General features: G+C 59.6%; 7 protein-coding genes across 9 annotated transcripts; 2 read left to right on the top strand and 5 right to left on the bottom strand.

Annotated features, from left to right (window-relative positions):
* Window positions 1–14,054: 14,054 nt before the first annotated feature.
* MRPL23 (mitochondrial ribosomal protein L23) lies at window positions 14,055–20,939 on the bottom strand. Its single transcript, XM_060103794.1, has 5 exons — window positions 20,857–20,939; window positions 19,085–19,207; window positions 18,118–18,200; window positions 17,383–17,456; window positions 14,055–14,269 (listed from the first exon to the last, which is right to left on the bottom strand). Exons 1-5 carry the CDS (start codon window positions 20,871–20,873, stop codon window positions 14,105–14,107), a joined length of 462 nt encoding a protein of 153 aa, XP_059959777.1. The 5' UTR covers window positions 20,874–20,939; the 3' UTR covers window positions 14,055–14,104.
* Window positions 20,940–45,966: 25,027 nt separating this feature from the next.
* Window positions 45,967–59,906, bottom strand: TNNT3 (troponin T3, fast skeletal type). Of its 3 annotated transcripts, XM_060103020.1 has the most exons (15): window positions 59,887–59,906; window positions 59,759–59,772; window positions 57,944–57,961; window positions 57,751–57,792; window positions 56,677–56,697; window positions 56,442–56,456; window positions 53,734–53,752; window positions 51,042–51,087; window positions 50,046–50,162; window positions 49,865–49,947; window positions 49,520–49,628; window positions 49,325–49,434; window positions 49,144–49,234; window positions 47,434–47,474; window positions 45,967–46,021 (listed from the first exon to the last, which is right to left on the bottom strand). In XM_060103020.1, the coding sequence occupies exons 1-15, from the start codon at window positions 59,904–59,906 to the stop codon at window positions 45,967–45,969; spliced, it is 801 nt and encodes a 266-aa protein (XP_059959003.1). The 3 variants fall into 3 exon arrangements, with proteins under 3 accessions (XP_059959003.1, XP_059959002.1, XP_059959001.1); XM_060103019.1 differs by lacking the exons at window positions 47,434–47,474; window positions 56,442–56,456 and adding an exon at window positions 48,087–48,127; XM_060103018.1 differs by lacking the exon at window positions 56,442–56,456.
* Window positions 59,907–67,575: 7,669 nt separating this feature from the next.
* On the bottom strand, window positions 67,576–91,862 carry LSP1 (lymphocyte specific protein 1). The gene is made up of 12 exons (XM_060104382.1): window positions 91,832–91,862; window positions 90,728–90,837; window positions 77,553–77,690; window positions 76,386–76,553; window positions 74,461–74,656; window positions 74,026–74,115; window positions 73,734–73,777; window positions 73,483–73,564; window positions 72,752–72,886; window positions 72,336–72,413; window positions 72,085–72,184; window positions 67,576–68,010 (listed from the first exon to the last, which is right to left on the bottom strand). The coding sequence occupies exons 2-11, from the start codon at window positions 90,787–90,789 to the stop codon at window positions 72,095–72,097; spliced, it is 1,083 nt and encodes a 360-aa protein (XP_059960365.1). The 5' UTR covers window positions 90,790–90,837; window positions 91,832–91,862; the 3' UTR covers window positions 67,576–68,010; window positions 72,085–72,094.
* Window positions 69,144–70,502, top strand: PRR33 (proline rich 33). Its single transcript, XM_060103395.1, has one exon. It carries the CDS (start codon window positions 69,144–69,146, stop codon window positions 70,500–70,502), a length of 1,359 nt encoding a protein of 452 aa, XP_059959378.1.
* A 2,986-nt stretch (window positions 91,863–94,848) lies between the features above and the next one.
* Window positions 94,849–95,949, top strand: LOC132493352 (guanine nucleotide exchange factor subunit RIC1-like; the record flags this gene model as incomplete). Its single annotated transcript, XM_060103764.1, has 3 exons — window positions 94,849–94,879; window positions 95,187–95,678; window positions 95,750–95,949. Coding segments are annotated over exons 1-3 (723 nt in total), but the record flags the coding sequence as incomplete, so codon positions are not given.
* A 16,213-nt stretch (window positions 95,950–112,162) lies between these two features.
* Window positions 112,163–115,458, bottom strand: TNNI2 (troponin I2, fast skeletal type). Its single transcript, XM_060103759.1, has 9 exons — window positions 115,374–115,458; window positions 114,473–114,528; window positions 114,007–114,102; window positions 113,865–113,894; window positions 113,131–113,184; window positions 112,902–113,030; window positions 112,666–112,755; window positions 112,390–112,566; window positions 112,163–112,258 (listed from the first exon to the last, which is right to left on the bottom strand). Exons 1-9 carry the CDS (start codon window positions 115,456–115,458, stop codon window positions 112,163–112,165), a joined length of 813 nt encoding a protein of 270 aa, XP_059959742.1.
* Window positions 115,459–116,048: 590 nt separating this feature from the next.
* On the bottom strand, window positions 116,049–119,133 carry SYT8 (synaptotagmin 8). The gene is given in 10 exon segments (XM_060103755.1): window positions 116,049–116,282; window positions 116,384–116,517; window positions 116,612–116,717; window positions 116,802–116,948; window positions 117,017–117,184; window positions 117,309–117,407; window positions 117,784–117,950; window positions 118,066–118,247; window positions 118,938–119,032; window positions 119,128–119,133. Coding segments are annotated over 10 exon segments (1,338 nt in total).
* Between the last annotated feature and the right edge of the window lie 18,318 nt (window positions 119,134–137,451).

Below are 137,451 nucleotides of genomic sequence, written 5' to 3'. Positions count from 1 at the left end.
TATTCCCCAGCCCCCAACCCCACTGGGCTGGGAGCTTTGACTTAAGCAAATCATTAGAGCCAGTTAAACAAAGGCATCAGGAGTCTTGTCCTCACCCTCCACCTTTATCCTGCCCTGCCCTCCCCCAACTTGGGCCTTTAACTCCACAATGCTTTGCATTTTGGGGGGCTTTCTCCCGACTCCCTCCAGTCCCAGCGCCATGGAGATGGGGTGATGGGGCTGTTATCCCATCCGGCAAGAGAACAGAAGCCCAGAGAGGAGAGGGGACCCGTGGCCCATCGCGATGGGGTCCACAGTGAGCTGCAGGGGGACGGGCCCAGCTGGCCCCGAGGGGAGTGCTGGGCGCCATCCCGGTCCAGTGGAGGGTCCTAGGAAAGGAGCAGGGATGAGGAAACAGCTCTGGGTCTCTAGAAGTTTCCTCCAATCTCTTCTGATTGAGTTACTCAACTCCACTTGGCCCCGTGGGATGAGGGCCCCTTCGTCCGGGGTGAGGGGGGGCACCCACCCCTGGACCCCGGTCTCTAGCGCCCTGCCCTCAATCTGCTGAGGGGCTGCTCTGGCAGCTCCGGAGACCACCGTCTCTCCAGAGTCCCTCCGCCCTCCCTGCTCCCCACATCACCCAAAGGTGCCCCAGGCTCCGGTGGGGCTGCCTGAGTGGCCCAGGACCCCCAGCCCCTCCGTACCCCCTCCCCACTGACAACCTCTGAGGTCAGACACATCTCTTCTAGTGTGTGTTTGCCGCTGGAGGGGACTCCTGCTGCCCACGGGGTGGACGAGGGCATCCATGGGCAAGAATGGCTGCACAAAATGGCGCCCGTCTTGCTTCCTCAGCAAGAATGGAAGATGCCTCTCTCTGTGTGGATGGACACTGCTCACTCCCTGTCCACCCCCTGCCAGCTTCCTCGGCTCTCTCCTCTCCCCCGAAGAGTGGCCATCAGGATGCTCTTCCCTCCAGCCACGGGGGGCTCCATTCCTCCCCCACCCCACCACCCTTTCCATCTTCCGAGCTCGTGTTTTGGCCCCTTCCCCAAGGCCCCACCCTGTCCATCCTCCTTGCTGTCTTCTCCAAACCCTCTCTTTTTCTACATGTCCACTTGTCCCCGCTGGAGACCCTCCATCCGTCCCAAGTGATCTCTCACGTGCCGTGCAAGCTCTGCCCCGTCCTCCCAGCAACCTCCTGGAAACGTCTACCTCTTTCCTGGTCTATCTCTCCCGACAGCAAGAGTGTGACCCGGTGAGACCGGGTGTGTAGAGGGCCTTTGGGCCGTGGACATGGTGGCCTGGGGGTGGGTGTTGCTGACTGACTCCCAAAGAAGCCCCGCAGGTGGGTGGGTGGGCCCAGGGGCGAGGGCTGGGGTGTCTCTGTGGGAATGGCTGGAGCCTCGCCTGGGCCTGAGGGAGGCCCCGTCTGGCAGGGCCATGTCTGGCCTGGGCAAGTAAGTGGTCACCCTGTCGGGGCCTGAGCATCTTGGTCTGAGATGGAGCGGCCGAGCGCCGGCTGCTGCGGGGACCGTGCAAGCTTGGCCTGGAGTCCACCACGTTACAGCACTGGATGAATGCTCACTGCCACTCACCTTACCACGTGACCCTGGGGGCCCCGCTGTGGCCTTCTGGCCACCCTGGAGCCTCACCAAGCCTCACAGAACCCTGGTGGGACTGGACTTGGGGCCCACGGAAATGCGGGGGGACAAGGGGTCCAGAAACAACCCAGTCCCCAGGCCGAGCTGGCCGAGGCCTTACTCAAATGGGGCTTCCCATCATCCCGAGAGACGCGCTGGCCAGTCGTCCGGATCCAGCTCCCTGGGGCCACGGTCGCCCGCCATGCTCCAGGCGGGTCTGGGATGCCCTCCTCCAGGGCCTCGCCCGCTTCTCTCTGCAGCAGGAAAAGGGAGCACGGCCAGCTGTGGGGCAGGAGGCGGCAGGGAAGAGGGTGCCCTGGCCACTTTGCTCCCCCGTGGGCACTGGGAAGGGTCTCGGGGTGGCCAGGAAAGGTGAGGAGAGGCGAGAGACCCCAAGAAGGAGGGAGACATCATGGCGGGTAGTGTGACGGGGGAAGATGGCCGAGCCCCTGGCCGGCAGCGGGGCCTGGCCGGCCGGCCCTCCAGAGGCTGCCACTGACCGCCTGGCCAGGCTCTGTTTGCTGTGTGTGGGGTTTGCGGAAAGTGCTGACCTGCTGAGCCCACAGGCCAGGCTCAGAGGGGACAGGAAGGAAGTGGCTGCCCAGCCTCGGGCACTGCCTCCCCATCTCCCGTTTCCAGGGCACCGGAGCCACCAGATCTGCCGGCTGTGTGCCCGGGGACAGGCTTGCCTGGTCACTCCAGGCCGGGCTATCAGCGTCACCAGGGAGAGGGTTAAACATCCACCCTGCGTCCAATGCCCCCAGGCGGGTCCCTCACTCCTGCCGCCCCCCTCTTCCGTGCCTCCTCCGAGACCCTAGACGTGCACCTTTCCCCTGGGAGCAGAGGGAGGGGGAAGGAAGCGGATGGAGCCGCGGCCCTGCCGGCCCCCGAGGGCACCTTCCCACGATGTACCCCCGCCCCGTCTGCCTGTCTCCTGTCCCCAGTTCCCACGGGGCCCCTCCTGATGGAGGAGGCTTGACCTCAGGGCTGACTAGCTGCCGCCTGCTCCCGGAAGACAGGGTCTGCAGGGCAGTGCTTGGCCCGAGGCTGCAGGGAGGGGTCTCGGGGAGCGGCCCAGAGGCAAACCCCAAGGGTCTTCCGGAAGGAAGAGGCCTGGTGGGCACGTGGAGGACCCGGGTGTGCCCCGGTGGTCACTCTCCGCAGGTCACAGAGGGTGTGAATGGGCAAGGCTGGGGCCTGGGTTGAAGAAGAAGGACCCAGAGCCACGCGGCTGGGCCGCCAGGTGGGCACGGGGGTCTGTTGGGGACCCCGAGGGAGAAAGAGGGGAACAACCGGGGCCAGAGGCAGGCTGGTTGTTTTCAAAATTTGGTGTGGGCCTGAGAGCTGGACCTCAGGGTGATTTATTTTGTGTGCTGGCCTCGTCCGGGGCCCCCGGGAGGTCTCAAGGCGGAAGGGGGTCTCGGATTAAGGCTTGTAATTCCATTCCCCAAGGAAGGTGAGACGGGAAGCAGGAAGGAGGGCCCAAGAGGGACCCCAGCTGCGGAGGAGGAGGAGGGAAGACACAAGGCAGCTGGGCCAGGGCTGGGCGGGGTCAGGAGCCGCTCCATCATGCCAGGAGCGGGGGCATGGGGCTCGGTGGGGCTGGAAGGTGGAGGACGCGGGGTGGGAGGGTGGGACCTGGGGCTGCCCCTCACCACCCCGGGCAGTGGGCAGTAAGGCGGGGAGTGGCCACACCGTGGAGTGGGGGACAGGAGCAGCGGCTGTATCCTGTGTGGAGCCAGGCCCGTGCGAGTGAGGGCATGTGAGCCTGGCCGAAGTTTAGGAGCAGGGGCAGCAGCGCCGGGGACCCGGCGGGATTCGGGGTGTAGGGGCCCGGCTGGCCTGCTGGGGCAGCGGGGGAGGGGGGTGGGGGGCAGTGCCGCCCAGGGTACGGGTGGGACTGGGTGAGCGGAGCCCCCAGCCCCCAGGCCCCCAGCCGGCCACCCCGCCCCCACCTCCGGCCCACTGCCCTCCCGGGGCCTTCTGGATTCCATCAGGTGTCACAGCAATCTGGCTGTGACATAATGAGGCAGGCCGGGGTCAGTGGGGTGACCTCTGGTAGCCCCGATGTTTGGAAAGCCCCAAATCAAAATGACCCAAAAGACGGGCTTGAGAGTGGACTTTCCAAGCTGGCCCTTCAATCACCCGAAAACACAAGTGGACAGGCCCTGTCGATTACCGCTTCCCGCAGACGATAACGCAGCCGGGACCCCAGGACCACCGCGGCTCGGTCGGCCCACCTCTCCTGGGGGCAGGGGCCAGGACAGCTGGCCACCCGTTCCCCCGCGGATGTGAGCAGGGCTGCCTGGGGCGGGCACCCGGGACAAAGAACAATGTGTGACAGACCGCTAAAAGCAGCGTGACCCCACGCCACCCTCGGCACCCGCCACGGGTCCAGGGGCCGGGCAGCTGGCAGCACCTGGGAGGCTGGAGGGGGTCTGGCTGGAGCCGAGCCGCAGCGGGGAGGCTCGCGTGACTGGGATCCATAACTCACGTCCGGGGAGGGGGAGGCACTGGCCGCGGCGTGGGAGGGGGCTTGATGGATGGCGAGTCCCTCCCACCCCCAGGTTCAAAGTCTTGTGTGAGCGGCCTCAACTTCCTCCTTGTCCTCCCTTCCAGGTGTTATTTGGAAAAAAATACTTCTCAAACTACATGCTGAAAACTTCAGCCTGAGAATTTAATGTCAGAAACCCCATAATCTCTTTCCCAGAGATAAGACGCAGTCCTGTGAGGAGGGGTGAACCCGACCCCTTAACCCAGAGAACAGACGCTGGGCCGGAAGGCAAGGGCTGGGGGCCTGCTTGGGCTGGGGAGGGGGCTGAATGTGGGCCCTCACAGGCAGGGTGTCCACACAGTGGGCTCACTTGAGTTTTCCTGGAAATGTTTGCTGCCGGCCCCCCTTCTGGGTGGACGGGCCTCTCTGGCGTTGGAACGGGACATTTCTGCTGCAATGGTGGCTTGGACGTCCCCGTGACGCCACGGCCTAACCCGCAGACCCTAATTTAGGCCTCGAGCCTCCTGGCCAGCGTGGAGGGTTCAGGTTGCCGACAGCTGAGCCAGGAAGGACAGCTTGGCTGGCCGTCACCGCACACGACCTTTCCGAGCAGGGTCCTGCTCCCTCCTGGCTGACAGTGTCACCCTTGGGGGACACGATGCATGCACATTTGCGCTTCCAGGACAGGTCCGTGGGGGACACTGTCTCCCACCCAAGGTCCTGGAGCTGGGCCCACCCCAGATGTCAGCTCCCAGGGGCTGAGCCTGGGTATGTGTGCTGGGAGTTCTGGACTGCCCTGGTCGGCCCAGGTTTCAGCCCGGTCGGGGAGGGACGGAAGATGCACGAAGGACCCCAAACCATTAGCGCTTGCCTCGGTTTGCAGACAAAACTTCTCTAGGTGGTCCCCAATGGACCCCACATGGAACAAACTTCCCCCTCAGCCTTTGGCGAATGCCCGGACCCGTGTGCCGAGGCCTCTACTCTTGGGTCACTGCTCGGGCCGGGCAGGCACACCAGAAAAGTGGGTGGGTGCCCCTCGGGTGCATGGGTGCCAGACCCCAGTTCTGGGGTTGCATTCCTGGGGAAGGGGTTGTGGGAAGGTGCCTCTCTTGGGGGCAGGGCCCCCCAGGGCCGCAGGATGCCACTGACCGCCCTCTCACCATGTGTCACTACTGCCCCCGGCAGGCGGCCACCCTGGGGCTCTGTCCTGGTCACCTCCCCAGCACCCGCCCCCCGCCCCGCCCTGCTCTGGAAGGTCCGGGACCCTGACAGCCTGAGGGGCAGGGGTAGCTGCGGTGGGGTCACTGTCCCCGTTTTAACGGAGGGAGAGGCAGATGAGCTGGGAGGGGGTTTGTCTGTGAGCCAGCGCCCCGAGAGCCCCCGGAACATGTATTTCAAGCAGTCCAAGTCCCTCTCTTGACAAACCGCAGTGTTCTGGGGTACCCTGAACCCAGGGGCCTGGCCACCTCGCCCCAGCTCCCCACGCCCGCTGCACAGGTCCCTGCGTGGTGTCCTGGCTCCGGGCCGGGTGGGACAGGGATGGGACAGGGGTGCACACGTCCCAGGGAAGGGCTGGAGCGAGGCCAGCCTGCAAGCTTCTTCTCCCAAACTTGGCAGTGCCTCTCCAAGTGTCCCACCCCCTCGAGGGGACGACCAGGAGTCAGGGGGCCACTCTGTTTGGGGCTGTTTGTGGGCCCCTCCCAGCATTGCCATGGCAATGACACGGGGCGAGGCCGGGGAGCCATACCTCAGAGGTGACTAAGTGTGCCGTGTGCCGCCCGTTATAGCGCCCGGCGCCCCCCACCCTTGGGACGCACATGCATCGGGCCCTGGCTCCGGCCCCCCGCAAGAATGTTCCATGAGCCCCTTGGGCAAGCATGTGGCCCAGCATGCCAGGCCAAGCACGCCCGGCCGGCGCCTGCTCACCCTCCCACCCCGGGGTCACCGCCCGGCCCGGAGCCTTCCGGCCGCGTCCACCCTGCCCGTCTGGAGCCTCTTCCTCGTGGCTCTCAGGTCCCAGCTTCCTGCTGCAGGGAGCTTCCTGGTTCCCTGCCTTTCTGTCCCTGCAAACAGACCCTTGGCGACTCTTCCCGTCCTGCGTCCCGCACTGCACCCTCACACTCCGAGGTTGCTCTGCGGGTCACCCATCGCCTCGGTCCCTCAGCCGCTCCCTCAGTCTGTCTCCCTGCTCTGCCCAGGACACGCACCCAGCACCCCAGGCGGCACAGGGTTCCTGGGTGGGGAGGAGAGTCCAGGAGGAGCTAGGCCGACCTTAGGGACCAAGGCCAAGGCCACAGCAAGGGCTTTGGAATGGCCAGTGTGGCCACTTTCCGTTCCTCTCCTAGGGGCCTCTCGGGGGGGGTCTTGCAGTGCCCTGGCCCTGGGGTCCGGGGACCACAGGTCCGCAGCCCCTGGAAAAGCCTGAGTTCGTGGGAGCTTGGACCCGCCATTCTGGCCGGGGTCATCTTGACTGATGTGGACAGCTGCGTCCACCTCCCGAAGCTATTTCAGTTGTAGCAGGAGTCGGGAGGGCTGGCACGCAGGGCCCCCGGCATCCAGGCGGGCAACACGATATTTTCAGATAAAGGGCGTCGCTCATCATGCTCCTCGGGCAGCTGCCGGCCCCCCTTACCCCCTAAGCCCCAAAGGAGGCTCAGAACACACAGTTTTCCTGTTTTGTACCAGCCAAGGGGCCAAGGCGGATTTAGCCAGGGTGAGGCCAGGGGACAGGGAAGCAGGGGATGCTCTGGGAGGTGAGGACAGGCCAGGGACGGGTGCAGCAGCTGGTCCTAATCCCACTGGCCTCCTTCAGGACTGGCCCCACAGGGCCTCGCGCCTGAGTTTTATTTTTAGGAGGCAGCTTCTGCAACTTGGGCTGCCTTTTCTCGAGGACACAGGACAAACCCAGTGTGGTCACACACCAGGTGGCCCCAGGATCCAGGAGGGGTTTCCCCGGTTGTGGTCTCTGGGCTCTGGGGACAGGTGACCAGAATCTCAGGGCTGGAGCTCTGGGTGCGTCACCCCCAACACACTCGGCCACTCCTGCCCCTCGGGGGGTGAGTGTCGGGGGCCTTTCCTGAAGCCCCTCAAGGCCCCATGGGCCAGCCGGCAGAGCAGCGGGAGGCGGGAGTTCACGAGCCCTGATCTGAGGAACACACTCGGGGTCGAGGGACACAGCAGGAAGGAACCTGGGAATGGAGGGCCTTCTTATCTTAAGTGGAAAGAGAACCAGCAGCAGCACAAAGCCCCTGCAACTGGTCGAGCCCCTGAGACCAGGCAGGGGACCCGGCGGTACCCCCAAACCACAGAGGAAGCAGGCAAGGGCGCCACAGACGCCAGGGGCCAGCGCGAGGCAGCGCGTGGGGCTGGGGGCACCCCTGGGGACACTCTTTTAAGAGGGTGAGATTGCCCAGGGTCTGGAGGAGTAGAGAGACCCTGGACTTGCTCTGGAGGGACAGGCGGCTGGGGGGCCACGTGGGTTGGGGGCCAGCGTGAAGGGAGGTTTCTGTCCTAGACCAGCAGGCCTGGTGGCACTTCCAAGGACGTAGCCTGATTTGGGGCCGCTGCACTGGGCAGTGATGAGGTACCCACTTCTACGACCACCCCCTGCCCCTAGCCTGGACGCCACACGTACCCTTCCACAGCACGGCCGCTTGCCTGGGGCTTCTGCCGTGCCTGCCCTGCCGCACCGTGGCCTTGTGCGGGAGCTCACCCCCAACCAGGCCGCCACACCTGGCAGGGACACGGGACGTGGCAGGACGCACGGGTGGCCAGGTGTGGTGATGGACAGCTACGGAGACAGAGACCTGGGCTGGGCAGGGGGCTCCAGGCTTTGCACAAAGCCAGAACACACACTTGGGTGGAGAAGGGGACCGGGCATCAGGGGGACAGGGTCCTGGGAGCAGCCCTTGGGCACCTTCCTCCAGCCTGGCGCTGTCTCCCCGCCGGCCGACATGATCATGTCCACATTTTAGACAAGAAGGTCGAGGCTGCAGCCGAGGGCCTCCTGGCGGCAAGGCCAGCAGCTGGGGGTGAGGGGCGGGACGCCTGGCCCTCACAGCACGCCCCAGGCCCCTGCCCAGGGGGCAGCCCTCGTCTGCTGGCCACTAGGAGCCAGGAGGGGGAAGCCTGTGTCCCCTGAAGTCCTCAGACGGGCCCCTCACGTCTGAGGTCCCCACAGCCTCCTGTTCCTTGGTGCTCTGGCCTCAGACACTGCAGAAGGGCCTTGGAGGGCCAGCGTGGCTGGGCTGAGTGTGTGCAGGTGGCCAGAGGCGCCTCTCTCCAGGCAGCTGGCCTTCTGCTCCACAGTCATGCCGGTTGGCCAGCAGCGCCCGGCGCCCCAGCCTCCAGGTCCCTCCCCGAGGTGGTCCCGCAGGGAGTGGCTGCCGCCTGAGCCCACCCCTCTGTTCTGTCCGGTCGAGGACGTCGCGGTGGCGGCTCAGTGGAGCCCCGGAGCTGCAGGAGCCCAGGGCCCCCAGGGCCCCCCTCACTCGCTCACAAACGTGTGCACACACACCAACGGGACCCAGGGCCTCTGCACCGCCGGGTGCACACCGCACCCCCTCTGGCAGCAGGCATGGGGTTTTGTTAGGGCTACAAATCAGACATCACACGGTTTGGGGCTGACATGGGTTTTATAAAAACTATTTAGGGCCCTGGCCCCCGGTGAAGTGCCAGGGAGAACCTGGCAGGAGCATCAGCTGTTCAGGGCAGCTGGAATTCCAGCGTGGTCTGAAGGGAAGGCCCGGTGAGGTCAGCGCCCTGTGCTGTCCGCAGGGACGGGGCACCCCTACCTGGGGCCTGCATGAAGGCTTCTGGAGGCGCCTCCCCAACCCGAGGGACACGAGGCCCCGCCCCCACAGTGGTCTTCTGAGGTCCCTCCGGAGTATTTCAGTCTTCCCCTCTGGGCAGTCAGCGGGCACGCTCCCGCAGGCAGGTGCCATTCTGCTGCCCTGCGCCCACTGCCCAGATGCTTGTCGCCCGGTGTCTGTGGCTGGTGGATCCAGCGGCCATAGGGAATGTCAGGGGGCTGGAGGAGGGACGGCAAGGTGGACGGCCCAGGGCCCCTGATGCCATGTCCCGGAAAGCTGCTCACCGCGCACGGCGGCAGGGGACGGCGGGAGGCTCAAAGCCCAGACGCTGCAGGTGCTGATGCCGAGGACGCTCGGGCACCGTCACATTCATCCAAACAGCAGCATCCCCGAACGTCAGGGCGTGTGCGGTCCTGTCTCCATCACCCGGGAGGGCCCTGTCTGGACCTGGCATTGGACGGAGGGCCAGGGGAAGGGGAGCAGCCACCTGGGACTCTGGCTGGAGGATTAAAGGGGCAGGTCACCCAGGGGAGCGGGTCAGAAGAAAGAGGGGCTGACCTCTGCCTGCAGAGTGGGCTGCTGGGTGCCCCAAACGAGGACTTTCCTCGGATACACTCTCAGGGGTGCCCAAAGGGCTCCCGCATGGAGATGGGTGCACCCACACGGGAAGGAGAGGACCGTCGGCGAGGTGAACTGCACGCCGTGTGTCTGCTGGGACCCCTACGGAAGCCACGGGAGCTGCAGGGAGAGGAGAATCCAGCCACGGGGGAGCCCCGGGACCCCAACTCTGAAAAGGCAGAACCAAGGATGCGCCTAGCGGAGCCAGGCCCAGGCCGGAGTGCAGCGGTGCAGGGACGGGACCGGGGTCCCCCAGGCCCGGCCCCGCGCAGGGAGGAAAGCGGGCTGGGCTGCCTTCCCTCCGTCACAGCGTCAGGGGTCCAGGTCCGCCCGAGGAGGTGGGGGCCAATCAAAGCCAGATGTGGGAGCAGCACAAAACATGGTGATTATTTTGACTAGGAAAAGCCCTATTTACAAAGAAATAATGAAGTGATCTGGGGGGATTGGTGCTGGGGATGATCTCAGTCAGGAAGGAGCGACACAGATGCTGAACAGGTCGGCCTGGCGGGCCACATGGGGAGCCGTCCTGGCCGCTGCCTCCCGGGCCAGTGGCCCAGGTGTCCCTGAGTCCGTCTTGGGGTGTCTGGACCAAGCCCTGTGGGGTGCAGCTCCCTCTGGGCAGGGCGGGTGGGAACCTGGGAAGGAGACCCAGGTCTCCGGGGCACCTTTTCCTTTCTCCCAAGAAGCCAAGCGCCCCGTGGCCAGGCCGGGGAGGCAGGTGTGGGGCGCTGGCAGAAATAGAGGGGCTGCCCTGGGGTGGGGCGCCCCTGAGCACAGGGGGACGTGCAGAGAGAGCCGGCTCAGCTCTGAGAGGAGGCGGAAACCTTCGTCCTGACGGGACTCAGTGTCGGTTACAAGGATGGGACAGGCACCCACACGCAGGGTGACTTGGGGACCAGTGCATGCGTGTGCCAGCCCCCATGCCTGGGGAAAGGAGGGTTTCCGAGGGCCGGAGCTGAGTGTCTTTTGGCCCCGAGGTGTGGCATTTAGGGAAGGAGAGAGGCACAGGGATGGGGGTCCTGGGGCTGTCTGGAAACCCCCTACCCGTGCCAGCCCCTGACCCCGACCCTGACCCCAGTGGAGCTCCCAGGGCCCCGAGGGGGCAGGCTGTTTGACATCCCCGTCCAGGCCCTGTCCAGCAGCCGGGCAGTTTGTGGATGTGGCCCATCTCTCCACAGTCTTCGGGGACTTTCAGGGCCTGATAAACACCCTTGTTGGTGGCGAGGCAGCCCCGGGCTCCCGTGGAACATTCCAGGCTCAGCACCCGACATCCCCGAGCAATGATAACCCACATGCCAAGCGCCATCCACAGACAGACACACAGACTGTGGCCCGTACGCGCAATGGAGGGGATGTCGGGTGCTACAGCATGGGCCCGAGGGCGTGATGCTGAGTGACAGAAGCCAGCACAGACTCCATTTCCATGAAGCGTCCAGAACAGGCAAATCCGCAGAGACGGAAGCAGGCTTGTGTCGGCAGGGCTGGGGTGGGGAGTGGGGGGTTGGCGCGTGTCGGCAGGAGGGTGCAGGGTTGCTCTGTGGGTAGCATGAGAATGTGTTCAAACTGATCACAGTGATAGGTGCACCCCTGCCTGAACACTAAGACATCAAATGACACACTTTCGATGGGGGACTGTAGGGATGTGAACCATATCCCAATAAAGCTGCTTGAAAACAGAAAAGAACAGCCCTTGACCAGCTAGCTCTTCTGCCCTTTGTGCTGTGAGGGGGTGGCGAGTGCATCTTTACAGCCAGGAAGCAGGGCGGCAGCCGCAGCCTCCAGCTTCAGTGACAATAGTGGCTGGGGGCCCACCTGGACCCCGCCCCAGGCCCTGCCTGATTCTCAAACCCGCGGTCAAGGCGGGGCTCTCCCGTGTGGCCGAGCTGCCGTGCTGAACTGGGGGGTCCACCAGTGACTCGCACACACTCGTGCATTCGTTCATTCATGAATGGAGTTCAGAACTACAGGAAAGTCAGGAGGTGGGAGAGGACCCCCTCCAGAGTCACCCTCAAGGGGACTGATTTCTTTAGTTTCCTTTGTGTTTTAAGGCCTTGGGGGGTGGGGTGGGAGGGGCAGCTCAGACGACTGGCTGTGTCCCTGGGCCCGGGTCCCCTGCTGAGGCCGCCCAGAGGCCAGAGGATGGAGCCCCCGACTCAACTGGGGGTCCCAGCTGCAGAAGTGAGCGGGCCCCCCACCCCCGGCCGAGGGGCCCAGCCAGGCGGTGGGTCACCTGCAGTCGGTTACTTAAACGATGCACATGAAGCTGGGATGACAGCGTGATGCGGCCCCGGGGAGACTCTGGCCCTTGAAGAGGAAAACCAGACGCTGGCGGAGGGGCTGCGGCCAGATGGGCTTCCGCTCCATCCTGGCAGCCCTAGCGGCCGGGCCTCACCTGGAGCTGCTGGGGGGTCTGGGATGTGTCCCGTGGGCCACAGGCCGGGACTGCTGCAACTATAACTCATCAGCACAGGCCTGCTAGCTCCAAGCAGGGCCCGTGGCAGCCACAGGGGACTGAGAAGGCGGCTGGCCTAGCCCCCAGCACCTCCCCTTGCGGGCTCTGCTTGCCGTAACCTGGGTCTCACAGCCCCCGCAAGGCGACGAATGGCCATAAAGAAGGGGGGGCACAGGGGGCGGTGTCGTGGGCTCTAGCCCTCTTCCTTTGTCCATTTACTTTCCCCCAGGCGCTGGCCCGGGGTGCTCCTGGCAGGGCTGTCCCCACGGGAAAGCAAGCCCTCAAGTCCACTGGGTCGGGCCCTCCCTGTTCTCTGTCCCGCGTGAGGCTGTCCAGCAAAGGCATGAGTGGGGAGGACGACACCCAGCCCAGGGGCCCCCAAGAGACCCTCCTCTGGTCCCCACGTGTGGAGGAGCACAGGGGAAGAGGGTGCTGGGACCAGAAGCCTTGACCACCATCTCCCAGCCGGGCAAGGAAGAGGGAGACCGAGGCTCGGAGAAGACGATCACAGGGCCCACCGACCTGGGGCAGAGAGACCTCCCTGCCAAGCCTCCAGCCTCCAGCCAGGGAGGGGCAGGGGTGTCAAACAGCGCCTTCTCAAGGCTCCGTGCCTGGGGGAGGCGAGCAGCCCCCCAGCTGAAGGCCCGTTTCCCGTTGCTCAGCGCCCTGCAACCCCCACCCCCTGCCCCGCACACTCGGCTCTGAGCCGGACACCCTGTGTCCCACCCCCACCCGGCGCCGCTGTGGCCACTCCATCCACCGGCCCTGGGGGTGCTGAGGACACTGAGGGCGCCACGGCCCGCCTCCGTGGCCGTGACCGGCAGATGCCAGGCCCTGGGGGATGTGGAGGGCACAGCGAGGACAGCAGGGGGCCGCCGCGTGGGAAGGGCCTGGGGGCTGCGTCCGAGGCGTGCGGGCGGCCAGCTCTGGAAGTGCAGCAGATGAAGGATGGGATTCCTCCCCTGGCCTTGAGTCGGGGTCCTCGGGGCCCCATGAATTATTTCTCTCAGGAAAATACCATTGACTCCGTTCTCCAGCCTCCCTCCCGACCCTCCCCATCACTTTAAATCAACGCTGAAGGGTGGAGTTTGCCCGGACCTTCACCCTCCAGCCGGAGGGGAGCTTCAAAGGCCCACGTGACGCCCCCCATGTCCCTCGGGGTGGAGGGGGCCAGCCAAGCCGGCTCCCCACTGTGCCCCCTGCGGAGGGAAGAGCCAAGCTCCAGAACGGGGACCCAGGAGGCCGCGGAGGAGGGTAGTCCCTGAGCCCTCGTGGCATCTGGCATCTGTGTCCCACCCCAGGGGCAATGTGGCTTGATTCCCCGAGCGCGCCCACGATGCCTTCTTGCTTGTTCCCCAGATCTCCAGGCCCGCGGACAAGCAGAGACGGGCCCAGCCAACCCAGTGCGGCCTCACCGCCCCCCTGCCCGGGGGCGGCTGCGGGGCGCTGGCTCCCGGGGGCGCTCAGGGTTAGGCTTTTAGCTGCAGAGCGTGATTCAGAGAGAAATCAAGTTGTGGGTGCATCTCAGGAACCGGAGATGCAGGGAACCGGGCTCCTGGACCCCCCGGGACCAGCGCCACCTCTACCCTACCCCGCGGGTCCCCAGGTGCTGGTCGTCCCTGACGGCGCTCCACTTCCCACCTGCAAGCCTTCGGCCGGCAATCTTTCCAGACGCGGCCTTGCTCTGGACTAGTCCCCTAAACCCCACTCTCTCTGGACCCCCCACCCTCTCTGCTCAAGACCACACTGGACTGTGCCACCCTGGACCCCCAGCCCAGAAGGGCTCTCTCCCAGCAGCCACCCCGACCCCTGCCCTCAGCACTCACTCTGATCTCCCCCACAAACCGCCCGAAGCAAGATCTTAAACAGAGCAGATCAGGATGACTTCCTGGGTGCTCTGGAAGTGGGCCTCCCCGCAACTGGACAGGGTTCTGGGCCTGCCTGGCACGCCTTGGGCCCACGCGACCAGGACGAGACACGCGGGCACACCCGAGGCCAGGCCCCTGCTCTCAGGGTAGGGGCACGGCCCAGAGCACAGAGCACAGGGTGGGGGGCCTGGGCCAGTCTCCACAAGCAGCACTTTTATTTGAGCTGAGCTGTCAGCCGCCCGTCACAGGCTGAACCAGCCGGGGACACCCCCGCGCCGGGGGTCGCAGCTCTGCCTCCGCCGCTGGTCTTCCAGGACCTGGTGCTGCAGGTCCTCAGTCGCAGAACTGCCTTCAGGCCTCTTTTCCTCAGGAAACAGATCTGGGAACGTGAAGGTCTGTCCGTGCGCCTGGGGAGAACAGACACGGGCTCAGCCTGCAGCGCGGGCGGGACGGGCCAGGAGCCCCGTGGGAAGGTCCGTGGCCAGATGGAACCCGCCCGCCCGTCGCCTGCAGGACAGACGCAGGCCGGGCCCCGGCCCTCCGCGCTGGAAACCACTGCTGTGACAAGGCCCCTCATCGAGGCCAGCTCTTCAGGCAGCGTGTCCCCATCCGGGGGAGCCCAGCAGAGCACCCACTCCCGGCACAAGTCGCCCGACCATACTGTGGGCAGGGGTGGGGAAACAAGGCAGAGATAGTGTCTGCCGCCTCCCTGGAACGTCTTCCACCCAAAATACCTACAGGCCTTTACCCACATTAAAGACTAACCCTCCTCCCGGCTCAGAGCTTGGCAAATAAAACGCATGTAACGTACAAAGAAACGTACATGCGAGCAGTCTATAAATCAAGACCGGCTTTGCAAATTAACTGGTTTTACATCTTTCACTAGAAGTTCAGAACACGTGAGTGCCGGCCAAGTCCCAGCCCGGACCCCCAGCACGTGGCCGGGGTACCAGCCTGGCCCGTCAGTGGGCTGGAGGGAGGAGGGGACCCCAAACAACGTGAGGTGCGGGGCCACCTCCACGTGCTACACATCGCAAAGGAGCTCCAAGGATGGGGGGGGGCGCAGGGGGACGACCCGGGCCAACACTCCCAGGGCTGCGCCGTCCACCTCCAGACGGGCAGAGAAGGACCGGATCTGGAAAATTTTAATAAGTAAAATCAGTGAAGTGCGCTTGGTTCTTGGAGACCCTTGTTTTGTAAAGAAATTTGGATTCGGGCAGGCGGCCAAGCGTGATCTGAAACAGCCCACATACTCGGCCCTGAGAACGGGAGGTTTATAAATCCTGCTCACATGGCGCGGAGTGCAGGCCCCGAGTGATGAAAGGCAGCAACCGTGTGCTCGGTAGCCAGCCTGCAGGAGGATTCGCTTACACACTTCAAAACTTTCTTTCTTCTTCTTTAAAATACCAAAGGGCAATAGTTTACATGCAGGGCTGATTGCCCAGAATGGGGGATTTATGTTTAATATACCGAGGTGATTCTGCTAGTTTTCTGAGGTGGGGGAAACCCAAAATGACATTTTAAAATATAAATACAAAGATGGCAATCCGCAATAGCTTGGGAAAAAACGGAGGGCGCCGCTGGGAGAAATTCCTCGTTTCTCACCGAGACAAGCGCCGGGTGTGGGGGCCGACTGCGGCTCTCGGGGGTTCCCTTCCTAGAGAAATTCACCTTGTACTTTCAGAAATAAAACCCTCCACCCTTCCAAAGCTGGTCAGCGGAAAAGAACAGGAGGGGAGGAAAGTGTTGTGGTGAAAAGCGAAGACGCGGGCCCGGGCCGGGGACGGTGAGGGGCGGGCGGGGTCGGGGAGCAGGCTCTCTGTCACCAGCAGGCGTCAGCGTCAGCCTGGGGGCCGAGGCTCCTTGCTGTGGGGTGACCCAGGCTCGCTAGCTCCCCGACTCTGGGCCAAAGAGACGGTTATCAGCTCGTGGGAGGAAACCCGGGACCCCCACTACGGGGGACCAGCTTTGCCGAAGCAGCCAACTCCGAACAAATCCGGGAATTTCACTTGTCTTTCGGATGGACCTCTGTGTGCTCTGCGACCAGCTCGGTGATGAGAAGCCCAGAAACGAGGCCCCAAGGGACACATGGGGAGGACGTCTCCACAGACGGAGGACAGAGAGGGGACCCCTTCAGGGGGCAAGTGTCCAACCCCCCGGCCGGTTTCCAGGCACAGATCTGCCGGAGTCGGGAGGGGTGGAGGTGGGGGGGATCCGTTACAAATTTAATTTTGCAACGGAGGGAAGCGTGCCCGGCGGGGACGCCCTGTGCTCCCACTTGTGCTGCCCTGATTTCACAGGGGAAGAAAGGCGGCCGGGTGGCAGCTGCAGATACCAGATCCCAGGCCGCGCAGCTCAGCTTCCAGAGCGAGGTGGGGCCCGGGAAACGCAAGGGCTCGGATGACTCAAAAGCCACTTGTAACTATAGCTCTCGCTGAAGGGCCTCGTGGCGAATGCCGACATATGGGGTGTCAACCGGCGTGCCGTGACAAAGACAGATGGCCCGATTTAACACAGAGGACACAGGCGTCTTTATAAGGCCAACGGCCACTCTCCCTGCCTGGACTGGCTGATTTTATGCACAGCAAATATTAGGCCAAATAATTACGGGGGCCCCTGTTTAGAACAACTGTGACTGTTTTTCAGAAAAGCTGCCATGCTAACTTGGTCTTTCAACAAACTGCCTCCTAAGGCCCAAAATAAGCCCTGGGGCCGGAGGGTGTTTTCATAATAGCGCTACTGCCATCTAGCGGCCCTGGGGCCCGCGGGCTCCCCGGTCTGACCCAGGCTGTTTACGAGGAAACTAAAGAAACTGGAAGACCCCCACCCCCTCCCCCGCCGCCCAGGGTTTCAAATGCAGGGCAGTTAACAGACTCTGTGGGCAGGTCCAAGGTCACCTGCCCCGGCAGAGGAATCCTTCCCGCAGCCCCCGGGGCCTTGGTGCTGGGTGGCCAAGGCTGTCCGTTCTGAGTCAAGAGCATATCTGGGAAAGCGCATCTGGGGGCAGCTCAGGCTGGAAAGGAAGAGCCCGGAAGGGGGCTTGGAAAACGCGAGCCTTCCTCCAGCCAGGTCTGGGTTTCGGTCAGCAAAGGCTCAGACAGGGTGCGGGACCCTTTTTCCGGAGCCCCTCGCTCCGTGTGTGCCACACCCCGCAGTCCAGTCCAGAGGAGAGGGGGTCAGCCAGGACCCCAGCACACCCCAAGTGGTCTGGCTTGACACTGAGGCCCCAGCAGGAACCTCCACCCCCATGGCATTAACTGCTTCCTTGCTTTGACGCTTGCCAGCCCTGGTTTCTGTCTGAACCCACCACCAAGCCCAGCGGGCCCACATCCGCCCACTGCGCATCCAGGGCTGGCCCCCCCCCGAGAAGTTCCCCAACACCCGTCCCCTCCCACCTCTGAGCCGTGCTTTGAACCCCAGCTCCTCAGGGGGCTCCATGTGGATTAGAACTAGGGCCAGCCTGGGGCCCCAAGATCATGCCCACCCCCCGGCCCAGGTCACGGTCGGGGTGAGCGCTCACCAGCTGCACATAGGCCACCTTGTAGTCTGGTTTCTTTACCCTGATGTTCCTGTAATCCCTCCTCCTGTTGGAACCTGTTGGAAGCGGCGGGGGCGGGGGGGGGGGGGAGGAGACAAAAACCTTCACTCCGAGCATGAAGTTTTCAGTCCCACTAATCCAGGAACCCACTTTCTAGAAACAGGCAAACACGCAGGCACCTTCAGGCTACAGACTGCAGGCGGCACGCCCTGGGCCACTAGGCCAGGCTCGCACAGGCAGGCGCCACCACCGCCGACCTCCGCTGGGCAAAAACCCAAACGTGTCTAAAATAACTCAAGAAACGCTTTCTGCCCTGTCAGCACAGAGACTCTTGCTGCTGACCTCCCCTCGACGGAGGGTCGTCATATTTACAACTGGGCAACCGGGGGTTGGGGGGCAGGGGTCAACAGGAAGGAACGAGAAAGGCCCAGGGGAATAAAAACAGTGCTTTGCTGACCGACCCGGGGGCAGGCGGGGAAGCGGGTGAGTGGGTTGAGTGTGGGGCCCTGCTCTGAGCAGCCGGCAGGGCCGGGCCACCCAAGTTCCAGCCCTGGGAGGCCACCTCCCCCCTGTGTGTGCCTCAGTCTCCTCATGTGCAAAGGACCACATGCCAGAGTGGCTGTGAGGGGGACCAGGCCAGCGACACGGGCAGCCTAGCCCACAGGAGCTCCGCGGAGGAGCCCACACCAGAGGGCAGCCCCCGCCCTGGGCACCCACCGTGCTGCACCCTTGTCCGCACGGCAGCCACGGGCACATTGTAAATGCACTCCAGATAGCTCCTGAGGTCCACTCTGGTCATCCTGGGGCAAAGGAGAAGGAAAGGAAGTCTGAACAGGGCCGAGGTACAAGGCGCCCCGCCCGACGGGGTGAGCTGCCGACCGCAGGCCCCGGGTGGGAGCGGGCTCGGGGGAGGCCAGGGCTGAGGCCGGGCCCTGCTGACTCCGGAGATGCAGCCCCTGGTCCCCCCCACCCAGCACACTTGCATCCGGACGCAGCAGTGAGGGGGTGACGGGGGACCAGCCCCCAGGACCCAGTTCTCTTCTCCCTCCCACTGGCCACACTCCCTGGGGGCCCAGCTTTCAAGGGGAGGGACGGGGCGGTCGGCGAGTGCCCCCTGGCTGCCAGGAGCTGCCCGCAGCGCCCAGCCGCCCGCTCTGCAGCTGCTGCCCCGCCCGCCCGCAGCACCCTCCCGGCAGGCGCTTCCCAGAAATGACGGTCAAGGGGATGGTGGGCTAGGTCCCATTCCCTCTTCACCCTACATGGGCCTCACACGGAAGCTCAAGCCAACCCCGGAACCCCTCAGACTTCAGCATGGGACACAGGGAGGCTGTGTCCCTTCGGTAACTGAGGCCTCCATGAAGGCCCCATTTGAGGACGAAGAAAGCTTTGGAAGCCATGGTGAGCGGGTGCAGGAGTCACAGCCCAGCCTCCTGGAAAGAGCAGCCAGGACCGAGGCAAGAAAAGAAGCCAGGTCTCAGGCCAGGCTTCCCAGGGGGCGGCGGGGAGCACGACACCCCAGGGCTCTGCACACACCAGACCTGGACAGTGCGGAGCTGCCTGCATAATTTTCACGGCAGGAAGAACCTTGCTTGTGAGTGGGGTTCGGTGGCACCTTTAGGGCTGTGGGCCCCTCGGGGCACTCCCCAGCCTGAATTCCTCTGGGGGCGGGGGGGGGGGTGCTTACTCCATGGGGATCCGGAACTGCACAGTGTCCTCGGGCTGGGCCATGCCGGGCCGCACCAGCTGGATGAAGAAGTTGGTGCGGAAGACCCGGAGCTGGGGGTTGCCCAGCTGGTACAGAGGGTACCTGCAAGGGGGAGAGGGGTCGTGTCAAACGCTCAGAACACGAGGCTTCCGGGACACCCCAGCAGAGTCCACAGGTCATCACGCCATGGGGCCGGGGAGCCAAGGGGGCAGTCACCCACAGGCCACCCCCTTTGCTCACCCGGCGTGAGCAGCCAGTCCCCAGTCCCCGGGGCAGTGTGGCCTGTTGACCCCCAAGGTCAGCCTTTGGAAAGGACCGGTGAATGATTCATGAACAGAGGCCAGAGGACATGCCCACCCCACCCCGTAAACAGGCTCAGAGTCATGTGTTTGTTCAAAGTGCCGGTCCCAAAGGCACGCGGCCCCCGCATGGCTGTCACCCTCCAGGAATGGGCCCCACACAGGGCACGCCCTCTAGCTCCCTTCAGCTCAGGTGAGGTGGGATCGGTCAGAACCAGCTTATTCTGCACTGGCCCACCCCCGTGGTGGGGAAAGGGATGGGGCCACCTCCACACCCCCTGTGCTGGGAACACCAGCTCATCCTTGACAAGCATGAAGATCAAAAGATAAGAGGCTCAGGAGAGATGGTGTGTGCAGATCACCAGCTACAAGCTGACCGCCCACCTGCCCCACCCCCAAAAGCCCCAAAGTGAGCAGAGGCATCTAGAAGGTGCAGGCGGCCACCACCTGCGGCTCCCACCCAACTGCCCCTGCCAGCTGGACCCATGCCCCGGTGGGGTTTGGTGGGCCAGGAGGGCCACACTGCCAACTGGGCCTCGGGGCTGGGGTGAGGAGTGGGCCCAAGGTCCACAGGGGCTGCAAGGGGGCCAGGGGACGGGTCTTGGTGGAGGGTGGGAGCAGGGGCTGAGGATGCCATCTAGGGTCCCTGGTGACCAATTTGCAGCACAGCACATGGCCCCTGATCTCGGGGAGCACCCAGCACCAGGGAAGGGGGCTCAGTGAAGCCATATCTCATGCTGCCTCTGGGCCTCACAAATCTGGGGAGCGTGAGGGGGTCAGGAGCCGAGGTCCAGGGTGTGGCACCCTGAGGGGGCAGGGCTCAGGCACCCTGGCACAGGCCGGGGCACCCGCAGAAGAATGAGTGCTGAGCTGAGTGCTAGGTAACGTCTCCCAGGGTCTCCTGGCGACCCAGTCCCACGTGGCAGCTGCCCCATTAGAACCTGGTGGCACAGCCTTCTCCGCTGTGCCGGAGAGGCGGGAGGGGCAGGTTCTGGAAGCGCAGGGCTGCTCGTCCAGGACCGAGCCTCGCTCTGCCCTCCTGGGGGTCCAGGCCGGCGGGCGGCCACCCAGGCTCACACCTTCCCCCTGGTGACCAGCGGCGAGCACTGCAAGGGGCGCAGTCTGGGGCCCCTGGGGAGCTGTGGGGGTGGGGGGCGCCGTGGGCCGGCGGGGACCGAAGCCCGAGGTCGGCAGAGCCCAGACCCGCCAACCTTCTCTCCCACCCGCCCTTGCCAAGCGGCAGGCCCGACCCCCAAGGGGCGGCCCGGGCCCCTCCGGCTCCGGAACGACCACCCCCTCCCCCAAGCCCGCCCCGCCCCGCCCCCACGGGCGCCTCGACGCCGCACGTTCCGCGCGGGGATCTGAGTCACGTCCCCGCGGCCCGGCACGGCCCCCGCAGCAAAGTCCGGGCGCGGCCACGCCCCCACCCCGCACCCCGGGACCCCCACTCACAGCACATTCCGCGCCATCGCCGACTTCCGGGGCCGCGGGCGGAAGGAGGGGCGCGCCCGGCCCGGCCCCGCACCGCCGCAGCGCCCCCTGGCGCCCGGGAGGACGCGCGCAGCCCACGCACCTGGGCCGCACCTGGCGGCCCCCGCACCAGCCCCACCACCCCGCGCACCTGAGCTCCACCTGACTCCCGAAGCTCCGCACACCCAGTACCCACTCCCCACCCCTCACGCCCCGCTCATGCCCTGCAGCACACCCCAGTCCCACATGTCCCCCCTCCACCTTGGGCCCAGCACACCAGTGGACCACCACGCATGGCCCCCACGCACCGGGCCGTGCCCAGGATAACTGCAGGTCATCCCGCCCAGACCCTGCCACCCTTCCAGCTGCTGGCCAAGGTGGGAGGCTGGGGGAGTTGGGGAGGGGAGGGTGTGTCGGAGGCTCCTCTCTCCACCAGGCAGAGGTGGTATCCTCCCTCCCTCCCTGGCCCCCACCCCAGTCCTTCTGGCCGGCCCAGCTGGGCCCTACCCTGGGCCCCTCTCCCCATCCCCTGAGACCCCCCAAACAGGAGCCCCAGCCACGCCTCCCCCGTGAGGCTGCTGGCTGCTCCAGGCCTCTGCTGGGCACCCCACTTCCAGCCTCCGCACAGCACAGCCCTCACGGGGGACCCCTCCATAGGGCCAAACCCGGGGCCCACTGCCCACCCCCACAGCAGACACACACACAGCAGGCAGACCTGTGGGGAGGAGAGGGCCGCAGCCGCCCTCCTGCCGGTCGCGGTCCCCAGGCCCTGCTCTTCCCGTTGTCCCCTCTGCTCCCTGCTTCTAGCCTCCCCCAACCAGACTGTCTGGTTCCCCTGTACACCCCACAGCACCCCACCCTAAGCGCTCTTCAGGGCAGGGAGGGCATTCCACAGTCTGCAGGGAGAGAAGGGACCCCAGGAAGCAGGGGAAGGTCCCTGCGGGGAGGCCTGGAGCAGGCCTCCAGGGTGGGGATGGAATGGCAAGGAGGCAAGAGCAGAAGGGACCTGAGGAGGCGCAGGCGTCGCGCCCCTGTGAGGGGCTGGGTGCCGGGGAGGGGGCTGGAGCGCCCTCCGTACTGGACTGTTTGGTGGTGGAGACCTTACATGGATGCGTCTAGGATGAAGAAACTGACATTGGGGAGTGGGTGCTGGGGAGGGGCCAGCTGTGACTGGGCGGGGCAGACAATGGCCTGCTGGGGAGGACCAGGGGAGGGCAGAGAAATGTCCGGCCCTTGTGGGATGGAGGGGGTCCAGGCTCGTTTGCAGGGGGACACGCCATGCTGGAGGGGGCCTGAGCTGTAGGGGCTGCTGTGCCAGGGCCCCGTGAGGCTGACAGGTGACCATGGCAGGGCTCAAGGAGGTGGGGAGATGGCTGGAGCTGGAAAATGGGGGTCCCCGGACTTGGAAGCCAGGAGGCTTTCTTCTTCTTTCTGTAAAGCTTTAACTCAGCAGCCATATTCCAACCCAAAGGTCGTGATGTTGCTCAGAGATGTGGCCGGAACTGGAGCTCAGAGCCCTGCGGGCCTGATGGGAGGGGCCATCGTTAGGCGCAGCGCTGGATTTCAGTGGGCGTTGCTCTGATCGGTGGGGCTGAGGGAGCTGAGGTCCTCGAGGAGGGTGGGGCAGGGACGGGGTCTCAACGGTGCAGGCCCTCAACACTCAGACCCTGCTTCTCTGATTATCTGCCAACTGGATTCCTCCACTCAAGGCCTGGGACCTGTGAGTGTAAGGTGGGTCTCGACCCCCAGCCTGGGGAGCCCACGTGTGGCCCTCCTCTCCTCCTCCTTCCCCTGTGTCATCCCATCTATCCCCTCACTGCTTTTCATGGCTTCACGTGGCTAAGTTTGCCAAGTAAAGGAGAGGAGGCCCAGTTACATCTGAAGCTCAGATAAACAACATTTTTTGTTATTTGTTTTTTAATAGACTCTTTTAAGAATGATTTTAGGCATACAGAAAAATTGCTGAGAAAGTACAAAGAATTCCCTATACTCTGTCTCTCCTGCCCCCCATTCTCCCATATTATTAACACTTGCACTCATGTGATACAATTGTTACAATGGATGGACTATTCATTAGTATTAGCTGAAGTCCTTAGTTCCCATTAAGGTTCGCTCTTGGTGTTGCACATTCTACAGGTTGTGACGGCTGTATAATGACCTATGTCCACCGTTACAGTATATCCTACAGAGTGGCTGTACTGCCTGAAACCCATCTGTCCTCCTCCTTTTCGCCCCTCCTCCTAGCCCCTGGCAACCATAGGTCATTTGACTGTCTCCATGGTTTTGCCTTTTCCAGAATGTCCTGTGGTTAGGATCATACAGTATGTAGCCTTTTCAGATTGGCTTCTTTCTCTTGGTCATATGCATTTATGTTTCCTCTGTGTCTTTTCATGGCTTGATAGCTCCTTTCTCTTTAGCACTGAATAATATTCCATTGTCTGAGGTACCACAGAAATGTATCCACTCACCCACTGAAGGGCATCTTGGTTGCTTCCACATTTTGGCAATTATGAATCAGCTGCTATAAACCTCCAGGTGCAGGTTTTTACATGGACGTAAGTTTTCAACTCCTTTGGGTAAGTACCAAGGAGCATGATGCCTGGATCTTACGGTGAGAGTGTGTGTAGTTTTGTAAGAAACCACCAAGCTTGTCTTGCAAAGTGGCTGAGCCATTTTGCACCCCCACCAGCAACAATGCGGATTCTGTTGTTCCACATTCTCACCAGCATTTGTTGGTGTCAGTGTTTAGGATGTGGGCCTAACAGGCATGTAGGGATATAATTCTTTTATTTTTTAACACACATTTTCATTTGCTAGATCTGACATCCCTACCTGGGGCCCCACCACGCCTTGGTGCTGGGGAGGCCCAGAAGTGGCCCAGGGGAGGAGGACCCCCCATGGGCAGGTGAGGGGATGGGTGGTGAGCAGGAACCTTCCTGGGAGGGCAGCTTCCCCGCTGCGCTTTGCAAGTCAGACTGGGGAGCTGGGGCTTCTTTCAGAGAGCAGTGGGCATCCCTGTAGTGCTCCAAGGGAGGGACAAGATGAGCTTGGAAGCAACTTGGGGCTACAGCTGAGGATGTGGGCTGCAGCTGAGGATGGGGGCACCTGAATAAAATAAAAGAGTGAGATACACTGGACTCCCTTGGAAATGTGGGGTGGGGAAGGGTAACAGAGGTTGGAGGGGGCTTAAATGAGGCTGTCAGAGAGGCCCCACAGAGGAGACAGCATTTCCAGGGCATGCAGACAGCACGTGCAAAGGCCCCCAGGCAGATGGGAGGGATGTGGAGGGCGAGGTGTGGGGAGGGGGCTGGGAGCGTCCATGCTCTCTAAGCACCAGGCCCTCAGATCTCTCTGGGTTCACAGACCCAGGAGCAGTCCAAACCCCATCTTTCTGGGTTTGGGGGGGGGCTTCACTATAGTTGATTAAATCATTGGCCACTGATCATGGATTCAACCTCCAGCCCGTCTCCACTCCTCTGCTCAGGGTTGGCTCTCCTGACATCAGCCCCCTTCCTTAGGTCCTTTCCCAAAGCTTCCTCATGAACAGAAACCCAGTAGCGCTGCAAAGGGACTTGCTATGAATATGAATAACGAGACACCCATTTCACCTTCATGGCTCTCAGCGGTTTAAAGAACCGAGGACAAAAGTCCAAATATTATAATAAATGATGCTCCCATCGGTCTGACTGCTCAGGAAATTCCAAGGGTCTTGGGAGGAAGCTGGCAGTCAGGGAGTGGGGACAAAGACCAGACATATATCACTTATAAATCTCTGTATTACAGCCTGTTTTTGTAACTTGGGAGACTCCAAATGTTTCAGAAAGCTCTGAGGACAATTCCAAAGAGGGAAGGGAGCAGACCAGTAAATACGTGATTCTGATAAAGGGGTACGTGCAATCAAGCACACATCTTGTAGAAGATGTTTTTAATGGTTTTAGTGCTTTTCTAAGAATGGGAAGACGCAGGAAACTGGCTTCATAACATTTTCTCCTGAAAAACTATCTGAGGGCCAGTTCTGCCAGTTTTCCCAGAGTGCCTCATCCTGCCCTTTGTCCTGGACTTCTTTTAGGGTGTGTTGTAGGTCAGCGACTGTGGTGGTTGATGACTTCATTCTTGTAGAACTGGATGGTGGGCAACATTCTTTATTTTACAATCCCTCCCTTTCCGTCTTAATTTCAACCAAGGTTCGGGAGGCATTGCGTGACCAGTTTGTTCCACGGTGCTAGGAATGCTCATTCCCAAGTCAGACGAGGATTTCCGTGACGGGTCACTCAAGGTGCTGTTACTGGACTAGGCCCTATTCACAGTCACCCAAAGCCTCTGGACCCCCTGTCCTACGAGTCTGTTATGGTCCAGGAAACGGGTCCCTCTTTCTGTACTTCGTCCTACATCTAGAGTTACACTATTCCAATCATTGATCTTATAGAACTGTATATTTGATCAATCATTTCAAGTCTCCTAATCATCATTAATGTTATCTGAGGCTCAATCACACATTTGGTAATGCAAGAAACAATCATCTTGTAAAATAGGCGGAATACACGTCATATAGCTAAGGACATTAGTAAGGTCACGAGCAAGTATTTAAGCTAAGAACTTCTATTAGGTGTGGCCCAGTATCTCCCCCGGTCATCTGGCCAGTCTGTTCTGTACCAGTTGCTATCTTTAAGGGAAATGATATATTGCTGTTGCTCATAAAGTCCACCAAAGATGTCTGCACGTACAAGGCCAGTGGTGGGTCATCGTGACCTCTTACAGGACTGAGAAAGGAATGTTATCTTCTAAAGAGTTACATGACTGACGTCAAAAGAAGAAAAATAGATTTTTATGGTTGAGCAGGTATTTCTTTCCTTGGGGAGGTCTGGTTAATGCATAATGCAGATGCATAATGCCCACCAGAGGGGAGGGGAGAGGCCAAAGGGCAGAGAAAAACCTTCATGTTGAAATTTTTCTTGTCCTGCCTTAGAATTTGAATTTCTTTTCATCAGGTGTTTGCTGTCCATGTTCAGAACTAGCTCTGTGGGGTGTCCCCCCACCCCCGTGGCCTGTCTGGAGTACGTCCCCTGAGCCCTGCGGGTCTTTCCCCAGGGGTCCTTGGCATCTTCATGAGACCCACCTCTAGCTGGGATCTGGCACACAATAACCAAGTATCCTCAGCACTGGGGGAGACCTTTGCAAACTGGAGCAGGGAGAAGTGGGGAGGGGGGAGACGGCGTCTCATTTGTTTTCACTGATACTTTAGTTTCACACCGTTTTGATGTATTTATCAGTCATTTGCATTTCTGATTCTGTAACTTTTCTATGCCTTTTGCTCATTTTTTTCTATAAGGCTGTGTTATGGGCTGACTTGTATCCCCTCCAAACATTCATATGTGGAAGTCTTAAACCCCAACACCTCAGAATGTGGCTGTGTTTGGAGCTGAGCCTTTAAAGAGGTGATTAAGGTAAAATGAGGTCACTAGGGTGGGCCCTGATCCCGTAGGACTGGTGTCCTTATGAGAAGAGGGGATCAGGACACAGACACACATGGAGGGACGACCCTGTGAGGACACAGGGAGGAGACGGCCATCTACACGCCGAGGAGAGAGGCCTCGGGAGGACCCACAGCCCTCCCCACACCTGGATCTGGGATTGCAGCCTCCAGGACAGGAGACAGTGAATGTCTACTGTTTAAGCTGCCCTGGCTGTGGGCCTTTGTTATGGTCACCTAGCAAACTAATTAGGGTGTTAATGTTTCCCTTATGTATTAATTATGTTACCCCCTTGTCTGTCATATTTGACTCAAAATATTTTCCCACTTTTGTCATTTGCCTTTTAATTTTTTTAAAAACAGCTCTATTGATGTATTCTTGACACACAATACGCCAAGCACACAATATGACAAGTTCCGACCTGTGTAGACACCCATGAAACTATCACCACCATCAAGATGGTGAGCACATCCAAACCCAGTGTCCTCAGGCCCCTGCGATGCCTCCTCCCATCCTTCATGCCATACCCACCCCCCAATTCTCAAGCAACCAATGAATTGGTTAGTTTGCATTTTCTAGAGTTTTCTATGAATGGAAGCATATAGTATGTACTCTTTTGTCTGACCTCTTTCTCTCAACATAACTATTTTGAGATTCATCCATGCTTTTTTGTGCATCAGTGGAACATTCCTTCTGATTGCCGTAGTATGGATACACAAAAATTTGTTTATCCATTCATCTGTTGATGGACATTTGGGTTGTTTCCAGTTTTTGTCAATTAAAAATAAAGCTGCTATTTACATTCATGTGAAAGTCTTTGTAAGGACAAACATTTCCTTTTCTCGTGGGGAAATGCCTAGAAGTAGGATTATGAGGTCACATCTATGCTTAAATTTTAAAGAAAAGGGATACTGCCAAACTGTATCAGTTTACATTTCCAACAGAGATGTGGGGCTTCTCCACATTATGGCCATTTGGGATGGTTAGTCTTTTTAATTTTAGCTATTCTTATAGAGTGCTATCCTGCAATTTTATTTTGCATTTCCCTAGTAGCTAATGGTGTCGTGCATCTTTTCATGTGCTGATTTGCCATCCATTTATCTTGTTTAGTGAAGTGTCTGTTTAATGCAGTGAAGAATCTTTTACTCATTTTCAAAAATTGGGTTTATTATTGAGTTTTAGAGTTCTTTATATATTCTGGATCAGCCCTTTATGAAATATATGCTTTGCAAAACTTTTCTCCCTCTCAGTGGCTTATCTTTTCATTCTCTGTACATTGTCTTTGGAAGAGCAATTTTTAAAATATTTTGATGAACTTCAACTCACCAGTTTGTTTTTGTAAGGACCATGCTTTCCATATTGAATGTAGGAAATCTTTGCTTTGTCCGAATTCACAGAGATTTTCCCTTATGTTTTTAATAGTTCTAGTTTTACATTTAGTTCTACGATCCACTTTGAGTTAATTTTTGGATGTAGTATGAGATATAAATCCAAGTTCCTCCTCTCCTTCTCTCTCTCTCTCTTTTTTTTTTGCTTGTGGATATCCGATTTGTTCCAGCATGATTTATTGGAAATGCTATCACTTATGCACTGAATTGCCGCTGCACCTCTGGATGACCAGGTTGTCTATGAATAAAGGAGGTTTCCTTCCTTCTCTTCAATCTGTATGACATTTTCCTGCCAAATTGCAAGAACCTCCAGTACAATGTTGGATGGAAGTGGTCAGAGCAGACATTCTTGTCTTGTTCCTGATTTAAGTGAGAAAACATTCAGTCTTAGATGCCCCTTGTTGGCTGACGAAGTTTCCCTCTACTCCTAAGTTTGCTGAGAGTTTGGGTTTTTTTTAAAATCAGGAATGAGTGTTGAATTTTGTCAAACGCTTTTTCTGCACCTATGGAGATGATCATATGGCTCTTCTTTTTTAGTTTGTTAATATGGTGAATTACTCTGACTAATCTTTAAATGTGGTACCAACCCTACATTCCCAGGATAAAACACACTTGGTCATGATGTATTATCAATATTGTACATTGTTGAGTTCTGTCTGCAAAATTTTGTATGGGATTTTTGTGTCTATGTTTATGAGGAATAGTGGTATGTGGTTTTCTTTTCTTATATTATCTTTGGTTTGGGTATCAAGGTAATGCTGACCTCATAGAACGAGTCAATTTTTTAATGGAATTTGTATATAATCGCTATTATTTTTTCTTTAACTGTTTGGTAAAATCCACCAGTGAAACCGTCTGGGCCTGGAGTTCTCTTTGTGGGAAGGTTTTAAAATACACTTGCAGTTCTTTAACAGATAAAGGGTTATTCAGGTTATCTATTTTTCTTTGAGTGGGCTTTGGTATTTTGCATTTTTAAAGACACCTTCATCTAACCTGTCAAATTTATTGTCATAAAGTTGTTCATAATATTCCTTCATTATTCTTTTAATAGCTGTACAATCTGTAGTGATGTCACCTCCCTCATTCCTGACATTGGTAATTTCAGTTCTATCTCTTTATCTCTCTCCTTTCCTGGTCAGATTGGTTCATGGGTTATCAACTTTTATTGATATTCTCAAAGAACAAAGCTTTGGTTTGATTTTCCTGTTTTTTCTATTGTTCTTCTGTTTTCTATTTCATCAGCTTCGATTTGATCTTTATTGTTTCCTCTCTTATGCTTACTTCAGGTTTAATTTGCATTTCTTTTTCTGTTTTTCTTAGGATGGGAGCTGAGGTCATTGATTTGAGAGCTTTTTTGTTGTCCAATATAGGTATTTCATGGTAGAAATTTCACCCTGAGTCCTGCTGTAGCAGTTTTGCATAAGTTCCCATGTGTTGTGTTTTTATTTTCATTCTGTTGAGAATGCTTCCTAATTTCCTTTTTGATTTTTCCTTGACTCAAGGGTTATTTGGAAGTGTGTTATTTAAATTCCAAATATTTGAGAATTTCCCAAGGATTTTTGTGTTATTGATTTAAAATTTAATTCCATTATGGTCAAAGAATATAATTTATGTAACTTGAATCCTTCTCAACTTATTAAGTCTTGTTTTATGGCCCAGAACATGGTCTGTATTGGTAAATGTTCCATGTGTACTTGGAAACAATGTGTCTTTGAGTGACTGGTTCTATAAATGCCAATCAAGTCGGTTGGCAGTAATGCCCAAGTTGCCTACCTTCTTGCTGATTTTCTGTCTACTTACTTGTCTAATTATTGAGAGAGGGATACTGAAATCTCTGACTGTAATTGTGGATTTGTCTATTTCTCCTTTCAGTTATATCATGTTTGGCTTTATGTATATTTCAGAGGTCTGTAATTCCTTTTACAGGAATTACAGTGTGTGTCTTTATACTTAAAGTGTGTTTCTTGTAGGCAGTACCTAGGAGAGCTCTGCCTTTTTAACCCAGTCTGACCATATCTGCCTCTTATTGGGGTGTTTAGACCATTTACACTTAATGTGCTTACCCATAGGTGTGAGTACATTATCTCTCACGCACGTTCTATTTGTCCTGTCTTTTTTTTTCTCCATCTTTCCTCTTCTTCTGTCTTCTTCTGCACAATCAAGAGTTTTATGTATTCCATTTTATCTTCTTTGTGGCTCTTTAGCTATAACTCTGTGCTGTTATTTTGGTGGGTTCTTTAGGGGTTTTAGTTTACAGTGTTAACTTTTCATGGTTGATTTTGATTGATTGATTTTTCTCCTCCTTATGGCTCACGTTTTCCTGCTTCTTTGCCTGTTTGATAATTTTTGATCAGATGCCAGGCATTGTGAGTTTTTCCCTTCGTTGGTACAGGCTATTTTTGTATTTCTACAAATATTCTGGAGCTTTGTTCTGGGATGCAGTTAAGTTACCTGGTCATGGTTTGATCCTTTCTGGTCTTGTTTTTCTGATTTGTAACAGGGCGTCTGGCACTGTGCCCCATTCAGGGTGAACTGTTCCCAGTACTGAGGCAGGACCTTTCTGAGTATCTGAGACCCCGTGAAGTGTCCATTTTCCTAGTCTGGTTGGTGGGAACAGACCCTATTCCTAGCCCTGCATGAGCAGTGCGCATTCGTCCCTCCAATCCTCCCAGTGCTTCTCTTCTGAGCCTTGAATAATTTCCTCCCAGGCATGTGCTGATCTTTACTTGACTGAATACGTGAGTGGTCCCCTCTGCAGGTCTCCAGGGCTCCCTCCCTGTGCATGCTCTGCTTTCTGATAATCTGTCCTATGAACTTTTGTTGCTTTGGTCTCCCTAGACCCTCAGCTCTTTCTCATCAGCTCAGGGATTCTGTTTGGCTCCCCCTCAATTCCTCCTTCCTCTCTCGAGGAAGCAAGCTGAGCAATTATAAGCCTCAAGCTGATTGTTTCTCCTCTCCTAGGGACCGCTGCTGTTCACTGCCTGATGTCTACTGTCTTGAAAAATACATTGTTTCATGTACTTTTATGGTTGTTGTTGTTGTTGTTTTGTTTTGGGAGTTGTTTAAGGCAGGAGGATAAATCTGGTCCCTGTTTCTGCATCTTGGCCAGAGCAAATGTCTGCCTTTTAATTTTGATGAACATTTTTTGATACATAGAAACTTAAACATTTTAAGTCATGAAGGTTACTGAGCCTTTCCTTTTCTTCCATGACACTTTAATTGTTTGTAAGCTTAGAAAACTGTTCCCTAGCATGAAAGCAGATAAATGTGCACGTACATTTCTCTCTAGTTTTATAGTAAACATTCTTTTTTTTTTTTTTTTTTCACATACTGACCTCTCTAACTCTCCTGGAATGTATTTTGGTATTTGCTTTGAGTGAAAATCTCATTGCCTTTTTCTCCTCCCCTGTACATTTCTGACTTTCCTCAACCTCCTGATTAAATATCCTGCCACCTTTGACGGAGTTAATCCTTACATTTTCATGGTTATCAAGATGATAAACATTGTAGAATTGAAATAACTTGTACAACCTATAAAAGTGGAGGATGTGGGGTTATGATTTATTGTCTATATTTGGGTCCACTTCTTAGTAGCTGTGTGACCTTGGGACTCTGCTTAACCCACTCTGAATTTCAGTTTGCTCTTCTGGAAAATGCAAGGGATGAGAGCGTTTACCTCCTGGGGCCACTGTGAAGATTTCAGGAGACAAAGGCAAAGCAGCCTTGCCTGACTGCTAGTCTGCAGGGAGCTCTCCACATGCGTCAGATATGTTGCCTTCACTTTTGAAATCTGCTCTTAATTTTCAAAATTTTCTTGGCTATTCCTGCCTATTTTTTCTTGTATATGAATTTTAGATTCATCTTGCCAACTACCTCCCCACCCCTGACTCACCCCTCACCCCAAAATAAATCCTATCAGAATTTTGGTTGAAAATCTGGTGAACCCGTACATGAATTTGGGAAGAGCTGATGTTTGTAAACTTCCTACCCAATAACATGATGTGTTTTTTCTTTCTTTCTTTTTCAAATTTCATGTTTATATTTCTCATTAAAGTTTGTCATTTTCTTCCTACAGACCCTGAACATTTCTGAAGAGGGTTTTTGCTAAGTATTTTTATGTTCTTTGTTTTTTTTTCCCCTTTTGTTTGAGAATGAAATCTTTAAAAATTCTACTTTATTTTCTAACTGGTGGTTGCTAGAAAATAATAAAAATATTGATTTAAAATATGTATTTTGCATCTGGCTACTTTCCTGAATTCCCTCATTCATTCTGAAAGCTCTTCCGCTGACTCTCTTGGGGCTCCTAGGAATGTGGTATTTTGGTCTCCTCCTTTCCAGAAGTTGTACATCTTATTTCCGTTTAACTTCTTTTGCATTGTCTTCAGTTTATAGACCAGGGCTGAACAGTAATGGTAAAAGCAGGCATCCTTCTTTGGTTCCTGTCTTGGGCTGCAAACGCCTCTGTGTTCCACCATCCAGGGTAGATAAAGGAAGTGCTTATTTATAATTTTCTATAGTTTATTGAGCTTTTGTTTTGTTCTCAGAAATAAGGATTGACTTTCAGCAAAGGTCCTTCCCCCAGTGTTTAACAATCATGAACTATTTAAGACACACCAGAAACATAAATAAAAATAGGAAGAACCTGCATCTACCCACCCACCACTTGGCTTAAGAAACACGACATGAGGACGGGTCCCAGGGCTCTGGGGGACCCCTCACAATAGAACCCCTCCCCCACTGGAGGGGACCATTCATCTGAGATGTGTGCTCCTCACATCTAGGCATATGTAACTTATTTCCATATATTGAACCGTGCTATGGAAGTCACATCAACCTGTGCTTTTCCTTTTGCGACTTTCTCACCACTCCCAGCACTGTGTCTGGGAAACTTTGCCAGGGGATGCATGTAGCTGTAGGTCATTATTTTAACCGTGTCGATTCCACACACAAATATACCTCAATGTGCCTCTTCTCGGTGGAGGTTCAGAGCTGCTCTAATTTTCAGTAATTACTGACAGGAACCTGCACTCAGCAGAAACTGATGGGCCTCTCCAAGGTGCCCAGATGTGGCCCAATTGATCTCCCAGCCCTCAACCCCGTGTGCCTTCTCCTGAGAAAATGAGCACGCTTCAGAGCCACCCTTGCAGACAGATTCCTCCCTCTCAGAGCTTTGCGAAGAAGATGCACGCAGGAGTCCTCTGAGAACAAGTGTCCCTCCTGGAGCACGCCGCAGGATTACACCATAGATACAGGGCCTCTGAGTGTCCGGCACACGATTCAGGCGATACATCCTACTTGGTTGTCCTGCCCCTGTGTCTCTCTTCATCTGGAAGAGGCCACCACTTTTTTTCTCTTTTTTTGGCTTTTGGGGTCAGCGGCAGCTTTGAAGAGTCTAGGCTAGGAACTTCCCTGGCAGTCCAGTGGTTAAGACTTCACCTTCCATTGCAGGGGGTATGGGTTCAATCCCTGGTCAAGGAGCTAAGATCTCACATGCCTTGTGGCCAAAAAACCAAAACATACAACAGAAGCAATATTGTAACAAATTCAATAAAGACTTAAAAAAAATTTAAAAAGGATTCTAGGCCAGTTGTCTGGAAGAAGTTTCCACAATCAGATTTGTTGGACAGTTTCTTGATGATTAGACCCAGGTTGAACTTTCGGGCCAGAACATGGCTTCAGTGGTGCTGATCCTCAGTGCTACTCACTGCCCGGTGCCTAGTGCCTGTTCGTCTCTCTGTTGGCGATACTAAGATTGATCACCAGGTTAAGGTGGGACCCACCAGTTTTCTCTGTTTTCATGGTACCCTTTTAGCTTGGGAAATAATGGAAGAAATGTGGGGAACTCATTCTGATTTAACTTGAATTTTATGCTAAGTAAAACAGACTATTGGTGACCTATCAGACATACATTGTCATCTGTTTTAATCATTAAAGAAAAGAGTGCACTGACCAGAAGTCAAGAATGTCCATGTTAAAATAAAAGATGAAATGCCTCTCTTCCTGGGAGGTCAATGCTGGTGCTCCTTAGATAAGACTCCCTTCCCAGGGGCCAAGACTGTACTGACTCACTGTGTATGTGCCGATCTGGGATTTTTTGTGGGTTTTTTGTTTGTTTGTTTGTTTGTTTTTCCTGAAACCTTGAAGGAATGTCTCCCTGACTTGCTTGATGGTCTTTGTTCTGACAAGATATAAACCTGTGCTGAAAACCCTGCTTCTCTGGAGCAGTTTCTCAGAGACATCTGGGAAACGGGCTTCCAGGCTATAGTGCTCAGTTTGGCTCAAGTAAAATGCTTCTCTATCCCTATTATAGATTGTTTACTGATTATTTCTGTTCTCATTGCTTGGTGTAGTTGGCATGATATTCGAAAAACCCACTGGAGGTCACCTGGAATCTACTTTGGACCAGTGCTCGGGACCAAGCACAGGCCCCTTGAACGCCACCCCCCAGCCCCCTCCCCAGCTTCCCAGCACTGCCCAGATGCTCTGGTGAGCTCTTCCTCACATCTGGATCTCCTTGTACTAGGTGATTGTCCACGACTTTTATTTTAGCTGTTATCTTAAGACGTGGAGTCTTAAGGGGGTACCAGTACATTTCCTAGGTCAAAGGAACCTAGGGGGGAATTTTTAGGCAGGAAAGGCCTAGGAGGGACTTTGGAGTGAACGGGGCTGGCTGACCATTTTTTAAAATGTGGCTTAAAATTAGAAAGATTTGTACTTTATAGTAAAATGAAACTTTTAAAAAGTGGGAGGAAATTCCCTGGTGGCGTAGTGATTAAGAATCCACCTGCCAATGCAGGGGACACTGGTTCAAGCCCTGGTCTGGGAAGATCCCACATGCCGCAGAGCAACTAAGCCCACGTGCCACAACTACTGAGCCTGCACTCCACAACTACTGAAGCCTGCACACGTAGAGCCCATGCACTGTAACAAGAGAAACCACTGCAATGAGAAGCCCGCGCACCGCAAGGAAGGGTAGCCTGGGCTCAATTAGTAGAAACTAGAACTGAAAAAAATAAAGGGGAAGCTTTTAAAACTCAAGCAGGAAAACTGTGAGATCTCTGTCTGTGTCTATCTGGATATATGTACATCTTTGTGTATTTATAAATATGATCTGTCTCTACCTGTGGATAATATTATCAAAATTAATTTGTAAAAGAGCTCTATTTAGTCGACTTACATGTAAGTGCTTACAAATCAACTATTTCTAAATACAGCAAAAAACTAACCTCATTTTTAAAAAAGGAATCATGATCTAGGATTAATCTTTCATAAATAAAAATAAGTTTAAATTGTTGGTTTCATTAACACAGACATGTCTTTAGAGCCATCAACATTAAGTATAATACTTTTATTGTATCCAAGTTTACTACAAGCCAATCAGCTCATGGTACACATTTTTTTAAATCTCAGTTACAGAATTTGTCAACAAGAAATCTAACTTGGTATGATGATATTTTCATAAGTAATGAAATAGAGATCAATGGGATAAATGTTTTTAGGTAAACTCTTCAAGAATAATTATGTTTTTATATACAGTGGAATACTACTCAGCCATAAAAAGAGGGAAATAACGCCGCTTGCAGCAACATGGATGGACCTAGAGATGATCATACTAAGTGAAGTAAGTCAGAAAGAGAAAGACGAATACCATATGATATCACTTATATGTGGAATCTAAAATATGACACAAATGAACTTATCAACGAAACAGAAACACTCACAGACATAGAGAACAGACTTGTGGTTGCCAAGGGGGAAGGGGGGAGGGAGGGATGGATTGGGAATTTGGGATTAGCAGATTATATATTATATATAGGATGGATAAACAACAAGGTCCTACTGCATAGCACAGGGAACCATATTCAGTATCCTGCCATTAGCCATAATAGAAAAGCATATTAAAAAAAGAATGTCTCTATGTGTATAACTGAGTCACTTTGCTGTACAGCAGAGAATGGCACAACACTGTAAATCAACTATACTTCAATTTTTTAAATTGAAAATAAAAGAATAATTATGTTTTATGGTATGTCTACTTAAAAACAGTTTCTCCACATTTTGGTAACTTGAAACTTTACGTTTGCTTAATTAAGTTAAATGATGGGAACTCATTGAATATCCCGATCATTTCCAATTAAGGTAAAAATACTAAGACATTAATTGCTAAGCAAGTCTAAGTTTGCCTACTTTGTCTTCTAATTAGAGAAAAACTAAAGATGTTTGGGTTTGTTGGTGACATGTCTTGTACCACACTGAGGGAGGAAATAATGCTGTGAGAAAATGTATGTTTCTAGAGGTTATAGAATATGTTCATAAGTTTGCCAATCAGGAAATGCTGGTAAGACAAACAGTTCAGAGTTGCTTGCTTCTCGGTTTTTGCTAGAGATTCAGGTTTTTTTAAAGGTTAAAAATTATAGTATATATGTAATTAAAGAGACTTTAAAAAGGGAAACATTTCAGTATACAATGAAAGTAAGAAGGAAAATAGTAAGATGTATGTTTTCAGTAAAAAAAAAAAAGGTATGAAAAATTGAAATACATTCTGTTACGGGAAAAGGAAGTGAAGCATTTTAAAGAGAGATATTAAACTAATTAGGCTTATCTGGTACATTAAGTTACATGGGAAGTGTTATCAAATAAAAGATAACATTTAGCCTTCTTTATGTTATGTCTATATAAATATATATTATGTGTTCCAGAAATTATATGAAATTCCTGGAAGTCTTATATATCCTGACATAAAATGTTAGCTGACATCAAAACTGAGCCTCACACTGAAGGCCGAGCCCGAGTATTAGGGAAATGCCCTTTCCTGCAAAGGGAACAACAGAATCTGTAAAGTTTATGGCACGTGTAGATAAAGTCCATTGTACTTCTACAAAATTAATCCCTCAGTGTCAGACTTTTCCCATCCTGATGTCCTAGTAACATGACAACAGTCTGGTCCGGAATCGGAGAAATTAAGATGGGTAAACAATGGCTGTAAATTAAATGAACAGTCAGGGCTGTGGGAAAAATTAAGATGGGTAAACAATGGCTGTAAATTAAATGAACAGTCAGGGCTGTGGGAAACTCGAGAAGGCCACTTGGTTCTTCCCCTCTCCCTGGCAAACCACATTTTTTACTTGATGGATCAAAGCCTTCCCTTGCTGCAAGGCTTATGCCCTCATGGTAACAAAGAAATGGTTAAAAAGTGTGTTTCCCACTTGGGATATACCTTCTACAATCTCCAATAATCAAGGCACCCACTTCACTGGGCAAATCACATGAGTCTTAACCAAAAAAACCTCGCAAACTTCTTGGAATTATCACTGTCACTAACATCCTCAATCATCAGGCAAGGTCAACAAAACTAATGGAAAACCTGGACTTAAATAGAACAAAAATAAATAATATGGCATTGAATGAACTGATAAGTATGATTTTAATTTTTATGACTTTTTGTCTGACATATTACCAGCTTTTAATCTTTGTGTTTCAGATGTAAGGGAACCTTTCCCCTTAGGCTTATTATGACTTATAGCAGTTGAGTAAATTACACCTTTGTGAACAGAATGGAAGCATTTATCTTTTCTCTCTACCAGATCCCTCCAGAATTTGGAAACTCTTAAGTTCCCAGCAGCCTTTCCAGGTGAATAAGGAAGGCCACTTCCTGGCAGGTGCAGGAACCTCAAGATACTATGGACCTCGCGAAGGGAGGAATCCACCTGAGTCTCTAGGCATTGCTGGCAGAATCTGATGGCAAGTCCTTGGCATAGCTTTCCTGGCCATGAGAGGACTTTTAAAAGTCCAAATTGAGATTCTTTATGAATAGTTACAGCACAGCCAAATTTAAAGGAGCCTGTAACTCCAAAGAAGACATACTGATGCCTAACAGATCGTTAATCAACAGAGAAAAAGGCAAATCAAATCCACAGTGAGGTATCACCTCACTCCCATCACAATGGTTATCATCAAAAAGACCACAAATAACAAAGGTTGGCAAGGATGTGGAGAAAAGGGAACCTTCCTACACTGTTGGTGGGAATGTAAATTGGTGCAGCCGCTATGGAGAACAGTATGGAGGTTCCTCAAAAAACTAAAAATAGGGCTTCCCTGGTGGCGCAGTGGTTGAGAGTCCGCCTGCTGATGCAGGAGACACGGGTTCGTGCCCCGGTCCGGGAAGATCCCACATGCCGTGGAGCGGCTGGGCCCGTGAGCCATGGCCGCTGGGCCTGCGCATCCGGAGCCTGTGCTCCGCAACGGAAGAGGCCACAACAGTGAGAGGCCCGCGTACCGCAAAAAAAAAAAAAAAAAAAAAAAAAAAAAAACCTAACTATAGGACTACCATATGATCCAGCAATTCCACTTCTGGGTATATATTCAAAGAAAACGAAAACACTAATTTGAAAAGATACATGCACCCCAACGTTCATAGCAGCATTATTTACAAAAGCCACAACATGGGAACAACCCAAGTGTTCACCAAGGGATGAATGGATAAAGAAGATGTGGTGTATATATATACAATGGACTATTACTCCATTATATTACAGCCATAAAAAAATGAAATTCTGCCATTTGCAACATGTGGATGAACCTAGAGAATATTACGGTTAGTGAAATAAGTCAGACAGAGAAAGACAAATATTCTATGTTATCATTTATAATGTGGAAGCTAAACAATAAAACAAATGACTGTATATAACAAAACAAAAACAGACTTAGAGAGCTAGAGAACAAACTAGTGGTTACCAGTGGGGAGAAAGAAGAGGGAGGGGCAAGATAGGGGCATGGGATTAAGAAGTACAAAATACTATGTATAAGGTAGATGAGTGGCGAGGGTATATTGCACAGCACAGGGAAATACAGCCGGTATTTTGTAATAACTGTAAATGGAATATAACCTATAAAAATGATGAATCACTATGTTATATACCTGAAACTAATATAATATTGTAAATCAACTATACCTCAATAAAAAATAAATAAAAGAGCCTATATGTTCAATTACACTTACGTAAATAACCAGGTCAAATTTATTGAAACTAGACTTATTTTTGCAAACAGGACTGTTGGCAATTTGGCTATATTTGATGCAAATAAGGATAATTTTACAGAGAAAAATTATGTTTCAGACAATATACCTTTGTGGATATTAAGTTCTAGTGCTATTGTCTTTGAGGTTTGGTATTTTCTGCCTAAAACTCACTTCCTAGATGACTCCTTGTTACTGTATTACAGTATTGTAGTTTAATTGAATTATTAAGAGGATATTCTAAGTTTGTTTCTGAAGCTGATCACAGTAAATTATATTTGGGTGAAGATCAGATGCTCCATGACCTGCACCCAGGAGATTGTGCAGACTGGAAAAGACATCATTTAAAGGACTATCTCCAACCTAGATGGAAGGACCCTTATCAGGTGCTCTTAACTAGCTCATGCACAGTGAAACTGAAGGGAATTGACTCTGGAATTCATATTTACACTTTAAAAAGTCCTCTGCATCAGATTCGTCTATAGAGAGGACTGCTGACCTCAAAGTCACCTTAAAACATCCATCAAGACAGAACAGGAAGACGACTACAACAGTGGAGACACAGCTGGACCCAAGAACCCAGGCCAGGCCTGTAAGACCCATCCTACTAGTTCAAATGAACTGTTATTCAAATGTTTGTCTCCCTATCAAAATAGAAAGTTACTGTTCTGGCTATACTTTTTCCCCATTGTTTAGGATGGAAAAAAAATTCTTTGGTAAAGTTGTCACAAAAGGTATAGCTACCAGCAGCAATCTAACCAATTGTTAGATCTGTCATCAAATTCCTCAGTCAATACAAGACTGATGTAGGCTCCTCAGAATACCTGTCACTGACTTCTCAGATGTGCCTAATATAACCACTTACCTACACCAAACCTAACCTTTCAGGTTCAAATTCTTCAGCATATGAATGTGTCCGTCTCTTGTCTGGTACTACCCTCTGTCCTTAGAGACCAAGCACAACTTATGCTAGGACACCCCCACCCCCACTCTGTCCCTTACTTAATTAACAAATGTCGTAAAGAGAAAAACACAAGTAAATTATGGCAGCAACTCCCTTATGTCAAATATCCTACAGATGGCTTTTGGAAAGAGTGCAAGAGAAATGACCCATGGTTTAATACCATGTTAACAAAACTTCCAATTAATGAGGCTATCAATGAGAGCTCTCTGGGAGGATCACTTTCACTCCCCCAGGTTTTGTCTTCATGTGTGATATTGGAACTGATCCACCTTCCCAAGGATGGGCACATAAATGTCTTAACAGCTGGCAAATAGATTTATGCTTATTGGGTCATTAGGTTACCCCATTGTCAATACACAAGGAAATAAATGAACCTCCTTTCTCTCCCCATTACAGAGTCAACAGATCCATGTTAACAGGATACCAAGAAACCTGGTGGCAAATTCTCCTAGAAAACCTAATTCCTAATGCAGGAATGTATGTAAACAGAGAGGTGATCAGAAATCTATCAGCCACCCTTGGTCAAATAGCTGAGGAGACTACAAAAATCACTGAAGCACAACAGACATCCCTAACTCCTTAGCCCAAGTCGTATTAGATAGCAGGGTTGCCTTAGATGTTCCGCTGGCTAAACAAGGAGGTATTTGTGCTGTTGCTCACACTACTTATTGTGTTTACCTCCGGAGAAGTTGAGACTTGTCTAGAAAGAATTTCCCAAAAGGCAAGTTGGTTACAAGATGTAAGAAAAACTGACGCTTTAAATGAGCTGTTTAGTTGCTCTCTTCAGGCATTAGTAATTTTTTCACTCTGCTTTACAGATGATTATTATTTTCATAACATGTATTTATCACTCTTTTCCTAACTATCAATCTACTTGTGACATGTATCACTGCCTGCTTTAAGTCTACTGTTAAAAGCACATGTACAATGTTTGTGTGGCCATTCAGCATAATTGATCAAATGTATAGCCTATAAAACGTTTCCCCATTAGTGTACTTCTGTGCTTGTTTACTATGTCTGATTAGTTTCCCCCCAACATGGATAACTAGGTAAATCTCTACACACATGTAAACAAACAGAGGAGGCCTAACACCAAAGGGCATGATGGACCGAGGGCGGATAGCAACCACCCTGGCATCAAGGGACATATATGTTGATAGTCAATGCTTTCTATTGAGACTTTATGATCAAAGGGGAGAAATAATGAAAGAAATTTTCACATATTCAGGTTTGGGGAAATCATTCTGGCTTATACATGATTTAACTTGAATTTTATGGTAAGAAAAACAGCCTATTTGTGGCCTAGCACACATGCATTGTACGTCTGCTTTAATCATTAAAGAAAAGAGCGTATTGACCAGAAGTAAAGAATGTCCACGTTAAAAATAAAGATAAATGCCTCCCTTCCTGGGATGCCAACGCTAGCCCTCTTTCGATGATAAGACTCCCTTCCCAGGCGCCCAGGCCGTGCTGACTCACTGTGTACGTGCTGCTCTGTTTTTTCTCGAAAACTTGAAGGAATGTACCCCTGACTTGTTTGATGTTCTTTGTTCTAAAAAGACATAAAACTGTGCTGAAAACCATGCTTCTTGGGAGCAGTCCCTCAGTGTTATCTGAGAGGCTATCTTCTGGGTTGTAGTCCTCAGTTTGGCTCAAATAAAATTCTTTTCTATTCCTATTGTAGACTGTTTGAGTATCTCTGTCAACATAAGTCATCAGAGGGGTGTTACTTGGAGACTGGATAATTCTGTACTCCACTAATTTTTCATCCAGTCATGTCAGTGATGACCCTTGCCTCAGTCAAGCATCACATTAATGAAGATTTTCTTGTTCTATCCCTCCCTCTGCATTTATTAGCTGCATTCTTTCCTTCCCCTCACTGACATCTGTGTTCTGTTCATCTAGTTGGTCTGAACTGGTATCAGTGGTAGTTTACATTTGATTTCCCATTTGCTATGATCACTCAGGTTCTCTTTTCTGTGAGCTGATTACTCCCAACTTGGCCCATTTTTCTGTTCAATTGCTTGCCTTTCTAATGGTATCCTAAAGTTCCTTATACATCCATCTTCCGTGTCTGAGGGGGATTGGCTCCAGGACTCCACAGATACCAAAATCCAGGGATGGTTAAGTCCCTTATATAAAACAGTGATGTGTTTGCAACCTAAGCACATCCTCCTGTGTACTTCAAACCATCTCTACATTATCTATAATATCTAATACAATATAAATGCTATGTAACTAGTTGTAAATACTACATAAATAGTTGCTGGCATGCGGCAAATGCAAGTTTTGCTTTTGAGAACTTCCTGGAACTTTCCTTTCTGAGCATTTTCAATCCGAGGTTGGTTGACTCCACGGATGCAGAGGGCCTACTGTATACATTGAATACTAATTCTTCATCACTGACATGTGTTACAAATATCTCCTCCCAAGAGATGCCTTGCGTTTCCACTTGTGGTGTCTTCTGATGCAGAGAAGTTTATTTTTTAAACTTTATTCTTGTTGAATTTATCAATCTTTTGTTTTATGATTTGTGGCGTTTATGCCTTATTTAAGAAATTTGCCCTGATAAGAGAGCTTTCTGATTACTCTCCTATAGCTTTTCCTAACATTTTGAATGTTTTCTTTTTCAGACTTAGGTCTTTCAATGACCAGGAATGGATTTTTGGTGGATGGTATGAAGGAGAACAGCACTGTTATTTTAGTTTGTTCTCAGTGGATATGCAGCTGTTTCAGCTGTAAAAGAATGTTGCCCACCACCCAGTTCCACCTACAACACACCCTGAAAGAAATTCAAGGCAAAGATCAGGAATGAGACACTCTGTGCTCTGGGAAAACAGGCAGAACAGGCCCTCAGATAGTTTGATATTTTCAGGAGAAAATTTATGAACCCAGATTCTTGCATCTTCTCATACTTAGAAAAACACTAAAATCATTAACTGAGATACCTGTTCCTTGTGACCAGCAGCAACCTTCTACCAAGATGTGCTCTTGATGGCACGTACCCCTTTGCCAAAATCACATATATACTGATCGCCCTCTCCTACCTCTTTGGAACAGTTCCTCAGAGCTACTGAAATGCTGTTTCCCAGGCTATAGTCTTTAGTAAGACCCCAAATGAAACTGAAACTCACAGCTCTCCCATTGTGGGTTTTTATTTCAGTCAACATATCCCATCCTTTCCCCCGCTATTCCTGGCACCATGTCTGCCCCCCCCCCCCCCATCAAGTTCCCCTGTGTGGGAGGCTTCACTCTCTTTTCTGTGTCCATCTGGGAGCAGACATTCCAGCGGCTTAGGGAACCCAGCTTCACATGGGAGGGTAGCTGGTAGGTCAGATTCCCCAACCTCAGTCTTCTGATATTCAGACCCCATTTCCTTCCACAGGAATTTTAGAATCAGTGTCAATTTACATGTGAATCCATACTGGAATGTGGGTGAGTTGCCCTGAATTCACAGATTAATTTAGGGAGAACAAACATTTTAAAGATCTTGTGGAACATGGTGACATCTCCAGTGACGTAGCTCTTCTGTAATACTTTTCAATAAAGGGATTTTATTATCACTCTAATTATCTTGCACATCTTTTGTTAGATTTGTTCTTATCCTATGTTTTTTACACTTCTCTTGTAAATGGCATCTTTGAACGTTGCCTCCTACCTTTCAATTTTTCTTTCTTGTGCTCACATGCACACATCCTCACTCTTTTTAATTCTAAAAACTTAGAATTGCAGATTTTCCTGGGTTTCCTTATAGACAGTTATTTGATTGTGAATAATGGTAGTTTCTTTTAAGGGACTAGTAGGCAAGAAAACCTTCTAACCTTTTACTATTAAGATGATTTGCTGTAGGATTTTGGAAGATGTCTTCCTCAGGTTGAGGAAATTGCCTTTTATTCCTAATTGACTAAGAATTTGTAAACTGTGTTCTGTGTCATCCAATTTTTTTCCCCAGCCTTTAAACTGTTTATGTGTCATAAATCGTCATATTACTCAGTTTTCTAATATAAAACTATTTTTGCACTAGAGAGGACCCCCTTGGTCATGATGTAATTTTTAAAATCTTAGTATTTTTTGGTGGGGAGTTGTTTAATTTTTGGTTCAACATCTTTAAAATGAAGTCAGTCTATTCAAGTTTCATGCTTCAATGCAGTAAGTCTATTTCCCCTGGAAACCGGCCATTTTATCTAGTTTTCATATATACTGTCATAGAGTTGTCTATGCTGTGCTCTTACTGCTAAGTTAGTCTCTGCATTCTTTGTCACATGTTCTCTCTTCATTTCAATGTGGTTTATGTCTTCTCCCCTTCCTACCTGATTTTCATGCCAGATGTTGGACTGTTTTATCAGTCCTTTTGAAGAGCCAATTTTTTACTCTGTTGACCTTCCCTGCCAATTTTGTTTCTTTATTTTACTGACTTCTTCTCTTTTCCTTACTCATTTCCATGCTTCTCTTTTACTCAGTTTTAGTTTTCTGTTCCTTTTCTAACTTCTTGAATTTGATGTGTAACTTTTTAAAGATATGGGCCTCCCCCAACCCCAACCTTTTCTAATGTAAGCATTCAGCCCCTGACATTTCCCTGTAGGTCTGGAGTCAGCAGCACCAAGTTCTGCTCTGGTCCTGCCTTATCGCTCAGCTCCAAGGTGCTTCCCAAGTCCCATCCCAATTTCCTCTGTGATTCCTCAACTATTTAGTGTGTTTTTGCGTTTCTAAACATCCGCTAATAAGCTACCTGCCCTTGGTTCTGACTGGGCTGCAGATCGTTGGCTGGGACATTCCCATTAGAGCTTGTTCTGAATCTTCCTCTATAATCTGCTTCTGAAATGTTTCACACGCCACTCTAGATTGGAGGAACAGTGGTCCATCAACGTCCACCAGTCGAGCTTAATTGTTTTGTTTGAACCTCACATGCCTGCCCCCTCAACCTAGATCCTCCTGCGACTATGAGATGTGCTTGAAAATCTCCCACTCAGATCCCGGACTTGTTCATTCCCTGGGTTTCCACCATGTGTGACTCAGGTCACGTTGCTCTGAATCTGTACAATCTCGGTGAGCTGAATCTGCTTCTCATGTATGCTGACCACCTCTCCCCAGGGCAGCTTTAGTCCCGTTAGTTCTGTACGAGTGGAGGGACAGTGCTAGGGGGTCAATGGACCCCACCATTTACTACATGAAGGTGTTCATCTTCGAATCACTGCAGGAAAGCACACTGGCTGTGCTCAGAGTTATTTACACCGACTGCAAATAGCCCTGTCATGGCGGGGGAGGGGCGCGGTCCACGCATATTTATGGATGTATATTGCGGGGGAGGGTACACGAGGGGGCATGGATGTGTGTGCTGGAGTGCATGCCATGTGCGTGCATGTGCCATCCGGGCGGGCGACCTCGTTGTCGGGATCCCGGCCCCCATGGCAGACTGATCGGGGATGCTCCCTACTTTCCACCACTCTGCAGAGCCTTCCCAGGGGGCGGTTCCAGACTCCGGCAGCTTCCTCTGTGGATACTTGGCTGTGCAAGCTTCTATGTCTTGATCCAATTTTTGTGATTTATATTTTCCGTAATTCTATTTGGTCAGGACTTTCAGACTTATTACACAGTGAGCACTGTATTCTCAGATAATATAGAAAGAACGGTCTGTGTTGGCTATGTCTGCTCCCTGAAATGTGCTTTTCCACTCCTTTCCTGGGGCTGTGTGCACCTCTCGTGCTCTGGACTCTCCTGCCCCATCTCTGGGGGACGTTTGTGAAGTGTCCCACTGTGCTCCGGGCCTGCCTCCCAGACCCCCTGCAAAGGCCAAGCTCTACTGCCCCAAACCAGCTTCAGAGCTGACCCGGGGGGCTGGGCGCTGGGGTGGAGAACTGAGCAGTGTGTGGGCTCTCGGAGTGGAGACAGAAGGTTCTAGGGGTGAAAGCCCGTTGATAGAAGTGGAAGCCACTGGCAGAGCCGGTGGGCGTCCGGGGCATAACGCTCACGGCACAGTAGAGCCACGGCCCTGCGGTCTCCTGAGCTGACCCCTAAGATGAGTACCCAGGGTCCTGTGGGCCCCCTAGCTGCAGAAGGGCCACCCCCACCCCAGGGCCCCATCCACGAGCCAGGGCACACCTGTCCGAGGGGAGTCTGCTAATAGCTTTATTTACAGACCCCAGAGGTCGGGGGCAGCGAAGAGAGAGACACAGGAGGCGCCTGGGGGCCGGACGCCTCCACGCGGGCCCCACAGGCTGAGAGTCTCTGTCTCTGGGAACCTCTTCGGCTGTTTTACTTCCAGCGCCCGCCGACTTTGCCCTTGGCCGGAGTCCCGGCCTTCTTGCTGCTACAAATGGGAAGCAAGGTGGTCTTGAGCATGAGGGTATCCGGGACCCTGGCCACCCCCTTCCCTGGCCCCTGGCAGACCCCAGACCCTGGCAGGTCTGTCCGGCCCGGGTCTGGAAGCCCCAGCGCATCCCCCAGCTGCAGTCCAGCAGCAGTGGCTCCCCTGGACCTGCCCAGCCAGGTTTGGGCGGCTTTGTGCAGAGGGAGTCAGTGAGGCTAAGTGGGGGCTGGCGAGAGCCTGGTCCCCCTCCTCCTCCCTCCCTTCCCCACCCGAGGGGCTTGAGGCACAGGCAGCAGGGAGACTCGGGGGCCCTACGTCAAGCACACCCAAGCCCGCGTGGGAAGCTGCCCCCTTCCCAGTTACTTTGTCCTGAAAAGAGTCTCTGCCCTCTAGGTCACAGCCTCCTGGGACGCTCCTTCACCCCAGGCCAGCAGTCCCAGCCCGATGGACTCGGCAGCAGGGAGGCCTCTGTCTTGTTCCAGAACCTCGGCCCCTCAGTCACTACTTAGAACTGGACCCTGGGGTCGGGAGGTCCCACCCCAAGGTGGAGTGGTCCTCAGGAGCCCGCCCCATCTGTCTGAGCCCTCTGCATGCCAGTGAGCCGGGAGTGAGCTGGGTGCCGAGTTAGGACGGGCTGGTGGTCAGAGCTCTTTTTCGGACAGCTTCGGGCTGGAATGGGCCCTGCAGCTCCCAAAGCTTCAGGAGAAGGCCTGGTGCTGGGGTTGTGCCCACAGCCTGAGAACCCTCCCAGCCATGCACATGCACGCACACACACGTGCTCGTGCACACACCTGGCCAAACGGCCCCCTCTCGAAGGGACCTGCAAAAACCCCAGCCCTGCACAGAGGCAGGGAGGAGGGCGTGTCTCCTTCACCAGCCCCACTGCCCACCTTGGGGCGTGCCCCATCTCAGCCACCAGGCTCTGGGACAAAATCCCTCTTCAGGCCTTACCCGGCAGTTATTGTAAAGGATCCCATGGACCCCGAGGGTTCACCATCCTGAGGAACCAGTGATTTCACCCAGGGCCACGGAGGAGCTGGTGACAAAGCCCAGGCCCCCTGATTCCTGGTCTCATGTCACCTTTGAAGTGACACGCTGCTGGCACGTCCAGGAGCCCAGTCTGGCTTCACCAGGCCACTCTGAAGGCTGCCCAGGGGGCTCCTGCCGGCCCTCCCCCAACCTGCCATCTTTCTGAGCTCTGGGGTTAGGGCTGAGAGAAGGCTGCGGGTCCAGGGGTGCAGGGTCCCGACATGCTGGCCCAAGTGGCCGGCTGGTTAGTCCTGTTACTACTCTGCTGAAGGCCGGCTGCCACCGACACAGGCTAAAATGGCCGGGCCCCTGGCGCAGCAGTGGCAGCTGACCCATGGGGCCATGTGCCCCGTGCAGAGCAAGGGACAGGCAGAGCTACTCACTGCTTCTGGGCCTGGTCGATGCGGCTCCTGAGGTTGGTAATCTGCAAACAACACATGTGACTTACCTGCCACGTCCAAGCAGAGCCAGGCCGGGTAGTGGCCTCCTGCCCCGTGGGCCCCTTGGCGGCCCTGGCAGGTCTTGGCATTCTTACTGTGTCCTGGTTCCTTTGGTTGGAGGACCCTTGGGCTTGTGCCTCTGACCTACTCTTGGTGGCCCAAGCTGGAGACCTGGGCTATGTCACACAGCAGCCCAGGAGCTGGCCACTTACCTTCCAGCCTCTGCGGGGTGTGGGGCAGGGGGCACGGGGCACAGGTGAGGCTTGCAAACAGAGCCCCTACCTGGTGGGCCCAAGCTCAGAGCCCTGCGGCCTCTCACTCCTCGACCCAGCTGCTCTCTCCTGCCGACTGCCCGGGGGGAGGCTGGGGGAAGGCAAGGTCCGGCCCCCGCTGCCAGCCAAGACAGCAGCTCAGCCTCAGCAGCCCCCAGGCGGCAGGCAGGGGGGAGGAGGAAGGCGGGAGGGGAAGAGGAAGGCCTCTGGGGTCTCCGTGCCCCCTGCCGCCGACACCTGCAACGACCCAGGTTTTCGCCATGCGAGAGGCCCACCGTGCATGAACGCTATGAGCCTGGTCCAGGGTGGACCCTGGCTACTTACAACTTGGCCAGCATCTCCACTCTGGCCCGGACGTTCATGATCTAGAGAGACCGAGATGGTTAGGGGGCTGGGTGGGTAGTTGAGGCTTCGGCACCCACCGTGCGCTGGGCTATTCTGGGCCAGGGCTCTTGTGGTTCTTTTAGCCCCCGGGGACCCACCGTAGGCCATGCACAGTCTGTCAGGAAGCAGTTTGTCCCCGGCTCAGCCTCCTGGACGTGAGCAGGGCCAGTCTGGGCTCTCTCTGAAGCCCATTTCCGAGGCCGGCCCTCCCAGGGGAGCATCAGCAGAGAGCAGTGATGCCCCCGGCGCCTGGCCCTGCCTGCTGGCCAGCAACAATACACATGCCCCTGGGGGCAGCCTGGGAGGGCCGTGGTCCTGCTCCAGTTAGAGATGGGGAAATCGAGGCACAGGAAGACCAGGCAACTTGCCCAAGGACACCGGGATCCCGAGAAGGAGCAGGACTTGCCTGTCTGTCAGTACTGGTCTCCCACACCCTCTGTCTCAGGGGCCAGTAGAGGAAGCTGGGAGAGGTGCCCTGAGAGTGGAAGGTCCTCCCCCGGGACCCTGGAGGCCAGAAGGGTCTGTGCTTCACGCAGCAGGTCCTTCCCTGGGACTGGTGCCCCCAGCCCCACCCCCAGGCCCAGACTCCGAGGGACGGTGTCCACCCAGGGCTGCCGTCCTGAGTCGTGAGCCCCTCTCAGGCAACTCCTGGCGCCCAAACCCCGGCGGAGGGGCACTGTCCCAGCCCCCTCCCTAGCTCTGAGCTTGGGGGTCTGGGAGGGGACTGGGAGGACCCCCACCACAGAGGAGCTTAGTGCCAACCTGGTGGGCTTGGGACACCGCTGGCTTTCCACGGTCTCCCCCCAGCCCCCCGAGGGCACCCTGCCCCAGCGCTCCCTCCTGCCAGCCCTGGGAGCCAGGATGATGTGGGGAGGCTGGCCTGGAGGACACCCAGGCAGGGTCCCCAGCAGGACAGGGACCTCGGTCGGGGTCCGAGGGGACTCGGGGGTGCTCAGGGGTGCCCGCTGGCAGGTGAGGGCGGAGGTGTTTCACTCACCTCGTATTTCTGACGCTTCAGCTTCTCCGCGTACTCAAACTTGTTGGTCTCCAGCTGGTGCAGGGTTTCCCAGAGCTCCTTGGCCTTGTCCCTGGGGACGGAGTGGCCGAGAAGGAGGGTTGGCAGGTCAGCCCCGGGAGGCTGGGGCCGGGCACCCCCCACCCCGAGGGGACGTCCTCACTTGAGCTTCTCCTCGCTGAGGTGGTCGATGTTGAGGGGCTTCCGCCGCTCGGCCAGGATTTTCTTCTTCATCTCCCGGGCCGTCTGCTTCTTGCCTCTCTTCTGGTCAGCCTGAGGGGACACGGCAGTGGGGGGACGTGGCACGGCCGGCCTGAGGGCGCGGCAGGGACCCCCGGGCCGCAGGCGCCGTGCTCACCTTGGCCAGGTAGCTGCTGTAGGTGACGCCCATGGAGGACAGGGCCTTCTTCTTCTTCAGGTCGTCCTCGGCCTTCCGCTTGGCGTCCTCCTCCTCCCGCCGGGCCCTTCTCCTCCTGCGGAGACCCCAACCCAAGACCTCAGGGCAGGCATCGAGGACTGCCTGAGCTTGGAACCTTCTGGAAGGTCCAGATCCTGGTCGGGTCAGCCCTCTCGCGGGGGTCCTGCAGGGCGCCGGGACCTTAGCCACCGGCCCGAGTCCTTGGCCGGTGTCAAGGGAAACTTCGGGAGAAGGGGGTTCTGGGAGGCTGGCATTTCTCGGACTGGGGGCTGGGGGTGGGGGGGCCTCACCGCCAGCCTGGTCTGGCGCTCCTTCTCCTTCTCAGCCCGGATCCTCTGCTGTTCAGCTCTCTCCGCACGGCGCTTCTCCTACAGCCGGACGAGGGCCGGGTCACTGCGGCCTGGCCACCCTGGGCCCACCACCGCGCCCACCGGTCCCGCATCCGCCCACAGCTGCCGGCACTCACGATCCTCTCCTTGAGCGCGACCAGTTCCTCTTCCTCCTTCTTTCGAGCCTCGAAGTGGCTGTCGATGAGGGCCTGCAGCTCCATGAGGTCTTTGTTCTGGCGCTTCTTCTGGATATCCTGTGCGGAACAGGCCCGTCACCCCCAGCCCTCCTCTGGAACTTCGGGCTCCCTGGCCCTCCTGGGGGCCGGCGGCTGCCTGCTCCCTTAGCTACAGGGTAGGAGCGGTGCCCTCCCCGCGGGTGAGTCCAGGCCGGGCGCAGCCCTGAGGTCAGTCAGCCCCCCTGGGATGGACTGGCCCTGACGTGGCCCTCTTGTCATGCCCAGAGGTGCCCTGCGTGGATCGGGCAGAGAGGAAACTGGGGAGTGAGGTAGTCTGTTGGATACACAGATGGATGGGTGGGTGAATGGATGAGTGGGTAGATGAGTGGATGGATGATGGTGATGGGTAGATAAATGGATGGACGGATAGATGAATGGAGGGATGAAGGATACAGATGGATGGAGGAAAGGACAGATGGGTGGATGCACAGATGGATGGGTGGATGGGTGGATGGATGAATGGATGGATGGATGGATGGATAGATGGTTGGGTGGGTGGAGGATGGATGGATGGATGGATGGATAGGTGGGTGGGTGGGTGGAGGAAAGCATGGATGTGTAGATCAGTGGGTCAGTATCTGGATGAGTGGATGGTTGATGGGTAGATAAATGGATGGATGAGTGAATGGATGGACGGATTGATGAATGGAGGGCTGAAGGATACAGATGGATGGAGGAAAGGACAGATGGATGGATGGGTGGGGGAGGAGGGAAGAAAAGTGTCCATTACTGGAGGAGTTTTCTTCTGGTCCAGGAATGAATTAAAGCAGAATTGCATGGAACTAGGAAGCCTTAGCTCTGGCTGCTCTAGAGGAGGTGACCTGCAAAGGCTTAGCCTGGAGCCTGAAGGCTGGGGGCTGGGGGGAGAGTGTGTTGATCTGGGTCCCGGAAACTTACATCGAAGTCTACTTTCTCCCCTTCCGGGATCCTAGGAGCAGTGAGTCTGAAGAAGAGAGAGAGGCTCATGAGTGGGGACGAGTGGGGACCCCACCAGGACAGTTGGCCTGACCCAACCTGGCCCGGCCCTCCCGCCCTTCACCCTGGCGCCTGGCTGAGGGCACACTGCCTGACCTTTGCTCTTATCAGATGTATAACTCACTGTCCCCAGAATGGCTTGACCCTTCAAGGAGGTTTCAAGCATCCCTCTGTTTTGCCAACTTCTGGACCTCGCAAGAGCTGTTTCACCCCCCTCTGTCCAGGAAGGGTAGCCTTGCTTTCTTTCTCAAACAAATAAACAAATGTGGCGAGGTCAGACCAGAAGGCAGGGTGGTCACCGCACACCCTCCCAGGGCCTTTGGCCTCTGTGGTCAGGAACGGCTGTCTCGGATGACCCTTTGCGTTTCTCTGGCCCCTCTTTGATCTTTCTTTCTGGGGACCCAGAGGAAAGGGGGCTGGGCAGAAAGCAGTGCGAAGAAGAAATGAGACCTCTCCCTGAATCCGGCCGGCTGTAACAGCCATGGTCTCCACCCTCTCCTGAGTACATTTCAGATGGAGCAAAGAGTTAAATCAACAACAACAACAATTTCTTCAAAAAAGAAGAAAGTGGAACTGAATATGGACCGGGATGCCGGCGCAGGAGAGGATTTTTTAAGCTCAGAAGGTCCTGCTCGGGAACTCCATGCAAATGAAAAACTTATGGACATGGAAAAAGGCACAACGCAAAAGGGGGGAAAGAAAAAACAGACTAGAAAAATCTTTTCAGCAAATACAGAGAAGACTTATATCCTTATGCAAACTGATGATTAAGAAAACACAGAGACACCCCCGCCGTTAGATAAATGGGCAGAGACCGTAAGCTAGCAGCTCCCCAAGAAGAAAGACCACCAGTCAACACACGAGGGAAAGGCCATCAAAGGAATGCGAAGGAAAACAACCCAGAGAGGCCGTTTCTCATCCATCCGTCAGAGGCTCCGTGTGCAGGCACGTCGCGGTCCCCGGGCATGCGGCGTGGAGACCGCGCTGGCGGCCCTCGTGGAAGCCGTTTGGCAGACGATATCAAAAGCCTTAAGAACGTTCCTACTCTTTGACCCAGTAATTCCATTCTGGGAATGAGGCCTAGGGAAATAACCCGAAAGACAGAAAATGCTTTCCACCCAGCGTTATTTATGATAGTAAAATATTGGGGAAAGCCTTAATATCCTGCAATAGAGGAATGGTTAGGAAAATTATGGTTTGTTCAATTGATGGAATATTATGTGGCCATTCAAAATATTTAAGAAGACTATGTAAAAACATGGAAAAATACTTAGAAACAGCGCTGCATTTTAAAAAAGCAGAATTCGAGGCTGTATAGACAGGACGATGTTTGAAAAACAGCTCAGGGTTTCAGTCTTTTTTTCCGAGCCCTATGCATGGACAAGGAGCAGGAAGAAGCAAGCCTTTTTATTCCTTTCTACCCTTTTCCGCAGTCTGGCAGGCGGGGTGGGAGAGTTATAGATGATTTTTTTTCATTGGACTTTTACGTATTTTCCAAATTTTCTTTAATGAGGTGTTTTATTTTCATAATGAAAACACAAACATTTTTTTAAAACTAGAAAATATCTTGTGACCCGGCAGCTTTCTTTAAAACTGCTGAAAAATAAAGTGTAACGGACGGAAATGTGCTGGCTATACGTTCGCATATTTCCAGTCCTCTTTGGAGAGTCCGTAAGGCTCCCCTAAGTGGGAACGAACACTTGGCGTGTGCTCATACGCGCTGACATTCCATCCCGTGCAGAGCAAAGGCAGGCATGAATCCTCTGAAGGATAAGGGGGATGAAGCATGTGCAAAGTGCCGTGGGTTCGTACGTACTTATCAGAGACAGAAAAGTTAGGAAAGTCGGATTAAAACAAAACATCTCTGAACCACTCACTGACATGTGGGCAAAACGAGGGAAAGAAAGTCCTTTCGAACAAGGAAGATGGTTCCCCAGAGAGGGTCGAGGCCCCCGTGAAGGGAGGGATCGTGGCTCCGGTCAAGGTTTTGTTCCCAAGTGGGTTTCAGGGGTGAGATCCTCCTTCCCACTGCCCCACTTTCATGCCTATTTCACATCTAGGGCCCTGGGAGATGGGGAGTAGCAGGCCGGTACAGGGGCGCCAGAGAGGGCACAGGGAGCTGCGGGGGACTCCCTCTCTCTGCCCTGTCTTCCCCAGCTTCCTACACCCCGTCCTCCCTCCGTCCATTGTCTCCTCCTGCAGGAAGCCCTCCTTGCCAACACTGGATGATCCGGGGTGGAACCATGCCCGACTGGACTTCCAGAGTCTATCTCTGCCCGTCTCTGGGAGGTCTGACCCCCACCTGTGTGTGGGGGGGCCGTCCCCAGTGACCCCATTCCCATGATGTGCCTCATCAGAAATCTGGAACCTTCAACACCAAACCAAGGAGCAAAGAAGCGGCTGCTGTTCTCAAGGATTTGGGTCTCCAGAGACTAATGCACTTTGCTGCCTTCCTCGGGGGGCCCGGAGCCCAGCCCTGGGGCACCTGGTTCCCCAAGTGGCCTCGGGCCCCGTCCAGCCTGCCCACCCAGGCTTCTCCTCCAAGCATGGGCTCCAGGCCTCACCCGGCCTACCCCGCCCGCCCGGCATCCATCCATGCCCACCCCACACTCACTTGAGTCTTGGCTTCTCCTCTGGTCAGCAGGGCACCCACATGGGGAGAGGGGAGAGGGGAGAGAGACAAAGTGAGATGGACAGCGCACTCCGGCCAACGGGTCCCTGGGGGCCTCAGGCTGGGGGCAAAGACCCCACCAGGGACAAGGGGGTCTTGCCCCCACTCTGGGCCCACGGAGGTCCCTGTGGGGTCTGAGGGGGGGAGCTCGGGTGCGGGGCCCAGGACACTGGCGGGAGAAGGGAAAACGGAGCCCAGACATAGAGCATCCTCAGGGGGCAGAGGCAGGAGAGAAAGACCAGAGATGGCGGGGTAGGGGTGGGGGGGCAAAGACCGGGGGTGGGGGGAGCATCCCCCTGCCCAGGCTCCGGTCTGCTGGCTGTTCCCCACTGACCACCCCATCATGGTGTCAGGCAGTGTTAAGTCCCGAGGCGGATGCAGAGCAAAGCAGCAAGGACTGGCCTTTGGAGGGCCTGGTGCCGGGACAAGAGGACAGACAGGCGGACAGGCGCGTCTGCGGGTCTGTGCAGACGAGCTGCGTGCGGCCAGGGGCTGGCCCTTGCCTGCCTCGCCCTCCCACTCCTCCTCGGCATCTTCAGGAAAGCGCACATGCAAGAGAAAGCGGCAGGGCTGCAGGGGTGAGTCAGGGTGCGAGCAGGGGCACGGGTGAGGGCCCAGGACAAACGCCAGCCAGGGGGCACATCCCGACCCCTCTTCCCCTGGGTGTGCGTTGGCCTGCACCCTGTTTGTGACCCCAGCTGAAGGCCAGAGAACTTGCTTCTGCGGAGGGGCTGGAGGAGCTGTGCGGCCAGGATGCCCCGGGAGAGACCCGGCCCCCACCCCAGGAGGCTGGCTGTGGCTGGAGAGGCCACTGAGGGCCTGCGGGTGCTGGCTGCTGGCTTCTCTGAGTCTTTCCACTGGGGGTGAGTGGTTTTGGGGACTCAACGCCTGGGTTTTGTTGGGCTGAAACCTGAGGGGGTCTGGAACAACTCAGTTAATAAAGCTTCTTGGGGCCTCAGACGGCTGGTTCCAGTCCCAGCCCAAGGGGACGAGGGTGCTCAGGCAGAGCCCCGAGGGGCCCTGGGTCATCTTGGCCCCAAGGTGGGGGCTCCTGACTCTCAAGGGAGCCTGTCCCAGCCCCTTAGGAGGCTTCTCTTCCGGAGCCTGGCTGGGCCATCTCACAGGACTGGCCTTATGACAGGTGGCCTGTCCAGGCTGCAGCCTTCAGACCTGAGAGCCCACCTGCCTGGGCTAACCCAGCCGCCCTCACGTGGGGGGCTGCTTCATTTGAGCCTCCCTGCCTTCCCGGGCCCTGGGGAGGTCCTGGCCGGCCTGGATGCAGCCCAGGATCTGCAGGGGACCTGGCAGCACCCTAGCCCCATCCTTCAGTCCCTGCTCTGGGCCCTTTGGTGGCAATGACGCCTGGCCGTCAGCCTGTCTGAACCGCCAACGCCCCCCGGCACTTGGCCTGGCCCCAGGCCTGTTGGGGGTGGGAGGGCTTTTGGCAGGGTCTCCCCTCACATCCCCCTCAGCTCACAGATCACTTGGTTCCTTAGCAACCAACCCCACTCCCACAAATAGCGCCCCCAGCCCTCTGGCACTACTCAGTTTTCAGGTGGGCCTGACGTCACTGCCCCCCCGCCCCTGGTGGGGGGCTATGAGCGTGGGGAGACTGAGGGAGATGGCGCTTTGGGAGGGTATGGGGGGAGGCCAAGTGCCATGCAGCAAAGCTCCCCAGGCAGCAGGCAAGCGGGCAGCGGCCTGGCATCCCCACCCCTGTCTGTCTGTCTGTTGGCCTCAGGGCTGGTTCCAGGGTGACCTGGTGACCTTGTGACCACCACAGCCCTTGCCTGGACCCTGGTTCCTGCAAGGCTCATCATTCACTGCCCGACCCTCAGGGCCGGCACGTCCCTTTCTCTTACAGGTGGCCTCGCTTTGGGGGCTGTGCTCCGGGTTCTGGCCCAACCAGGGGGCCCCCTGTGGCCCCTCGAGACGTTGTGTGAAGGCAGGGGCTCCCCGACTAGGGCCCTGACTTGATCCTGCACCTCCGCCACCTCCACCCCGGGGTACGGCCAGCCCCACTGCGGGTAGGGCAGGCTCACCCAGGGGGCCTCCTCGCGCCTGGGTGTGTCTGGCTCCGGCCCAGGCGATGGGTGGGAGGCCGGGACCTGACTGATTGCTCGCTTGCACGCAAGGCCCCCAGCTGTTCCGGGTCCCCGACGTCCCCACCTCAGCCTCAGCCTGACTTTCTGCTTCACCCCACTTGCCTCTCCACCCTTCCTTTAGCCCCCGCCTTACTTCCCCTCTCTGCCTTGCTATCTGGGGCAGGGCGGAGGCCACCTGCCCTGCCTCTCCTCCTCTGCTCTTCCCCAGCGAACCCTGATGGATCCCGAGGGTCCCAGTGGACCCCAGCACGGTCCTCCCGAGGCCCACACCCCTCTCAGGCCCTACACTCGGCTCTGCTCTTGACCTCGAGGCTGACCGCCTCCATCTGCCTGCTGGTGACCCGGGAACGGCCTTGTTCCCCCAGCCCCGAATGCCCTCTGCCTGCTTCCCGTCAGCCAGTCCTGCCTGAGCCAGCTCCCCAGGCCTAACTGTCCCCACCCTGTCCCCAGCCCGCAGGAATGGCTGCGAGAGTCATGCAGGGAAGGAGGAAGAAGTGGTGGGGGCTCAGGCCCCGGGACGGGGACTGGGGTGGGGGGCGAGCCTACCTTCATGGACTTCCTCTGCAAAAGCGGCACCGTGGGGGGAGAGGGGGGAAAGAGAGAGAACCAGCTGTGAACCTTGGGGCAGAGGCTGAGGGGAGGGGGGCGGCGGGCGAGCAGAAACACACGGTAAGTAGGTTACGCGGCCCCTCTTGTTCCTTCGCGGCCGGGAGGCGGCTCACACCCACACACGGCCACGTGTGCACATGCGCCCACACGGGACTGAAGTCATGGCACATACCTGGTTCATGAACTTCATGGACTAAGGAGGGCCATGGAACAAGAGGCAATGCGTGGGTCAGAGGTCAAAGGAGAAAGGATCCAAGGTTAATGGAAACAGCCGGTCGCCATGGGAGGGTCAGTGGCCGAGGCCGATGGGTGGGGAGGGCGCGGGGAGTGAGCGAGACAAGGGCAGTGTTGGCCCGGGACAGCGTCCCCCCAGGTCCTGTCCCTGCCTCTCCTCGGAGTTTCCAGCCCGGCTCTTTGCACCTGTCATGACTTCACTGCTGGTCACGGGGCTGTCGGGGTCCTGCCTGCCTCTGCCGCCCCCCCTCTTCCCGCCTTCTTCAGGCCCCCCAGAAGGACTTCCATGCAGGGGCAGGGCTGTGACCTGGCGGGATGGCACCAGGGGCTGGGGACCTGTAGCCCAGGAAGCTTCCTACCAGCCCGAGAGTGGGGGACACGCTGCCTTTTCTTTCTGAGCCTGCTAGGGCGCTTGGACAGCAAGTGCCAGCCCTCAGCTGCTCTGACCAGGGATCTAAGCACGGGATTCCCCACCCTTCCATCCTCCACCCCGACCTGACCCCGAGGAGGGAGCCCACTGGGGCGGGCTGGAGGGGGGCTGGGGAGTGACAAGGGCTCTGGTGGGGGCCTGACGGGCCCGGCTCAGGGCACTGACCGCGGGGCCTGTTCCGCCATCACCCTGTGCTCACCGAGATCCAGCCTGGGTCCCTGGCCCTGCCAAGGGGTCAGGCGCTGCGGGGCTCTGAGGTACCCACCCTGGGGTGGAAGGCTGGCTTCAGGGCTGTCTCTGGGGCAGCTAGGTCTCCATATGGTCCAGCAGTCCCCCCACTGACCAGCCCTCCCTGGGCCGGGGGATGGAGGAGCCCATCTGCCACCCTGCCCATGTTTGGGGGTGAGGGTCCTCGGGGCCCCCTCTCTGGTCAAGCACTGGCCGTGGTTAGTGGGTTATGCTGGGGCCACATGTGGGGGCCCCTTGGCTGGCTGGCGCCTGGCTGTTCCCCCCCCACCGCCAGCTGCGCGCCCCAGCCAGCCCCGGGCACCACATGGGGCCAGAAGTCCTGTGTCCTCATACCTTCTTCGTGGACCTCATGGGCTTCTGTAGGCGAAGGGGGCTCTGGGAGTGCGGTGACAGGAGGAGAGAGGAGAGGTTAGGCCAGGAGCACACACTGCACGTCCTTAGAGGGGTGGGCGCACGCAGGGTCACTGAGGTCGGGGGGCAGAGGGCTGGGGGCAGGCGGGGGGCTGGGGTCCTGGACCCCACTTACCTTCCTCTTCGGCCTCTTCTGAGGAGGGAGCCAGAGGGCGCAGAAGGGAGAGAGGGAACAGGACAGCCGTTAGGGGCCACGTGGCGGCGGCGGGGGAGGGAGGCAGCCCCGGGGGCGGGGGAGGGTGGTGGGCAGCGGGCGCTCCAGGGACCGCGGGAGGCTGGCCCGGCTTTGAGGGCCTGCAGGACCTCAGAGAGCTCAGGCCTCGGCCTCGCCTCTGCAGCGTGACCTCCTCCCGGCCCTGGGGGTCTCCGAGCCCCTTCCCCATCTGCGGGGAGCCTGCTCTGGACTGTGGTGCCTATGCACCGGAGGGTCTCGCTAAGTCTGACTCTGAAGGTGCCAGAGGTGAGACAGGTGTTATGGGACAAGCCCAGGAGACGTGGGCCTGAAGGCGGGCGGCGAAGGCAGGTCTTAGAGGACCCAGCTCGGGGGACATGTCCCCCGGCCCCGTCACCTTCCCTGGCGAAGGGTGGCTCCCAGGACCATGGTTCCCGCTCAGAAAGGAGTCTTTCTACCTTTTCAGCAGAAAAAGAAATGTTTTGCTCATGTTGTTAGGGTAGCCAAGTGTTTTCAAAATATTTTCAAAACCTAGCGCCCAGAACGCCCCACAGGAGAAGCCTGCCTGGTGGAGTTCGGGAAAGCCTTCCCGCGGTTGAGCTGGTGCCAGCGGCCACGCACGAGCGCCCGTCGGGCCTGAGAACCACCCGTGCGCACCCTTCCCAGGGGCCGTGGCTCCGCTCCCACGCCTGCCTGGGCACGGCCCACCGGGAGGCTCCCACAGACTCGGGCTAGGGAGGGGTCTCCAGATCTGCCTGGAGGTTCCTGCTCCCAGAGGGAGGGGGAGGGGGAGGATGCTGGGAGAGACAGAGAGACAGAGAGACAGAGGGAGAGACAGAGAGACACAGAGACAGAGACACAGAGACACAGAGAGACAGACGGAGACACAGAGATAGAGACACAGACAGAGACAGAGAGAGACAGAGCTGTGGAGAGGCAGGCAGGGCCCACACACCCAGACTTGCTGTTAATGAGGTGAGTGTCTTCACAACCAAATCCAGGTAACTCCACACACCATGGACACCGTGGATGAGGTTATTATGTATAAATAATACAGAATAATGCAAAAAGTATTAATGAGCGATCATGAGTGCTTTCTATTAATCGAGTAAAGAGGTGGGCACTTAGGCGTGATGGCAAATGGGGATTAAGGATGAGGAAGGTGGACGGTTACTTGGTGAGTCTGTGGGGGGGCTGGAGGCCCCCTGGGGACGAGAGTGGACATGTGGGGGGAGACGCCGGGTGGGGGGGGCGAGGGCACTTCCGGGGCTGCCTCGGTTACCTTCCCTCTCTACTCCTCTGCCAGGGGCAGAACAAAGGAGAGGGGCCAGCTAGAGGGCGCGCTGGGGGCCAGACCGGGAGGGCAGGAGGGCGGCGCCCGCCTGCCCATCGCCCGCTGTCATGTCGCTCCAGCTGGCCAGAGAGGGGCCCGGGAGGAGGAAGAGGCTCTGGCGGTGACTGCGGCTCCTGGGGAGGGGTCTGGGCCACGGAGGCCCGGGTCCTATTCTGGGAGGGTGGCCCCGCTGCCCAGACAACCCTGCCGTGCAGGCCAGGTGGCTCAGGGACTAGGCCCAGGGCCCTGGCCTTTGAGAAGAGGTGCAGGGGCAGGCGTGGTAGCCCATTCACAGAGGGGGCGATCGGACGCGGCTTCCAGCATGGGCTCCCCGGGAGAGGTGCCGACAGCGGCTGGCGAGGCCCTCCCCACCTGGACTTTCTGTCTAGAGGCTGATGCAGAGACAGTCTGGCTTCCACACTTACCCTCGACGTGTTCACTGTGGGGGAGAGAGGGGGAGGGGTGTGAGGGGGGTGGGAGCTCTCGGCAGGGGGTCCTCTGACCTCTGAGCACAGCCAAGGTCCAGGGGTCCCGAGGCAGGACGGGTACTCACACTTCCTCCTCGTCCGACATGGTGGGTGGGTGGTTTCTGCAGGGGTGGAGGGAGACCGGGGCGAGGATTAGGAATTGCCTTGACCTAGAGGGGCTGGAATGGGTGGAGGATGGGCCCTTGGAGTGGGGCTGCAAGGGGACGCCCATCAACAGGGGTCTTGGGCCAACTCTCCGGCCTTGGGCGGGCCGGCTCCTGCGCTCGGGGCCTCCTCAGCAGGCTGCCTTGCTTCCTCCGAGGCTCCAGGCCCCCCAGCCCTCTTCGCCCCTGATCTGATCCCATTCCGCCCCCCTTCCTGCCCTGGCTCCAGCCTGGAGCTTGGACTCCCGGAGCTGGACGGGATGCTGGAAGGTCGTGGCAGGGCAGACATCCTCTCTATAGCATTCCCCGAGGAGGGTCATCCAGAATGCACGCAGCTCGTCCAGGCCGGCGGGGGGCGGGGGGTGGGGGCATGCAGGCTGCTCTGGACCGTGGAGAGGTGCTGCTGATGTTGCCTGAAAACCTCCCTCTTGGTGGTCTCTGCTCTCGGGCCTAGATGGGGGGGGCTCCCAGGGAGCCCCCAAATAACAGAGCTTGGCACCTTCAAATGGGAACCTTGAACCTTCCCTGGCCTTTCCTCCCACCATCCCCACGAAGCCCCCTCCTCAGGTGTGAGCCCAGGCTCCCTTCTCTGACGGGTGGTTTCCCGTGAGGACCCCGTGTCCTCTTATGGGGGTTCCCAGGGATCCCCTGGGGTCTCCCATGGCCCTCTGCAGAGCCCTCTTCCAGAATCACAAGAGTGCACGAGACATTCTGTTCCCCCCACACACCCCCGTCTCCCCCTTGCCCCAGCAGACAGCAGACTGAGCCCCGGCTCATGAGGACGGGGTCTGGGCTGTTTCTCTGTGTGGGCCCCCCAGCCTGGTGCCCATGCCAGGCGCACATGTCCTCCGAGAACTGGGTGGATGACCCCATCCCTCCCTCAGCCTGCTTTCCCAGGCCCTGTGGGTGCCCTTGAATGTGTCAACGTCTGCGGGGAAGCCTGTACCCGGGCCTGGCTGCATGCGTCCAGGTGTGGCCGGCACCAGGCCAGCGCACTCGGGGACCGTCTATCCGTGAGCTGGCCACCGCACAGACCCGAGGCAGCTGGGCCTGGGAACGCTCGGAGCAGCGGCATCAGAATGTTGGCCCCGGGTTTCGAAAAACAGAGTTCATGACAACTTGCTACAGCTTACTTGAAGACAATAGTTATGGCCCCCCGCCCCGGGAGGTTTGTATAAGAAAAACACAAGTTCATCATCTAAAAATGCGTTTACATCGCATTGCTAAGGTGGGAACAGTTTTCCAAAGCCTCTGTCAAGAATGTTAATTTTCCCAGAGCAATTTAAGCTCCATGCAAAATTAACCAACGGATGGGTCTCTGCTAACCCCTCCAGGAAGCTGAGCAGCTCTTTCGCATCCTGAAGTCTCTTCCCGGGGCTCTGCTGCCCCCTCAACTTACAGCCTCCTGCTTTGTCTGTAGCTGGGGTCTCACGGTCCCTTGGCCCAAACCCTCCTGGTGGGCCCTGCCCCTGGGTGTCGGGCCCCCGCCCCACCCAGGCCACTGTCCTCGCCCTACTGTGCCCACCTCTCCCCCTGGCAGGGCCCAACACCTGTCAGCCGCCTTGAAAAGGGGTGGTCATGGCCTGAGTCCAGGGGTGGGTTATTTTTAAGGAGCCAGTGGCAGCTGAGACGTCCAGAAATAGGCGCCCAGATTAGCCAAGACACCTCTGCCCAGAAACCCAAGACGACGGGAGGGGGACTGGGACGGCAGCCCCCGCTCAGGTCTCGGCCTACATCCCCTCCCCCACCGACCCCCCCGCCAGTCTCCGGGGCCGGCCCTCTTGTCTTCTGGGCCAGAGTCCCAGGGGGCATGCAGGCGGGCTCCCACATACCCAGGCAGGGTGCCATACCCTCTAAAGAGGGAAACTGAGGCCCCTGTGGGCTCCTGTTCCTCTTCCCAGCAAAGCCCTGGGAGTGACACCACGGGCTGGTCTGTCCCCCCCGCCCCCCCCCCGGGAGGGGCCCAGGGTGCGCTGTGCTTGGGGGCAGGGGGGCATTTCGACAGCTGAGAAGGAAACCAGTTGTCCATTTAATGTCCTGCCCCCAGAGGGGCCATTGTGAAAACAGCCTCTGAGGTCACCGCTCCTTGGGGACACCCTCTCCTTCCTTCCTTCCCAAGTGACAAGATGGGGGCGGGGAGGCAGGAGGCCCTGCCGCTCGCTTGCTGTGGGCCCTGACCCTGTTCCCTGACCCTCGGGCCGCCCCCCGTCATCCCATCTCCTCCCAGAATGATTGAGGGCACCAGAGAGGTTGCTGCCCGGTGAAGGCGCCCCGTCCGTGACGTCAGGAGGGTCAGCTGAGCCCTGGTTCGAGGGGGCACAGGAAGGGCAGGAGGGGCCTCCTGGGAGCTCGTGCTCCTCGCGTCCAGGCTGAGGTGGGACACGTCTTCCTCGGGCAGACAGGACAGACGCCAGCTCCCCACTCCTCCTCTGTCCCACCCCAGCCCAGGCCCTGTCCACTGCAGGCCTTGGCCTCCGGACACTGCCCCCCGGGCTGCTGGGGTCCCCGCCACCCCCCACAACAGACCCACTCCTGCGGTGAATCCCACCAGCCACGTCGTACTTTTCTTTACAGACGGCAGCGTTAGAGGCGGTGGCCGCTGGGCCGGGGGGCCCAGCCTCCTGGGAGAAGCTGGCCGAGGTGCCCCTCAGCTTAGCAGAGCCCCGTGGAAAGGTCGGGGTCGGGGGAGGGCGGCCGCACCGCAGCAGGTAGCCTCGAAGCCCTGGGCAGCGCCCCTTCCCGGCTTCTTCGCCCCGAATCGTCACCGTTGTCTAGCCGTCTGCCTTGGGACCACCCGCTCACCCCCTGGCCTTCCAGGGAACCCCCTCCTCCCTCCTTCTTGGGCCTCGCCTGCCCCTGTACTCTGGTCTGGAAGGGCTTCCTCTGCCTCTGATGTTCAGAGAACATCATCCTGCGATGCCAGCACCCCAGGCCATTGGGACCCTGCGGTGGCTTCCTGGGTCTCCAGGACGCCATGCTTAAAGTGGCAAAAGGCTGGGGAGGCACAGCGTCCTGCACCCGGGGCCCCAGGACGCACCCAGGCCCGCCGGCACACAGCAGGCCGGCCCGGTCCCGGGACCACTCTCAGACGTACTGACCTGCGGCTGGGTCTGGAGAGATGGGCAGGAGCTCCCTGAGGACAGGACCAGCTCAGGCACTGCCCGCCTGCCGCACACTCTCATGTTATAGTGACATTCGATCTTGCCCGGCAGCCCATTGGCCAGGGGCTGGGTGGCTGGGTGCGTGGGACGGGAGGGAAAGGGCTGTGCCTTGAGGCCCCTTACCAAGTATAGGAAGAACAGAAGAGGGGGCCCAAGGAGGCGAGGATGGGGGGGAGGAGACGAGGGCCCCCTCCTCCCCCAGGAAGTGTCAGCTTCTATTTTTACTCTCTGACAGTGGGCACATTCTTCACGGGCGGAGGAGGGTGAAGGAGGGCACTGGGTGGCCCTAGGGAGGAAGCTGAGGGCTCTCCTTGGGCCAGGCTGGTGTGGGGTTCCCAGAGCTGGGCCCCATCTTCCCCGGGGGAGCTGCCCCTGCCTCCGAGGTGTCTGCCCAGGAAAGGGGCCTGCCCGGCCAGGCTGCATTACGCAGGCCCGCCCCGCCTCCTCATCAGAGGCAGTGGCCCGAGGTCCCTGAGACCCCCAAGGAGTGGAAGACCCTGTGAGTCTTCGGCCAGGCCCTCAGCAGGTCCAAGCCCCACTGAGTGGTTCTCTGTGTGATGGCGTTAGTCCATACAGCATAAATGGGCAAGAGAAACACTAACCCAAGCCTGACTGGGGGGTCTGGCATCTCCCCAGTGGCTGGTGCCTCCCAACGCCAGGGGCCACACCTCTGAGGTCTGCCCGGGAGCTCCCCGTCTGGGGGTCCTGACCCTGCAGACCTCTCTCTCGCCACGGGCCAGGCCCCGTGTGCTGCCCACAGCGGGCTCCACCGTTCGCCCGTGGAGCCCAGTCTTTCTTTGCTTGGGACTCCAGGTGGCACCATCCAACCGGCAGACACCTCACCCGGGGCTTTCCATGGTCCCCACGCTGGCCAGTGAGGTCACAAGCTCCTACGGCCCCGCCCCTCGCATCAGGGAAACCGAGACGGAGTAGGAAGGAGCAGCCCCAAGCCTCCTTCCAGACGTGGAAGGCTCCAGGCGAGGGGCTGGTCGATCACAGATGGCGGGGGCCGTGGATGCTCCATGCGTTCTCCATGGACGCTGGCCTGATCCAGAGCAATGGCTGGTGGGCTGGATCGCAGGACAGGGGTTGGTCCCAAGGAGACTCAGATGAAGCTCCTGCCCTCTGGAGGCTTAGGGGCGTCAGGACGACTGGCTCTCACACCCCAGCCCTGGCTTCCCCTGGCTCTGTGCCCCACTCTGGGTCCCCAGAGCCTTCTGGAAGGTTTCTCTCAGCACCTCATCCAATTTCTACACATTGGAGACAAGGCTACGGGGACCCGAGATAGGCAGGGTGGGCCCACCCTCCACAGCAAGGGGAGCCAGAGCCCTGGGCCCCCAGTGGGCAGGACAGAGCCCCTCCCCAGAGCTCCTGGGGGCGGGAAGCCCCCCAAGGCCAGAGCTGCTGGGGCCGTTCCCGCCTCCCTTGTCGGAACTCTGAATTCCTCCTCTTGTCCAGGTCCTCGGATGAGAGAGTGTTTGACGGGCCACACGCGTGCCCGACCCTTGGATAACTCTGACCAACTTTCTGTCCGGTAGGGTCAGCTGTAGAGCCACTTCCAAAAAAGGCCCCTGAGCGGCTGCTGGGGCCGCCCTGGCCCAGCTCCCCCTCACGGTGGGAGCTGACAACCCTTCTCAGGCGGGGTCCCCTCACTCTGCTAGAGTCACACACCACCCCCGGCCCCGCAGTCGCAGGTGCACACGTGGGGAAAGCACGGCGGGGAGCTCTGAGTCTGGGAAGCCCCGTGTGCACCCAGTCCCACCGACTCTGGGTGTCTTGCTCCTGGGAACTGCCGGCCACACCTCACATGGGCCTGGGGTGTTCTTGGGGGCTACGCCCACAGGTGGGCACTCCATGGCCCTGCAGTGGCCCCGCTCGGCCAGCAGAGGAAGGTGGCTGCCTGCTCAGTGGCCTCAGGCTCTGGCAGGTGCTCTCCCGTGAGCGGGCTGAGCCAGAGAGAGGGCGCTGAGGTCAGCGGGATGGGGCAGGTTTTATTTTGGGTATCGGCAACCTCCCCCTCGGGGTGCCGGCCCCGTGGTGCGGCAGGACAGCATATTGAGCAGGCACTGCTTGACGGGCTGCCGGCCGCCGAGGGCCTGCGACAGGTAATCCACACCCTGGTCCACCTGGCCAGGCCGGGCTGGGGTGGGAGGAGAGGGGGGCAGAGCAGGGCGGGGTTGGAGGGGGGCTGGAGACCTGGGGTGGAGGCACGGGACGGGGTGGCCCAGCCCGGGTTGCGTGGGGGACTGATCTCAACCCCAGGAAGAATTTGAGGGCTGCTGGGACAGGGCCTCCACCTGGGGACAATAGGAGTAGGGGTGGGCTTCTCAAGTCTGCAAAGCTGAGCTGAGCCAGGGAGCAGTGAGGAGGCCATGGGGGCCCAGTCCCGCCAAAGATTTGGCTCTAGGTTTCTGCAGGGGTGACCCTCAGGGTGGTGGGGAAGGGCAGGGGTCCCTCAGTCTTGGTTCTGGCCCGCAGCGTGCATGGTTGAGGGTGGCGAGGCCCAGGGACCTTGAACCTCGAACCTCGCCTGGTAGCCCTGAGCTGACCTGGGTGCCCGTGCCGGTGCCAGCCGAGCTCCCGGTCAGCCCAGCCCACGGGCTCGGGCTCTGCCAGGCCTCAGATAGAAGCTGCTGACACAGCACTTCGGGGATGAGCCTTTCCCAGCCTGCGAAGCTCCCACCCCACACGCCCTGGGGCTTCTGCGGGACCTGTAATAGCTTTGCTCTGTGCGGGGCTGGCATCCAGTGCCTGCAACAGGGGAGCAGCAGTGTGCCTGGCGGGGCCTCTCAGGCAGTCAGAAAGGAGGGCAGAGGCCCAGCACCCGGGCAATGGCTCCCCTGAGCCTCTCCACCTCTGTGGTGGGCAGGCCCTGACCCCTAGGTTCTGCAAGGCAGGGGCCAGTTGTCACCACCGCCGAGGAGACAGACCCTGGGTCCTTGTTCCCGAGGCCGGGCCGAGTGCCAAGGACCCCGAGAGGGGCTGGGCTGGAACAGGGCTGAGTGGTTGGCTGCTTTCCTGGCACTGCCCACCCTACCCGCCACTCGCCCCTCAGTGTCGTCCACTCTGGTCCCCTCTGGCCGTCCAGTGGGCCATGTGGCTGCCTCTGCCTGCTGCCCTTGGCTAACGTCCCCCCAGCCAGGTGGACAGGAGTGGCGCATCCCCTGGGAGAAGCTCCCCAGCTGGCAGAGCACAGCCCTGATGCACCCTCAGAAGTGGGCCACGGGCGACAAAGGCGTGACACAGCTGATTTCTAACACCTCCAAGCTGCCCATGTTCACGCTCCCCTTGGGAGGCAGCAGGAGCTTGACCACGAAGACTTTGGAAAACAGGTTCTGAGCAGACCCAGGCCTCGAATGCCAAAGGTCTAGGGGGCCTGCTCTTCGAAGGGGCTCCCCTGACTCCGAGGGCAGCAGGGCCTCACGTTAGACCTGTGCACAGGCCAGGGGTCGGGGGTGGGCTCGGGAGGACAGCCCCACCCTGTCCCCGCCTCCACACGCGTGTCCATCCACCCACTGCACCTCCATTTTCACAGGCACATCCTCACCGTCACTGTCTGTTTCCCTCCCTCCCTCCTTCCCTCCTGCCTTCCCCGCTTCCATCGCCCATCCACCCACCCCCCATGTGTCCACCCACCCACCAGCCATCTACCCACCATTCCGTGAAGCAGGCGTTGATCTGACTGCCTCTCCATCTCTTCTCCTGTCTACTCTCTGCACAACTACTTTTCTGTCCATTGACCTCTCATCCCTTCCGCAGACCCACCCATCCACCTGTTCTTTATCTATCCACCCATCATCCAAGGATTCAGCACCTCTTTCTATTTATACACCAGTCCATCCTTCCACCCATCCCACCATCCACCCATCCATCCATCCTTCCATCCATCCAACCGTCCATCCATCCATCCATCCATCCATCCATCCATCCATCCATCCATCCTTCCATCTGTCCATCCGTCCAACCACCCATCCATCCATCTATCCATCCATCCATCCATCCATCCATCCATCCATCCTTCCCTCCACCCCTGCATCCATCCATCATCCATCATCCACTCATCCATCCATCCACCAAATCTTCACTGAGCACCTCCTGGGTGCTGGGAAGGGATGACCCCAAGATGGGTCTTGTACTCAAAGGGTGCACAGTCTAGGGGCACAGACTAGAAGTGCACAGTGTTTCAGGGTCTGTAGAGTTTATAAGGGGCCAGTCAAGGAGCAAGTACCACAGTGGAAGAGGACGACTGAGCCCCCACCCATCACATTCACCCTGACTACCCTCAGAGACCCCAGAGCCTGACACACAGAAGGCCACTGGGCAGGACAGAGTGTCTAAATCTGAAGGCCAGAGGCCTGGGCCCTACCACTGTGCAGGGCAGCTGGTCTTTCCAACGGGCCCCGCTCCCTGCCCCTCCCCCACCAGTGACCCCAGAGAGCCAGCACGTGGAGACACCAAAGGGAGTTTACTGCATAAAGTCGAGGGCGGAAAGCGGGGCGGGGGTGGGGGGGACCCAGTGCTATTGCGGGTGTTGGTGGCTCTTGACACGGAGGCCCCGGCACGTGGCCTCTCTCTGCACCGGCTGCGCCTTCCCCGGGAGCTTGCGGCCTCTCTGGAGGTGGTCCGTTTGCCAACCAACAGCCAGAGTTCCTCTCCTCCCAGAACTGTGAGGGGCAGAGCTGGGGGGTCAGAGGGAAAGGTTGGAGGGTCCAGGAGCAAGAGGTGGCGGGTGTCGGGGTGCATGCGGGCCAGGCAGACCATGAGAAGCAGCTTCTTCGGCAGGGCCAGTGGGGGGCGGGGGAGCGTTCATCTGGCCGGCCTCTCTCCTGGGCATGTGGGTCGGGAGCCAGGAGGTGCCACCGGCGGTGCTGCAGTCTTGGGAAAGCTGAAACACAGGTTGGGGGAGCGTCAGGCTGCAGTCCGAGGAGGGGCCGTGGCTCTGCCTGTCCAGACCTGCAGCCTCTCTCTGGGGGTCCCTGGCCTGCCCATCGCACCCCGCTCCCCCCAGCCCAGGAGCAGCCTCCCTGTGGCAGCCCCCGAAACCCTGCGTCCACCTCCGGCCTGAAAGCCTGCTTCCTGATACTGTGCTCTGGTGCCCTGGGCCCTGCTCGCGATTCAGGGTGGAGGGACGCCGCCTACTGCCGGTTTGCCAGCTGGCCTGACAGCCCCCCAGGCTAAACCTGGGGTCCTGGCCCCCCCTCACCGGGGTGGGCAGCAGCCCAGAGCGAGCCCCAGCAGACCCCTCAGGCCCCTCCCCGAGCAGACGACGCACTCCTGCCTGACAGAGCAGGCCTCATGGCGGCAGCCCCCAGGCCTCCCTCCTCCTGCAGGCCGGCGGCCCTGGCTCGGCCCAGCCGCCATTTGTCAACGTCCTCGGGAGCACGTGGCGCCCAGAAACCAGGGCGGGCGGCTTGGCCGGGACCACCCCGCCGGGACGTCTGCGGGAACATCCCATTTAGCGTAGCTCAGCGAAAACCGCTCCCACCTCCCACCCCGTCTACCTCTGATGATGCAGCCGCAGCCCTCCCGAGCCTCTGGCCGCCACCTCTCCGCTGGCTCACAGCGGACGCGCCTGTGGTCAGGCCGGCGACAGCAAGGCGGCCCTCATGCTTGCGGGCGGGCACTCTTCCTGCCCTCGCAGGCGGCCGGCCCAGCACGTGCCTCCCGCTTGGCACCCGCCTGTGGGTCCCCCGGCCCCCGCTGTGCACGCGGGCGGCACCCAGAGCCAGGTCCCAGCCCTCCTCCGTCACCCACGGAGCACCTCGGGCCTCCGTGGGCTCATTTCTAACCCGGGATGATGGTGGGGCCGCCACATAGGCGTGCAAACGCTCATGCCTAGAGGGCGCCTGGCAGGGGCCACGTGCTCAGGGGGCAGAGCTTCTGGTGGTCAGGCTGCAGGCCCTCTGGGTCTGGGTCCTGCTGCGTGACTAGGGGCTGTGTGCCCTCCCACAGGGAGGCAGCCTGTGGGGAGGAGGGCAGGGCTCACGGCTGTCCCTCCCGCCGCCCTAGGGTGCAGCAATGCTCACCTCGCCTGCCTCCATGGCCCCTGAGACGGCTGGCCGGTGCCCCCCAGGGCCCCCAGGACCCCCCCCACCACTGCTGCCCAAGCCCGGGAAGGACAACCTGCGTCTGCAGAAGCTCCTGAGGAAGGCAGCCCGGAAGAGGATGAGCAGGGGTGGGCCGCCTGCCCCGCCCGGGCCCTTCCGCACCTCCTTATCCCCCGTGAGCGAGGCCGGCCATAACCAGGAGACCCTGGCCCCGCGCCCCACGGAGGCGCCACGGCTGGTGGCCACCCTGCCCTGCTCCCCCCACACCCGCGTCATCCACCACGTGGCGTCCCCCCTGCAGAGGTCCACGTTCTCCTTCACCCTCACCCAGCACAGGAGCCTGGCTTCGCACTCCAAGCCCACGGGGCCCCGGCTCGCAGCCCCGGTCCCAGAACCCGCCCAGTCCCCCTGCGGCTTTGCCCAGGTCTCAGGCCCCACCACGAGGGGCACCCACATCAGCCAGGTGCACTTCCGGCGGGCACCATCCCCGCAGGCCGGGACCCCTGAGCCCTCCCCGATGGCCCAGGATGGTGGGCCTGGCGACCAGGACCAGGACACAGCCATCTGCCCTCCCAGGGCTCAGCCCCTGACGCCTGTGGTCCACATCCACTCACTGCTCGCCAGGGCCCAGGCTGCCAGCCCTCAGCGCGAAGAGCCCTCTGTACCCAGGCTGGCCCCCGGCTTCCGGGCCACGGTGCCCAGTGAGGCCAGCAGCCGGGTGGTGGTGTCCATTGCCCCCACCTACCGCTCACCAGGACCCTCGCCTTACAGGCCGCCTTCTGCGGCCCCCGAAGCTGGGCGCTGGGAGAAACCCACCCTGGCTGGCCCTGCCGCTGAGGCTGAGCAGGTCTCCAGTCCCCACAAGGCCTCATCCCCTGACCCACCGTCAGGCCCCCACCCGTGCCCTGTCCCCCAAATCACACCCAAGCCCCAGCTCAGCAGCTGGACGCGCCTCAAGAAGCAGCTGCTGGAAGAGGCCCCCTTCCCGGGGCCAGAGCCGAGCCTGGGGCACGTGGAGCGGAGGGGGACAACAGCCCCCACTGTCTCAGCGCCCCGGCCGGCCCCTGCCTCCCGGGCCTCCAGGATGTGGGACACGGTGCTGTACCGCATGTCAGGGGCCGAGTCCCGTGGCGGCCAGGTGGGGCCCCGCGATGGGGTGCCCGCCGCGCCCGGCCTCAGCCGCCTGCCCTTCCTTTGCTGGCCTCGCTTCAACGCCCGGAAGCTGCAGGAGGTGGCCGCCCGGCCCCCTCCCATGCACTCCCCCATCCTGGTCCTGAGCCCCCAGCCCAAGAACTTCAATCGCTCGGCAGCTGGCTGGAGGCTCCAGTGAACGGCTGGGGGGACCCCAGGACCGTGGGGTGGACAGAAGAGGGGCTGAGGGTCCAGCTGGGAAGCCGCAGCCACTGAAGAGGGGAGTGCGGAGGGGCTGGGGGTCAGGAGGGGAGGTGGGGTGGACGGGAGCACGAAGGACCGTGTGGGAGGCGGGACGGGGCCGGGAGCAGCTGGGATTAAGGAGGTGGTGGGTTTGGATGGTGTGGAGGGGCGGGGAGGGCTGTGCACCGGGGTAGGGGGTGGGGACACAGACCGCACACGAGTGTGCTCTGAGGCAATGGGGCTGCATGCGTGACCCTGCAGGGCAGGGCCAGCCTGGGTGTCCGCACGGGGCTTGGGGCAGGGCGTGCAGGAGGTGGTCACCAGCGAGACCCGGGAGGGCCTGCCTGGGTCCAGGGAAGCTGCAGGCGGGGATCAGGGCCCAGCTGAGCCCCAGATGCTCTGGGTGATGAGCCCTGTTGCTTGACAGGATGAGCAGGATTCTGGGGCCCCCGCCCTTCCGCCGAGAAAGGTTGGGGGGACGAGTTATGTTGCCGTGCGGGGTGGGAGTGGTCGGGATGACCCAGTCGCGGGCATCCGTTAGCTGCATCGGCGGCTTGACAGCCGTGCCTCCCATGGACGGAGGCCTGACAGGTGCGGGGAGCCAGGTCCAGGCCCGGGTAGGAGCTGGCCCCACACCCTTGCCCCTTCACTGCCACCTCTGCTTCCCCCGCCTGGGTGCAGAGCTTGAGGGGGACTCGCTGATGGGAGACAGAGGGGTGGGGTCTCAGCCTAGATGCTGGATGAGGAGGGAGGTCGGAAGTCAGCCTGGCCAAGTGGGTGGGGGTGCTGTGGCCCAGAGGGGGCAGCGACGGGGACCCCAGGCCTCATGAAGCTTTGGGGAGCCCCAGTCTGCACTCAGCTGGGGTCTGACTCGGGACAAGCACCGGGGCTCAGTGACGGGGCAGCCGTGATGCGAGAGGGACACGGAGGTGCTGGGGGAAAGCTCCAGCCGCAGCCCCGGGAGCAGGACTCGGAAGGGGAGGACGCTGTCAGGAGGGGGACATGATGGATGCTGTAAACGGATCCTGGGACCCAGGCCACTAATAAAAGTGTGCGTAACCATGGCAGCGGGTCACCCTTCGGACTCTTCACCCGGTGACGGGGTGGGCGGTGGAAACTGGAGCAGCTCCCACTGGGGCAGGAGGGCAAGGACAAGGTTCCGGCTCCTTTGAAATCCTCACCGCCCACCGCCGGGTGGGGACCCGAGCTCCGGGGCTCCATGTCAACCCCTTCCTGCCGCGCTTGCCCTGTGGTGGCCGGGACGGGCTCACCTGCCCGCGGAGCCCAGTTGGGAGATGGGGCCTCCTCCCAGCAGGGAGTCTGTGCTTCCCTGTGGGGAACAGGAGCAGGGCAGGAACCAGGGTGGGGGGGCGTGGCACAAGTCTGTGGGCTGGAGGACCAGCAGAGGCGGGCTCTGGCCAGCTCCGAGGCCGGGTATTCAGCCCTCACATGTCACCGCGCAGTCCCTGCCACCACGCACCCAGAGCGGCAAATTTCACCCGTGACACATCACGCTCTGGCCGCTGCCCCCGACTCACCGAGGCCGGCCTAGGGCGCCGGGCCCTCATCCATGGGCACCTTCTCGTACTTCCCGTGTCCCGTGGCCACAAACTTGTACCTCTTCGCAGACGGGGTGCTCTGTCGGGGAAGGAGGTGGAGAGCAAAGGTGAGAGACGCAGAGGGAGATGGCGCTGCCTCTCGGAAGCCCCCCCAGGTGCGCTGAGGGCAGCTCCCCTGCCCCCTCGCCTGCTGGACCCGCCCTCCCGCATCAGCCACATTCCGACTCTACCTTAAGCGTCGGCGAAGCCTTGGGGCCTCCTTTCTGCTCCCAGAGGTTCCTCTTGCTCATGTCTCCAGCTACAATATCCTGGGGGCAGAAGGCGTCCACGTCACAGGGGCAGAGCCCTGACTCGGGGGCTTGGAGCCCTTGTCACTTCTCCTGCCTGGCCTCACAGGGCCAGGGCCCCGGGGCCTGCACACCTGCCTCCTTGGGTGAGAGCCCAGGGGAAGAGGCCGGGAAGGGAAGGTGACACCGTCCATCTTCCCTTGGCCCAGCAGCCTTCCCGCCCAGCCCTCCACAGGGGCCAGCCTGGAGGAGACCCCGTCCCCCATGCACCACAGTGCCCTCTGCCCATACTTCAGCCTGGACATTTTCACACTAGCCTTCCAGAGGGAGCCCAGCCGTGCCCCAGGATGGGAGCCTACCTTGCAGGAGGGGGACTTGGCAGAGGACTGAGCCTGCACCTCTCCCGTCTCCCAGAGGCTCTTGGTGCTTGCCACGGCCATGCTGGGCAGCTCAATGGATGGCTGGCGGGCTAGCTTTGGGGTCCGGCCAGAGGTCTGCAGAGGAGACAGAGCTCAGGACCACTTTACTGGAGAGCCACACGGAACACATCAGAGAGGCCTGTGTGAGCCGCTTCGGCACACAGATGACGTCCTCTGTATGGTTGCATTCCCCCAAGACTGCTTTTCCAACGCAGGGCTGGAGGAAGGCACTCGGGAAAAACGTGCCTTCCTCCCCTCGGTGTACTTGTGAAACACCCCCTTGTTCTGCAGAGCACAGGTGATGGGTGGGATACGAGACACACGTGGGGCTGTCCTCGTGCTGCTCCTGGCACAGGGTTGGAGGAGCAGGGGTTGAATGGAAGGGTGTGGGTTGGATGGAATGATGGTTGGATGGAGGGGTGTAGGTTGGATGGAAGAGTGTTAGTTGAATAAAAGGGTGTTAGTTAGTTGGATGGGGGGGGTGGGTGTAGGATCAACGGAGGGACCTTGGCTGGATGGAGCGGGTTGGTTGGATAAAGGGGTGTTGGTTGGATGGAAGAGTGTAGGTGAAAGGACAGGAGTTGGTTGGATGGAGAGACATTGGTTGGATGGAGAAATGGGTGCATGAATGGAGGAGGGACCCTGCAGAAGTGGAGGGGACCTGTACACACCTCGATGGCCTGCGTGTACTGCTCCAGCCGCTCTTCAATTGTGGAGATGGGCAGGGCCGGCTGGGACTTCTTCACACTGTTACTGGAGGAGAGGAGAAGGGTCATGGTCCAGGCCCCCTCACTCAGCATCTATGCCCACCCTGAGCTCCTACCGGAGCTTTCTCGGGCCCCCAGATCTCCACCTACTGGGTCGCCTCTTCAACCCTCCCTTGGAGAACCCCGAGTCCTGCCCAGGAAGCAACCAGACATACCTCTTCTGAATGGAGCGGTGCAGGGACTCAGTTCTGTCGCTGAGCTGTGGAGGGCGGGCGGAGACTGAGCCTCCGAAGCCAGAGCAAGGCCCCCAGCCCACCCCTCCCAGCTGCTCCCACCCACCAGTCCCATTGCCCAGTTTATGCGTTTCACAAGGCTCTGCTGAGAGCCAGCCTGGCAGAGAAGGAGCAGGCTGTGCTCCTGTCCTGGAGCTGCCTTGTGGCTGCCTCTCTGGGACTGTCATTGGTCATGAGTCCAGGACAGAGGACTAGGCTTTGGGGCTTAACCTACTTTGGTGCTGGGGCTCAGGGGAGGCGAGCCCGGTTCTGTCCCATCCAAGACCAAGGGGCTTGGTGTCCTGCGCTGCTGGCATCTCTGGTGCTGGGAACAGAACGGCTGAGGTGACGGGGTCTGAATGATCGCCCCTTTGCACCCCTCCTGCCCCACCCAGGACTGGTTGAAGGAAACACTTTCCCCTCCCTGGGCCTCAGGTCCTTCCCCGCCCTGCCATTCTCTGGTTCTGGAATTCTCTGCAGCAGGAGCCGGTGAGTCCAGGAAAGCCTTGTTCCATCAGGCAGGGTCACCAACCCCACCACCCTCTGGGACTGCGGGGGCGCTGGCTCCCTCTAGGCCCGTCCCGTGAGGCCCGCAGAGCGTGCAGGTAGCAGAGACAGACGCAGCCCGGGGGCCGGGGTGTGCCCAGACCCTCTGGGGAGCCGCTGGCACCTGCTCATCTGCCTCCTTGGTCTCTGCCAGCCCTGGGCTGCCCTGGATGGGTCCCTCGCGGCCTTTGGGCTCTGTGTCCTCTGTTCCCGGCCCCTCCTGGGGCTCTGAGTCGGGGCTCAGACGCAGCTCCTCCAGACAGACCCCGGCTGGGGTCAGCTCATCACCACCCTGGCTCCCAAAGGTGTGCTGGCGGGGCCTGTGGCGGGGGGGGAGGCAACCCAATAGATCGAAGGTCATTTGATCACTTCGAGTCCCTTCCCGTTTCCAAGCCTCAGTTTCCCCATCTGTAAGATGGGCAGGCAGACCAGTTAAGCGCCCAGGAATCTCAAGACCCCAGCCTCTTTGGGGAAGTGAGCCCAAGGACCTCAGAGCCTGCCCTCTGTCCCCGGAGCCATGTGACCAGTGCCCACTGCCCCATCCCTGCACACTGAGGCTAGTCCCGGGCTCCAGGCCCTCAGGACCAGCCCCGGCCCGTGTCTTGCTTGTCGGTGTCCACCCTGCTGGCTGGCCTCCTGGGTCTGGGGCTGCCTGGGCCCCCTGCTCCTGGCCTGCTCCGTGTTGGGGCAAGTGGGCCTGGGTGGCAGGTGGGAGCTAGGTGGGGTCTGAGGCTTGTTTGGGGGCTGGTCAACTGAGGGACAAGGCAAGGGCTGGGGTCACAGCGAGGACCGCAGCCCCGAGGAGCAGGGCTGACCAGGCTGGCTGTGGGGGGCGGGGGGAGGCCAGCCGCTGGCAGCCTGCGCGACTCTGCATTGGAGCGGGACTGAACCTGGAGAAGAAGATGGGAAATTCTCGCATTTTCCATGATTTCAGGCCCCTCGGTGTTCGTGCCAGCCAAGACCCAGACCACCACCCAAGGTGGGCCGGGGTCCGAGCCAGCGGCAGGCTCACAGAGGGCCCATTCAGCTGGGCTACAGGAGGCCAGGCAGGTGCGGGGGGCAGGGAGGCCTGGCGAGAGCAGGAGGGTCCACAGAAGAGCTATAGTGCCCCCTGCTGTTGGGCGGCCAGTTGGGGACAAAGGGAACAGGGCCGGCAGGGCTGCAGCCATCCCAGCGCCAGTGGACGGGCCACCCTGCTGCACAACACCCCCCCCCCAGCCCCCAGTTCAGAAACGCAGAGTGTGCTCTGATCCCCAGAGACAGATGGGGGAAACTGAGGCCTGGAGGGCGGCCGTGGGCAGAGGGCCACGCCAGGAGCAGGGCCCTGGCCAGGCAGCTGGCTCTGGGCGTGGATGGGAAGGGGTGGTGGAGTGACGGGAGGGGTCTTAGCGAGAGCTCGGGGCTGCTTCAGGGGCCTTGGAGGGGACTGGAGGTGGCCCAGAGGGGCTCCGGCGACCCTCGAGGCCACATGGCCCCGAGCCTGGAGCTCCCGAGCAGAGCTGGGCTCCTGACCCCGGCCTGTGGGGTGCTAAGAGCGCTCAGACCCCCGGGGTGGGGGCGGGTGAGGCTCCGGAGCAGACCCCAGCCCAAGGCCCCTCCCCCTGCCTGCCCTGGTTCAGAGTGTCTGCACATCTGGAAAGCTTGTCCCCCCAGGCCGACTGGCGGCCGCACATCTGGAAATACCTGCTCCCCTCCGTGGGAATGGAGCTCGCTGCCCCGGGGGAGGAAGGGGCGGCGGCGGGGGCGCAGGGCCTCCCTGACGTCAGTGGGCTGCAGATGTGTGCTGATGGAGCAACCGCCCGGCGGCCGCAGCTGGTCTGGACGGGCCGGGGCCCCGGGGAGCCCGGCAACGAGACTCCTCCCGTCCCACCCGCAGCACCAGCACCCCCGCCGCCGCCCTCCTGTCTCGTTCTCTTCCTCCTTCCCCACTACGGCCAAGGGGGCATTCTGGGGGGCTGCTGGTGGGGGGCGGGAGCAGAGGGAGTCGCTCGGACACAGGTTAGGGGGCCTGGACAGAGCCCCCCTCCTCCAGCTCTGACCCCCACTTGCCTGTCCTCCTCCTGCCCCCGCTCCGGACTCTCGCCCCGAGGGGGGGCCCCACCGTCCGTGGTCTCCCCAGCCCCCCAGTGCTGCCGCCGCTGCTCTGGCTTCTGGGACCAGTCGCCGAAACCCTCATCCTCGTCCAGTTCTGGGCCCTCCGAGGGCTTCGGGCTGAGGCTGAAAGAGCAGGCACGTTCTCAGGGCTGGGCCACATGCGGGGCAGGGAGCCGACCCCAGTCCACAGAGCCTCCCTCTCTCAGACCCCGGGCTCCAAGTGCGGGAGACCCCATCTGCCCCAGGGGCAGCACCCCACGGCTGGGCCGAAGCACCCCCATTGTCAGAGAATCACTGAGGGCAGGATTGTGTCTCTCCCACAGACTGGAGCTCCCTGAGGTCAAAACTGGGCCACACCCTATTAAGCCAGGGCTCCCCAGGAACAGGGCTATGTCTCCCCGCTCAGCCTGGGGCTCCCCAAATGCTGGGCTATGTCTCTCCCCCACTACCTACGGTCCCCGCGGGTGGGTGCAGAGTTTCCCTCTGCTCTCCCGGCTGAGCCCTGCACCCTGTCCCCCACAGCAGGCCTGTGGTCCAGTGGTCCCGGCCTGCCCCCAGCCCCTGCCTGCTAGGCTAGGGACCTGGCCCGAGGGGCCTTGACCGCTACAGCACCCCACTCCACCCAGAGCTGCTGACTCGGAGAAAATGGAACAAAACAGGGCCGGGGGGAGGGGGAGCATTATTGGAAAAACAGCCCAGCCCAGCTACAGCGGCCTCCTGGGCCTCGGGAGGGAACAAGCCGGCCCTCGGCCCGCCAAGTTGGATGTGGCCTCAGTGAGTCACAGACAGCAAGGACTAGGGCAAGGGGCTCGGGGGCCAGGGCCCCACAGCTGCGCTCAGAGTCAGTCCAAGCAAGGGGGACCGTGCAGGGTGACCAGGGCCTGAGTCAGGACCCCGGGAGACTGGCCGGTAGGGGGTGGTTCCACACGTCTCCGGCCAGGTGTCTGGCAGAATCTGCTGGCACCTGGGGCTGCGACGACCCTCACCCTAAGGACACCCCCACCCCCCCGCCCAGGTTCCAGGGCTGGGCCCCTCACTCCTCGTCTCAGCTTCTCTGGGGCCTCCAGCCCAGGGCCTGACCCCCAGGGGTGCAGCACAAGCGAGCTGGCAGTGTCAGCTTACAGCTTCTCCTGCTCTAGCTGCTCCAGGGGCTGGCCTCCTTCACCCTCATCCTGGGCCCGAAGCTGCCAGGCCCTCTCCTGCTGGCGCTGCCCCGGGGCGGCATCCTCCTCACCTTCCACGCTCCACTGAGCGGCGAGCCTGAGGGACACGGAGAAATAGTCAACACCGGGGCCCGTACCCCACTTCCCCCGTCCCAGCAGGCCCCAGCAAGGCCTCTCTAGGCCTCAGTTTCCCCATCTTTAAAGCAGAGATCTTGAGAGGTGGTCGGGAAAGGGTCCTTGGGGTGGGGGAGGTCCCAGGCCTCTGTTGGTCTCTGGGCGTCCACGTGCCTCCTGGTGATGTGGGGGCCCCAGTGTCAGGAAGGCCTGGGGAAACCCCAAGGATGGGACCAGACCCTCCATCCTCTTCCAGCAGGCTGGATCCCTGGACCTCATGGGAGCCAGGACACTGGCTAGTGTAGCTTTGGCCCCAGGCAGGGCCCGGAGGGTACAGGAAGAGCCAGCTGAGATGCAGAGAGCTGGCTGTGGCCGCCGGACAGCTGGGGTCACTCGTTCGTTCTACCTGAGTCAAGTGACTGTAGCCTCGGCCACTTGGGCGCTGGTGGCCTGGGCTGAGGTCAGGCCGGAGGCGGCCCAGATAGGCAGCCACGTCCCTAACGCGACCATCCCAGCAGAGGCGATCCTTCCTGCCCCATAGGAGCACAGCGTTGTGGGAGACGGCGGCCCTGCTAGAGGCCCCGAAAAGGGTCTGCCTTCAGCTGGGACCTGACCTCTCAGCTCACCCAACACCACCCCCGTCCCCGGCCCCCGTGCGGAGTCTCTCCGGGCTGTGCCGTCAATGGGGAAACTGAGGCCCACGCAGAGCCGAGCGCGGGGGACCTCACTCCCACACTTCCTGAGGTTCCTCCCTCGGGTCTACACAAGGTCAGCCTGAGACCGGGGGTCCGGGGCCGGACCACCCTGGCCCTGGCCCAGCAGACCTCAGGCTGTTGGCATCCGGTGGGCACCGCATGCCTCGGCCAGCTGGCACGGCCTGCCTGCCGCAGCTCCCCCAGAGCCCGGGAGAGGGGTCCTGGGTCTCCGTTCTACAGCGCTCACTGTCCCGAGCTGGGGTCTCAGCCCCTTCCTGCCGTGTCCCCCGCCTGACCCCACAGCCCGCTCCTTCAGGGCCCCAGTCCCCTGGCCAGGGTGGGCCGGCTCTGTGGTCTCGGCAGCCGTGCCAGCACATGATCTAATCTCTCCTAGGTCTCCTCGGAGCCTCCCAGACAAAAGCCAGGCCCCTCCGTAGCCCCAGCTCGAGGCCCGCTCCCCCCGCGGCAGCCACACGGGACCCCAGCCACGCAAACCGAGCCGCTTGCTCAGCCCTCGGCACCCCCAGTCCGCCCCCTGCCCCGTGCCGCTCCTCAGAAGCGACGTTGACGCCCACCCCCCCAACCCGGGCCCCAGGGAGCCACTCAATCCCCCACACCTGGCTCCCATCAGCGTCCTGCTCCAGGCCCTCGGCTGGGGGCTGGGGGCCACGTCCTGTCTGGGGAGGAAGAGCCTGGGGTGATCTCGGGGATGTTGGGGACCTAGGGTCCAGGGTTCCCCCCCACATGAGCACCAACAGCCCCTCCAGACGGAGGGCAGAAGCCTAGCAGGGCAGTGGGGGGAAAGAAGGTGCCCACGGCCCTCTCCTGGGGCAGCCTGGGGGCGCCCGGGGGGATTCCTCCAAGGGGTGAGACCGGCACTGCATCCCTTTCACTGCCATGTCCAAGCTGCACATGCCTATGGGTGTGTTGGGCGTTTGGGATTTTTTGGCCAATGTGTGGTGCTGGGGGTGTGTGCACGGGCCCCGGTGGGATGTGTGGGTGGGCCAGGTGGGGCCTCTCCCAGGATGATAGCTCCTGCTCCCCAGACCCCTCCCCCAAGCCCCGGGGACCCTTCACTGGCACAGCTGAGTGCAGAGGCCACACAGCCTGGTCAGCCCACCGGTAGGGCGATGTGTCCCGGCCAGCAAAGCCCCACGCAGGCCTGCACTCAACCGCGCAACGCACAGCGGGCCTCCCTGGCACACACACGCACACACACACACCAACACACACACACACACACACACGTGGCAGGAATGCACCCGTGTACGTACACACTTTCTCCTGAGCCCAACACTCAGGCCCGCGTGGGCGCACACACCCACACTCCACGCATGGGTCCCAACGCCCCCCACCAGGCACACTCGTGCACACACGTGTGCACACGGACGTCCATGTGCTGACAAACTCGGGCAAGGGAACAAGGTGAGGGCAAGGTGGCAGGCCCAGGCCCCCAGGCCCGTCCAGGGGGCCCCAGCACACTGTTTAGTGTTTTCCTGCCGTCGTCCTGACAACGCGCCTGGCCAGAGGCCAAGGCATGTTTTCTGAGAACATTGCTCACGAGGAACTGGCCCCTCCAGGGTCCCCCCTGCTCCCCGCCGCCGTCTGCGCGTGACCCCCGAGCCCTCAGGGCAGGGAGCTGTGGGGGGGGGGCGGAGCGGGGGAGCGGGGTAGGGGTCTGCAGGGCTCTCGCCAAAGCCCCACACTGGGAGAGGCTGCGCTGGCCCCCAGCCCCTGACCCAGCGGCCCAAGGACGGAGCCGGCTCAGCCCCTTTCCTCCGGGCCTCCTCCCTTCCCGCCCGCCTGCCCCAGGATGTGAGTAATGCGGCCCCTCCTGGCCCCTCCCATGACCTCACCCCCTCACTGTTCCACAGCTGGGTTTCGTTCTGGGAACTGAGAGGGGGGCGGCTCTCCTGGGGTGGGGTGGGGGCCTCTGGCCTGGGAAAGGCGCCCCCGGCCGGCGGCCCAGACCCCTTGGCACGCTCGGCGGAGCTGTCAGGATGCTGGCGTCGGCTGGCCGGCCCGCCCGTGGCCCTGGCTCAGCCCGTGCGCAGCTGCGAGGGATTTGGTGTTCCTGCACAAATGCAATTATCTCTTTCCTGCGTCTGCTCTGGCTCCGGGCGCGCCCAGGGTTCAGCCCCAGGGGCTGCTGAATGGGCTCTGCACCCCCCCCGCCTCCCCGTGTCACGCTCCAGCGTGGCGCCTCGCCCCACCAGGTACACGAGTGTGCACAGACCCCAACGGGCCGGCTACGGCTCCCTGTCCCCAGTGGGGCTCCCCAAGTTCAGGGGCTACCCCTGCTGGCCACGTCCACCGCCTACCGGGCCCCTCCTCTCCTTCCTCCGCAGCCCCCCGGTCTCCACCAAGGCCTCGACGGTGCCCGTCCTGGGCCTGGGCTGGCCCTCCCCGCTGTCCCAGCCTCCTTCCTCCCCTGCCCTGTGGTGGCTCTAGAGGGGGCATCAAGCCTCGGTCCCGTCTCAACTCTGCCCCCTGCAGGCAGCTCACGGCCACCCCACCTGCTTCTCGGCGCCGAAAGCTTTTCCGCGTTCTGGAAAGAGCTTCGGGGCTCAGCTGGGGGGCCAGGGCCCAAGGGAGGATGGCCAGGCCCCAGGCCAGGCCAGCAGTGGGGAACTTCCCCTTGAGACCTACAGGGAACCCTCCTGGCCATTGTCCCCTGGATACCACGGGCAGGAGCTGGCTGGGAGGCCTGGGGAACTGGGCTGGCCACCCAGCCAGAGCAGGGGGCCCCTGTCTCCCTGTGACCATCAAGGTGCCCAGTCCCCTCCTGTGCCCCCCGCCCTGGGGTCTTGTACGCCAGGGTGGACATCTGCAGAGCAACCGGCGCGTCACGTGACCACAGAGCCCACGCGTGAAGGGACAGGGTATGGGGGGACCCGAGCCCCAGAGAGGCCACTAGGCCTGGCTTCCGGGGCTGGGGGACAGCACGCACCCCCCACCACCTCGGCTTAGAGCAGCCCCCGAGCGCAGAGACTGGGCCCCGCCGGGAGCTCAGGAGAGGGCAGTGGTGCCTGGGCAGCACCCGCACCCCACAACTCAAGGGGTGCCCCTCACTGGTGGGCAGCGTGGGTCCCGCCCAGGCAGCCCCGGGGAGGGTCCACGGCGGGCACCGGGTTGCTGACTGTCACTCATCTGTACAGTGAGGCAGCTGTGAGGGGTGAGCCAGGCACAGAGATGGCCCCGAGCGAGCAGGTGGGCAGTGGGTGGGGTGGCAGAGGGTGTGGGCACGGGAGCTGCGGCTGCTGGGAACCTGGCCACCGCCCCCCTGCCCTCCCGACTGCCCTGGCACCGGTCCAGCCCCCCTCCCGGCCCACCCCCCTCCAGCAGTGCCTTCCTGGGCGTGTCTGTACCCCACTGGGTGTCTTATGCCAGGGAGACACCCCACAGCGCAAGCCCCACCTCACTGTCCAGGGAAACTCAGGAATCGAACTTGAACTTGAGTCTGAAAGATGAGCAGGGGTCTGTGGGTCAGACCCCAGAGGCTGAGGGCAAGAGCAGAGGCAGGGCCAGCGGGCGGGAGAGCTGAGTGGCGCCCCGCCTCCACTGTGGGGTGTCCCCGGGCGAGTCCGTGCCAGCACAGGCGTTGTCAGATCAGCCTTTGGGAAGGAGGCCCAGCTGGGACATGGAGAAGAGGGAGCTGCCAGCTGTGGGCGGGGGGTGGGGGGGGGCGGACAGTTAGGAGGGGGAAGCTGCAGCCTGAGTGCTGCAGGGGCAAAGGGACAGGCCTCCAGAGCTCCCCAGGAGGGGAGAGGTGGGAACCTGGCAGGGGTCAGCCCGGGGCGGGGTGGTCACTGAATTGAGCTTGGACGTGCGGGGTGCGTGGGGACCTCGGGGAGAGAGTCAGTAGGAAGGAATGGCAGGTGGGGAGGGGCCCCGGCTCACCTGGGGATGAATAACCTCTCAGGGAGCCATGGGGACCCCGAGAGGGAAAGGCTCGGGGGCACCAAGCCCCTAGGGGCTCTAGGCCAGAGGTTCCCTCCGGTTTCCCTCCCTCCAGCCCCTCCCCGCCCGCCCTGCAGGGCACCTCCAGGACCTGCTGTCCCGGGGGGCGGTCACAGGGTTTATGGCTGAGGCCCAGCCTGCAAGGTCAGCCTCCACTGGGGGCCTCAGGTTCCCCCTCTGCTGGGGGCACAGGAGTGCCAGGTCTTCCCAAGGCTTCCCGCAGCTGTCAGCCCCGCACTGTGGGGCAGGGCTCAGGGGGACCCGGGAAGACGGGGTGCAGAGGCTAAGCTGTGGGTCTGGGGGAGACCGAAGGTTCCGAGCAGGGAGGAGGAGGGTGATTGGAGGGGACCTGAGGTGGGGAGCCCGTTGCCATCCTCCGGGTGACCCGGTGAGGCCCGCAGGGACGGGGGCAGGCGGGATGGCTGTCAGTCACCCCGGCAGGAGGGAGGGCCCAGGCTGCCTGGGGAGGGGCAGCTGCCGGGCCTGGGAAGCAGTCCAGGTGCTCCAGGGAGGAGAGGCCAGGCGGGCCAGGCTGTGGCTCTGCTCTGTCCCCCTGAGCCCCCTCCCCAGAGTGAGACCTCAGGCCCAGCCTCAAGCTCCCCAGCCGTTAAAAGGGGTGCTGACCCACTGGGCAGGGAGAGAAGAGAGACCACCCCCCGAGGCGGGCCCAGCTCCCGCTTCCCCACGGCTGGCAGTGCCGGCAGAGCTGTGTCCCCAAGGAGGAGGCTGTGGTCCTAGCAGGGGTAGGCCCGGCCCGCCCCCTGCCCCGTGTCCCTCTTGGCCCCGTGAGCAGGTCACGCGCGGGAAGCCTCCCTGGATGAGGGGACATCTACCTGCGAAGCTGGCTTTCCCCACAACCGCAGAGAGGACGGCACCCCAAAGGGCGTGGGCCAGGGCGGCTGTGTCTCCAGGGCACCGGGCCCGGAGCTCGGGGGAGGGAGCACAGCCACAGCCTCTGGGAGCCCGAAGCTAGCAGGCGAGAGGCCAGCCCTGCAGGGGTTCATGCACCCCGAGGCTACACACCCGAGGGCGGCCCAGAGATGAAGGGCAGAGCGTCCTGCCCGCCCCAGCCCCGAGGGAGGGGAGGGCTCTGGGACCTGGGCCGGCGGCCCCAGGGCAGAGGCCAGAGCGGCCTGTGGGTGGGGCCTGCTCACCACCAGCGCGTCGGCCCAGACCCCACCCGGCCGCCAGCACTACCTCCTGCCCCTAGGGGGCACCGCCCCCTCCTCACAGCGGACGAGGCCGAATCTCCGCATCATGGTGTGGCCTCCGTGCCCAACACCCCTTCATCTTCTCCCAGTGGGACAGTTCCTGGGGGCCTCTCGTTCAGGGGAACCCCTAGCAGCCCTGCCCAGAGCCCCCAAAGGCAACGACCCCCTTCTGCACGACTTTCCAGCCAGCCCCGGGGCAAACTGGGGAGGCTGCCTCTGTCTCAGCCCTCCAGCCACCACGGACCCTCGGGCTAAGTTCCCGTCCCCGTCTCCTCTGGGCCTTCACCCCACTGGTCCCTGGGGGCCACGTCTGCCGGCTCCAGATCCCACTCAGCGAGGGCGGTTCCACCGCCCGGTTCTCAGCCGGCTCAGCACCCCACTTTGGAGCTGACGAGAAGGCGGGAGGTGATGCTGCAGGGCCTGAGGTCTCTCCTGGGAAGGACCCCAGCACCCCCGTCACCGCCCCAGCCTCCCTCCCTGGGCCGGGCTACCCCGGACGACACCCCGACACCTGCCACCTGCTCCACAGCCGCCCAGCCAGCCCAGACAGCGCCCCTCAGCCTGCCTGGGACGACCTGTGTTCTCGCTCCTCCGTCCCCAGGGCCTCTGTCTCCTCATGCCCTTCCCTCTCCCCCGCTTCCCTCCCCCTCCCTTTCTTTGCCAGCACTTTGTTTTGCCAGGTGCTAGGGACCCAGAGATGGGTGACATTTCCTCTGCGCTTACAGATCTTAGAGGCTGCCAGGAAAACCAGTGCTGACCCCACAGTGTGGCTCGAGGGCCCCAGAAGGGGACCCCTATTCCAAGCTTTATTGGGGGGGCAGTCACTGGCAAGAGGTCCTCTCAGGTGAGGGGGCCCCTGTGTCTGCACCCAGCCTGGAAGAACAAAGGGCCACGGTGGGAGGAGGCCCTCGGAGACAGGAAGGTGGCCACTAGAAGACACGATGACGGGCATCGTGGCCAAGGGAGGCGGAGATGGACGGGGCACAGCAGACAGAGCCGGGACCCCCACCACAGCCCCGCCTCTCTCTTCCCATCCTCCCCCGGGGTCCAGAGGTGAAGCCCACCCTCTACTGTGTGACCCACAGTCCCGGTACCTCCCAGACAGGTGCACCCGTCTCCTGCCTCCCCACCTGCAGGAGAGGGTGGTGTGGGAGGGGCCTCTGTGCCCATGGATTACTGCTCCAGACCTGCCCAGTCCCAGACCTGTTCCAGCCCCTGGAGCGGCTTCCCCATTCCCCGGTGCTGCCTGCCCGCTGCACACCCTGTGCAAGACCCCACCCTGCCCTCGGGATGGGACCCCATCCCAGCTTCAGTCGCTGCTGCTCACTGTGCAGTGCCTGACCCTTGGGTTCTTGCTGCCTCCTTCTCCCCAGACCTGGGATGCAGCGGCCGCCTCGGGACCCACGCAGCCCCCGGGGGACCAGGCTCTGATGCTGGTGGGGGCGACAGCAGGGCAGGCCTGCCCGTCACACCACTGGCCCCGAAGCCGTCCAGGCTGGTCGGGTGGACCCCCCCGCACCCCCCCCCAAACAGCCAGATGGGAAAGGTGCCCAGCCGGAGTTCACTGCCACCCAGGCGCCCACGCACCGGCAAACGGCCCTGCCTAAGGAGTCTGTGACCCTCCTCGTGGGGCTTTACCCCCTTTCACAGCTCGGCCCTCCAGAGACCCACGCTTTGGGCCCCGAAGACCCCGCCGAGCCGGGAAAGTGGGCACGTGGCCCCTGAGCCCCTCTACCTCAGGCTTCCCCTGGGTCCTCAAGGCTGGGTCCCCAGAGTGGGGTCCAGAGCAGAGCTGAATGTCCCGCTGCCCAGCCTGTCACCTCCCTCTGGCTGGATGGCCTACCTCTTGTGATGGGCTCCATGGTCGGCCTCCTTGCCTTGGCTCTTCTACAGCTCTGCCCCCATTTGCTCAGACCAGCCTGCCCATCTGGGCTGGGGGTGGCCAGCGTGCCTGTGGCCGGCGCTGGCCCTGCGCTCGCCGCTCCCCGCTCTGCCCTGTGCCCCGCGCACACGGGTCTTTCCTTTCCCCTCCGAGTCACTGACCACAGCGCCGCGGGGGCCTGGGCCAAATGCCGCGGCAGCCCAGGAGACCTCCCTAGGCACCCCCGCCCCATCCTTCACATCAGTGAGTCGCCCTGCCCACCCCTACGCCTACACACTGCATCACCCGGGCCGACCTCCGGGGGACGGGACCCGGGGGCTGACCGCACAGCACCAGCTCCAGCCGCATCCCCGGGCCCGGCCCAGTCTCCTCCTGGCACCGGACGGCCCTCCAGGAGAGCCGGACGCTGCTGAGCCCAGCTGGGACTGCCTGGCACAGCCCTCGGAGTGCTCACGAGGCCAGGCCCTGGCACGCTCCAGGACACGCGACCAGTGGCTGGCACCGGCTGGAGCCTCTGCCACCCCCTCCCCCTCCTCCTGTGCGGAGCCCCAGGTCCACCTCCCACTCCCCAAGGCCCCACACATGGCTCTCCCCGCGGTCGGTGCCAAAGGGGTTCTCCGCCTCAGCCAAGTCCCGGGGTCTGCACATCATCCAAACCTGTCTGCCCACCTGGGCAGGAGGTGCAGCCTGACATCTGACCACCTGTCCGTCTGCTCCTGGCTCCGCCCTCCCAGAGATCCCTGGGCCCCCACGTGCACGGAGCAGCAGGACCCTCTCCCTGATGCCTCCACACCATTTGTGCCACCGGAGCCCCCAACACCCAGCCCCAGCCCCTCCTTCGAGGTGCTCCTTCATCCCTGACCCCTTGGGATTGATCGTTCTGGGGGTGCAGGGGCTTTGCCATTGGACCGGCCCTAATTCACTCTTTGTCATGCCACCCCTGGCTGTGTGTCTTCTGGTTCTGCAGACCCTGTTGCCTGTCCCCCAGGGCGGGGGCAACTCCCACCCTCCCCGAAGCTCAGCCTCCCTGTCCACACAGAGGGGAGCGTGGAGCCAGCCTCAGCGGTCCTGTGGGGCACTATGCTTCTGGATGTCCCACCAGACCCTGGTCCTCTGTCCCCAAAGTCTTGGCCAAGAGCTAGGGGCTCGGCTGGAACGACCCCATTAAAGGGACAAAGTGACCCCTCCACAGGCAAGGAAACTGAGGCTCAGAGATGCAGCATCTCATTGGGGGCCCCCCACCCCAAGGAGGCACAGCCAGGGTCCCAACCCTGCAGCCCCTGGGTCACCATCCAGGAGGGCCCAGCCCAGGAATGGGATGCCTCCTCGGGGCCCCCCTGCCTCCTTCCCTCTCCTCACTGGGTTTTCCTCTCCTTCTCTTCCCTTTTCTCCCCTTCCTCCCTTCTCTTACCTGCCTGCCCTCCCCCACCTTCCCGGGAGAATCGCCGCAGGTGGTAGCCAGTGCTGCTCTCAGCCCATCCCACCCGTACTCGGTGCCCACTCCACCCAGCCCCCGAGGGCCCCTTCCTTCATCCTCAGCCTGGGGTTCCCAGGACCCCTGGAGCATCCGCATCTCCTGCCTCGTCCAGCCCCTCCTTTGCTGCCTCTCCCTCCTTTTGACGCCTGTCCTGTCCCCTGCCCTCATCCCGTCCTGTCCCCACGCATCCCCTTTCTGTCTTCACAGGGGCCCCGCTGCCCCTTGCCCTCTCCACTATGTCTTCCCCCCACTTCCCCCACCCACCACCGGGAAGGACACATCCCGGCCGGAGAGCCTCAGGGTCCACAGGGCACACCCCAGCCGCAGTCTCACCTCCACAAGCCTTAGGACCTCCCTGCCCGTCAGGGGCAGCAGCCGTCCCTCACGTCCCCGGCACCCTCGCCTTCCGGGGTGGGCCGGGGTCTGGTGCCACCCAGCGCCCACCTGCAGTGGGTCAGCTCCTGGCCACCAACCTGTGCTGAGCCGCTCTGAGCCCAATGAGGTGTTCCTGGGGCCCACACCCTGTCCAGCCATCCCTCAGGGCCCAGGAGCCATGGGGCGCCCTCTCGAGGCTCGGGCAGGGACAGGGGTGCCAACGCCCAGGTGCCCGGTGCACGCTGGCCGCCGCTCGCCTGCTGCTCTGTCCCACTCTGGTTTGCGGGTCGGGGCTGGAGCCCGGCCTGAACCTCAGCGCTCTGGGCTCCGGCCTGACACCCTGCCCAAGGGGCTGGGCCACGTGGTCCCTGTACCCCCTGCTGCTGGTTCACCCGGGCTCCCAGGGCAGTCCCCGCTCTGAATGACAGACCACCCGGACCCGTGACAGCACCGCCCAGCAGGCGCCCAGCCTTGCCAGGGCAGGGGCCACCCCACCCACGGACGCGGGCCCTTGGGTGGGCCCAAAGCAGCCACGCCCCTCTGACACTGTAGTTTCAGGCCTGGCTTCCCCCAGTCCCCTTGGGCCAGCCCAGAACACAGCCGGCCCCATCCCTTGCCCTCTTGCCACTGCGGGCTCCCTAGACGCCTCCTGGGACAGGTTGGCCAGGGTGGGAGAGCCAGACATGGAGATCACCAGTGTGTCCGAGGTGGACGTGTGCTGGGAGCCGGGGGCGGGGGGCTCCTCTGGCCCCCAGAGCTTCCCCTGGGGGACCAGGAGCCCCTTGCCCTGTGCCAGCTCAGCCCCTTATCTTACAAAGCCAGGCCCTTGAGGACTGTGTGACCCGGCAGGTGGCCCCGAGTCCAGCGCCCTCTGGAAGGGAATGGACCCAGGGTCCCCTCGCTGCCCTCCGACGACCCCTCACTCTGGCCGGGTCCAAGGGGGGGCCTGGGGAGAGGCTTGAATCCCTCAGGGTGGCTGGAGGGGTCCGGGAGTAACTCGGGTCAGAGCTTGGCATGGGGCACAGTGGCTGGGGAGGGGGCAGCCCTGGGCTCCGGCCCTGCCCGCCTACAGCCTCCTGCTCAGCACCCAGGTGGCCACAGGGCCGCAGCCCAGAGTGAGCTAGACTTAGATGAGGGGTACGGGCGGGGCGGGAGGATGAGTTCCCTACTGGCCCACAGGGTCGCTTTTAATCCACTTAAACTGGATTCAGTCTACACCCCAGCCACTGCTGGTGCCAGCAAACCCTTGTGGCGCTTGTCACGGAGGGGACAGCGCCCCCTCTGCTGTCCCCCTTCCCCTGCACCCAGGCGTCCGAGGTGAGGGACTGGGGTGAGGCAGGGGGCGAGGGGGGCGGCTTCCCCACTCCCAAGGGGACCTGGGGCGACTCATAGCCTCTCTGAGTCTTGTTTTCTGTTGCCAACCGGGGACAAGGGGCCTGTCGGCCGGCAGACCCATTAGATTCAGCAGATCCATTAGATTCGGGAGAGAGGGTGGCAGGAAGTCACATCTGTGTGTGGTATGTGAGTGTGTAGCCCTGCCGGCCGCTGGGTCAGGGGCCTGGAGCGTGTATGGGTCTGTGCACGTCGTCCGGAGCATCACCACGTGCAGGGGGCTTGCTCAGTGTGGCCAGACGGACAGATGCGCTCCACAGCGGGAGTTCCCAGGGAGCTCAGAGGGAGTTTTCCTCCTGTCCTTGCCCTGGCCGGCCACCTGCAGGCCCACCTGCCCCTGTCCGGGTCCTCGGGGCTCATGCCCGAGCCTGCCCCCACCCTCAGTCCAGCTGCAACCTCTGAGCCCCGCTGGCGCCTCCAGCTCGCCCCCGGCTCACCCAAGTCAGCAACCTGGCAACTGAGCCAAAGCCATAACTGGACGGATGCTTGTGACAACGGATGCTTGTGCACACAGCCAGGCCCTGGGGCTCTCCCTGCACCACCATCCCCACAGTGGGCTGGGCAACGTGCCCCCATAGCGTCAGTTTCCCCATTTGTTATGTGGTGCTGGGGAGCCCCGGGGACTGACCCAGCAGGCACTCCTCTGCTCTTGGACCACAGGCTGGGGACAGGGGGACAACAGTGACTCCTGGGAGGACACATCCCAACTGACAGGAACGGGAGGTCCCGCCTGAGACACGTGGATTGGGCAGGTGTGAAGCCCAGGAGACTCAGGGGGGTCTGCCTGCTCCACGGGCAGAGCAGAGCCCCAAGGGAGCACGCCCAGCAGGGCCCCCTCCAACCCTCTCTCTGGTCCCCACCCTGGGGTCGCAGCCCGAAGGCCAGGCCAGGGTGGGGCAGGGAGAGAGCCACCCCTCCGTGACTGCAGAGACCCTGCTGAAGGGGCCCGGGGCTGCTCTCAGCTCCCCTCGGAGGCTGCTGAGCCCACCTGCACACCTTGCCCCACATCCTCCCAGAGTCAGAGCTGGGGTGGACTGGGGATGCTGAGGGATGCCAGTCCCCTCCAGGAGCTGGCAGTCTGCCCAGGCTGTGCCATGCCATCCAAGGGGGCAGGGAGCAGGCCTGCAGGCGTGGCGGAAGAGGACAGTCCTCCAAGCTCAGGAGAAGCCGAGGCGGGCTGCGTGCAGGAGGCAGCGTTTCCGCTGGGCCTTAGATGCCTGGAAGGGTGGAGGAGGAGGAAGGGCATTGCAGGTGGCTCAGAGGGAGGTGGGGAGACGCCCACAGTGCGCAGTGGCTCTGAGCCCACCTGTGGCACTTTGCTTCTGCTCTTTTTCCAGGACTCTGTGAGGCAGGTGCCACCACACCCCGACCTTACAGAGGAGGAAACTGAGGCCCAGAGAGGACCGGGCACTGGCCCATGGCCCAAGGATGCAGGAGCCAGGATTCCAGCTTGGGAAGATCCGGCTCTGAGGCCCAAGCACTCACGTGGCCCGCGGCCCCTTCCACACTGGGCTGGTGCCCTAAGGGCCGGGGTGGTGAATGTGGTACTAAGTCCAGTTTCATCATCTGTAAAGTAAGCCGTGACTGGACAGTCCCCGAGGGCCTGCAGGACCAGAGGAGGCCTCGGAAGCCGTGCTGGTGCCATGCTCTTCACCTGGGGAGTGCGGAGCCTGGGCAGAGACCCAGGGCCCGGGGAAGGGTCTTCGAGCAGAGAGTGGCCACTGCCTGAGGCCCGGCGGTGCAGGTGGGAGAAGAGGACGCGATGTTGGGGGCGCAGAGGAAGGGACGGGCCCGCGTGCACGCACCCACACGCGTGTGCGCACGCCAGGCCCACAGCCTGGTGCACCCCATACCCTGCCCGCGGCACAGGGGCCGCAGAGCTGCCGGGCTGGGGCCAGGCTCCTGGGGGAGGCTGGGGAGCCCCACGCCCAGGCGGCCCAGGCTCCGCGGTGCCAGTCCTCCGTGGGTGGCACCAGCGCGGGCACCCTGCCCTGCCCTCCGCGCCCCAGCCTGGGCGGAGGGACCTACCTCAGGAGGCTCTCCAGGCCCTGTTTGCTAGAATTCCTTCTCAGGAGCGCAGAGCTGCTCATGATGCTGGCGGCCGCCCGCCTGGCCGGCGACCTGGCCTGACCCCAGCCCTGGGGACGGGACGCTGCGGCTGCTTCTTCAAAGGCTCCTGCCTGCGGCCCTCTGCGGCTGCCCTGCCCCCTCCACTCCCCCTGCCACTGGGACCCTCTCCTTCCCCCTTTCCCTCCTTCTTGCTCTGTCTCTCCCTCTGGCTGGCTGGCTGGTCTCTGGATCTGACACCCCCTCCCCTGCCTCCTCTCTCTGTCTGCTGGTCTGTGACCCTCCGCCTGTCTGTCCTGGCCCCTCTGGCCCCTGGGGGTCTCCTGGGCCAGCTCCCCACTGGCTGCCCCCGGGCTGTCGGAGTGCCCCTCCGTCCCTGCCTCTGCGGCCTCGCGGACTCTGGGTCTCGCGGCCCCTCTCCCGCTCCAGGACGCCTAGCAGCTGCTTCCCGTTGGTTCCCCCCAGCCCCCTCCCCCGCCCCCCTCGGTCTTCTCCACCTCCACCTCCCCCTCCTTCTGAGACTAGTAAAAATGTCAGAGAGAAAACCCTCGCAGCCCAGCAGCCTGGGGGCTTAGCAGGACCTCAGAGGCCTGTGATGGGCAGGCGGCAGCCTCCCTCCCTCCTCCTCTCCCGCCTCCCCCCTCCCCTGCCCTGGCCACCTTGGCGGCCGCTCCCTGCCTTGCACGCTCCTCCCTCCTGCATCCCATCTCCATCGCTCACTGGTGCCTGGTCCCCCACATCTGCGTCCCCATCCCTGCCCGCCTCTCCCCTTGCCCAGCCCTGGCCTAGCTGCCCTCTGGCCCTCTCCCCTGCCCTGCCCAGCCCGGCCCGGGGCCCGTGCCCCTTCCTCCATTGCCCCCCGGCCTCCCTGGTCCCACACTCGGCCCCTCTCTCTCTCTTTTCCCTCTGGTGTCTCTGTGTCTCTATCTCTGTCTCCCTCCTTCCCTCCCCCTCCCTTCCTCTCCCCTCCCTTCCTCTTCTCCCTCCTCCCCCTCCCTCCTCTCCCCTCCCTCCCGTTCTCCATTTTCCCTTTGTTTCTTTCCAGCCCTCTGCTCTTGTTATCACCTCACGGGGGAGGCCGGGGCACCCCAGGAATCCTGTCTGCTCCCCAGTGGGGAGGCTGCTGCCCTCCCCGGTCCCCTGCCAGACGGCACTGGAAGGTCCGAGCAGCGACGCCCCGCAAGGCAGAGGCCAACACAGCCTCTCCCGTCGGGATGGGAGAACCATGCTCCCCAGAAGTGGCCAGTGGCACGAGGTCGGTGCGGTGGCCTGGCCAGCGGCCCCCCTTGCCCCCGGGCTCTGGCCAAGGCCCCAGGAGGAGCAGCCCAGCCCACTGTTTCTCTGGTTGGGCTCAGTCGCCGTGACTCACTGGAGCACACGCGAGGCGAGTGGCCGGACCAGGGAGGGACCAGACTCGGGCTCGCTCGCTGGGACTCGCCGAGGGCCAGCTCAGCGCCGAGCCGTCTCACATCCAGGAGCTCACCGGGCTCGCCAATGCCCGCGACCACCCTGAGAGGCAGACACCACCATACCTGTGTCGCAGATGGGGAAACCGAGGCACAGACTAGTACCAAGGTCGGAGAGCAGGGGCCTGGCATAGCCGGACCAAGCCCATCTGCCGACAGCCGGCCACCACAGCGCTGGCCCGGCCACCTCCCTCCATCCCACGGCCGCACACAGAGGAATGGCCCTCTTGCTTCCCCAGCTAGTCTGACCTCTGGCTGTGCCAGGCGGTCAGGGCCAGTGAGCACCTGCAGATGTGTGAGTGGACAAAGGGTCAGGTTAGGCTCAGACCAGCAAGCAGGTGGACACGTGGGTGAACCCCTGGGTGTTGGAGGGGGCAGCGGCGTCAGAAGAATTCCACGTGGCCCATAGATCCCAGTGACTCAGGTGGTGGCTGGCTGGTGAAGACTTTGTGGGGGTCAGGACGCCCGGCTCAGACGCCTCCCCACGTAACAGGCCGTGGCCCGTGGCCCACAGCCTGCCCCTCCCCCCGCACAACCCAGAGGAGCCAGAGAATGTGGGATGTGCCGCAGAGAACAGCTGTGCCCACTGCCCATCCCCAGCCTCCAGCCAGAGCTGCGGAGACCTCAGGATTCTGATGGGAGGAGGAGGAGGGAGGAGGGAGGGCGACGGGGCCAGGCCTCGAGCTGAGCCAGATCACCCAGGGAAAGTAAGCTTGTGTTTCACTTCCCTCTCAACCTGCCCGTCTCCTCCTTGCCTCCTGCTCTGAGTTCTGGAATCCCAGTCACAGACAGCCAGGCATGAAATGTGTGTGCCAAAGTGTATTTTGGTTCAAAAGAAGGAAAAATATTTCCACAGGGTAGAGGGCTGCCTTGGGGTGGCAGGAGTTTCCTGTCACTAGAACTTAAATAGTGTTGCACGATTATTTATCAGACTGATGGGTCGGAGGTAGCAAGAATAGATCTTTAAATGCAGTGGTCAGGATTCAGTTTCCCAATTAGGGCATGTCCCAACGGGAACAATAGGGCAGAGTATTTGATGTCAACTGTACCATTATTTGTCCATCCATCCATCCATTTATCCACCATCCACCCATCCTCCATCCATCCATCCTCCATCCATCCATCCTCCACCCATCATCTATTGATCCATCCTCTATCCATCCATCTATCATCCATCCATCCATCCATACTCCGTAAGTCCATCCATCCATCCATCCATACTCCGTAAGTCCATCCATCCATCCTCCACCCATCATCTATTGATCCATCCTCTATCCATCCATCTATCATCCATCCATCCATACTCCATAAGTCCATCCATCCATCCATCCTCCATCCATCCATCCTCCATCCATCATCAGTCCATCCTCCATCTCTCCATCCATCCTCCATCCATCCATCCTCCATCCATCATCAGTCCATCCTCCATCTCTCCATCCATCCTCCATCCATCCATCCATCCATCCATCCCTGCACTCCATCTGTCCTCTCTATACAGCTATCTGTTTTTCCTTGTATCATCTATGAATCCATCAATTTCTCAATATATCTATCCATTCAATTGTCCATGTAAACAATGTATTCTTCCATCAATTCATTCAATCCATTCAATACGTATGTACCCACGTCCATCCCTATCTCTTTACATTTCTTCACTGAACAAGCGTCCACCCACCCACCCACTCATCTGTCCCTCCATTCATCCATCCATGTACATACCCATCCATCCATCCATTTATTTAAATGCCTTAATACATGTAAAACATGTAAAACACTTAAAAGAAGCATTTAGCTAGTCATCCACCTATCCTGAACATAATATCTACTCAATATGTCAATTACTATTATCTATGTATTCATCAATTGTGTATCTATCTGCCCATATATGCAACTGATGAACTAGTTGTTCATTCTTTAATACATTCTTCTATGTCTCCAAATATTCTACTGTCCTCACATTTATCTAAATATGTTACTATTTATCCTTCCCATTCATAGATCCATTCGTATATCTGCCTATTCATCCAGCCATGTGTCTAACCATCTTGCCACCTAGCAAGTCAGACATCCAATTGTGCACGAATACGTATATGTTTGTCCTGCCATATACATAGTTGTCTATTATCTTGCCCATAAGGCCATCCAAATGAGTTAATACTTAAAAGAGTTGTTGGAACATAGTAAATTGCCAATAAATGTTAGTTACTGTTACTTTCATTCGTCTATTCATTCATCCATATCTCATCCAAACAACCACCTAGTCATTCATCTCTAAATTTATCTTTATATATTTTTCCACTTATCCATGTATTTTTCAACAAACTTATTGAATGCTGACTGTATTCACTTTTTAGGTGCTGGAGTTGTTTAGAATTAGCAAAGTTCCTGTTCTCACAAAATGACATTTAGTGGGAATAAAAAAAAAAAACAAGGAAATATATTTTGCAATGTATCAGATGATGGTAAATGCTATAGAAGATGGAATTCAGGGTAAGAGGATATGGAGTTATGGAGGGGGTTGATATTTTATATATGAGAGTCAAAGAAAGCCTCATGGGGAGGAATAAGCCTTTCCTTACTTGTAAAGAGACTTGAGTAGAGTAGCTCCATATGTCAATGGAAGAAAGTGTTCTAGGAAAAGAGAACAGTGAGTGAAAAATCCCTGATTTAGATCTGACTCTTCACCAATTTATCTCTTCAATAGTTCATCCAGCACCAAGCCATACATCTATTTACTCAGTATCTGTCTTCCTATTCTTCTGTCTCCTTCTATATTTGCCCATCTGTTCATCTAACACTCTACCCATTAACCAATTACATCTATATTCATCTGTCCAGTCGTTTATCTGTAACATTCCATTGATCTACCCATCCACCAATTCATAATTCCACTCTGTGTGTCCATACACCAATTCATCCATCCATCTATCCATCTACCCGTTCATTCATTCAAGCACCCATCCACCCATTCATCCACCCGTCATTCATCTATCGATCCATCTATCCATCCATTCACTCATCTACCCATATATCCACCCATCATCCATCTGTTCACTCAACCTCCATCTATCCAACTATTCATTCATCCATCCATCCACCCATCCACCCATCTAACCACCCATTATGTATCCATCCATCCATCCACCCATCCACCAATCAATTCACACATTATCCATCCAAACATCTCTCCATTCATACATTTATCAATCCATTCATTCACTCATCCATCCATACATACACACATACATCATCCATCCATCTGCCCATTATCCATCCATCCATCCATTCACCTATCCATCCACCCATCCATTTACCCAAAATTCATCTATCCAATCACCTGTCCATCCACATATCCATCCATCCACCCATCCATCCACCCATCCATCCATCCACCCATCCAGCCATCCACTCATCCACCCATCATCCATATATTCACCCATCCATCCACACATCCATTCATCCATCATCCATCCATCCATTGATCCATCCATCCATTCATTCCTTTATTCACTCATTTATCCATCCACCCACCCATACAGTCATCCATCCACTCATCGATCCACCCATAATTCTCCATCCACCCATCCCTTCATTCATCCACCCATCCGTCCATCCATCCATCCACCCATTACACATCCATCCATCCATCCATCCACCCACCCATCCACCCATCTATCCACCCATTATCCATCCATCCACTCATCCGTTCACTTATCCATTCACTCATCCATCCAACCACCAATCCATCCATCCATCCCTCCACCCATCCACCAATCAATGCACATATTATCCATCCAAACATCCCTCCGTTCATACATTTATCAATCCATTCATTCACTCATTCATCCATACATACACACATACATCACCCATCCATCTGCCCATTATCCATCCATCCATCCATTCACCTATCCATCCACCCATCCATTTACCCAAAATTCATCTATCCAATCACCCGTCCATCCATCCATCCATCCATCCATCCACACATCCATCCATCCAACCATTCACTTATCCATCCATCCATCCATCATCCATATATTCACCCATCCATCCACACATTCATTCATCCATAATCCATCCATCCATCCATTCATTCCTTTATTCACTCTCATTCATCCATCCAGCCACCCAATCATCCATCCACTCATCCATTTACCCATTCATCCACCCATCATTCATCAATCCATCTATTCACTCATCCCTCCATCTATCCATTCATCCACCCATCCATCCAACCATCCCACCATCCTGTACCCATTCATCTACCCACCATTCATCCATTCATCCACTCATCCATTCATCCATCCATTCACCTATCTACCCATCCATCCACCCATCATCTATCCATCCAACCATCCCTTCATTCTGTACCCATTATTCTACCCAACATTCATCTATCCACTCATCCACCCACCAATCCATTCACCCATTCATTCACTCATCCATCCATCCATCCATCCATCCATCCATCCATCCGTCCATCTGTCCATCCGTCCATCCATCCATTCATTCATCCAACCATCTACCCATCATCCATCTATTCATCCACCCTTCATCCCTCCATCCATTAATTCACTCATCCATCCATCATCTACCTATCCATCCATCCCTCCACCAACCTATATCCATTCATCCACCCATCCATCTGCCCACCACTCATCTGTCCAATCACCCATCCACCCATCCATCCATCCATTCATTCATCCCTCTGTCCATCCATCCACTCACCTATCCACCCATCTATTCATCCATTTGCCCACCATACATCCATACATCCATCCCTCTATCCACCCATCCATTCACTCATCCATCCATCCCTCCATCCATCCATCTACTCATCCATCCACCTGTCCATCCATCCACCCATCCATTCACACATCCACCCACCCACTCATGCATCCATCTTCCCACCATTCATTCATCTATCCATCTACCCATCCATTCACTCATTCATCCATTTACTCATCCATCAGTCCTTCCATCCATCCATCTACCTATCCATCCACCCATTCATCTACCCTTCATCCTTCCATCCATCCACTCATCCATTCATCCACCCATTCACATCTCCATCCATCCACCTATCCCTCTACCCTTCATCCTTCCATGCATCTATTCACTCTTCCATCTATCCATCCATTCACCCATCCATCCACCCACTCATCCATCCACCCATCCATCTACTAACAAGTTATCTATCCAATCACTTATCAATTCAGCCATTATTAGTCTATCCAACCATCCATTCATCCATCCACCCATCTATTCACCCATCTATCCATCCATCCATCCGTCCACCCATTCATCCACCCATCTGTCCCTCTACCCATCATCCATCCATCTACTCACTCATCCATCCACCCACCCATCCATCCCTCCATCCACCTATTATCCATCCATTCATCCATCCATCATCCAGTTGTTCCTGCTTCCTACCTTTCTTCATCTACCTTTCCTTTCATTCACACTTTTCTCTCTTGTTGAGCCTTTTGTTTTCCTTTTCTCTTTCTTCTGTGACTAAGACATGGCTCATAAGCTTGTGGCTGAAGAACATAAGAGAGCATACCCTCACCCCAGTAGGCTGGGTACCACAATAGAACTTAAATAGGGGCTGGAGAGGGAGGGATCTGTCCTCTTGTTCAGATGTTCTCAACACACACACACACACACACACACACACACAGAGTCCACGCTTATAGAGCTGTATCCCAACGAAAGGTGCATTAAGCAGTGAGAACCTGTGGGGGGTGGGGTGCAGAAGAGGGGTCCAGGCTGGTGGTTTCAGTGGCTCCTGGGTGACTCCAAGTAGAGCAGTGTTTCTGAGTACTCATCTGTCTTATATGTGCCTAGGTCCAGCAAAGGGAGAGGAGCCAGGGTGGTGTAGTGGTGGGTATAGAGATGAAGCTGGGATTTGGGGAAGGGCTGGGATGAGGAGAAAGGCTGAAGGCTTCTTTCCAGACTCCTCTAGAATCAACTAGCTAGGTGCATCTGTCCCATGTCCCATTTATTTTTTGACGGGAGGCAACTGAGAGAGGAGGAGAGGGTGAGCTGGCAGCCTTGGGACCTCAGAAGGGAAACCATCAACAAAGCAGTTTCCTCTCCCTAGGAAAGAGGGGGTACAGACACCTTCAGAGTGAGGGACTTGTGTTTTTCCCTGGGAGCAGGAAGGAGCAGCATCTGAGATCCCACCTGCCAGGCATAGAGCAGGGCAGTGACCCTCTCCTGGTCCTCACCAACAGCTCATGGGATAGTGGGGGAGCCGAGGCTGTACCCACCACTACTACCCCCCAGTTACTGTCACCCCCACCCTCTGCCGGCTGCCCCTGCTGACCTCTGCAAACGCCCACCCCCAGAGCTGGCCCTGCTCCAGGCTCTGAGGCCAGAGCCCCGAGGCCCTCCCACTCCTACAGGGTGAGGTGGACTCAGTTCCTAGGTTCCCAGACAGCCCCTCCCTGCCAGCCAGTGAGACCAGACAGTGCTCCCCCCGCTAACCCACCAACTCCCACCTTCCCGGCTTGGAGGCAGTTAGCTGATGGAGTTTGGACAGACTGGCCTGACCCCAGGAAAGGGCCGGGGCTTTCCTCTCCCGCCACCGACACCGCCCCCCGCCCCCCCCACCTCTTATCTGCCTGTGTCTGGCACTGCAGGGCTGTGCTGGCTGGGCAGTGTTAGGAGGTCTGATTTTCTCAATCCTCTTATCTCCTATAAACTCCACACCCGCACAGACCCCAGCCCCCTCCCTTCAGGCTCATGGGTATGGGGGAAGGGGCAGGGGCTGGGCTGGCTTCCCAACCATGGGCCTGGATTCCCATTTGGCCGAGCATCCCCTGGCCCTGCACCCCCAGCCTGTGCTTTCCCCTCTAAGTCTCAATTCATCATCGGCAGACAGGGTCTGACTCTGTCTGCCTCGGTTGCACTCAGGGTTTGGGGAGTTTTGGGAACTCCCCTCACTGGTTGTCTTATGGCCCAGGGCCCCCCTAGAAAGAGTTCCCCAGATGCAAAGGGCTGGGGGCTGGGGGCTGAGAGAGAAGCTGAGGGCTCCTTTCCAGGTGGCTCTGGAGAGGACCAGCTCATTATGGCCATGCCAAGTCTCCTTTCTGCTTTGGAGGAGGTCCCTAGGGGTGTCTTCTGAGCTGTGCCCTATTCGGGGTGGCCCTCGTCTTCATGGGAGCCTCAGGGACCAGCAGTGGTGGAGATATTGAGCACCTGCGAGGGGCAGCCCAGACACCCCTGGGTCACCCTGAGTCCTAGCCGGGTCGCAGGGGGCCTGGGCTCCCCAAAGAGCGCCAGCAGGGAAGCAGCGTTAGGAAACACATTCTAGCAGCAGGTTCAGCCCTTAAGCCTCAGCTTCTGCCCCTGGAAAGGGAGGCCCTAGCACCTGCCTCACTGGCTGTACAGGGAGAACCTTGGCTTGCAGAGCTTGGCGAGGCTGGTGTGGCTGAGTGAGCGCTGAGTACCTACGACTCTGACTGTGTACATGGGGAAACTGAGGCCTCAGGGGCAAGGCGCAGTCACCCCAGAAAGTACTAGGCCAGGTGCAGCAGCCGGTGCCGTGTGCCCTGGGGCTCTGTGCCCACCCGCCTCCTCCCCCCTGCCCCTTGAACTCAGAGCCCAGGAGAGCAAAGGCAACACTCACGGCCCCACCCCTGCCACCTCCAGGGCCTCTTGCTTCTGCCAGGACCCTCATCTTCCCCACTGAGGGCTGGCCCATTGCTCTGGCACCCTCTGAGGGATGCTGCGGCAGAGGCAGACGGTGGGGGGAGGGTCGCGGAGGGAGGGCGGCACTGCGCAAACCCACAGTGCCACCCTGGGGGCCCCGCCCGTTCTGGCCCGGAGACCCTCCTGGCTCTGCCCCGGTGGCTCCAGGGTTGTTTATGAGGAGAGAACTGGGGACCAGGAAGGGGGCGGGCGTGCAGGGAAGGGTTTCCGGCTTCCCAAATCAGCAGGATGGGCCGTGCAGCGACTTCCCCAAGTGTGTGTCAAGGTCCTCTCCCTCTTCCCCACCCGAGGAGGCAATGGGAAGTGTCCAGATGGAGGCAGGAGGAGGCGCAGGAGGAAGGCATCCATCATCTGGGCTGAGCTAGGCCTCCCCCGTCCCCTGGGAAATTCCCAGGCACCCGAGACCCCTGGCGTGGGGAGGAGGAGACCAGGTCCACCTGGCGGTCCCAAGGCCTGACCCAGCTCTGACTGCCGCCTCTGGGTCTGGACCCCAGGCAGGTCTGGGGAAGGAGCCCCAGCGTGTGACCCCCACTCCCTCCACCCCATCAGCCCGCTGCCGGGGCTGGGGCCTCATGCCATCCGGCTCCACCCGTCCTCCTGAGTGGCCTTTGGCACTGCCCGCTGCTCCAGGGCCGTGTGCCCGGCAGTACCAGGTGGTGCCGGTCCTGCGGGAGGGCCACCAGGTACCTGGCTGAGTGGGGGGTTCCCACCTGTGGGTTTCTGCCCCTCACATGCCACAGGCTCCTCCCACCCCCAGCTCCCTCAGGGGGACCAAGGCGTGCAAGGCCTCCCGGCTGGCTCAACCCCTCCCTCCAGCTGCCAGCTGCCCGCAGCCCCGTGGGGACCTGTGGCCTCTCTCCTGAAGACCCTGCAGCCCAGAGGGCAAGGCCGAGAGGGTCTGCAGGGACAGTTGGCCGGGAAAGGGACCCTGCCCAGGGTGGCCCTGCAAGTTGTCCCCACCCTGCCTGTCCCCTTAGCTCAGCACACAGAGGAGTGATTGAGGCAGTGTCACCTGCGCACGGAGGCCACGCCCTGCCTGGCGGGAGGCGGCGATCAGAGGCCTGGGGGGGCAGGGAGACACCTGCTCCCCCCATCCCACCCCAGTCAGGGTCATCCAGGGCCAGAGCAGCCCAGCCCACCTGGGGCGGGTGCTGTAGAGGACAGACCATGCTCCATGCCGGCCTCCACCACGGGCAGTGGCAGATGCGAAGGGAGCCTGGGGTAGCGACCACCCCAGGGGAGGAGAGGGAACCCTGCAGAGGGGGTGGGGCGGCCAGGTAGGTTGAGGAAGGGCTTATGCAAAGTCTGCGATGATTCCGGCACCTTCCAGAGCTGGGACGAGCTGGGAAGGCCAGGTGGCAAGGGAGGTGAGGTCAGGGTGGCCAGGGCAGGCTGCAGTGGCCACCCTGGGGCATGGATTTTCACCGCTCCATGGTGAGTGGTTCCATGCATGGGAAGACGTGGCCTGATGGCTTTTCAGAGAAAGAACACATGGCAGGGGCAGGGGCCTGGAGACCACCCTGTCATCCGGGCCAACCAGGGAGGGGCTGGGCTGCAGCAGGGGGAGGCCCAGGGGGCCAGCAAGCCTATCTCCAGACGGCAGCAGGAGTCCTGCATGGGTGCAGACAGGGGAAGGGCCCAGCGTGGTTCCGTCCGGCCTTGGGGAGGGTTGGGGTGCACGTGGGGCCTCCGAGGGGTCTGGGGCAGTCCGAGGGGATGGCCCAACTTGGCCAGTTGGAGGGGCATGGCCTGCCCTGGATCCACAGACCTGAAAGCCCCCATGGGCAGCACATGGGGGGCAGGGGGGCGGGGGGGCAGGTCTCACCTGCTCGGCTCCAACCTCAGCAGACACTGGCCATCCTGGGGGCCCCTGGCGGGGCTTCCCAGCCTCAGTCCCCTGCCTAGGCGTCGGGGACTTTCTCCCTCGCCCTGGACAGGAAAATCCCCACTTCCCTTAGTCACTTTGTGAAACGAGAACCTCACCCACCCTGGGTCTCAGTTTCACTCTGAAATGTCAGCGTCACATCCCCCCCGTGGGGGTGATGTCCCCGGGGCACCCAGGCTCCAGGGCCCGGGGGTGCATCCAGCCGGTTCTCCAACCGAGCCCCCGACGGACCCTGCACAGGTGCAGCCCGAGGCCCAGGGACCGGCACCAGCGAGCCGCCAGGACCTGGGCCGGTGGCCGTGCCCTCCACCTCCGCCTCCCTCTCCTCGGCATGCACGACAGCTGGGAAGGGGGTCAAGGAGGGGGCCAAGGAGGGGCAGGCCCTGCCAGGCCGCTCAAGCCGTGCCCTTCTATGGGCATGAGGCGGCTGGAGGCGCCCAGGGCCGGACAGAGTTGACGTGCGGAGCCGTTTCTGAGCGGGGACACAGCTGTTCCCCAGTCACCTGCTGTGTGTGGAGCGACCTGCCTCCCTGGAAGGACGGGGCTGTCTCTTCAGGGCACAGAGCCTGGGCCGTGCCCCCCTCCCCTCCTTGGTGGCAAGCGAACAACGAGCAACGGGTCCCATCTAGCACGCCCTTCCCCCACAACAACAGCCCCCACCGGATCCCAGCTGCCCAGCCGCTGCTCAGCCTCTCCACTCCCCCAGGGCTCGGCCCCCCGAAGCCCCTGCACCAGGTCCCCCTGGGATTCAGCATGCAGAAGACTACCGCTGCCACCAGCCTCCAGCAGAAGAGCTGGGGTTGGAACCCACTTTGCAAGTCAACCCTGAGGCTGTGGGGAGCCCTGCCTTCGGGGGCTCAGCGGGGGTCCTACTGGGCCCCCTTCCTCTCCCCTCCGCTCCCTTCACCCCCTCCGCCAGCGGCAGCTCGGGGGCAGGTGGGGGTCGGCCCTGGGCGGCTCCAGCCCCGTGCTGTGGCTGCAAGCATCTCACGTCCCCCAGGTCTGGAGCCCCTGCCGCCTTCCTCCTGGGCTGGTGGTCTCTCTCCACACACCTCCCACGCCTGACTCTCAGAACTCGTGTCCCTCCCCAAGCCCTGACCACTCCCATCTCTCTGGCACCTGCAGCCTGGGGCAGTCGGACCCCCACGGTGTGGCTCAGCTTGGATGCCTGCCCTTGGCAGCCCCTCGCCCAGCCAGGGACCCTCCTCCTCTGCCCCTGCACAGGCCCAGGGTGGGGTGAGGGGTGGGGCGCGGGGAGTGCTCCATGGAGCACAGCTGCCTCCTGAGGAAGCCTGGGTCACACAGTTTCTCTGCCCAGCTCTGGCTGTGGCCACACGGCTGGGCCTTCTCGCTGGCAAGCCGCACAGCCTCGGCTTGTGTCCCCTCACATCCCACCGCCAACCAACAGCGCCCGCCTGGCACTCAGAACCTGCGGCAACCTCGGCCTCCATCACCACCGGGAGGGGGGAAGCCTGGGGGAGGGGGCCCAGCCAGGCCTCAAGCACAGGCTTTGAGGATCCCGGGGCCGAGCATCCCCTCTTGGCCAGGCTTCCTGGCCCGGGGCCCTCCCCATCTCCTGCCCTCACGGCTTCGGCACTGCCTGCCCACGGCCTGGTTTCTTCCTCAGGTGTCCAGGCTGCATCCTGGGCCTGTACCAGGCGTCCAGGATTCCTGGTCCTGGGTCAGCATCCCATTAGCTGGTGGGGAACCTGGACTCTCCCAGTGAGGCCCAGCTGCAGAGGCAGACAGAAGAGGCGTCTACCCGCCCTGGGTGAGACGGGGTCCCAGGAAGCTGCCCTGCAGCCTGTGTGCCTCCCCTGAGCCCCGAGGGTGCCATCGACCTCCGAGTTAAGCGTCCACCCCACTGACAACATGTAAATGCAAAGGTTTCTTCAGATCACAGCGCTCACGCGGCCCGGCCCCGGGCCTTACCCTGTGCCTTCTTCCACCAGCAGCTCCTCGGAGCCAGGGTGGCTGGGAGCTTCCGCCATCGCCATCGGGCTGGGGCAGGCGTCCGGCTGGTCCCTGCTGTGCGTGTGTGCTGCAGCTCTCAGCACTTCCTGGGGCAGCTGCCCCTGAGCCTCCCCTCACCCCCCGCCGGGTTTCACTTCCCCCTTCTGGCCGCAGGTTGAGGTTTGGAGCATATCGGGGCTTGGGTTGGGGTGTTGTTTTTTAATCTGTTGCTGCAAGAGGAGAGAAAAAAAAAAAAAACAGGCATCAGGAAACGTTAAGCAAGTGGCAGGGGCCTGGAGGGCAGAGAGGGACCGGGTGGAGGCAGAGGTGGGTGCAGGGTCTGGGACACCCATGAGCCCCCCATGCTCCCTCTGGGCCCCCTGCAGCCCTGGCCCCGAAGCCCACCTGTGCGTGGTTGGTGTCCCCAAGTACAGGGCGCCGTCCTGGTCCCTGAGCCTCCACGTTAAGCATGGTGACCTCTCTGGAGGGAGATGTTCTGGATGCGTGCCCAGAGCTTGGACACTCTTATCCCCGAGCCTCGGGCCATCGCCTGGCTCACCCCTCACTGGTCTGTGCTCTCCAGGGGATTTCTGAGGCCCAGCACGAGCTGCCCTGTCTGCAGGCCCCAAGTCTTCTCTTACAGTTTTCTTTACTTTCCTGAAGTATTGGGGGGTCCCCAGTCTCTCTGCTGCCCCTGGACTCTGCCACCTCCTGTGCTCAGGGGGTTTGGAACTGGCCCTCACCCGCCAAGCATTCACCAGACCCCGGGGCCCTCCAGAGCAGGCCCTCTCTCGCCTCGGCCCATCCCCACCCTCAAAGGCCCAGAAAAGACTGACCCCTCATGTTAAGACCTGAACTGTGTCCCCCAAATTCATAGGTTGGAGTCCTAATGGCCAGCACTTCAGAATGGGACTTTATTTGGAAATAGGGTCATTGCAGATATAATCAGTTAAGATGAGGTCATTAGGGTGGGTCCTCATCCAACATGACTGGCGTCCTTATAAAAAGGGGAAATTTGGAGGCAGACCCGCCCGCCAGGAGACGCCATGTGAAGACGAAAGCAAGATGGGGGTGGTGCGTCTACAAACCAAAGGTCCCCAGGAAACCACCAGAGGCTGGGGGAGGGGCCCAGAACAGGTTCTCCCTCAGAGCCCAGGAGGAGCTCCCGTGACACCTGGGCCTCGGACTTCTGGCCTCCAAGACTGGGAGACGTTGGAACCGCCCCATCTGACACTTCCTGGGGCCGAAGAGTGGGAGACATACCGTTCTCCACGCGTGGGAGGTGGGAGCGCGTGGTGGCCATGCCCGAGGATGCTCCAGGGATCTGGGGGCCCAGAGGGTGCTGTGGGCCCAGATGCAGCGCCCTCCATGGTCATCCCAGGCCTCCCCTCCTGGTCCTCATCTCCCATCTTGCCATCTGGCCCCCGTCCCCCTCCCCTCTCAAGCCCCAACTCCTGCTCTGAGACTCTGCGCCCCCCAGCACTCAGCTCCTCCCCAGATCCCGGGGCCTCTTCCCATCCCTCCAGCCTCTGCTCCCCCATTGATCCCATTTTTGTGTGTGTATCTAGAAGCTCTCACACCCTCAGACAAAAGCGCCCTGGACCCGCCCTTCTCACACCTCCCTCCAAGGCCAGCGAGAGGCATCCCTGGGGACCCAGTGTCCATGTTTGAGGGCCTTTGTGCCCTGCTGGCAGGTTAAGCAGAGCCAGACTTCCTCGGAAGGACTAAGAGTCCACCCAAGAAGCAGACGCGCCATCATCTGTTCCATTGGCATCGTTCACTCAAACTAGAGGGGCTGTTGGGAGGGCAGAGACCACTTCTCGTCCCCCCCTCACTCCCAAACCTGGTGCAGTGTCCAGCGACACAGTGAATGACCGAGGTAAACAACGAGCTAGTCCGAAGCCCGGACGCAACAGGCTCTGCAGGAGGGTGGGGTGGGCGCCAGGCAGGCTTCTGGCCCCAGAGATGCTGAGCCAAGGGGTGCAGGCCCCGAGGAGGTCTGGGCGAGACAGACGGGGGGCAGGGAGACACGGGACGCACTGACTCTGCCCTGCCTGTGGGACATCAAGGAGGAACGTCCAGGGGCGGCTGGACCCATGGACCAGGTGGCCTCCAAGGCCCAGGTGGGACGGATCCCCAGGGAGACCAGTGTCAGGACCACACACTCAAGTGACAAAGTGACACCGGGTGACTAGATGCTGGGGAGGGGATGGGAGAGAGTGGACGGAGTGAGCATGGAGGAGGGGTCAAGAACGGAGACGTGGTCAACACGGGGCGGGTCAAGGCAGAAGAGAGGGACGCCTGTCTGATCTATCTGGAGCGCTGAGGGCACAAGTTGGCCAGCACGGGTCTGAGGCCGGCTGCCAGTGGGAGGAGGGCACTCGGAGGGCACTCGGAGGGTCGCCAAGTTTCGGAAAGCGGCCTTCCAGGGCCGAGGGTTGGCAGAGGCCACAGGAGCACAATTTAGGAGCCCACTGGGGGCTCTGTGGGTTGGAGGGGGGACAGTGGGAGAAGCAGGATGGATGAGGAGTAAGGGCGTCTTGATCCAGGAGAGAAATGTTGAGGCTCTGAAGACAACGGGATGGGGGGTGCGGCTGGAGAGAGAGGGGGCCTGGGAGGTCTATGAGCTGAATTGTGGCCCCTAAAATTTCACATGTTCTGGTCCTGACCCCCAGGACCTGTGAGCTTATTACAAAATAAGGTCTTTGCAGATGATCAGGTTACATGAGGTCACCAGGGTGGGGCCCTAATCCCATAGGACTGGGGTCCTTATAAGAAGAGGAGGTCAGGACACAGACACACACAGAGGGACGACCCTGTGAAGACACAGGGAGAAGACGGCCGTCTACACGCCGAGGAGAGAGGCCTCAGGAGGAAACAGCCCTGCCCACACCTGGATCTGGGATTCCAGCCTCCAGGACTGGGGACAGTAAATGCTGCTGTTTGAGCCGCCCCGGCTGTGGTGCTTTTTAATGGGTGCCCCGGACACTGATACAGGGATGTGCTAGTCTGGGAAGGAAGAAGCTGCTATAACAAACAACCCTACACCTTGGGGGCTTAGCACCAAGAAAGCTTCATTCTCAGCCCAGTCCAGGCCAAGGTGGGCGGGAAGGGGGTCCATATTCGTTCTGCGACCCCAGGCTCCTCCCTCCGAGGACCTCAGAGTCCCAGCTGGCAGGGGAGGGGTGGGGAGACCATGGGGGAGGCTGGGGGGTGGGTCTATGGCCTCACCTGTCCTCAAGGTGTGTGCCCAGTAGGAAAAGGTGAGCAGTGTGGTGGACAGCCAGCCAGCTCCTGCCACCACGAGGTACAGAGGCCAGGGAGCGAGAAGATGGGGTGCCCAGATGTGCTAGGGGTCCAGGGGTGCCATCAGCAAGCACAGGTACGAAGCAGAAGAAGTTCAGGGGCCCAAGAGGATCTGGACGTGGACGCCCAGGGCTGAGGTGCTGTGGAAACCCAAGCAGAGGCGGCCAGGGCTGTTTGTGTGGATGTGGGCAGAGAGCAGAGACGCGGGGAGGGAGGTGGTCAGCGGGTCAGCAGGCTGGAGGGATGCCCAGGGTCTCCCGCTGGGGCTTGACCCTCATTCCTGCGCTCAGGCTCCCCAGGCCCATCACTCCGCTGGTGCGGGTGTGCACACATGCTGTCCAGCTTTGCCCTGGCGAGGAACTGCAGGGTTTGCTGGTGTTGCTCTCTCCACGCTCCCCATCAGGCAAGCTGGGTCCTGGAGCCCGAGGTGCCTGGGGACAGACAGTGACAGGGCAGGGAGTCTGCGGGGTGGGCATGGGGCAGACAGGTCGGAGGGAGGCCAGGGAGGACAATGACAGGCAGACAGGGAGTGGCCATGCTGAGCAGATTCACTGAGAGACAAGGTAAGGTGAGAGTCTGGGGCAGCAGGTGGGTTACAGGAGCCACCAGGGGACAGGGGACAGCGGAAGAGACAGGGGATCAGATAAGGTTGTCTGTGCACACACGTGTCCCCTGATGGGGTCTGGGGGTCAGGCAGAGGGGCGCGGCTGAGACCCTCCCCACGGGCCAGGTCTCCCTGGAAGGGGGCAGCTGCAGTGAGCCTGGAATTGCCAGAAATTCCCCAGGGAGTCAGGGAGTGGGCTCCGGAAGCAGGAGAAACCATGAGGAGGGGGCCCAGGTGGAGGGTCCATGATGACCTCTGTGGGCACAGCAGGGAGAAGCTGTCCAGAGGGTCTTCTTACGGGCACCCCCCACCAGGGACGACAGAGGATGAAAGCTGGGAGTCCAGCAAGGACTTTGGTGATGGGGGTGGTCAGTAGGTAGGGCCAGATGTGAGAGGAGCCCTGGGGGGCCCAATGTGGACAGTGGGCACGCAAACGCCTGCCCCTCCTGAGGGCTACCTGCCCTCTGCACAGGGTTACCATGTGCCAGGCTCTCGGGGCTGAGGGCTCACAGAAGGCTTCTTTGAGGAGGTGGGGAGGGGGCAGCCAAGGGAGAGCCCAGGAGACGCTTCCAGAACTGGCGCTGGGGCGGGTGTGGCATGGCAGAGAGGTTGGGGGGAGCTGGAGGACTCCCAGAAGGGGCCAGAGCTCCCTCCTCACCTGTCCATCCTGTGAGCCGGGTATACTCACCTGCACACCCATTTTGTTGTCAGGTAAACCGAGGTCCAGCGGCTGTGAGGAGGAGGGTGACAGGGAGGCCTGTGGCTTGTTGGTTAAGGGGCAGGGGGAGCAGGTCTGGGCCTGGATGGAGCTGGTGCTTGGGGACCAAAGGGCACAGGTGTGGACAGGTGGTCACGGGCGGAGCTGGAGAGAGGGTGAGGCACCGTGAAGCCCTGCAGGTGGATGCTCACGGAGAAACTCTGTGTCCGCCAGGCCACGCTGGCTTCGCCCTGACCAGCTGGGGGTACAGGTGAAGGGGGAGGGGAAGCCTGTCTCACAGGTGCAGGGAACCCAGGGGGACCGCAACCCATACTACTCCTCACGGCTCCGCCCACTTCCAAGTGGACCCCCGGCTCCACCCCATCCCCTGAGGCTGGCACCGCCCACCCTGCCCCGTCTCTCTGGCCCACTGCACTCACCCAACCCGCTGAAGAAGGGCGTGTCTGGAGCCCTCCCGAGACCCCTGTCTGGGTCTCCCACCTCCATCAAGCCCGCTGCCCTGTCTCCCGAGCTCTCTGGGCTCGTCTGCCCACATCTCCATCTTCAGACGTCTGGGCGATTCATCTTTGTTGATTTTGCTTCATCTGTTTTGTGGTTGCTTAAGAGTGTTCTCGTTTAGGGGCTTCCCTGGTGGTGCAGTGGTTAAGAATCCTCCTGCCAATGCAGGGGACACGGGTTTCGAGCCCTGGTCCGGGAGGATCCCACATGCCGCGAAGCAGCTAAGCCCGTGCGCCACAACTACTGAGCCTGCGCTCTAGAGCCCACGAGCCACAACTACTGAGCTCGCGTGCCACAACTACTGAAGCCCGTGCGCCTAGAGCCTGTGCTCCGCAACAAGAGAAGCCACCGCGATGAGAAGCCCGCGCACCGCAACGAAGACCCAACGCAACCAAAAATTAATTAATTAATTAATTTTTAAAAAAAAGAAAAGTGTTCTTGCTTTGACATTTAAAGAAAAGTTTAATCGGGGGAAATGATTTCAAACTGACAGAAAAGTTTCAAGGTTAACACAAAGAGCATCTTTAACTCCGCCACCTGCTGTCGCTGCCTCTCTGTCTCTCCCGTCCTCTACTCCTAAGGCCCTCGTGGCCTGTTTCCTGAAACCGGAGCCGCCCTCTCCTCTGACCACAGTGCAGACACCAACCTCAGTCTAGCGACGTGAAACACCACGGTCTTCTCCCCAGCCAGTCTGTGTCCTTGTGACCGGCTCCCCTCGGTGACTTTGTTTTTTGTTTGTTCTGCCTACTTCCCTTCTGGCTCACCGAGAGGGTCCAGGTTCTCTGTGCACCGGCTGTCCCTGTGGTCAGCCATTCCTCCCGGAGCCCTGGTCCCTTCCTGGAGGACAGTGTAGGCACCAAGGCCCGGGGGCCTGGGTGCACTCGCAGGGGCAGGCCGGGGAGAGAGCTGCGGGCACAGTCCCGCGTACGCCCCGCACCACGCAGGAGCATGCCCGCCAGCCTCGCCTGCCGCCGCAGTCCAGCCGAGCCACGTCCCCCGGGGCTTCCTGTGGCTGCGTTCCCTCCCTGACCTCCAGCATGTCCCCTGCACCTTTGCTGCCCTCCTCCTGCTGCCCTGCGTCCAGCTCGGGCCCTCCAGGGGTTGCTGTCTCGCTCCATCCATTGTCAGGGACATCGCCCAGTACTCACGTCTGCGGACGCCCAGACCCCATCTCCAGCCCGGACCCCTGCACCCAGCTGCCTGGGAACTGCCACGTTCCCCAGCCCCCCAGAATCTCAGCCCAAAGCCAGCCCCTCACCTGCCCCAGGCTCCTGCCCTGGAGAACAGCCCTCAGCCCTCTCCCCTTCAGCACAGGCCTGGGAACCCCTTCTCCCTCGTCCAAGTCCTGGGGGCTCCGCCTCTTGAATCTCTCTCCATCCACCGCCGCCCTCCACCCACCCCAGCAGGTGACAGTGGCCCCTCTCCCCTCTCCCACCTCCAGACTCCACCGTTCTCCACCCTGCACCCTAGAAGGTGCTGGACTATGCACTTCCCCAGAATTGCCCCCATTCAGCCCCACGTCCACACGGCTGCAGGGACACTGAGGTCACCCAGCAAGGGCAGTGGCAGAGGGTCGCAGAGGGGCGTGGAGCCAGGCCGAGTGGCGCTGGCCAGATGTTTGCTGGCTTGGTTTGGTTTGCATGGTCCTCTTTCACTTCACTCATTCATTGGAAAATGTAACAAGCACCCAGAAATCCACTGTTCTGCCCAAGAATTACATCATCCCCCAAACCTACTTCTGCTTCCGTGTTTCCACCCGACCTGTCCCCGGCTTGGCCCCCACCCCGGGGAATCACTGGAATTCTGTGTTTGCCATTTCCTTGCCTTTTGAAAAGAAGACCATTTTCCACATCTGACAGAGTTGGGTCCTGCCTATGGGAACCGCATCCCTGGGGTCCCTGCACCCCCCCGTGGCCCTGGGCATAGATTCGCACTCCCTTTCCCGGCAGGCATGGCCCCCGTGCAGCTGCCCGGTTCACGTTGCCGGGTCAGAGGCAGGTACCACCTCTATCGCTGGCAGCTCTCACTGCCCAAACCCACTCACTCCTTGAATTCACTGCCTGCCCTGCCTGCTCTGGACTCCGCGCGGGCTGGGCCTCAGCCAGGAACGTCGAGGGGTCCCCTCTACCCTGCATCCGTGAGCAAGAAAGGCAGCCAAGGCACCAGGCCTGGGCCCGAGGGCCTGATGAGACCAGCCAGGGCCTGTGGGGGAGCTGCTCTCAGGATGGAGCTGATCCCTGGGCTGCCGCGGGGGCGGGGAGCAGTACTGGCCAAGGCCGGCAGGGCAGAGGCTGACGTCTGTCCCTTGAGGCTCAAGGCTCCGGCCCCGGCACATCAATCGCTGGGGCCTCCGGAGGGCAAGGGCAGGGTGGACAGCCGCTCCATCAGGGGCGGCAGCCTGGCCTCCCCCGGCTGCCCACCAAAGATCTGAGCGCAGGACCTTGGCGGGCCACGGCATCATCCCTCACACAGGAGGCTGACGGCGACCTTGCTGTGACATTTGTGTCTGGGCCTGTCGGGGACATCGTCCCTTGATGTGTGGCGTGAGCCAGGGCCGGGGGCTGTGCAGAAGGGAGAAGCTAGCCCTCTCACTGGGCCCGGGGTCAGGCCAGCTGGGCCTGTCATCAGTCTCCAGGAGGAGCACGGGCCCCAGCCCGGCGTGCCCCTGCCCCATGCGCTCAAGACTCCCCGGAGGGCCAGCTGATCCAGGACAGCCCCGCGTGCCCACTGGTGGCGGTGGGTGGGTGGGGGGGTCTGGGGAGGAGCAGCCTGGGAGGAAGGGGCTGCCCACAGGGCATGGGACACAGGCCCACGAGGCCCCTGCCTGGACTTGTGCCACAGGGACAGGGTCTCTGGGCCCTGTGGGGGCCTTCATGGTGACAGTGACAATGGACCAGTGGTCATCTAGGGAAGTGGCTCTGACGTGGCCTGGGCACCTGTGTCCAAGCTTACAGGGTCTGACACCAACATCCCCAAGCAGCCCCAGGTGGCAGGCGGGTGAGTGGGGTCCCCGCCCTGGCAGTGGCCCTCCCAGCCGAGCCGAAGTCCCCCGAAGCCCGTGTGTGGCTCCTCCAACCACAGCCCGGGGCCCCCCGGTCTCAGAGGGCTTCGCACGGCGGCCTGTGGGCAGAGAGGCTGGGGCAGGGCCGGACCCGAGCAGAGCAGTTGTGGGGATTGGAATCCTTTATTGACAGGAGCCGAGGCCGACCCGGAGGGCCTCGGGCGGGCGCGGGCGGCAGGCGGCCTAGGACTCGGACTCGAACATCTTCTTGCGGCCCTCCATGCCCGACTTCTCTTCAATGTTCTTCCTCCAGTCTCCCACGTCACGCAGGTCCCGCTCCTGCGGGGGCGCCGGCAGAGGGCTCAGGCCCACCACCTGCAGCCTCGCTGCCCCTCCAAATCCCATCCCGGCAGACCCGTCCGGGGTCTGAGCTGGCCCGGCAGGCGGGGTGCATGAGGTGGGGACCCTACCTTCTCGGTCTCCTCCTTCTTGACCTGCTTGAGGTTGGCCCTCAGGTCCATGCACACCTTGTGCTTGGAGCCCAGCAGCGCCTTGAGCATGGCGTCGGCCGACATGCGCACCCTTTTCAGCGGGGGCCTCTTGAACTTGCCTCTCAGGTCAAACAGCTTCTGGTTCATGTCCTCCAGCTATGGGGTGGGCAGCAAGGCTGGGCAGGAGGTGGCGGGGGCCAGGACCTCACGGTCGGGGCACCCGCCCCCCACCGTGTCCCCTCCCCAACCTCTCACCTCCTTGGTGCTCTTCTGGACCTTCACCTCCATGTCGTACTTCTCCTCCTCGGCCACGTTGATCTTGGCGTGCAGCTGTTGGCAGAGCTCCTGGGGGCGGGGGCCGTGGGTGGGTGGCCATCCCCACACCCGGCCTCCACCCGCCCTGACCACCCTGCTTGCCCTCTGGACCAAGGGGGAGACGGGGCGGTGGGCAGGGGCCGCTGGGCGGGCAGGCGGGGTGGGGACCTGGGTACCTGCACCTCGGCCATGGAGCCGGGAATGTGCAGCGGCGGGCAGTGCTCAGACAGGTAGTTCTCCTTCTCCGTCTCCCGGCGTTTCTCCTCCTTCTCCAGCTCTGTGGCTGCGATCTGGAGCATGACGCTCTGGGAGGGTTTAGGGGGGCGGGGGGGGGAGGCGGTGGTGAGGGGCTGCAGCACGCCAGCCTGCAGACGCCCGGGCAGCCCTCCCCAGGCCCGCACCTACCTTCAGGTGCTGTCTGCGGGCCGTGACGGCCCTGTGGTGCTTCTGCAGGGCAGGGAGAGGATGCAGGAGGGAGAGTCAGGGTCGGCGGGGCTCGCCTGCCCAGCCAGGGGATCCTGCCCGAGGGGCGGCTGGGCCTGGGCCTGGTGGGGAGGCTGGGCCCAGGACACAGCGCTGCACGGTGACCCTTTGCCCCGGTGGCCCTTCAGGTTGGGAGGACTGGGGTCGGGAGAAGGGGCTGTGCTTCTGAGGCAGGGGGATGCTGGTGGGGCCCAGGAGGTGGGGGAGGGGATGCAGCCATCAGAAAGAAGAAGCGAGTCCCCGGTGAGCAGACCACAGCCGCACTTCCCCTGCTCCGGGAGCGCTGGGGCACCAGGCAGCCACTTCCTCTGTTTGTCAGTGTCTCCGTGGGTGGGGGAGTGGGGGGGCGGGTGAAGCACTTTCACAGAAGGGGGAGGGCTGGGCGGCCTCCCTGGGCCTTGGAGCTCCAACCTCTGCCCTCTCCTGAGTTGGGGGTCCCACCCCTTCTGTGTTTCACCCCCAAGCAGGTACTCACCTCTTCACTGTCCCAGGGTGGCAGGTGGGGGTTGGGGGAGAGAGAAAAGATGTTAGGGCCCTGCCACGGGGCTGTGTGATGGGGCGGGTGGGAGGTGGCCTGGCGGGGTGATGTGGAGACCCTTGCCCAGTGGGGAGTGGAGTGGGCAGCAGGGGCAGCGGGCTTGGGGGGCTACACTTACTCGCCCATCTTGAGGTCCTGGGCTTAGAGCCTGTGGGAGGGAAAGGGGAGGGGTGTTAGGGCCGTGGCCCAGGACCCCAGCTCTGGGGATGCAGGGCCTCACCTCACACACTAACCCCCCCGCAGCCCCGCCCAACCCCCACCTCCTTGGGGGACACTTCTTGGAATTCCCCGGGGGAGGGGAGGAGTAGGAGGAAAGTGTTCCCAAAACGTCCCAGGCGGGCCTGGAGCCGCTGCAGCTGTCCCCGAGGGAGGGGCGCTCAGGCCATCGCAGGTGCCACCGGAGCGACCAGTTATTTTTAGCTCTGCTGTTTCAGCTTCGGTCCCAAGTGCATAGAAGAAACGACCCGCCAGTTGGGCCTGGGGTCCCTCAATCCGTAAAACCCCCTTCCCGTGACCCAGAGGTGAGGCCTGGCCGTCGGGGTGCTGCCCGGGGCCCCTTCGCCACCCCAGCCTGCCTCCGGATGCATCTCCCTCTCGCCCCCTGCTCCGTGGAAGACCCCCAGAGAGGCTGCTGGCGGTGGCCCTGGCCCCCAGGCCCCCGCCCCGGGAAGTCTTCCTGCAAGCGAGCTCGAGCAGTGCTTGTCCCGGCCTCCGGGCCAGCCTCACCTCGCGTCTGGGCAGCAGCGCTGGGAGCGGGGTCAGGCCGGCAGCGGCGAGTTGGGCTGGTGGGCCCAGGGGGAGGGGTATAAATGGCCTCCCCCAGGCTGGGCCCCTGCTCAGAAAGGGCATGGAGCCCTCCTCAGACCAATGGGGGCACAGGGACCTTCCCACCTGCCCAGGCTGCCTGGCCCGGCCCAGCCTCGTGCTGCCATCCAGGCCAAGAAGTCTTGGTTGTTGGGGGGTGGGGGGGGTGCTGAGGTTGGGTTGGTCTATTTAGGGCTCAGTGACGACTTCGAGATGCCTCCCTTGTATCTTACAAGGAGCCTGAGGACAGGACGACGGCCTCGCCAGCCGTGGTGCACAGCTCAGGGGTCAGCCAAGGGGTCACTCCAGCCCGGCCCCACCTGTTCTGAGTCAGGGTCCACACTGCTTTCCTCGGCTTCCCCAGGGCTCCGAGCCCCCTGGGGAACAGCAGCTGCCTCACACTCTGCTTCTTATTGTCCCCTCCAACCCAACAGGCGTCTCAGGCATGAGCTGGCCATGTCTTCCCGTCCCCAAGCTGGCCTGGGGCAAGGCCAGACCCCCAAACACGGCCTCTGGGGCCTGTGGCAGTGGCCAGGGTCTCTGGGGCAGGGCTGCCCTACACGGGCGTGATCCCAGCTTCCCACCCTAGAGCAGGATGGGGGTCGCCTGGACGGACGTGCAGCCTTGCCTGGACCGCCCTGCCCGCGGGCCAGCTCCCTGCACAGCTCGGAACACATCCTTCAAACTCAGGATTTCGGCGCCACCCACCTGGGAACCTCTCCCTGACCCGAGGGGGCCTGGGGCCCGCCTGGCTGCCCCAGGCAGGCCCAGCACTGCCCTTCTCACCCCGGTCCAGGCCTGCGCCCCCCGCCCGGGCCCCCACCCAGCAGAGGCATCCGGATAACCATGACTTGGCACCCTCTGAGCTGGGGGTGCACGGCCCCAGCCCTGCCGGCTTCTCGGGCCATGGGGAGGGTCAGGGAGAGCTAAAGCCGTCCAGATGTGCGGGGATTAGAGCTGCTTTCCGGGCCAGGCTGAGCCCCCAAAGGCCTGGGGCGGCTTCCGAAGGCATCTACTGCCCCCTGCTGCTCGTGAAGGGGACGCCCTGCAGTCACCATCCGGAGGGTTTGGGGGCCCCTCGGGGGCTGGGGCGGTCCCTGGGATTGGGTTCCCCTCTGTCCACTGTCAGCATCCCCCAAATATCTCCCACTTGCCCACTGTGTCCCCAGGGGCTCATCCCTCACTCTTCAGCTGCTACCGACGGGAAGGGCTTCCCATTTCCCAGTATCGTCCCCCTTGGGCCAGGAAGGGCCCCTTCACCCTCACTCAGGGGTCAGGCATGGGTCAGAGCCCTCAGGGCCTGGCTGAGCCTGGAGAGGAGACCTTCTCCTTGTCCTTGGGAGGGGGCCGTGGCGATGTCGGTGGAGCCCCTGGCCTTGCTATGTCCACGGGGCTCAGGAAGGACTCACAGCCATGGGGGAGAAGGCGTTTATTATGGTGGGCAGCCTGCACGGGGCCCGTGGCCCAGCCCAGGGAGACCGAGGGTCCGGGGCTGCTTTCAGGAGCCAGGCAAGGGCAGGCACAGGTGGGGCTGCAAGGCCAGGGCCCAGTCCACCTCCCTGGCCGGCTGCAGGTGGTGCCACTGGGCGATGGGCCGCCGGGCATGGGCCAGCATGTCTGCCCAGTGCTGTAGGGGTTGACCAGAGGCCCGGGTGCCCAGGAGAAACTTGCTCACGGACTCTGCCCGGAACTGAGGGCTCCAGGCCCAGATAGCCAGCACCAGAACCACACTCTGGGTAGAGGCAGGCAGAGGTGCGGTGGGAGGGGAAGAAAGACAGCCATCAGTTTGGCCCTGAGCGAGGTTCCACCCGCCCCCTCCTCCAGGCAGCCCACCTGGATCTGGCTGAAAGGCACAAGGAAGGTGAAGGTCTCGTTGAAGTAAGGGGTGGCTGTGCCCTTCCTGGCAGTTGTCTTTCTCTTTTTCCACTTTCTCTGGTGCAGCACAAGCTGGACCTTCACGTAGGGCTCTGGGCAAGGGAAAGGGGTCATAGGGTGTCCCAGGTCTGAGGGCTGAGTACAGGGTTCCCTCCATCCATGTGGAGGGGCAGGACCGGCTCTCACCTGCCAGAACCGGGCTCAGGCCTCGGGCCTCCAGCACGACCTCGGTCAGCCGGCCTGAGCCGGGCACTTACTGGAGCGAGAAGCACACCTCCCCCAACTGCTCTGGCTGCAAGCAGCAAGAAGGGCCTCAGCTTTCCCGCCGGGCACACCGGACAGGGCAGGACTGGAGCCCGGGGTTCAGCAGGCTCACCTCGGCAGCGCTGGGCGGGCCCAGAGGGTGCCAGAGCTCCAGGACGGGCTGCGGATCCACGGTTCCCAGTGGCTCGTGCTGGGAGAAGTGCTTGTAGTCCAGCACCTGCACCCGCAGGGTGGTCCGGGGCAGCTCCACGTGGGGGACCTGCGGGGAGGGGTGTGAGCGGCCCCCGCTGCCCGGCCCAGGCCCCTGGACACCCAGCCCCGACTCACATGGAAGGAGCAGGTCTCTTTGAACGTGGGGCAGAGGGTACCACGGTGCACCTTCATCTCGTGCCTGCACCCGGCCTCAGGGGAGAGGCTGACGCGGGCGTAGGGGTCCGCCGTACCGCCTGGGCCCCGGGGCCTCAGGTCCACTGCCTGCTTGAGGCCCACCTTGATCTAGGAACCAGGGGGTGTTTCAGCCAAGGCCCCCTTCCTGGTCAGCCCCGCACCACCCAGCACCCAGTGCCCACCCTTCCCCCATCGCCCCTCCAAAATCCCGCACGTCCTCGGGGCCCCTCACCTCTTGGCTTCCAAAGTCGTACTCCACGGACAGCTGCAGGTCCTCCCACTGCTGGGGCCCCCCAGGGCCACACTCCATGTTATCCACACCTGGCTGCACCTGGGTGGTATCACAGGGGCTGGCGACAGGTGCTGCTGGGACCGTGCCCCCATAAGAGCCCTGGCGTCCCAGGCAGCAGGTCCATGATGGGTCAAACCTCCAGGCCAGGCCACCAGAAGGGCTCACATCCCAGCTCAGCTCCGCAGGACCGGCCGGAACTGCCCCAAGTCCACCTCTCTGCCACTGCCCTCCTCCAGAACTGCTGTGGCTCCTGCAGCCCACGCCCTCCCTCACCTTGTTCATCGCCTCGCCAGCCAGGCGGCCCCCTCTGCCTCTGCTCTGGGCAGACGGGGCCATGCTGGGGGCTGAGCTCGTCCCCGAGCCTGGACCTTGAGCTGCCTCCCGGCACTGACCCAGCTGGGTGCCCGCTTCTCACCAGGTGGGTGTTGATGGTGCTGCAGGCACTGCCCAGGCCCACGGCCTCCTTGTCTCTGGGCTCTTTCCTGTGGCGGCCTCGGCAGCAGCAGCAGATGGCACAGAGCAGGCAGGAAACAACGAAGACGCCAGCCACGACCGCAGTGGCTATGAGCGCCCAGCGGAGCCCTGGGGGCAAGGAGGGGGGAGCACAGAGATGGGCCTGAGAGGCATCCATGGACAGTGGCTGCCACCCGCTCAGCTGGGCCATCCCCACTCCCCTTCCAGAGGTCCCGAAACTCACAGGGGATCCGGGCAACCAGGTCCGGAATGAGCCCGGGTACAGCCGTGGAGCCCGCCGGGGCCCGGGCGCTGTGGGGGCCTGGGGGGCAACTCATCTCCTCACCCTGCTGGCCTGGAGCAAACGGCCGGGGCAGCCAGGTCACTTGTGAGGGTGGCCCCTTGGGCCCCTGCCTACCGCCCCATCTGCCCAGCAGCAGCCAGCTCAGTCTGCCTGGGCAAGGAGGCAGCCTGGGGAGGCCAGGGCGAGGGTTCTGAATGGCACCGACGGTAGGGGGGTGCTGGGCCTTGGCCAAGGTGAGGACTTAGCTGTCGCAGGCCTGGCCTCCTACCACCTCCACTAGCCCCCAGCCCAGCCAAGCGGGCCAGGCCTGGGCAGCCCGGGCCCTGGCCTCACTGGTCCTCGCCGAGGAACCCTCCCTCTCCTCCCCGCAGGGCCTCTCCCTCCAGGAAGCCCCCTCCCACCTGACCTCTCTCCCTGGGCCCCCCACCACCACCACCCTGACCTCGGGCCCACCATGGTTTGCTACTGACATAGGTGGAGAGTGTTTACATGTGGGTCCCCGGCCCTGGAGCAACTGGGAGCCTGGGGACGGAGGCCCTGAGGGGTAGGGGCTCTGCTAGGGTCATGGGGGATGGGAGGGGTGAGGAGTGGGGGTCAGCTGCCTGCGGGAGCTCCGTGTGAGCAAGTCTGGGCTGAAGGTGCATTCCTGGCGCCTGGGGAGGAGGGTGAGGTGGGAGCAGGCAGGGGCGGGTGTAGCTGGGAGCAGCCAGAACATTCCTGCCTACTACCTGCCCTGCCGCCCTGCTTACTCGGGGTGGGAAGGAGGGTGGGCCTGGCTCGGCTGTGCGCCCGGGGCCCCAGGAGGAGCGCACCCGGCAAGGGCCCGCTCAGCCCGCACGCTGGGGCCCAGGCCCACGGCTAGTCTCTCTGGCTCAGCCTCCCCCGGGTGCCCTTCCTCCCAGGAGCACTGGCAGCCAAGTCACAAGGACCCAGCCCGGGCCCCACTCCAGGAACAACCAGGCATCGGAGCCGGATCCCTGCCCCTCTGCGCTCCCTGCCCACCCGCATGCCAGCATGGGGAGGGACCGAAGCAGCCCCACTGTGATCTCAGAGACCCCCCACCCACCCCCCATGCACACGGCATAAATGCCCCACTGCCAGCACCAAGCCAACCTGTTTGCAGGAGGGGCCACAGCTCAAAGCAGGGTGCCCAGGCCACAGCTCGGCCTCCCCTTCCCCTGCAAACACACGTGTCTTGACCCCGTGAGGTCTTTGGAGGTTAAGCCATCTGAGGCTCGCAGCAGGGCAGAGGCCAGGCCGGGGGGGTCCACACACACAAGGAAGGGACGTCAAGGCGGCCTGTGCACCGGCCCCGGCTCAGAAGGAGGGCCCGGCTTGCTTTACTGCCTGCTGCAGCTCACTTACAGTTCTAACCATTTGGAACTAGAGGCTGTACGTTTCCTGCCTGGGTCCCACAAATTATGGAGCGGGTTCTGGCTGGGGGGCCACCAGGCGAGTCCCCTGTGGTGCAGTGGGGTGCACTCAGGGAACTCACAGGTGTCTCGGCCGCCCCTCTGGCCACTGCCCACCCTCCTCCCAAGGACACTCCCAGGTCAGCTGGTAGAGCGCCCCTGGTGGCGGCTGGTGGCGTGGGCTGGCCTGAGAACCGACGGTCCACAGGGGTCCCTGGAGCAGCCCAGTGGTCAAGGCAGAGAGGCCCGGCTGCCCTTGTGGGATTTAAAGCCCATCTTCATTTGTTGAAATGTCAGAGTCTAGGTGTGCTCTGGAATTAAAATAGCTTCAATCGAGATTCTTACAGTTGATAATGTGGAGGTCAGTTGTCATTTGTCATCACAGAATTTCCGTCTGTGCGTGCATGCACGTGTGCACACCTGTACCTGCGTGTGGCTGCGTGTGCATGCCTCTGCATGTGTGTGTGTATACATGTGTGGGCATGTGTGTGCCTCTCCCCGCACCCCTGCTCGGTTAGTGTCCTGTTCTTGGCTTGGCTGGGGTGCGGTGGGCATCGAGTCACAGGAATTTGGTGCTGCTGGCTTGGTGGGATTCCCAGGCCAGCCTGGTGAAGGTTGAGCCCCAGAAACACAGGGGGTGCCTGGGAGCTGACCCGAGAGGGCCCTGGGTCCCTGGGCACACCAGCCACAAGCAATGGGGGGCCCTGAAGCCTGGGGAGGTGAGGGGTCCCTCAGGACTGCCCTGTCCCCGTGGTAGTGAGGGTTCCGGCTGGCACACAGCCACCAGGTGGCGCCATCTGCTCCACTGGCCCCAGTTACGCCGCTGTCCAGCCTCTAGGCCCTGGCTCCTGGGGGAAACTTGCAGGAGACCCCCAGGCAGGCAGGTGCCCCAGGGGCAGCCCTCCAGGTCCTGTGAGGGCTGCCCGGTTCTCCCTGTCCCCCTGCCATGCCTCTGGAAGCCCTCCTGGCCTGGGCCACCCCTGGGCGGGACCTCCCGTGCCCACCCCTCAGAAGGCAGGAAGTCCCTCCTGGGGTCTACTTTCTGTGGGCTGGCTGGGGAAAAACTTCCAGGTGCTAAGGCTGTTTTTCCCAGGAAAGGGGGACAGGCATCCTTCCTAAATGGAGCCCCAGTCCCCAGCCACCTCCTCCGGGGCTCCCTCCCAGCAGCTCCGCTCTCTGCTTTGGGCAGGATGGCCTCCTTCTCACCCCCTCGCACCCCCTGCCCATCCTACTTGGCCTTGGAGACCTGAGTGAGCTCCACCTCTCCAGGAAGCCCTCCCTGCTCACTCCTGGCCCTGGCCCTCCACCCTGCCGGAGTTATGCTGGATTCCACCCTGCACCCTCCCCGAGTCAGGGATGCCAGCTCTCCCAGGGGGAGGGCCTTCCCTGTCAGCTGGGCACCTATCATAGCTGTGCTGACTGACCCCTTCCCCCTTTGGTCTAACTGGAATTTTTTATGCTTTAATGGGACCGAGTTTCTTCGGGCCTCCCTCTGAAAGAGCAAGATTCCCCCAAGTGTTGGGGGTGGCAGCCCCCCCGCAGGCGTCACACTCTCTCACCTGATGCCTGAACTTCCTGTGCCCCCGCCCCGGCCTCCAGGCCTTCCTCTCGGACCCTGGGCACTGGATCCCGTGCTCGGAGCCTGTGGCTTTGCTTGGCCTCTAGTGACCAGGGAAACTCTCCTTGGTGGGGGGTGGGGACAGGGCTTCGGGGACCCCCACCCCAGGGCCGGAACTGCTGGCCCTCAGGAGTCGGGGAACTCCCTTGGGAGGAGGGCCCCTCCCGAGACTGAAGCACCCGGCGTCTCAGCCCGGGGACCCCCTGCAGGGGTCCCCTGGGACTGGGGCATCTCGAGCTCTGCTAGAGGCCTTAGCAGAGGAGGTGCTGGCCCATCTGAGCTGACCTTTGGGTGAAACAGCGGGAGGGAGGTCGGGCTGGACTTGGTTCGTGAAGGTTCTACACCCCAAGGGGGGTGTTCCGAGTCACAGGGACATCTGGGTTTGGAGGGGCCCAGCTCTGAGTGGCCCACCCAGGTCAGGGTGTCTCTCCAAACCCATTATCAACGGACGGCCAGACGTGGAGCGGGTTAATGCTTAGCCAGCCCGCAGGACTCGTGGGGCAGGACTTCCGGGAGACTCAGCCCAGGTTGAGGCTGCTTTGGGGACATGACAGGTGGGACGTGTGCGCATGCATGCACACATGGGTGCCCCTGCTGGTCACGCGTGGCTCTAGGGACACGTGGCATGTGGCGGCTTGCATGTCTCTTTGGGCACGTGTTCCCCTAAAAAAAGGCCTGGGTCCCTCTGCTCATCCCACCCAGAGATGGGGGTTTAGAAGAGGCAGCTAAACAGTTCTGGGGCACAGAGGAGGCCTGTTGCAGGGCAGCGGGCATGCAGGCTCCCGTGCTGCGGGAGCGAGGTGCGTGGGTGGGCGTGATGGGGGCGCACGGGCGGCAGGATCCAGCCCGCAGCGGCTTTGCCCTGCATGCGAGTCTCCCCGGCCTGACTGTGTAGGGCCTTTGTGCCTTTCCCCGGATCTGGGCGCCTCCGTGGCGAGACGGGCGTCTGAGGTTCCAGGGCAGGAAGGGGAAAACCAAACAGAGCTGGCAGCCCCAGGCCAGCCCTACGGCCCCCGAGACGGCGGCTTGGCAGCCAAGAGCCACATGGAGACCCTGGCGGGGCTCCTGGACGGGGATGCTTCCTTTGAGGTTGCTTGGGGAATGTTTGAGGTTGGAACTCATGGCAGTCGCCGGCTTGGGGGAGCCGGGAGCTGCTGGCAAGGAACCGTGAGACGTGCTGGGACGGCACGCGTGCACCCTGCCCGCGCTGACCCGGCTGCCACATCCCGCTCAGCTGGGGCGCCCTATGTAGCGGGGCCCGGGCTGAGGATGGGAGCGGGAGCTCAGCTCGCCACAGTCTCCAAGGATTGGGGTACCCCATGCCCATCCATGGGGTCCCAGCCTCTGTGTGCCCCCGTCATCCTTGATTCAGGCTAACCGTCCCCTCTTCATCCAAGTGCCTGTGCCCCATCATTGGAGTGTTAGGGGACCTGTACACATCATGTGAACTTCTGAGGCGCCTGCGCCCTGTCACCTGAGTGAGCACCCTCCTCTGAGTGTCGGCATCGTGGTGCTGGTTCCTTGAGCTTCTCTCCATCTTCCGAAGGTCTGCCTGGTGGCTGTGAGTCTGGATCTCCACGGGATGCAAATCCCGCTTCTTGGAGTATCTGCGTGAATTATACCCCATTCACCTGGAGACTGAGGGAACATATACCCCATCGTCTGACTGCACGCGTAGTGTGTAATCTATTCACCAGCACTCACGTCAGAGACCTGGGGTTCTCCGTGACCCAGGCATCAGGGTCCCTCCTGGGGCTGCTTGCACCCTCCCCGCATTGACTGCATCTCCCAAGGGCCTCTGGGACCCCACTGGCCGGGACCTGGCTCCTCTGCATCTTTGGGCCCCCATTCACCTTCTCTTGGGGCATCTATTCACTGGGGCACCCCTGCTGTCAGAGCACCTTTTCCCCACTCCTGCAGATACCTGGAGACACACCTGACCATCTGAACTTCCGGCAGCCTCTCGCCTCGTACCCAAGGCGCCGGGGGCACGCTCCCGCTAGCCTGGACGCCAGCACTCTGTTCTGTGGGCACCTGGTTCCTGGAAAGTCTGTACCCACTTGTGGGGCCCCTGGGTGCTGAACGCCCCCTGACACGCCTCACATAGGCCTGAGTGCCATGTCAGGGCCCGCGGCCTCGCTCCTGTGGTTTTGGATGTCTTGTGCCCCATCCACCCCTCCCTGCCCCCCCACCCCCTGGTTGTGTGTCCCATTCATCCTTGTCTCTGGCTCTATGTGCTATTCATTCCCAAGCTGGGTGCCTGCCTGCCCTATGGCCAGGTGTCTGGGGCTGTACCTATGCTTCCCAAGAGCTGGACCCCCACCCAAGACATGTCTGGGTCCTACCCCATGAGTCTGGGTGTCTGGGTCCTGTACCCCACTAGTGGAGTATCTGGGTCCTATACCCCAATAGTTGGAGTGTCTGGGTCCAGTACCCCAATTGTTGGAGTATCTGGGTCCTGCACCTGTTAGCGTGAGTGTCTGGGTCCAGTACCCCAGTAGTTTGAGTGTCTGGGTCCTGTACCCCAATAGTTGGAGTGTCTGGGTCCTGTACCCCAGTAGTTTGAGTGTCTGGGTCCTGTGCCCCAATAGTTTGAGTGTCTGGGTCCTGTACCCCAATAGTTTGAGTGTCTGAGTCCTGTACCCCATTAATTGGAGTGTCTGGGCCCTGTACCCATTAGTGTGTCTAGGTCCTATAACCCCCATTAGTCTAAGTGTCTGGATCCTATACCTCAATAATTGGACTGTCTGTATCCTGTACCCCCATTAGTCTAAGTGCCTGGGTCCAGTACCCCAATAGTTGGAGTGTCTGGATCCTGTACCCCAATAATTGGATTGTCTGGGCTCTGTACCCATTAGTGTGAATGTCTGGATCCTGGATCCCAATAGTTGGAGTGTCTAGGTCCAGTACCCCAATTGTTGGAGTATCTGGGTTCTGTACCTGTTAGTGTGAGTGTCTGGGTCCAGTACCCCAATAGTTGGAGTGTCTGGGTCCCATACCCCAATAGTCGGAGTGTCTGGATCCTTTATCCCAGTAGTTTGAGTGTCTGGGTCCTGTACCCATTAGTGTGTCTAGGTTCTATACCCCCCATTAGTCTAAGTGTCTGGGTCCTATACCCCAATAATTGGACTGTCTGTGTCCTGTACCCCCATTAGTCTAAGTGCCTGGGTCCAGTACCCCAATAGTTGGAGTGTCTGGATCCTGTACCCCAATAATTGGATTGTCTGGGCTCTGTACCCATTAGTGTGAATGTCTGGATCCTGGACCCCAATATTTGGAGTGTCGGGGTCCTCTAACCCACTAGTGCAGTGTCTGAGGCCCCATACCCCACTCTGCCCGGGAGTTGAATTGCCCAGTCCACATCCCCTTAAGATGCCTAGGGGCACCTCAGACTGAGTCCTTGCAGACTCTCTTCGTGGGGCCCTGGGGCGTGTACCCCATTCCCTGGAGAATGAGGGTGGCTTCCTCGTCATCCAGTCTTCTCTGCCTTCTGTCACCCTGATGATCTATGCCCATATGACTGAGAAACTGGGGACCTGGCCCCCCACTTGTCTGGGCATCAGGGCAATGTGGACACAGCATCTGAGTTTCTGGGTGCCAGGGGTCCCAGGCACTGGAACTCTGGCCGAGACAGCCCAGCCCCGTGAGACGAGCTGAGTCCCACTCTTCTATGTGAGGGTCTGGGTGTTCAGTCTCAGAATCTCAGCTGGTGCCGCTGGCACCCCACCCCCCGAATTCTGTGTATGCAGATCCTCAGGGAGTCTCGTAACTCCCTGCCTCCACCCAACTCACCTGAGGCCGAGGAATCTAACCTCATTCATGTGAATAGATGGGACCAGGCACCCATCACCCTCAGTTCTGGATTCCCCGCTTTCCTCTGTTTTGAGTCCAGACTGCTCGCCCCTCACCCTCTGGGTCTAGCTGCAGTCTGTACCCTTTTCCCGTAAAGCCTCAGGCCCCAGGAACCCGTGGCTCCATTGTAAGGTCCTGGTCCACGGTTTTCTGAGTATCTGGGCAGCCTGTACCCCACTCCTCTGATCACCACAGTAACAAGGACCCCAACTGTCAACCTGATGGGTACCCTGCCCCCCAGTTTCCAGGGCCTCTGTGCAGTTCACCCCCATCCTCCAGGCATCGGCGTAACCCACCCTTCAGAGTGTTGGGCTATGGGCACCGTCCAGTTCCCACGTTCTCTTCTCTAGTTGCCTGAATCCCATTCATCACGGTCTTGAGCAGCCTAAACCCCACCGCCTGCCTCTCACGTCGGCCCACTTCCCGGGTCTCGGGCCCCTGGTGGCTGGTTCCAAGTTCCACTGCATCTTTGGATGCCCGATGCTCATTCATGGGTGTCTGGGCCTCTGTGAGTCTATTCGTCCTCGCCCCGGCATCTCCACTGGGCTCACGTGTGACTCCAGGCAGGCTGCTCCTTGCCATGCAAGCGTCCAGGGGTCCTAGACCCCTTCCTTGGGTGTCTGAAGTCTCCATGATCCATGGAGCATCTGAAGGATGTGAACCTCGTTCATGGACTCTGGGTCCTTGCACACCCTGTGACGATGAATAGCCGATGCCTCGTACCCCCCGCTTCCAAGTCCCCAGGATGCCCTTTGACTGTGAATGTCCAGTGCTCACCTGGTTTTCTGGGCCCTGCAGCCTGCACCCCACTCCTGAGTGCCTGAGTCATGTGTGCCCTTGAGTCTGAGTTTTGGGATGCTCTGTTCTCCAGTCATTAGGGATTTTAGCGGTAGGGTCCCTTGGTGGTTTACACCCCACACCTCACGTCGGCCCACGTCCCAGGTCTCGGGCCCCCATGGCCAGTTCCAAGTTCCACTGCGTCTTTGGACGCCTGGTGCCCATTCATCCTCGCGCCGGCGTCTCTGTGCCCTATTCATGCGTGGCTCTGGGCAGGCTGAGCCCTGTCCGCCCACGTCTCCAAGACAGTCTGTGCTTTGTCACCCCAGTTCCAGGAACAGCTGCCGTGCAGCCAGCAGGCACATTCCGGGGTTTGGCTGAAAGCCAACGCAAACCCCGGCATTGCTGGCACTAGCGGCAAGTGGGGGCAGGGCCGGGGAATGACCCGGGGCGGGGTCGCAGATGTAGAGGGGAGACTGGGGACCCTTGGTTTGGGAGCAGGCGATCAAAGTCTTCCCTACGCGGTGCGTGTCCTGGACAGGCTGCCAACGGCTGAGTGCACATTCCAGACCCCTCCACTGTGCCTGGCAGTTCCTGCCCAGGCCGCCCTGCAGCCCACCCGCCGGCTGCCTGGCCAGGAAGGGTGGGGGCATCCTGGCTGCGAGACAGTCCACATCGGCTCAGGGCAGGGTCCCAGGGTCCCAGGCCAGAGTGGGGAGCACAGGCGGGTGGAGGGGAATGCCACCTCTGGTGGCTGCAGACCCCTGTCCCCCTGCCATGACCGCGGCCAGGGGCTGGCTGGCTACCTCCCCACCTCGGTTCTATGAAAGCCCCCGGGGGAAGGGCCCCTGGCTCCAGCACCCCTTCCGCATCAGACTCTGGTTGGGGCTGGCTCCATTGTCCCCCACCTCGTATCCGGATGTGAGGGTGTGCGAATGCGACCACTTCCTGCCCAGGGGGTTCCTGGGGGTCAGGGAGCATCCCAGCTTCCCAGAAGTCCCTGTGGGGCCCAGGACCTGAGCCCCACCCTCTAGGGCCCCGTGCGAGGGGCCCAGTCCAGGCTCTCGAGGGTGGGATGGAGGGCTATGCAGGCTCTCCGCCTGTGAGGGGGGCTGTCCAGGCTCTCCAGGTGGGGGGCTGGTGTATTCTCTGGGCGGGCCTGCCGGGCAGGGTCCCCTCTCTTAGGATCCAGCGGTCCGGGTGTCCCCCCGGGTTGAAGGGCCCCTGGCTCCCCCGACCACTGCTGTCCAGGCCAGTCCTGCTCTCCTTGGGGCTGCGCACTTGGAGCTCAGGGACTGGCTGCCAGCCCTCCAACCCTGCCCCTCCCCAGGGTCCCCGGGGCTGCCGTGCGCCCACTGGGCTTTCTGGCATGATGCACGGGAGCCCCTATCAAGCAGGCCTGGGGGGTTGGTGGGGGCATCCGAGGCTTTCCTGCATGTTGGCTGGCAGGTGGGCCACACTGAACCCGGCCTGGTGGGCACCACAGGCCCGGACACCAGGGCCTGGGCCGTGGTCTGTGAGTGAAGATGGGGCCCCGGAGGGTGTGCGGATGCGTCATTTCCAGGGACAGCTCTGTAGCCAGTGGCCCTCTTCTTGGTCACCTCTCGGGTCCCTGGGCTGCTAGGAGTCACCTGCCACATGGGCACAGCGGCTAGGGGATCCCGAGCCTGCGGTGACTGGACATCTCTCTGTTTGTGGGGACCCTACTATGTCATGATGACTCACAACAGAGAATTAGGGCACAGCTGGGCCGCCCACCGGTCCCCTGCTCCCATCCCAGTCCCCCCGCAACTCCAGAGAGGCCAGGTCTGGGGGCTCGCAGTCACGCGGAAGCCTGCTGCATGCCCCTCCCGTCCCCACTTGGGTTTGAGGGGCCCGTGAAGCTGCTGTGAGGTCCCTGGCCTCTCTTCCCGAGTGCAGCTGGTCTCTGCAGGGCCCTGACCAGGCCCCCTGCTCCGTCTACAGGTGACTGAGTTAAGCCCTGGACGGCCTAGGATCTGTCCCTGCAGGTGCCCTCTCGTGGGCCTTTCTCGACCTTCTAGGCGGTCACCCCCAGGGCCACAAGTGGCCTGAGAGGACTGAACGGCCCATGAGCGTCTTCGCCTGGGAGGCCAGAGTGGCAGGCCCGGGCCAAGGTGGCCGGGTGGTCCGGGCAGAGCCAAGATCAGCCGGGTTCCAAGCTCCCCCTGCTGTCCGCTGGCCGCTCCTGGAGGAGGCCTGACCTCCTGCTCCCAGGGACCCTGGGCTCCCTCCCGCTGCCTGGCTCCACCCGCCTCCCTCCTGCCCAGCCCCTTGCCAGCCGCCCTGACAGGCATTTGGGCGCCCCCTTCCGTACACAGGCCTCGTGTTGGGCCCCCTCCACGTGCGGTCCAAGGTCTGACCCCCCTTCTCCCAGAGGCCAGTCCTGGAACCCCAACTGCTCAAGACTCTCCATCCTGGGCCCCTCCCCACAGGATCACCGGGATGCGACCCTCTTCCTGGATAAAAGGCCCCCCCACCCTGAGGGTCTGGTCTTCACAGAAGCCCCCGAACTGAGGCCCATTGTGAGCAGCTCTCCACCCTGGGACACCCGCCTCCCCAGACAAGCTCTGGCCAGGGCTTGCTGGGACCCTAGGAGGCCCACAATCACCTGGGAAAGAGCTTTAGCTCCCTGATCTCAGATCGTCCCCCAGATGCTCACTCAGAGGGTCACATCAAGGCTTCAAAGGCCACCAATGGAGTCACTGTGTGGCTGGGACAGAGGCGAAGGGAACCGGGGATGCACAAGGACATCACCCGGCACCTGGACCCCAGGACAGGCTGGGGACCAGCCAGGACCATCCAACGGGGTACAAAGGCCATCAGCCCACAGCCCTGGGGACGCGGGGTCGGGGCTGAGGTGGAGCAATGGGTGGGGCTGGAGGAGCTGTGAGGACAAAGGTGCAGGGTCGGGGCGAAGGCAGAGAGGTGGGCGCATGGGCAACTGGGGGCCGGGTGGGAGGGGAGCGTGGGCCTTGGGCTGCCTGTGGACCAGGCCTGGAGGGGGCGGAACGGCCCCCCTCCCCCCAGTTATGCAGCTGCTGCCACGCACCCAGCTGGGGCCCTGGGAGCCTGCAGGTTCCTGCCAGGCTGTGCGGGTGATGCCCTGCACCTGCGGGCGTGGGCGAGCGCACACGCCGGCACACATACACATGCATGTACACACGTACACGTGCATGCACGTAACACACGTATGCACACACATGCATGCTCCCTCGCTCCGGGAGCTCTGAGGAGGCCACGTCAAACCCCCGGGGACCCCGCACGCCGGGGCAGCGTGTCCCCCGCCCCCTCACTGTCTCAGCCACACCTGCCCTGGGGGGAGGGAGTCTGGGCTCCTCAATGGCCACCGGCTCCCAAGCACCCTCACTGCCCTGCTGGGCAGAGTCATACGCAGGGTCCCCTGCAGGTGCTGCCCCAGCCCTGGGCACGAGTGGACACTGGCCGGGCAGCCCAGCGTTTTCCGGCAGGGCTCAGGCTGGGGGCTGGGGGCTGGGGGCTGGCTGCCTCCCTCTCTGCTCTTAACCAACCACTGGGCCACGGCCCTGGGCCCCAAGCAGAGCACAGGGGGCCCGATGTGGCCAGCACCTGGTCCAGAGCCAGCCTTGCCCAGCAGCACGGGGGAGAGGCTGGGCATGCTCCTCCTCCGGGCACCCTCTGCCCAGCCCCACCCGGCCCAGCGGCCTAGCTCTCTGCCTCTGACCACAGGGCCTGTGCCCACTGCAGAGGGCCTGGAGTGCCCCCGGCCTGGGGAGGGGCGCTCCCCCCTCCAGGGCAGCCTTCCATGCCCACCCCTTGGGCCTCTCCCTCCTCGCTGCCCTCTCCTGGACTGGACCCAGACAGGGAAAAGGGCCTCCACGCTGACCCTGACCTTGGGGAAAGGGTCTCCCAGGATCTAAGCAGGCCCACCCCACAGGGCAGCTTGTCCTCTCCTGGGGGTGCAGATAGAGGTGGGGTCAGGGGCGCTGGGCTGGGGGTGCCGACGGCCCACGGGAGAGAGGAGAGGCCTACCCTGTGCCAGGGGGAAAGGAGCTGGGGGTGGAGTCGGTGGGCATCCTAGGGAGGGGGTTGTGCATTCCTGGCAGAAAGACCCTCACAGGCTCAGCACAGAGGCAGGCAGTGCAAATCCAGCAGGGCTGTGGCCCCAGGACGGAGTGGTGTGGCATTAGCTAAAGCAGGGATGGTTCCTGGTGAGGCTTCAGGTTTGGGAAACGGGTTCTCTAAATACAGGAACACAGGCACACCCCCAACCCCACCCCGGCCCGCCCCGAGGGCTCAGGCCCGGCCCTTGGAGAGGGGTTGGGGCCAACCTCAGACCCCGCCCGCCCTGCAGGGGCCCAGGTCTGTGACTCCTAGACCTGGGAGGGTGGGAGTGGGGGCTGGGGGCTGCTAGCTTCAGAGGTTTCTTCAGGTGAGACTTGTTACCTGCTGCTGGTCAGCTCAGTCAGCTCTTGGAGGCCAGGAGCCCTGGTCATTCTCGGCCACGTCCCACTGGCCTAGGTGTGGGCAGAGCTAGACGGCAAGGGGCGTGGGGCCGGGAAGGTTCCCCACTGAGCACCTCTGCAGACCCGCTCAGTCACTGCCCTGGGATCCTGGGAACAGACCTACCTGGGGCCTATGGTCTGCATGTGCGGGCCGCCCACCAGGGGTCCTGATTTTGAGGGCCCTTCTGTGGGTCTGCCAGGCTCCTGGGCTCCCCCACTGCTCCCACGTGTGTTGGGCTACTTCTGTGTACTGTGGGTCTGTCCCAGCCTGACCGCATCCCTGTTTCTGTGGCTCCATCTGACCTCTGGGGGCCTGCGTAACCCCTGTGCTTCTGTGGGTCTCAGCTCGGTGCCTGGAAACACTTGGTATGGGTTCCTCACCCTGTAGCCTGTGACCCTGAGCTAGCTGGGTAGCCATTCCACATCCCACTTTCACCTTCTGTAACTGGGAAGAATAGCAGTGGCCCCCTCTGAGGGTTGCTGGGAATTAAACGAGTTACCACATGGGAAGAACTGAGAATGGTAGTGGGAGCTTTAGTGGCTCTCCCTGCCGGTGCACATTCACCACACCCCTGGGCTGTGTCTGCCTACGTATTCGTGTCTGTCATCTCCTCCATCCTCTCTGGGCCCTTAACAATCAGTCACACACCCCACAGTCTCTGTATGCTTGTGTGTATCTATCCCTCCATCCATCTCCCATCCATCCACCCCCCCCACCCACCTACCCACCTTCCCATCTATCTATTCATCCATCCACCGACCCATCCCGCCATTCACCCATCCATCCATGCATTCACCCATTCCTCCATCCATCCATCATCCATCCATCCATCCTCCACCCATTATCCATCCATCCTCCATCCATTTTGCCGTTCTTCCCTTTCCTCCTTTCCTCCTTTCCTCCTTTCCTCCTTCTCTCCCTCCTTCCTTCTCGCTGAGTCCATCTTGAGGGTGGGGCATGGGAGCTTGTGCACAAGGATTCTGATGGTCTGGGGCGGGGGTGTCCACATGTAAGTAACCATTAACAAGCAATTCTCCCAGAAGCCTTCCAACACCTGGAATGGTGTCCCCTCAAGCCCCAGATCCCCCACAACTTTGTTGGGTAAAGATATCTGGGCCTCATCAGCTGAAGGTGTCCAACACTGGGGACACACGGAGGTCAGCCTAGCCAGCTGCAGGACTCACCAAGACCCTCTAGAGGACTGAGGCTGGAGCAGGCAGAGCCCCCAGAGAGTGTGCAGGGCTGGGAATGCAGGATGCGGGGCCCTGAGGTCCAGCTAGGAGGTTTGGGAGCACCACTGACCAGCCTGGGACCCTGGCCTGCTCAGCAAGGGACAAGGTAGAGGAAATACCAAGTCCCCATCTCTGGAGAGGACAGCAAGAGACAGGGGACGTGGGACTTGGCATCTACAGGTCATGGCAGCTCTGCCCACAGTCCAGGCTCTCAACCTGAGCTGGGTGAGGGCTCTGCACCAAAGGCGACCCAGCTGGGAGGTGACAAGATCTCTTGAGTGTCCGGGCAAGCCCCTGGGAGAGTAGAGGATGCCAGAGCCACCTGTAACCCGGGATGTGGTCGGTGGGCGACCCCGCCTCTGACCCCACCAGGAAGCAGAGGCAGCTCCTGCTACATGGTACTCGGGTGGAGGCCAGTGAGGGAGGTAGACACTGACCACAGGCCCCCATGGTAAGCACTGGTCACCAATTCTTGTCCTGGCTTGCCCGGTCTGCTCTTATTCCCTCGAGCTGCCCCTGGTGTAGGCATGGTCTCACTCTCACCCCTGCTTTGAGCTCCCGTGTCCCAGGGTAACTGGCAAGCTTCAGGGCCCACTGGGTCGCTGGGAACATGGACAGTGCCCCTCGGGGTCACACGGAGGGGAAGGATCTCATGGCTACCGATGGTCCCGAGACGCATGCTCATAAACACTCATAAACACTCAGCTACACAGCAAGCGTCTGGGGAGCTCTGGCCGCCGCCTGGCGCCTGGCCCCTGCAGCAAGTCCTTGGGGTCCCTTGACCCCCACAGCAAGGCCCCTTCCCCCGAGGTCCTTTGACAAGGGGGGTCCCGGCTCCCCCACAGCTCCGAGCAGCTCCCCACCACCCATCAGCCTGTCCATTAGGAAACTTTGTGCTGCAGTCAGAAGCCTTTGTTGGGAGAATTCCACACACGTACGAAAGCATAGAGAACATTATAACTCTTACCCGGATCTGACAATGACCACCAACGGCCAGTCTTGTGTCTTTGACACCCACCTACCTCACTCTCCAGATACTTTTAAGCAAACCTCAGACACCATATTATTTCATCCATAAACACTTCATCCCTCAATGTCTGTGGGCCCCTATCCCTTCTCATGTCTCTGAAAGGTAAGAACTCTTTTTTAAAAAAGGCCCCATACCATCATCACACTTAAAAATACATCGATAACTCTTTCATATCATCAAATCTGTGGACAAGTCCAAATTTTCCCAATAGTCTCATAAATGGATTTTACAGGTGATTTCTTCAAGTCAAAATCCACTCAGAACTCACACAGGACTTATTGCCATGTCTCCAAAGCCCCCCTTTTATCCAAAAGTACCCCTTCCTTAATTCTTGCAGTTATTTGTGAAGGAGCAGGGCCATTTGTTTTAGGGAATTTCCAATATTCTGGATTTCATGGATCACACCGTAGTGTTTTTCCACGCTCTGTATTTCTTGTTAGCCCTGATCCGTTTGAGGTCAAATCTTTGGGCAAGGCCACTTCGAAGGCAGAAATGGCGCATCCTGTTGCACCAGGGCTGGAGGCATGTGGTGGCCGGTGTGTCTCCTCTGTGAAACTGATCGGTGGGCGGTGTGTGGTCAGCCAGAGCTCCGTCAAGCTCCCCATCAGCTGTTCCCATGGTCTTAGCAGCCACTGGTGACCTTTGCTAGACTAGGGTTGGCAAACAACAGTAGCCACAGGTGAAATCCAGTCTGCCATCTGTTTTTGTAAATAAAGTTTTACTGAAACACAGCCACGACCCTTTGTTCATAGATTATCCATGGCTTCTTTCATGTTACGTTGGCTATGGTGGGCTGGATTCTAAGAAATCCCACTCCTGGCCAGATTTTCTACCCTAATCCCAGGAACTGTGAATAACATAAGAGATTCCTCTTGTGCTTGTGTCATGTTACTAGCAAAAAGGATTTTTGAGGATGTAATTAAGGGTGCTTATCATTTGAGTTTAAAATAGAGAGATGACCCTGGTGGGCCTAATTTAATCCCATGTGTGTCAGCTGGTGTCAGGGGAATTCCGAGAAAGTCAAAGCAAGAGGTTGACAGGAAGGAGGTTTCTCCACGGCTGAGACAGAGGGGGCTCCGTGGAAGGAGGTGAAAGGACCCCTGGCTGGCATCGGTCACAAAATGGGACCTCAGTCCTGCAGCCACAAGGAACAACTCTGCCAACCACCGGGATGGGCCCTGAGGTGGATTCACCCCCACAGCCCACAGGAAGGAGCCCTCCTTGATCTCAGCCTATGAGGCCCTAAGCAGAGAACCGGGCAGAACCCAACCGGACCTCAGTCCTTCAGAACTGCGAGCTGGTCAATGGTATTGTTTCAGCTGCTAAGTCCATAGTGATTTGTTGTGTGATGATAGAAAAGCCCAAAATATTTACTACCTGGCCCTTTACAGAAAAAAATAATTGCTTGAGATCAGTTGCTCAGCCTTGGCAGTGTTGGCATTTGGGGCCAGTGTGTGCATTTTCTGTGCTGAAACAAATCACCACAGACTTAAAAGAACACACAGGTGGGGCTTCCCTGGTGGCGCAGTGGTTGAGAGTCCGCCTGCCGATGCAGGGGACACGGGTTCGTGCCCCGTTCCGGGAAGATCCCACATGCCGCAGAGCGGCTAGGCCCGTGAGCCATGGCCGCTGCGCCTGCGCGTCCAGAGCCTGTGCTCCGCAACGGGAGAGACCACAACAGTGAGAGGCCCGCGTACCGCAAAAAAAAAAAAAAAGAACACACAGCTGTTATTCTCTCATGGGTGCTGTAGTTCAGCTTGACCTGGGTGTGGGTTCTGCACTCTCATCTGAAGATTTGACTGGGGAGGGTTCGCTTCCAAGCTCGCTCAGGTGAGCAGAGTTCACTTCTCCATGGTTATAGAAGGAGGTCCTCACCTCCTCTGGGCACCCAGGGTTCCTGTCACATGGGCCCCCCCACAGGCTATTCCCACATGGCGCTTCTGCAAGGCCAGCAGGAGAGAGTGACCCCAGCATCTTCAGTGGTGAGGCCTGGTCCCAGGTGTAACACCCCACCCCTTAGCCACTCTCTGTAAGAAGAAGGTGTGGGTCCCGTTCAGGTGAGGCGATGGGGTTGTATGAAGGCATGAACAACAGGGGGCGGGGTCAGGAAGGGTCAGCCCACCACAGACTCATCATTGCTGTTCCCTTGACGTCCATCAGAACCCCCGCCCCCCCAAATGCCAGTGGTACCCCCTCCATCTCGATCAAAAATGTCTCCAGGCGCTGCCAACTGTGCTCTGAGGGATAAAATCACCCCAGCCTGAGTATCGAAGGCCTGGATTTCATCAGGGGCTGCAAAATGGCTGTTTTCTAAACCTAGCGTTTCTTCAGCATTTATTTGTAAGAATTCTTCTATAAAGATACATTTCCCCGGGCTTCCCTGGTGGCGCAGTGGTTGAGAGTCCGCCTGCTGATGCAGGGGACATGGGTTCGTGCCCCGGTCCGGGAAGATCCCACATGCCGCGGAGCGGCTGGGCCCGTGAGCCATGGCCGCTGACCCTGCGCGTCCGGAGCCTGTGCTCCGCAATGGGAGGGGCCACAACAGTGAGAGGCCCGCGTACCGCAAAAAATTAAATAAATAAAAGTAAAATAATAATAAAAAAATAAAATCACACACCATTATGGTCTTGCATTTCTGTGGGTCAGCAGTCCTGGCGTAACTCATGACTGGGCCAGGTCCTCTGCCTGGGGCCTCACCGGGCTGAGGTGTGTGCTGGGTGGTGCTCTCATCCAGAGGCTAGGCTGGAGAAGGCCCCACTCAGGTCGTGGCGGGGTTCATTTCCACGTCTGCGTCCTTGAGCCTCTAACTCCAGGGAAGGCCCCAGCCTTCTTAGAAAGGGCCTTCCTGATCAGGTCAGACCCAGCAGGAGAAGCTGCCCTTGACTAACTCAAAGGACCTGTCACCTCTGAAAACCCTGCACCTTTGCCCTCGCCTGCAGGTCAGAAGCTAGTCACAGACGCCCACCCACACTGAGGGGAGGGAGTTGGTTGTGTCACAGCAGGACTCATGGGGGTCACACCAGGTGTGCGGGCTGAGGTGCATTTCAGCTCATTGTACTTATCATCCCGACCAGTGACCGACCAAGTTCGCCAGCGCGTCATTTTGCAGTGATGAGGTGGATTTGATAGTTTCCGTGCATCCAGGCAGGACCCGAGGTTCTCCATTCACCTTATGTAAGCCCCCGTGCCAGCCTTTTCTCCAGGAATCCCGGGCTCCTTCCTGGATGGACTTTAGTGGGTATTCAGGGATCCCACTTTGGGTTCTGGGGCGCTCACTGCTGCTGGTGTGGTCATTGCTTCCAGGCCTGTTCAGTGGACAGAACTAGGACATTCATATTTTTTCAATTATTATTTTTTTTGTTTTGTTTTGCTTTTTTTGCGGTATGCGGGCCTCTCACTGTTGCGGCCTCTCCCGTTGCGGAGCACAGGCTCTGGATGCGCAGGCTCAGCGACCATGGCTCACGGGCCCAGCCGCTCCGCGGCATGTGGGATCCTCTCGGACCGGGGCACGAACCCGTGTCCCCTGCATCGGCAGGCGGACTCTCAACCACTGCGCCACCAGGGAAGCCCCAATTATTTTTATTGTAATAAAATACATAGAAAATTCAGAGTCTTAGCCATCCTTAAGTATGCAGTTCAGTGGCAGTAAGTGCATTCCCACTGTTGTGCAACCATCACACCATCCACTTCCAGAACTTTCCATTTCCCAAACTGACACTCTGTCCCCCATTAAACACTCACCCCCATCCCCCTCCCCAGCTCCAGGCCCCACCATCCTACTGCCTGTTACTGTCTGTCTCTATGGATTGAACTACACTAGGAACCTTAGTCAAGTGAAATTGTGCAGGATTTGTCCTTCTGTGTCTGACTTAGGAAATAGAAATTTTTAAAAATAAAGAATATCCTGACCGATATTTCCAATTCCAGTGCAGAGTTTCAAGTCTTTTTCTTGACTCCTTCAATTGTATATTTATATCTGCCAACTTGAAAATTTGTTTCCTAATGGCATTTTACACAATTACACACACACACACACACACAGCATATAAATGTAAACACACACACACACACAATCCACCACATTTGACAGTTGTCTTCAAATTACTGTGCTTTAAAGTGGATTGAAATAAAGTCCTTCCAAGCAGTTAAGTCACCGACTCTGCGTGCAGTCAGCTCTGTTTTATCTTCTCCCCTTTGGGGCTGGTTTCTTCATTTTGACCCCATTGGGTTTCACACTCCATTGCTCATTTCTGTGATTTTGAAGTCCCAGCTGTAGTGCCCGGGAGGCTCCGCAGGGCGGTCTCCTCTGTGCCCTTGGGGTGTCTTTTTTGTTAGCTTTGATGTACTCTCCCACCTGTTTAAAATGTCCTTATTCACGTCCAGACCCTTTCTGAAAAAATCGACCCCCAGTCCTCACCCCGTCTGCCCCCGCATTTCCCCCGACTCCAGCCCTGGGGACCAGCTTCGCCCTGTGGGCCCCCTCCTCCCCTGCACAGGACCCCGTACCACCCAGCGGCCACCCCAGGGTTTGTCCCACCAGACCCCACTTGGGGACCCGTGGGGCACCTCTAGTTTCCTGCTCCCACGGGGAGTGCGTCGAGCGTGGGCTAACACACGCCACCTTGTACGTGTCCGGGCAGTTTGGGGTTGTCCTCCGCTGCCGCCTGAAACTCCCGTCCGGGCAGCAGCAGCGCGGCTCTGCGGCTGCTGCCTTTCGGTGCCCGGACCCGGAGATCAGCGGCTGGCCCCCACCCACGGGGACAAAGCCCGCGTGACACAAAGGTCACTGATAATGGAGTAACGCGCTCACGGCTTGGGCAGCTCAGCCGTTTCAGATGATGGCTTATCCTCTGGAAGGCCCCGGGTCCTCAGTGCGCCCGGATGGCACACGCTCCGGATCCG

Source organism: Mesoplodon densirostris, chromosome 7 (assembly GCF_025265405.1).
Source record: "Mesoplodon densirostris isolate mMesDen1 chromosome 7, mMesDen1 primary haplotype, whole genome shotgun sequence".
Taxonomy (NCBI): domain Eukaryota; kingdom Metazoa; phylum Chordata; class Mammalia; order Artiodactyla; family Ziphiidae; genus Mesoplodon; species Mesoplodon densirostris.
This window is presented reverse-complemented; position numbering and strand designations above follow the sequence as displayed.

What these genes read in the sequence shown, in the direction of transcription:
- PRR33 (XM_060103395.1), top strand. Translation starts at nt 69,144, where the DNA reads ATGCTCACCTCGCCTGCCTCCATGGCCCCTGAGACGGCTGGCCGGTGC.
- LSP1 (XM_060104382.1), bottom strand. Translation starts at nt 90,789, where the DNA reads ATGAGCAGCTCTGCGCTCCTGAGAAGGAATTCTAGCAAACAGGGCCTG. An exon ending in AGTACACGCAGGCCATCGAG is followed by an intron (nt 72,887 to 73,482) that starts GTGTGTACAGGT and finishes TCTCCTCTGCAG; the next exon opens with ACCTCTGGCCGGACCCCAAA. An exon ending in AGGCTTCGCCGACGCTTAAG is followed by an intron (nt 72,185 to 72,335) that starts GTAGAGTCGGAA and finishes CTTCCCCGACAG; the next exon opens with AGCACCCCGTCTGCGAAGAG.
- TNNT3 (XM_060103020.1), bottom strand. Translation starts at nt 59,906, where the DNA reads ATGTCGGACGAGGAGGAAGT. An exon ending in GGGAGAAAGTAGACTTCGAT is followed by an intron (nt 50,163 to 51,041) that starts GTAAGTTTCCGG and finishes TGTTCCGCACAG; the next exon opens with GATATCCAGAAGAAGCGCCA. An exon ending in ACAGCAGCTACCTGGCCAAG is followed by an intron (nt 49,435 to 49,519) that starts GTGAGCACGGCG and finishes GTGTCCCCTCAG; the next exon opens with GCTGACCAGAAGAGAGGCAA.
- MRPL23 (XM_060103794.1), bottom strand. An exon ending in CAGTTCCGGATCCCCATGGA is followed by an intron (nt 18,201 to 19,084) that starts GTAAGCACCCCC and finishes CCTTTGCCCCAG; the next exon opens with GATGACCAGAGTGGACCTCA. An exon ending in GCGGACAAGGGTGCAGCACG is followed by an intron (nt 17,457 to 18,117) that starts GTGGGTGCCCAG and finishes CGCTTCCAACAG; the next exon opens with GTTCCAACAGGAGGAGGGAT.
- TNNI2 (XM_060103759.1), bottom strand. Translation starts at nt 115,458, where the DNA reads ATGGCCCGAGAAGCCGGCAGGGCTGGGGCCGTGCACCCCCAGCTCAGA. An exon ending in TATCCGGATGCCTCTGCTGG is followed by an intron (nt 114,529 to 115,373) that starts GTGGGGGCCCGG and finishes TGGGCCCACCAG; the next exon opens with CCCAACTCGCCGCTGCCGGC. An exon ending in CAGGACCTCAAGATGGGCGA is followed by an intron (nt 113,185 to 113,864) that starts GTAAGTGTAGCC and finishes CTGCATCCTCTC; the next exon opens with CCTGCCCTGCAGAAGCACCA.